The sequence below is a fragment of the Carica papaya genome, chromosome 9, assembly GCF_054855325.1.
Source record: "Carica papaya isolate Zhongbai chromosome 9, ASM5485532v1, whole genome shotgun sequence".
Lineage (NCBI taxonomy): Eukaryota > Viridiplantae > Streptophyta > Magnoliopsida > Brassicales > Caricaceae > Carica > Carica papaya.
The window spans coordinates 10,495,259-10,620,502 of NC_142317.1; the positions used below are offsets into that span (position 1 = coordinate 10,495,259).

General features: G+C 37.2%; 5 protein-coding genes and 2 long non-coding RNA genes across 10 annotated transcripts; 4 read left to right on the top strand and 3 right to left on the bottom strand.

The window, feature by feature from the left end:
* Positions 1-32,976: 32,976 nt before the first annotated feature.
* Positions 32,977-49,133, bottom strand: LOC110823062 (uncharacterized). 4 transcript variants are annotated; one of them, XR_002541336.2, is made up of 4 exons: positions 48,375-49,133; positions 47,604-47,885; positions 45,932-46,150; positions 43,733-45,502 (listed from the first exon to the last, which is right to left on the bottom strand). XR_002541336.2 is itself a non-coding variant. In XM_088210834.1 (3 exons), exons 1-3 carry the CDS (start codon positions 48,388-48,390, stop codon positions 33,097-33,099), a joined length of 351 nt encoding a protein of 116 aa, XP_088066960.1. In that variant the 5' UTR covers positions 48,391-49,133; the 3' UTR covers positions 32,977-33,096. The 4 variants fall into 4 exon arrangements, 3 of the variants coding, with proteins under 3 accessions (XP_088066960.1, XP_021909030.2, XP_088066961.1); XM_088210834.1 differs by lacking the exons at positions 43,733-45,502; positions 45,932-46,150 and adding an exon at positions 32,977-33,149; XM_022053338.2 differs by having other exon boundaries at positions 43,733-46,150; positions 47,048-47,885.
* A 157-nt stretch (positions 49,134-49,290) lies between these two features.
* On the top strand, positions 49,291-56,532 carry LOC110822940 (TMV resistance protein N-like). The gene is given in 7 exon segments (XM_088212057.1): positions 49,291-49,323; positions 49,471-49,644; positions 49,763-49,873; positions 50,018-50,536; positions 50,644-51,087; positions 51,286-52,074; positions 52,175-56,532. Coding segments are annotated over 7 exon segments (2,568 nt in total). The 3' UTR covers positions 52,673-56,532.
* A 4,142-nt stretch (positions 56,533-60,674) lies between these two features.
* Positions 60,675-62,014, bottom strand: LOC110823064 (uncharacterized). The gene is made up of 2 exons (XR_002541338.2): positions 61,875-62,014; positions 60,675-61,146 (listed from the first exon to the last, which is right to left on the bottom strand). It is a non-coding gene; the product is annotated as an uncharacterized LOC110823064 (long non-coding RNA).
* Positions 62,015-62,296: 282 nt separating this feature from the next.
* On the top strand, positions 62,297-68,846 carry LOC148239800 (uncharacterized). Its single transcript, XR_015816121.1, has 2 exons — positions 62,297-62,436; positions 66,736-68,846. It is a non-coding gene; the product is annotated as an uncharacterized LOC148239800 (long non-coding RNA).
* Positions 68,847-80,969: 12,123 nt separating this feature from the next.
* Positions 80,970-88,179, top strand: LOC110823061 (disease resistance protein RPV1-like). The gene is made up of 6 exons (XM_022053335.2): positions 80,970-81,609; positions 84,475-85,576; positions 85,684-86,124; positions 86,198-87,109; positions 87,209-87,743; positions 87,847-88,179. Exons 1-6 carry the CDS (start codon positions 81,098-81,100, stop codon positions 87,915-87,917), a joined length of 3,573 nt encoding a protein of 1,190 aa, XP_021909027.2. The 5' UTR covers positions 80,970-81,097; the 3' UTR covers positions 87,918-88,179.
* A 722-nt stretch (positions 88,180-88,901) lies between these two features.
* On the bottom strand, positions 88,902-91,996 carry LOC110822939 (glyceraldehyde-3-phosphate dehydrogenase 2, cytosolic). Its single transcript, XM_088210833.1, has 12 exons — positions 91,854-91,996; positions 91,710-91,733; positions 91,498-91,598; positions 91,267-91,382; positions 91,031-91,130; positions 90,436-90,582; positions 90,256-90,316; positions 90,081-90,178; positions 89,716-89,858; positions 89,533-89,616; positions 89,244-89,333; positions 88,902-89,127 (listed from the first exon to the last, which is right to left on the bottom strand). Exons 1-12 carry the CDS (start codon positions 91,855-91,857, stop codon positions 89,082-89,084), a joined length of 1,014 nt encoding a protein of 337 aa, XP_088066959.1. The 5' UTR covers positions 91,858-91,996; the 3' UTR covers positions 88,902-89,081.
* Positions 91,997-107,763: 15,767 nt separating this feature from the next.
* Positions 107,764-108,301, top strand: LOC110823063 (uncharacterized). Its single transcript, XM_022053343.2, has one exon. It carries the CDS (start codon positions 107,881-107,883, stop codon positions 108,118-108,120), a length of 240 nt encoding a protein of 79 aa, XP_021909035.1. The 5' UTR covers positions 107,764-107,880; the 3' UTR covers positions 108,121-108,301.
* The last annotated feature ends 16,943 nt before the right edge of the window (positions 108,302-125,244 follow it).

Here is a 125,244-nt window from a genome sequence, read left to right on the forward strand (position 1 = left end):
AACAGAGGGGGGGCGCGGCGGCGCCGCTGGACTTCGGCTGGATTTTTCGGCCGTTTGGCTGGTGGTTTGGCTCTGGTTTGACCATAGGCGAACTCAGCATCGAAAAACGAGCCAGGAGGAGAAAATTTACCTCGATCAGCGGTCAGAAACTTCCCCGGTGTGGCGGCCGGCTCCTTCGGCGTCTGATTCTTCTTCTCTGGTGAGGCACTGGCGGCTTGGGTTTTGTGGTCAAGTGTGGGTGGGGTTATTTATACCCTTTGCCTTTTAATCTCAACCGTCCATCAAGATTAAATCTGGACCGTCCGATCGCGATTTAATTGGGATTAAATCTGGGCCGTCCATCGCGATGCAATCTGGGCCGTCTGTGCCTGATTGAATCTGGGTCGTCCGCACGTGTGAATCTAGGCCGTCCGTGCGCACATGTAATCTGGGCCGTCCGTGCGCGCGGGAACGAATCTGGGCCGTCCGATCGCGCGCACGCGGATCGCCCACGTGGCCCGTCCCCTGGTCAGCGTTTCCTTGCCACGCAGTGTGTCCTTGTTGGCCGGGGCTGCTGAGGTGGCTGCTGACGTGGCACAACTTTTTTAAATTCGATTTTCTTTTCAAAAACACCCCCATAATCCAAATTTTCACCCTTTTTTTCCAAAATCCATTTCAATTAAATCCAAATAATATTTTTACCCAATTTTATCATTATTATTATGTTTATTTTCATTAAATTAAATTAAATTAATTCAAATTAAATTAATTAAAAATCTAAAAAATTCAAATAAATAAAAAATAAAAATAATAAGATAAAATAAGAAAAATAAACACTTGGGTGTTACAGAAAATACATTTTTGATAAAGAGGCATATGAAAAATAGTAAGTTTTTAGATAAAGTGACATGATAAAATGTGATAACTTTTAAATGAAATAGTATGACAGAATGGTGTCAACCTTTCTCTCGTGACTCCTCACTTCTATAAATAAGGGATGAGAGAATAGAGGAATGGACATTCAAGATGAGAAAAAATAGTGAGAAGTATAGAGGTGAAGGAAGAATAGGAGTACGAAATGTGTGACTTTTTAGAGTATTTTGAGGTTTTAGATAAATATCTTTGAAAAACTCTGCTAAATTTGTGAGAGCAGAGAAAGAAGAAGAAAAGAGGAAGAAGACTCACAATCAAAAGGAGGTTATAAACCATTAGAAAAGTAAGCATTTTTTAAGTTCTGAAGTTTAATTTTTCTTTTATTTCTGGAATTAGTTTTTGAGTATTGTGTTGGATATTTTTTAGTTAAGAAAGTGACAAAAAATTATCTTAAAACTCTGCCAGATTTTTGAGAGGAAAAGGTTATAAATAAAATCATAACTTTATCAAAATTAAGATTATGGCTACTAAAGACCTAAGGTAAGTGGATATTATGGATTCATAGTCTACGTAGTTTTGAAATATTTTACGTATTTTCAGCACAAAAATATACAACTATTTAATTTGTCTTTCGTATTTATTAAGTAAGTATTTGTTAAAATTTTACTTCGATATAAGTGTTATTCTGCTTTATGTTTTCGAAATTTGATTTTGATATGTGTGCATTACTCATTATAGAAAGAAGTTGTTCCTATGGAAACAATATGATCTGTATGTCGGGGGGGTAGCAGTGTTTCAAGGTACTCATGTATGTTATTCTGTGTTCGGGTACACAAAGAACTAGTGATAAGTATCTATGCCTACACATAATGTATGATAACTAACTGATCATCCATAATAGTGATAATGTATACAACGAAGCAATTGTAGATCTGTTTTCTGATTTGATCATTTGTCTTCTGATTTACAACAAATTCTTTTATCAATAATAAATCCTTCACTATCCATTTACCTCGATGGAATCGATAAAATAGTATACGAAAGCAATAACATTATCATCATCATGAAATCATATATGAACTGTATAACATAATACTTATCAAGCCTTTTGTAATTCAATCGTTACACAACATATTTTCCTCATTTACCAGCCCACTAGTATCCATGGGGATCCATAGGGGTCCCGCTACCCGTTAACCCTTAACACTTAAAATCATATTCCAGGGCCGTTCCCATACCCCGTCCGGTATGGGCGCGAAAACTATAAACCTCATTACCCCGTCCGGTATGAGGGTGAAACGGGCCGTCCCCATACCCCGTCCGGTATGGGCGCCAAAACACATAAGATCTCCATACCCCGTCCGGTATGGGAGACCACAATCCCGGTAGGGTTCCCTATAGACCCGGTCCGTCCACCATCTCCCAGGATATCTAGTCAGGCTGACCACATTATACAATTACCCATTTACGTAATCTTTCATTCTCTTTTCCCTCGGTCAGCATTATCAATCCACATACAAACAAGCAAAACGGTAATTTATGCCAAACAGACAACATACAGTATCAATATCCCAGTCACTCAATCCATAATCAGTAAAACAGTAAAATATGCACACGAAACTGTAAAATGAAAACATCAAACCTCATACTGCATTTAAAACTGTAAAACAGGCCAAATAACAATTAACCGACAAACACACTAGACTCGGGCTCCATTAGCAACCTTAAGCAATTTCACACATTCGTTGATTCATGAAATACCGTTTTATCATTTATTGAACTTTAATACCGTGATAGGAAATAGGGTGAGGGGTCCTTACTCGTTTCAGGGTCCGAACACGGCTTCACAGTGCGCCCACAGGCTGTCCCTAATTTTCCCTGAATTTTTCTCGGGGAACTGAAACGCACTACTGGTACTTGCACGTATTCCAAAAAATCCCAAATTAGGCCCAGGGCCCCTTTTTGGCCAATATCGCAATTCCGGCACGGCGGCTCCGCCGTGCTCCGGCGACGGCGCCGCCGCCTGCGGCGGCGATTCGCCTCGGTTTGGCCGTTTTCAGCAGAATTCGACCACATTTGCATCGATCCTTGCGATTAAACAACCCTAGGGCCCTCGGGGGGCTAAAAAATTACGGAAAACCGAAGCTTACCGGCGGCGGTGCTCTCGGGTGCGGCGGCTCTCCGGTGAAGTTCGTGTTTTGGTGATTCGGCTCCGATCAACCTGTAGAGAAAAGAATGGTGATCACGGTGATATAAAAATTGCATTAAACGGAGGCCGGGAAGGGCCTCATCGGAGGCAAATATCGAGGAGGGGCGCGGCGGCACCGTTGGGTTTCGACAGTGTTTTCTAGCCGTTTGACCGGGATTTTGGCTCCGATTTGGCCACAGGGGAAATCAACGTAGAAAAACGAGTCGGGGGTATGAAATTTACCTCGATCGGCGGTCGGAAATCTCCCCGGTGCGGCGGCGGGTGGCGGCGGCCGGCTTCTGGTTCGTCTTCTCCGGCGAGGGCAGGCAGCTAGGGTTTTGTGGTCTGGTGTGGGGGTTCTATTTATACCCTTTTGCCTTTTGATCTCAGCCGTCCATTTTGATTTAATCTGGGCCGTCCGTTTTTGATTGAATTTGGGCCGTCCGTGCGATTGCATCTAGGCCGTCTGATCGCACACTTGATCTGGGCCGTCCGATCGAGCATACGCGGATCGCCAACGTGGCCCGTCCCGGATCGACGTGGTCTTGCCACGTGGCAGGTCCCGGTTGGCTGGGACTACTGACGTAGCTGCTGACGTGGCCTCTTTTTTTTTTTTTTTCCTTCTTCAATTTTCCGGGTGCTACAACTCTCCCCCCCTTAAAGAAATTTGGTCCCCAAATTTGCCTCGTTACTCTTGATCGAACAGATGGGGATATTGGGCCCTAAATTCTGATTCCAGTTCCCAAGTAGCCTCCCTGGGCGTGTGGTTCTGCCACACGACTTTTACAAATGATATTTCCCGGTTGCGGAGTATTCTGCTCTCTCGGTCCGTGATACCGACCGGTACTTCTTCATAAGACAAGTCCTCTCGGAGTGGAAGCGGTTCATGAGCCAAGACATGAGAAGGGTCCGAATTGTACTTACGTAGCATAGATACGTGAAACACATTATGAACCCGGGAGAGCTCAGGAGGCAGTGCAAGTCTGTAGGCAGTGGTACCAATCTTGTATAAGATTTCAAAGGGTCCAATATATCAGGGGTTTAATTTTCCCCTCCTGCCGAACCTACTAATTCCCTTGAAGGGGGTGACTTTAAGAAACACCTGGTCGCCTTTCTCAAAGGCCAGGTTTCTCCTCCGGGTATCAGCATAACTCTTCTGCCTACTCTGAGCTGTCTGGATGTTCTTCTTGATCTTAACTATCTTGGACGTGGTTTCTTCTACCAAATCCGGGCCAAACAATCTTCTATCGCCCACTTCCTCCTAACAAATCAGTGACCTGCACGGACGCCCGTATAGCGCCTCGTATGGGGCCATGCCGATGCTTGCTTGGTAACTATTGTTGTAAGCAAACTCTATCAGGGGTAGATGGTCGTCCCAATGGCCCCTGGAGTCAAGGACACAAGCTCGGAGCATATCTTCCAGCGTACGAATTGTCCTCTCTGATTGTCCATCGGTTTGGGGGTGGAAGACAGTACTAAGAGACAGCTTTGTTCCCATAGCTTGCTGGAAACTATTGCAAAACCGAGAAGTGAATCTGGGATCCCTGTCGGATACCACTGTCACTGGAACTCCATGCAGTCTGACTATCTCCCGGATATACATTCTTGCCAACTTGTCCAAAGGATCAGTCATTTTGATGGCCAGGAAGTGGGAAGACTTAGTGAGTCGGTCAACAATAACCCATATAGCATCATGTCCCGATCGTGCCTTGGGTAGTCCCGATACGAAGTCCATGGTGATATGTTCCCACTTCCACTCTGGAATCGGTAAAGGCTGAAGTAACCCACCCGGGCGTTGATGTTTTGCTTTGACCTGCTGACATACCAAGCACTTAGATACAAAGTCGGCTATATCTCTCTTCATCCCATTCCACCAGAACCGAGGTCGCATAGTTTGGTACATTTTTGTACTTCCTGGATGCATGGCGAACCTTGAACTATGGGATTCTGTCATGATGTCTCTTTTTAACTCACTGTCGTCTGGGACACACACTCTGTCCTTGAAATGAATCAATCCGTCGGTAGAGATCTGAAATTCTGAGCTCACTCCCTGTTCTGCATCCTTCTTGCGGGTTACTAGGGCGGGGTCAACTGACTGGGCTTCCTTTATTCTTTGGATTAACTCGGGTTGGACTGCTAGGTGGTCCAAACATGTGACTCTCTTCAAATCTCGCAGGCGAACCTGCTGCGTAGCCCCAATGGACCTGCATTCTGAAACCATCAGATGGGCTAGGGTGCCTGCACCTTTCCTGCTGAGGGCATCGGCCACTACGTTGCCCTTACCTGGATGGTATAGGATGTCACAATCATAGTCCTTGAGGAGTTCCATCCACCTTCTCTGACGTATGTTGAGATCCTTCTGAGTGAAGATGTGCTTCAAACTCTTATGATCGGTGTAGATCTGAAAGGTCTCTCCATACAAATAATGGCGCCAGGTTTTCAAGGCGTATATGATTACGGCAAGCTCCAAGTCATGGGTAGGATAGTTGTTCTCATGATTCTTTAGCTGTCTAGACCCATATGCTATAACCTTTCCATGCTGCATCAGGACACAACTCAGGCCCAGATAGGAGGCATCACTATAAACTGTGTACCCTCCTGATCCACTCGGTAGAGCCAGCACTGGTGCAGTAGTCAGTCGCTTCTTCAACTCTGAAAAACTCCTTTCGCAGTTCTCATTCCATTCAAACTTTGCATTCTTCTTTGTGAGTCGGGTTAGAGGAGCTGCTAGACTAGAGAACCCTTCGACAAACCGGCGGTAATAACCTGCCATCCCTAGGAAACTGCAAATTTCCTTAACCGTTGTCAGCCTTTCCTAACCAAGTACCGCTTCAACCTTTTCGGGGTTCACCGACACCCCTTCCTTCGATATAACATGTCCTAGGAAGGCGGTTTGCTCGAGCCAAAATCCACACTTGCTCAACTTCGCATACAACTTCTTTTCCCTGAGTACCTGTAGGACTTGGGCAAGATGATGAGCATGTTTTTCCCTACTTTTTGAGTAGACTAAGATATCATCGATGAACACGATGACAAATTGATCCAAGAATTCTCTGAAGATCCTGTTCATTAGATCCATAAAGATGGCCGGGGCGTTGGTTAGCCCAAACGGCATAACCAGGAACTCATAGTGTCCGTACCTGGTTCGGAATGCCGTCTTGGGGATGTCTTCTGCTCTCACTTTTACCTGATGGTAACCTAATCGTAAATCTATTTTAGAAAAGACCTGTGCACCCTGCAACTGATCGAAAAGGTCATCAATCCGGGGAAGAGGGTACTTGTTCTTAATTGTTACCTTGTTTATCCTTCTGTAATCAATGCACAGTCTCAACGTTCCATCTTCCTTCTTTGCAAAAGTAACCCCGGCACCCCATGGGGAAACGCTGTGTCTAATGAAACCACTGTTTTGTAGCTCAGTGATCTGTTTCCTTAGTTCTTCTATCTCGATGCGGCTCATTCGGTAAGGAGCTACCGAGATGGGCTGGGTTCCTGGCTGTAAGTCTATGGTGAACTCGACCTCTCTGTCCGCTGGTAGACCGGGCAGTTCATCCGAAAATACGTCTGGAAAGTCTCGGACTACTAGAATCTCTTGGATACAAACTTCTTTCTTGCGTTTACTAGTTAGAGAAAATACAAGATTAAGGCACTGGGAATTAAGAAAAAAGTATTTGCCATTAGGGAAAATCAGTACCGAATAATTTTATTAACTTGTAAATGGCTCCTCGTTGGGAGGATTAAATACAATCTTTTTGTTAAAGCAGTCTATGGTGGCGTGATACGCCGCTAGCCAATCCATTCTTAGGATTACATCAAAATCCCCTATGTCTAACCCTATCAGGTCTACCCTTAATTTCCTATCTGCTATCTCCACGGCACATGCCCTGTAGACAACCTCTCCTAGCAATGTCTCCCCCCCAGCGGTAGATATAAGCAATAATGAATCAAGTCTATCAGGTGATACATAAATTTTGGAAGCAAGAACATGTGAAATAAAAGAATGTGATGCACCAGTATCAAACAAAACATGAGCAATGTGGACAGAGATAGTATACATACCATGTACCACGTCCGGATCTGCGTCGGCATCCTTCTGGGTAAGGTTGTAAACTCTGCCCTGGATTGGAGGCCTCCCTTGATTCTGGTTCCTAGGACACTCCCTTGCATAGTGCTAGGCACTGCCGCATATGCGACAGGTGTTGTTGAGGCGGTAGCAGGGTCGGTCCCCATGATCCCTGCCGCAGTACTGGCAGATCTTCCCACGTGCTGCCCCCGTAGCCTGAGGAGGGGCCTGGACGGCGGGTCTGGGCCTCTTACTAGGTTGGACAGGCATGGTAGGTGCTGGCCTGCGGAGCGGGGCTGAGGGTCGGGAACTTCCCGCTAGCTGAGGGCGGGTGTCAAAGCTCATTTCTATGATCTGCACCTTTGCCAGGACTACCGAATATGTCTCGAGCTCCATCACCAGTAAGTGCTGTCTGATCTCCGGGCGGAGACCCCACTGGAATTTCCTGGCCTTTCAGCCCTCATCCAACAATGTCTCCGGGGCATGTCATCTCAGCTCCAGGAACTTACGGGCATACTCCGACACTGTCATATTTCCCTGGACCAATTGAGCAAATTCCATTTCCTTTAGATGTTGGATGTGTTTAGGGAGATACTCCACATGGAAGGCCGCTAGGAACTACTCCCAAGTAACTGGTGCAGGCAGGGTGGCCCGCTTGAGCTCCCACCAGCGTACTGCTTCCCCTACCAACATGTAGGAGGCAATGGCAGCCCTCTGCTCATGAACTACTCCCAAGGTCTCAAAAGCTCTCTCAGTCTCTGCCAGCCAGTATTGGGCCTCTTCGAAAGAGGATCCCCCTGAAAAAGTAGAAGGGTTCAGTCTTCTGTACCTCTCTATGAAGTCAGGGTCGATCAAGGAATGAGCGGGTCCTGAGGTAGAGGGACTGGGGCCGGCTGAGGGTGAACTGGGGGACCCTGTGGTGGCGCTTGCTGATGTGGTGGGGGTACTGAAATGTGCTGTGGCGGCACCTGTTGGTACCGTGGCTGTGGTACCGGGTCGTACCGCGGTTGTGGTGCCGGGTGGTACTGTGGAGGAACAGGCTCTTGCCGGGGTGGCTCGGGATCAGCCTGCTATAGCGGGGGCTCAACCTGCGCTAGCGGAGGAGGTCCCGGTAACTCCCTTCTCTCCTTTTGCCTTCGCTAGGCAGCTACGAGAGCCTCCACCATCTCGAATAGTCTATCTAAATCCTCCCAAAGCGAATTATCTGGGGCCGCTCGGTTTAGTGGGGGCCTTCCTCTCCTCATTCCTGTGTACCTGCATTCACAAGGAATGATTGAGTAACGATATATCGGTGAGTATTTCTCTAAGGCACTATTGTGTAAGGGATGGGTCCGAGGAAATGCGGCTCTGATACCAACTGTAACAGCCCCGGAAATTTTAAATGAAATGTGTATTAAAAATATCAAATGCGGAAGCGAAGTCAAAATTCGATTAACATCCCTTAAACTAAAACCGAAAACGTGCTCACAAAATATAAAAGATCAAACTACCTAAAGGAGAAACTTGAAAGTAAAAGCTACGAATATGACTATGGAGTCTTTAGGCGTCCCCTTCGTCGTCCTCCTGCGGAACTGGCTCGGAAACGATGTCTTCTTGATCTGAAATGATTAAATAAGGAATGAGCTACACTAGCCCAGTAAAGACATCACGATATCTCACCGTCACGGAGGTAAAGGTGGGTAGAAAACACAAAAAGACCAATGAAGCATAATTTACAACAAATTCTTTTATTAATAATAAATTCTTCACCATCCATTTACCTCGATGGAATCCATATAACAGTATACGAAAGCAATAACATTATCATCATCATGAAATCATATATGAACTGTATAACATAATACTTATCAAGCCTTTTGTAATTCAATCGTTACACAACATATTTTCCTCATTTACCAGCCCACTAGTATCCATGGGGATCCATAGGGGTCCCGCTACCTGTTAACCCTTAACACTTGAAATCATATTCCAGGGTCGTCCCCATACCCCGTCCGGTATGGGCGCTAAAACTATAAACCTCATTACCCCGTCCGGTATGGGAGATCACAATCCCGGTAGGGTTCCCTACGGACCCGGTCCATCCACCATCTCCCAGGATATCTAGTCAGGCTGACCACATTATACAATTACCCATTTACGTAATCTTTCATTCTCTTTTCCCTCACTCAGCATCATCAATCCACATACAAACAAGCAAAACGGTAATTTATGCCAAACAGACAACATACAGCATCAATATCCCAGTCATTCAATTCATAATCAGTAAAACAGTAAAATATGCACACGAAACTGTAAAATAAAAATATCAAACCTCATACTGCATTTAAAACTGTAAAACAGGCCAAATAACAGTCAACCGACAAACACACTAGACTCAGGCTCCATTAGCGACCTTAAGCAATTTCACACATTCGTTGATTCATGAAATACCGTTTTATCATTTATTGAACTTTAATACCGTGATAGGAAATAGGGTGAGAGGTCCTTACTCGTTTCGGGGTCCGAACACAGCTTCACAGTGCGCCCACAGGCTGTCCCTAATTTTCCCTGAATTTTTTCCGGGAAACTGAAACGCCCTACTGGTACCTACACGTGTTCGAAAAAATTCCAAATTAGGCCCAGGGCCCCTTTTTGGCCAATATCGCAATTCCAGCACGACAACTCCGCCGTGCTCCGGCGACGGCGCTGCCGCTTGCGGAGACGATTCACCTCGGTTTGGCCGTTTTCGGCCGAATTCGGCCACATTTGCATCGATCCTTGTGATTAAACAACCCTAGGGCCCTCGGGGGGCCAAAAAATTACGGAAAACTGAAGCTTACCGGCGGCGGTGCTCTCGGGTGCGGCGACTCTCTGGTGAAGTTCGTGTTTTGGTGATTCGGCTCCGATCAACCTATAGATAAAAGAATGGTGATCACGGTGATATAAAAATTGCATTAAACGGAGGCCGGGAAGGGCCTCATCGGAGGCAAAAACTGAGGAGGGGCGCGGCGGCGTCGCTGGGTTTCGGCCGTGTTTTCCGGCCGTTTGGCCAGGATTTTGGCTCCGATTTGGCCACAGGGGAAATCAGCGTGGAAAAACGAGTCGGGGGTATGAAATTTACCTCGATCGGCGGTCGGAAATCTCCCTGGTGCGGCGGCGGGTGGCGGCGGCCGGCTTCTGGTTCGTCTTCTCCGGCGAGAGCAGGCGGCTAGGGTTTTGTGGTCTGGTGTGGGGGTTCTATTTATACCCTTTTGCCTTTTGATCTCAGCCGTCCATTTTGATTTAATCTGGACCATCCGTTTTTGATTGAATCTGGACCGTCCGTGCGATTGCATCTGGGCCGTCCGATCGCGCATACGCGGATCGCCAACGTGGCCCGTCCCGGATCGACGTGGTCTTGCCACGTGGCAGGTCCCGGTTGGCCGGGACTGCTGACTGGGTCTGCTGATGTGGCCTCTTTTTTTTTTTTTTTTTTTCCTTCTTCAATTTCCCGGGCGCTACAGCGGTGATACAGAGGAAAGTTTTGAAACTAGACTTTGATATTAAGGTTATTGTTTCGTACTTTTATCTAGTAATATAAGTAAAAGAATTTAGAGTCTGGTACATATATTTATATTTTATATTTAAGGGATGTAATGTTTCTGTGCCTCTGTCATAATTAATAAAGTTAAGTTATTTTACTTAACTGGAATTTGTGTAATTTAAGTAAGTATGCTCTGATCATTATCCTATAATACGAGGTATAATCCATAACACACAAAATTCAAACATTTATTATATGTAATATATGGCACGTAATATACATATTGTATATGTAAAAATAAAGATTTAAATCAATTTTAAATTATTTTAAATTTTATAGTTATTTTAAACTAAATACATAATTTTTTTGACTTACTTTCTTCTTATATTATTTTTGGTAATATTATAATTGGTAGTCATTTTCATTGAGCAGATAGTTTTCATTTTTTTTAAAGTAATAGCATTTTCTATAATTATCAAGCACCAAATAAATTTTAATTAAATTTATTTTTAATTAATAATTATTTTAATAATATTTTTTAAAACTCACACAACAAATTTTAGTTGCCTAAAAAGTTCACTAAATCAATAATTAACTTACATCAGGAGGTAAGTTCTCAACATATTCCTATTATGTATTGTTCTCGAATTTAAAATTTTTAAATTAAGACTACTGCAATTTTTAAGCGCTTGATTTTACTGTCATTAGGATGGATAACGACTTCAAAAAATACTTAAAATTAAAAATTATTTTTGTAAAGTATTTTCTAGTTTTGCATCACTCATATAATATAATTTATTTTAAAATTTCATCCACTATATAATAAAATTTAAAATATATTATTTTACTTTTACTTGAAATTCAATCACAATTCTATTGAAACTAATTTTGTCCATTATTAAAAATAGATGATTATATTATTTTATATTTATTTTTTTAGGTCACAATCTTAAAAATTTAAAAATTAATTTTGACTAGTAAGTTCTTTCTTGACGCCTTTACGTTAATAGATCTTCCATACTCTTTTCCAAAAATATATTGTCAGGTGTTACAAATAAGATTTAAAAATTAATTTAATAATTTTTGTTAAATAATTTAGTAAGTTTTGTTCATTTATATTTTAAGCCACACGTTTGTGACTGAATTCAAACTATCCATTTTTCAAAATACAAGAAATCAAACAATTTCTAAGAACATTTCAAACAATAGATTTTCTCATATCTTCAATGGCTGCTACCACTACTATTTATGCTTTAATGTTCTCTTTAAATATGATTTTTGTGGTAGGTAATTAATGTAAGACAATGTATGATAAATACAAAAGATGATAATTATAAAATTGTTATGTATTTAGAAAGACAGTGTATTAATGTATGATAATGACAGTTGTTTTATTTTAATTGATTAATTGATATGATTATATATTAAATCAAATTATTAATTTGTTTATGTCTTATTATATGTAATATTAAAAGAAAAAAAAGAAAAAATTATTCATTTAATTTATAATTAAATTATTTAACTTAAAAAATTATTTAAACTATAATTCTTAATGAATTTTTTCTTTAAAATATCAAAAAATAAAATTATTATAAAAATAAAAATTTATTTTTATATAGTTAGTATAAAAAATTAATTTAAAACTACAATTTTTTATTTATGATTATAAATTAAAACAATCTAAAAAATTATCTATTACATAATATTTATTATTATAATTTTCATGATATAAATAAAGTAAATAAATAAATTTTTTTGTAAATAATTTTTAATTTTGATAATTTTTAAATAATTAACTACTTACATGCATTCAATTAGTTTACCTATTTTAATCATGATCTTAATAATACGTGTCCGATCAATATAAGTTATTTAGCTTTTCACCTATTTGTTTAGAGTTAAACTTCGTTCGATGTTTAATTTTTTACTAATTTATTTATAAGTTATTTACTTTAACTAATTAATATTTATAAAATAATTATATTAAAATATAAGGTAAATTTAAATTTACATATGAATCTTATATTTATTATAATTAAATTTATAATATTTTTTTATTTATATTTATATTTTATTTTTACTCTATTTTTTAATAAATAAATAATAATTAAATTATATTTAAATATTTTAAAAAACAACTCAAATATTATTATTAATTAATTAAAATCTATTCAATTAATAAAATAAAGAAAATGAATTGAGGAAAAGAGAAGAAGAGAAGAAAAAAAAAAGGCTAGTTGAGTTGTTGAGAAGGAAAATGAAATCTAAAATAAGAGTTTTTTAAAGAATAAAATTAGAATTACTAAAATTTAATGAGGGTATAAAAAAAATAAAAATATGAGCCCGTCAAAAATCATCAATGTAATACCCAATCAATTTTAATGTATTTAAAATTTATTTATAAATATAATTTTTAAAATTTTTGAATTTTAATTTAATGTAAAAATGAAGAAAAATAGGTGAAAGATTAAAATTTAGGTTCTGATGATATTTTTGAAAGAAAAATTAGAAACTGTGGGTTAAATACAATTTAGGAAGTTGTGCCACGTAGGACGCCCAGTCAGCAACCTTGACGAATTGGAGCGCGCCAGTAGCAAGGGACGCAAACACGGTGCAACACGAGAGGCCATGCTGGCGATCCGCCTGCCCATGATCGGACGGCCCAGATTCACTCTTGCGCACAGGGAAGGTCCAGATGCGTTCCCTTTCTAGACGCGATTGGACGGTCAGATTTAAACGCAATCAATGGTCCATATCTTATTTTTATTTAAACACGGTTGAACAGTCCAGATCAGATCGCGATGAACGGTTCAGATTCACTCCCTATTTAATTGCGATCGGACGGACCAAATCAAACGCGATGGACGAGCCCAATTAAAAGGGGATGGATATAAATAACCCTCTTCACACTAAACCTTAACCTTAGCCGCCAGACCCCTTCCCCTCCCCCCCCCCCCCCCCCTCCCAGAGAAGAAAACCCAGTCGCTGAGAAGGAAGTCGTCACCCCCCGCCGTCGTGCCAGAGCCACTTCCGATCGCCAAAAGAGGTAAAAAAAAATTTTCTTTACTTGAAATTCAATTTTAAACACCCCCATGCCCAAATCGGAGCAAAAAGACCAGTGAATTGGCCGAAAATCACAAGCAAAGTCCAGCGCCGCCACTGCAAGAAATTACAAAAAAGGCCTCCGATGAGGCTCTTCCCGATTCTCGCTCTGTGTAATTATTCCCCCATTATAATCATCGTTTTCTTCTTTACAGGTTGACCGAAGCAAAACACCCAACCGCAAATGTGAGCCAGTGGAGCCGCCGCACTGAAGAACCCCGCTTCCGGTAAGTTTCATTTTTTTTTCTTTTTTCAGCCAACCGAGGTCTCTTAACGTGTTTTCTCACAGGAATTGATACAAAACCAGCCAAATTCGGTAAAAAACGACCAAAACAGTCGATCCAAGGCAAACTGCCGTCGTGGGCGGCAGTGCTGTCGCCAGAGCACGGCGGAGTTGCCATGCCGAAATTCTGAAATTGGCCAAATAGGGGCTCTGACACTGACTTTGGATTTTTTCGGATATTTCTAGGTACCTGTAGCGCGTTTTAATCCCCGAAGAAAAATTCAGGGAACCCGAGGACTGTCAGTAAGTGCAGTCAACAAGCTTAGCATTTCGAACATTAATTTGAGTAAGAATCTCTCACCTTATTCTCTGTTATGGAATTGAAGTCTAATTAATAATAATACGATATTTTATGCAATTTAAAAAATATCTATAATTAATTAGGGGTTACTAATGGAGCCAGAACCGAAAATTATTCTGTTGATTTCTGTTGATTTATTTTACAGTTTGAATGTATGATAATATCTAATTGATCGATTTTATGATTTTGAATGCATGTATTGATGCCTTGTGTGACTATAGTTGAATTGAAAAAATGGGACGTGATTGCATTCCCTGATGCATGTTTTGTTTGTTTTATGTGATTACGATTGAATTGGGAAACTGGAAATTAAAGATAAAGTGGAGATTGTGTAATTAAGTGAATGGACAAAACAACAGCCTTACTAGATATTATGGGAGATGTTGAACGAACTGGGTACATAGGGAACCCTATCATGAATGTTGCCTCATACCGGACGGGGTGTAACAACCCCGAAAATATTCAAAGAAAATAAATGATAATTAAAGTGAGGAAGTGAAATAAATGTTCAAAGTTTACATTCCTTACACAATAACTTAAAGTACCAATTAGTGTTCCAGAATTCACTATTTTGAAAGAAATACAAAGAAACAAGGAAATGAACGGAAAATAAAGAAAACTAGCATTCTACTCACAGCCTTTTTGCGGATCGGGCTCTGGATCCTAATCTTCTTGATCTAAAATGGTTAAATAAGATATGAGCTACACTAGTCCAGTAAGAATATCACACTATATCACCGATACAAAAATGAAGGTTGGTAGAAAATCAAAACAACTAATGGAGTACTTAATTTAAACGAATACATTTATTAAAATAAAATCATTTACCATCCACTTACCGCAACGAGATTTATAAAAGCAACCTATAGAAACAATAACATAGCACTTATCATGATTTCATATGCAATTGTTAACAGGCACACATTATAAATCCATATTCAATAAATCAAACAACACTCTTCATTTTATCAGCCTACTGGTATCCATGGAGGTTCATAGGAATGTCCCCACTACGCGTGAACTCTTTCCTTCAATAATCTCAATTTAAGGGTCGTCCCCATACCTCGTCTGGTATGAGCGCTAAACTACTAAACCTCAATAGTCCCTCCGGTATGAGGGTGAAACGGGCCGTCCCCATACCCCCGTCTGGTATGAGCGCCAAATTTCTAAGTCTCGATGCCCGTTTGATATAAGACAACGTTCACGGTAGAGTTCCATATTGTACTCGGTTCGTCCACCATCTCCCAAGATATACAGTAAGGCTGTCATTTCATCTATTCACTTAATCACATCATTTTTTCGTTTTCTTTTAGTCTCTATTTTCCAAATCAATAATAATCACATAAACAAATAAACATGCATCAGAAAATGCAATCGTATCTCAATTTTCCAACTTAAAAGTAGTCACGTAAGGTAGCAATACATGCATTCAAACCATAAAATTGATAAATCAGATACTATCATGCATTTAAACTGTAAAGTAAATCAACAAAAATCAATATAGAACAATTTTCAGTTCTGGCTCCATTAATAACACGTAATTAATTATAGATATTTTTTAAGTTTTACAAAATACCGTATTATTTAAAATTAAATTTCAATTCCATAACAGAGGATAGGGTGAGGGATTCTTACTCGATTTGATACCCTAAAAGCTAAGTTGTTCGACTGTGCCTAAGAGCGATTCTCGGGTTTTCTGAATTTTTCTTTGGAAATTAAAATGCGCTAATAGTACCAACAAATGTCCCAAACAAACCCAAAATAAATCCTAGGGCCCACTTGGCCAATTTTGAAATTCTGACACGGCGGCTCTGTCGTGTTCTAGCGATAGTGCCACCGTCTATGGTGGTAGTCTGCATCAGGTCGGCTGTTTTCGATCGATTTTGCATCAATCCCTACGAGAAAATACGTTAAAAGGCCTCGGTTGACTGAAAAAACATAAAAAACTGAAACTCACCACAGCGGGGCTCTCTAGTGCAGCAGCTCCTTTGGCTCATGTTACGGTTGGGTGTTTTGCTCCGGTCAACCTGTAGAGAAGGAAACGGTGATCACAACAGTGAAAAAATTACGCATAACGGGAATCGGGAAGGTTTGCCCTGATTTGGTCATGGGTGTGTTTAGAATTTAATTTCGAGCAAAAAAAATTTTTTTTACGTTTTTTAGCGGTCGAAAAAGACTCCAGTGTTGCGGCGGGTGGCGATGGTCTCCTTCCTGGCGGCTGGGTCTTCTTCTCCGGTGAGGGGGTCTGGCGACTAAGGTTAGGGTTTGGGGTGGATAAAGGTTATTTATATCCGTCCGCTTTTAATCTGAGGCGTCCATCGCATTTGATTTGGACCACTCGATCGTGATTAAATAGAGAGTGAATCTGAACCTTCATCGTGATCCAATCTAGACCATTCATCGCGATCTAATCTGAATCCTTGAATCGCGTTTGGGAAGGGAACGCATCTGGGCCGTCCGTGCATGCAGGAACAGATTTGGGTCGTTCGATCGAGGGCACGCGGATCGCCCGTGTGGCCTACTACGTGGCACCACGTCAGCGTCCGCTGCCATGCGGCGCGTCCTGATTCATTGGGTTTGCTGACCAGGCATCTGATATGGCAAAACTTCTCTAAATTATATTTTGACCCCTGGTTTCTGATTTTTCTTTCAAAAATATCCAGAACCCAAATTTTTACCCCTTTTCCCCAAAATTATTTTCAATTTCATCCTCCTTCAATTTTTACTTCATTTTTACTCTAAATTAAATTAAAAAAATAAAAATTATATTTATTAATTTTAAATTACATTACAATTTCATTTTGGGGTGTTACAACTCTCTCCCTTTAAAAGAAATTTGGTCCCTCAAATTTATCTCTCTCACTCTCAATCAAATAGTTGGAGATATTGGACTCTGAAGTCTGATTCTAGCTCCCATGTAACCTCTATCGGTGTGTGATTTTGCCATATGACCTTTACAAAGAGAATTTTCCAGTTGCAGAGTAATTTACTCTTTCGATCCACAATGTCGACTGGTACTTCCTCGTAGGACAGATCCTCCTATAGTAGAAAAGGCTCGTGGGCCAAGACATAAGAGGGGTCCGGGTTGTACTTGCATAGCATGGACACATGAAACACATTATGGACCCTGAAAAGTTCTAGAGGCAGTGTCAGTTTGTAGGCGGCAGTACCAATTCTGTCTAAGATTTTGAATGGTCCAATAAATCAGGGATTCAGTTTCTCCCTCTTGCTGATTCTATTGATTTTCTTGAAAGGAGTGATCTTAAGGAATACCTGATCGCCTTTTTCACATTTCAAATCTCTCCTCCGGGTGTCTGCATAACTCTTCTGCCTGCTCTGAGCCGTCTGAATGTTCTCCCTGATCTTAACTATTATGGATGTAGTCTCCTCTAGCAGATCTGGGCCGAACAACTTTCTATCACCCACTTCCTCCTAACAAAACGGTGATCTGCATGGGTGCTCATATAACGCCTCATACAGAGCCATGCCAATACTTGCTTGGTACCTGTTGTTGTAGGTAAACTCTATCAAGGATAAATGGTCATCCCAATGGGCTCCGAAATCAAGAACACAAGGTCGGAGCATATCCTCAAGTGTGCAGATTGTCCTTTTTGACTGCCCATCGGTCTGAGGGTGAAATGTAGTACTAACGGACAATTTTGTTCCCATGGCTTACTGAAGGCTAAACCAAAACTGAGAAGTGAACCTGGGGTCCCTGTCGGACACTACTGTCACTGGCACTCCATATAATCTGACTACTTCCCATATATACATTTTTACTAACTTGTCCAAGGAATCGGTCATCCTGATGGTCAAGAAGTAGGAAGACTTAGTAAGCCGGGCAACAATTACCCAAATGACATCATGTTCTGAGCGTGCCTTAGGTAATCTTGTCACGAAATCCCCCCACTTAGGGATTAGTAATGGCTGAAGTAGTCCACCTGGGCGTTAATGCTCTACCTTGACCTGCTGACATACCAAACACTTAGAAACAAAGTCAGCTATATCTTTTTTCATCCCGTTCTACCAAAATTGGGGTCGCATACTTTGGTACATCTTAGTGCTTCTGGGATGTATGGAAAACTTTGAGCTATAGGCCTCTATCATAATGTCCCTTTTTAACTCACTATCACCTGGAATACACACTCTGTCCTGTAATCTGAGCAACCCATCGGCGGAGACTCAAAATTCTGAGTTAACTCCATATTCTGCATCTTTCTTGAGGGCTACTATGGTGGAATCGGCAGACCGAGCTTCCCTTATTCTCTAGATTAACTCAGGCTAAATAGTTAGGTGGCCCAAACATATAACTCTCTTCAGGTCCTGAAGTCGTACCTGTTGTGCGGCCTCTATCTACCTGCATTCTGAAACCATCAAATGAGCTAACGTACCTGCACTTTTTCTGCTAAGTGCATCGGCTACCACGTTGCCCTTACCGGGTTATACAAGATGTCGTAATCATATTCCTTGAGAAGTTCTATCCACCTTCTCTTACGCATGTTGAGATCCTTTTGAGTGAATATATGTTTCAAACTTTTGTGATCGGTATAGATTTGAAAGGTCTCCCCATACAAATAATAGCGCTAAGTCTTTAAGGCATGTATGATTGCGGCAAACTCTAAGTCATGGGTAAGATAGTTTTTCTCATGACTCTTCAACTTTCTAGACCCGTAGGCATGCTGCATTAAAACACAACCCAAACCTAGGTAGGAGGCATCACTGTAAACTGTATATCCACCCGATCCACTCGGTAAGACCAACATAGGTGCAGTAATCAGTCACTTTTTTAGTTCTGAAAAACTTCTTTCACAATTCTCGTTCCACTCAAACTTGATATTCTTCTTTGTAAGCCGAGTCAGAGAAGCAGCTAGACTAGAAAATCCTTCTAGGAACTTGTGGTAATAACCTACCATCCCCAGAAAGCTATGGATCTCCTTAACTGATGTCTATTTTTTCCAGCCAAGCACTGCTTCCACCTTTTTGGGATTCACTAACACTCCATCCTTTAATATGATATATCCCAGGAATATAGTCTGCTCAAGCCAGAACCCACACTTACTCAACTTTGCATACAGCTTCTTTTCTCTGAGAACCTGCAAAACTTGAGTTAGATGGTGGGCGTGTTCCTCTCTATTTTTTGAATAAACCAAGATGTCATCGATGAATACAATAACAAACTGATTCAAGAATTGTCTGAAAACCCTGTTCATCAAGTTCAGAAAGATGGCTATACCGTTGGTTAGTCCAAATGGCATGACGAGGAACTCATAATGTCCGTACCTTATTCGAAAGGCTGTCTTGGAGATGTCTTCTGCCTTTATTTTTATCTGATGGTAATCTGAATGCAGGTCTATTTTGGAGAAGACCTGGGCACCCTGAAAATGGTCAAAGTGGTCATCAATCCTGGGGAGGGGATACTTGTTCTTGATTGTGACTCTGTTCAGACCTCTGTAATCAATACATAACCTCAACGTCCCATCTTCCTTTCTCGTAAATGTGACTTCAGTACCCTAAGGGGACACACTATATCGGATTAACCCACTGTCCTACAATTCAGTTATGTGTTTTCTTAGTTCCTCCATCTCAATACAGATCATGCGGTAAGAAGCAACCGAAATCAGCTGAGTGTCTGGCTAAAGGTTTATGGTGAATTCGACTTCTCTATCCACTGGCAATCCAGGTAGTTCATTCGGAAACACATCTAAAAAGTCTCGGACTACCAGAATCTCTTGAATACAAATCTCTTTCTTAGGTTTGCCTAATTAGAGAAAACAGCAGGATTAAAGTACTTCATAATAAGAAAATTTGTCATAAGGGAATAAATGCTAAACAATTTTATTAATTTGTAAATGGCTCCTCATTAGGAGGATTGAATACAATTTTCTTGCTAAAACAATATACGGTGGCGTGATACGCCGTTAGCTAGTTCATTCTTAAAATTACATCAAAGTCCCCCGTGTCTAATTCTATTAGATCCACACTCAATTTCCTATCTGCTATATCTATGACACAGGCTCTGTATACAACTTCTCTCAATAGTATTGTACTCCAAACAGTAGACACAAACAACACAAAATCAAGTTTATCAGGTAATACATTAAATTTTGATGCAAAAATAGGTGAAACAAATGAATGTGATGCACAGTATCAATCAAAACATGAGCAAGATAGTTACAAATAGTGTACATACCCTATACCACGTTCGGGTTGGCTTTTATATCCTGTTGGGTGAGATTGTAAGTCTTGCCCTGGATAAGAGGTCTGGCCTGTTCTGGTTCCTCGGGCACTCCCTTGCATAACGTTGGGCACTACCACATATGCGATAGGTGTTGTTGAGGCGATGACAAGGTCGGTCCCCATGATCCCTGGCACAATTCTGACAGATCTTACTGAGTCCTGCCACTGGAGCCTGAGGGGGGCCTGAATCATCAGTCTGGGCCTCTTGTTCTGTTGAACAGGTGTAGTAGGTGCTAGTCTGCAGGGTGGAATTGAGGGCCTGAGGTTCCCTGCTGCTTGAGAGGAGGCTCCTCTCCACTAACTGTGCCTTAGCCAGAACAGCCGAATAAGTACTGAGCTCAAGCACAAATAATTGATGTCTGATCTCTGGATGGAGACGCCACTTGAACCTTCTAGCCTTTCTGCCTTCATCCAACAATGTCTTAGGAGAATATCGGCCCAACTCTAGGAACTTGCAAGCATATTCTGATACAGTCATGTTCTCCTAGACCAACTGTACAAACTCTATCTCTTTCAGATGTCGAATATGCTCTGGAAGGTACTCTGTATGAAAGGCTGCCAGAAACTGTTCCCAAGTAACTAGAACAAGCAGGGTGGTCTGTTTGAGTTCCCACAAGCGTTCTGATTCTCCCACTAGCATGTAGGTAGTAAGGATGACTTTATGTTCGGGAATCACTCCAAGGGTCTTGAAGGTCTTCTCTGTTTCTGCTAACCAGTACTCGGCATCTTCAAAAGATGATCCCCCTGCAAAAGTAAATGGGTTTAATCTTTTGTACCTCTCTATGTAGCCTGGGTCCATCATGGGAGGAGATGAGTCTCGTGGAAGAGGAATTGGGCCGTGTTGAGGAGGCACTAGATGGCCCTACGGTAGTACTTGCTGATACGGTGGGGGCACCAGATTGTACTGTGGTGGTGCCACTAGGTACTGCGGCTAGGGCACCGGATCATGCTGTGGTGGTGCCGGGTGATACTGTAGAGGAGCAGGGTCGTACCGGGGTGGCTCGGGATCCTCTCGTTGCAAGGGTGTCTCAACCTGTGGTAGTGAGGGAGGGTCAAGTAGCTCCCTCCTTTCCTCCCGGCCCTGCTGGGCAGTAATGAGTCTCTTTAGCATCTCAAATATCCAGTCAACATCTTCTCTAAGTGAACCCTCCTGGACTGCTCGATTTAGTGGGGGTCTTCCTCTCTTCATCTATCTGTACATGCATTTCACAAGGAATGTTTGAGTGATAATCCATTGTTTTGGTGTTCCCTAAGGATTTTATGTAAGGAATGGGTCTGAGGAACGCGGCTTTGATACCAATTGTAATGATCCTAGAAAGATTCAAAGGAAATAAATGATAATTAAAGTGCAGAAGCGAAATAAATGTTCAAGGTTTACATTCCTTACACAATAACTTAAAGTACCAATTAGTGTTTCGGAATTCACCCCTTTGAAAGAAATACGAAGAAATAAGGAAATGAACGGAAAATAAAGAAAATTAGCATTCTACTCGCAACCCTCTTGCAGATCGAGCTTTGATTCCTAGTCCTCTTGATCTGAAATGGTTAAATAAGGGATGAACTACACTAGCCCAGTAAGAATATCACACTATATCACCGACACGAAAATGAAGGTTGGTAGAAAATCAAAACAACTAATGGAACACTTAATTTAAACCAATACATTTATTAACAATAAAACTATTTACTATCCACTTACTGCAGTGAGATTTATAAAAACAATGTATAGAGACAATAATATAGCACTTATCATGATTTCATATGCAATTGGTAACAGGCACACATTATAAATCCATATTCAATAAATCAAACAACACCCTTCCTTTTATCAGCCTGCTGGTATCCATAGAGGTTCATAGGGATGTTCTCGCTACACGTAAACTCTTTTCTTCAACAATCTCAATTTAAGGGCCGTCCCCATACCCCATCGGTACGAGCACCAAACCATTAAATCTCAATACCCCGTCCAGTATGAGAGTGAAATGGGCCGTCCCCATACCCCATGCGGTATGAGTGCCAAATTACCAAGTCTCGATGTCCCGTCCGGTATGAGACAACGTTTATGGTAGGATTCTCTATTGTACCTAGTTCGTCCACCATCTTCCAGGATGTATAATAAGACTGTCGTTTCATTCATTCAATTAATCACACAATTTTTTCGTTTTTCTTTAGTTTCTATTTTTCAAATCAACCGTAATAACATAAACAAATAAACATGCATTAAAGAATGCAATCATATCTCAATTTTTCAATTTAACAGTAGTCACATAAGGCTGCAATACATGCATTTAAACCATAAAATTGATAAATCAGATACTATCATACATTTAGACTATAAAGTAAATCAACAAAAAATAATTTTCGGTTCTAACTCCATTAGTAACATGTAATTAATTATAGATATTTTTTAAGTTTTACAAAATATCGTATTATTTAAAATTAAACTTCAATTCCATAACAGAGAATAGGGTGAGAGATTCTTACTCAATTTGATGTCCGAAAAGCTAAGTTGTTTGAATGCGCTTACGGGCGATTCCCGTGTTCCTTGAATTTTTCTTTGGGAATTAAAATGCGCTAATAGTACCTACAAATATCCCAAACAAACCCAAAATCAGTCCCAGAGCAAACTTGGCCAATTTTGAAATTCCGACACGGCAGCTCTATCGTGCTCCCGCGACGACCCCACCGCTCGTGGTGGCAGTCCGCCTCAGGTCGGCTATTTTCCCCTATTTTTGATTGTTTTTGGATGAATTCGGCCAATTCTGCGTCGATCCCTGTGAGAAAACACGTTAAAGGGCTTCGGTTGGCCTAAAAAATACAAAAAACTAAAACTCACCGACGGCAGAGCTCTCCAGTGCGGCAGCTCCTCTAGCTCACGTTGCGATTGGCTGTTTTGCTCTGGTCAACCTGTATAGAAGAAAATAGTGATTACAACAGTGAAAAAATCACATATAACAGAAATCGAGAAGGGCCTCATTGGAGGCATTTTGTGGAATTCCCCGTGACAGTGCCGTCGAGCTTTGCCCATATTTTTAGGCCAATTGTCTGGTCCTTTTACTTTGATTTGGCCATGGGTGTGTTTAGAATTGAATTTCGAGCAAAAAAAATTTTTTTACCATTTTTGGCAGTCGGAAGGACTCTGGTGCGGCAGCGGGTGGCGGCGGTCTCCTTCCCGGCGGTCGGGTCTTCTTCTCTGGCAAGGGGGTCTGGCGACTAGGGTTAGGGTTTAGTGTGGATTGGGGTTATTTATATCCGTCCGTTTTTTATCTGTGTTGTCCATCGCGTTTGATCTGGATCGTCCGATTGCGATTAAATAGGGATTAAATCTGAACCGTTCATCGCGATCTAATCTGGACCGTCCGATTATGTTCAAATCTAGTTGTCTGATCACATTTGGGGAGGGAATACATCTGGGCCGTCCGTGCGAGCGGGAACGGATCTAAGCTGTTCGATCACGGGCACGCGGATCGCCTGCGTGGCATTGCATCAACGTCCGCTACAACACAGCGTCTTGATTTATCGGGCCTGCTGACCAAGCATCTGACATGGCAAAACTTCCCTAAATTGTATTTTAACCTCTATTTTTCAATTTTTCTTTCAAAAATACCCCCAGAACCCAAATTTCACTTTTTTTTCCAAAATTATTTTCAATTTCATCCTCCAATTTTTTACTTCATTTTTACCATAAATTAAATTTAAAAAAATTAAAAAATTTATTAATTTTAAATTACATTACAATTTCATTTTGGGGTGTTACACGGGGTATCGAGGTTTAGTTATTTGGCGCTCATATCGAATGGGGTATGGGGACGGTCTGTTAATTGAAAATGTTAAAGGAAAGAGTTCACGCGTTGTGAGAACATTCCTATGAACCCCTATAGATAATAGTAGACTGATAAAGAAGAAAATTTTTGTTCCAACTGATTGCATATGAATTATAAAATGTGCTATGTCATTACTTCTATAGGTTGTTTTCATAAATCTCGTTACAGTAAGTAGACGGTAAATAATTTTATTTATGATAAACGACTTTACTAAATTAAGAGCTCCATTAGTTGTTTTTATTATTTTTACCAACCTTTATTTCTGTGTCAGTGAGTAGCGTGATATTTTTACTTAGTTAGTATAGCTCATTCTTTCATTAACCATTTCAGATCAAGAGGACCAGGATCGAGAGCCCGATCTACAAGAGAATTGCAAGTAGGACGTTCAACTATTTACTTTTAATTTATTTCCTTGGTTATTAATTGTTCTTTTAGAAAGGTATTCCCATAAGCTCTATTTGGCATTTTCAGTTATTGTGTAAGGAATGTAAACCTTAACTATTTATTTTGTTTTCGCACTAAATTTATAATTTATTTCCTTTAGAATTTTCGGGGCCATTACAGTTGGTATCAGAGTTGCGTTCCTCAGAACCATTTCTTACACAAAATCCTTAGGAAACACCAAAAACAATGAATTATCACTTAACCGTTACTTGTGAAATGTAGGTGCAGATAGATGATGAGAGGAAAACCCCCACTAAACCGAGTAGCCTGGGAGGATTTGCTTCGAGAGGATGTTGACTGATTATTTGAGATGCTGGAGAGACTCATCACTGCCCAGCAGGCCCGGGAGGAAAGGAGGGAGCTACCTGACCCTCCCCATTGCCACAGGTGGAGCCACCCTTGCAGTGAGAGGATCCCGAGCCACCCCAGTATGGCCCGGTACCCCAACCGCATCACCTGGCACCACCACAGTACAATCTGGTGCTTACACTATATCATCCAGTACCACCGCAAGGCCATCTAATCCATCCTCAGCACAGTCTAGTCCCTCATCCACGGACCCAGTTCCTCCTATGATGGACCTAGGCTACATCAAGAGGTATAAAAGACTAAACCCATCTACTTTTACAGGGGGATCCTCCTTTGAAGAGGCAGAGTACTGGTTAGCTGAGATAGAGAAGGCTTTCACGACTCTTGGGGTGATTCCCAAGCAGAGAGTCATTCTTGCTACCTACATGCTGGTGGGAGATGCAGGCCACCCTGTCCGTTCTAGTCATTTGGGAACAGTTCCTGATGGCCTTTTATGCAGAGTACCTCCTAGAGCATCAGAGCATGATGGATGAAGGAAAAAAAGTTCGAATGGGGTCTTCGTCTTGAGATAAGACAGCAATTGTACGTGTTCGAACTCAGCACTTACTTGGCTGTTCTGGCCAAGGCACAGTTAGTGGAGAGGAACCTTCACATTTTCCCTTGAGCAATAGGGAACCTCAAGCCTTCGGCTCCACACTGTAGACTAGCACCTACTGCACCTGTTCAACAGAACAAGAGACCCAAACCGATGACTCAGGCTCCCCCTCAGGTTCCAGCAACAGGACGCGCGTAGGACATGTCAGCACTGTGGCAAGGATCACGGGGACCGACTCTGCTGTCACCTCAACAACACTTGTCGCATATGTGGTAGCACTCAATATTATGCAAGAGAGTGGTCGAGGAACTAGAACCAGGCCAGACCTTTTATTTAGGTCAGGACTTACAACCTCACTCAGCATGATGCAAAAGCCAACCCAGATGTAGTACAGGATACGTACACTATCTCTAATCATCGTTCATGTTTTGATTGATACTGGTGCATCGCACTCATTTGTTTCACATATTTTTGCATCAAAATTAAATGTATTACCTGATAAACTTAATTCTGTATTGTTTGTGTCTACTCTTGAGAGTAGAACACTACTGAGGGAGGTTATATACAGATCCTGTGTCATAAATATAGCAGATAAAAAATTGAGTGTAGACCTAATAGAAATTTACACAGGGAACTTTGACGTAGTTTTAGGAATGAACTGGCTAGCGGCGTATCACACCACTGCAGATTATTTTCGTAAGAAGGTTGTATTCAACCCTCCTAATAAGGAGTCATTTACAAATTAATAAAATTCCTTAACATTCGTTTCCCTCATGGTAAATTTTCTTATTATCAAGTACTTTAACCCGATTGTTTTCTCTAATAAGGCAAACCCAAGAAAAAAATTTATATTCAAGATATCCTGGTAGTCTGAGACTTTTCATATGTGTTCTCGGATGAACTAACTGGATTGCCAGTTGACAGAGAAGTCGAATTCACCATAAACCTTCAACTAGGCAGCCAGCCTATTTTGGTTGCTCCTTATCGCATGAGCTGTGTTGAGATGGAGGAACTGAGGAAACAGATTATTAAATTACAGAACAGTGGATTCATCTGACATAGTGTGTCCCTTTGGGGTGCCAGAGTCGCATTTTCAAGAAAGAGAGATGGGAAGTTGAGGTTATGTATTGACTACAGAGGCCTGAACAGGGTCACGATCAAGAACAAGTACCCCATCCACAGGATCGATGACCTTTTTTGATCAGTTTCAAGGTGCCCAGGTCTTCTCCAAGATAGACCTGCGATCGGGTTACCATCAGGTCAAAATCAGAGCAGAAGACATTCCCAAAATAGCATTTCGAACCAGATACGGATACTATGAGTTTCGATCATGTCATTTGGACTAACCAACGGACCAACCATCTTCATGGACTTGATGGACAAGGTTTTCTGACAATTCCTCAATCAATTCATCATTGTGCTCATTGAAGATATCTTGGTTTATTCAAAAAGTCGAGAGGAACACGCTCACCATCTGACTCAGGCTTTGCAGGTTCTCAGATAGAAGAAACTGTATGCAAAATTGAGTAAGTGTGGGTTCGGGCTTTAGCAGACTACCTTCCTAGGGCATATCATATCAAAAGATAGAGTGTCAATGAACCCCGAAAAAATTGAAGCAGTGCTCGGCTGGGAAAAATTGACCTCGGTTAAGGAGATCTATAGCTTTCTGGGGATGGCAGATTTGTGGAAGGCTTTTCTAACCTAACTGCTCCTAAGGCTCAGCTCACAAAGAAGAACGTTAAGTTTGAGTAGAACGAGAACTGTGAAAAAAGTTTTTCAGAACTAAAGAAACAGTTGACTACCACATATGTGTTGGCCTTACCGAGTAGATCGGGTGGATATACAGTTTATAGTGATGCCTCCTACCTAAGGTTGGGTCGTGTTTTGATGCAGCATGGGAATGTCATAGCCTATGAGTCCAAGCAATTGAAGAGTCATGAGAAAAAACTACCCTACCCATGACTTAGAACTTGCCGCAATTATCCACGCCTTGAAGACTTGGCACATTACTTGTATGGCGAGACCTTTCAAATCTATACCGATTATAAGAGCTTGAAACACATATTCACTCAAAAAGATCTCAATATGCGTCAAAGAAGGTGGATAGAACTCCTCAAGAACTATGATTGTAACATCTTATGTCACCCAGGTAAGGGCAACGTGATAGTCGACGCACTTAGTAGGAAAAGTGCAGGTATATTAGCTCACTTGATGGTTTTAGAATGCAGAGTAATAGGGGCCACACAATAGGTACAACTTCAGGACCTGAAGAGAGTCACCTGTTTGCCCACCTGACTGTTCAACCTGAGTTAATCCAAAAAATAAAAGAAGCTCAGTCCGCTGATCTCACCTTAGAAGCCCTCAAGAAAGATGCAGAATAGGAAGTTAATTCATAATTTCGAGTCTCTACCGATGCGTTGCTTAGATTTCAGGACAAGATGTGTGTTGCAGGTGACAGTGAGTTAAAAAGGGACATCATAAAAGAGGTCTATATCTCAAAGTTTGTCATGCATCCCGGAAGTACCAAGATGTATTAAAGTATACGACCCTGATTTTTGTGGAACGGGATGAAAACAGATGTGGCTGACTTTGTTTCTAAATGTTTGGTATGTCAGCAGGTTAGAGCATCAACACCCAGGTGGGCTACTTCAGCCATTACCAATCCCGGAGTGGAAGTGGGAATATATCACCATGAATCTCATGACAGGATTGCCTAGGACACGCTCAGGACATGATGTCATCTGAGTAATTGTTGACCGACTTACCAAGTCTTTCCACTTCTTGGCCATCAGGATGACCGACCATTTGGACAAATTAGCAAGAACGTATATCCAGAAGATAGTCAAGTTACATGGAGTGTCAGTGATAGTAGTGTCCGATAGGGACCCCGAGTTCACTTCTCAGTTCTGGTCTATCTTTCAGCAAGCCATAGGAACAAAACTTTTACTTAGTACTGCATTCCACCCTTAGACCGATGGACAGTCATGAAGGATGATCTGCACACTTGAGGATATACCCCGAGCTTATGTTCTTGACTTTGAGGGCCATTAGAATGACCATCTAACCCTGATAGAGTCCTCCTATAACAACAGTTACCAAGCAAGTATTGGTATGGCTTCGTACGAGGCGTTGTATGGTCGCCCATGCAGATCGCCGATATGCTGGGAAGAAGTGGGTGATAGTGTTCGCCCCAGATCTCGTAGATGAGACTACAGCCAAAACAGTTAAGATTAGGAAAAACATTCAGATGGCTCAGAGCAGGCAGAAGAGTTATACGGACACCCGGATGAGAGATTTAGAATTTGAGAAAGGCGATCGGGTGTTTCTTAAGGTCACTCATTTCAAGAGAATTCGTAGATTTGGCAAAAGGGAGAAACTAAATACTCGGTTTATTGGGCCATTTGAAATCTTAGACATAATTGGTACTGTTTCCTACAGACTGGCACTGCCTCTAGAACTTTTCAGGGTCCATAATATATTTCATGTGTCCATGCTACGCAAGTACAACCCAGGCCCCTCTCACGTCTCTGCCCACGAGCCTATTTTCCTCTAAAATGATCTATCCTACGAGGAAATACCGGTCGGCATCGTGGACCAAAAGAGCAGAGTACTCCGCAACCGAAAAATTTTCTTTGTTAAGGTCCTATAGCAAAATCACACATTGGGCGAGGCCACATGGGAGCTACAATCGGACTTCAGAGCCCAATATCCCCAACTGTTTGATTGAGTGAGAAAGAGAGAAATTTAAGTAACCAAATTTCTTTTAAGGGGGGAGAGTTGTAATACCCAATTAATTTTAATATATTTAAAATTATTTATAAATATAGTTTTTTTAATTTTTTATTTTTAATTTAATGTAAAAATGAAGAAAAATAGGTGAATGATGAAATTGAAAATTTTTTGAAAAAAATAGGTAATAATTTGGGTTCTGAGGACATTTTTGAAAGAAAAATCAGAAACTATGGGTCAAAATACAATTTAAAAAAGTTGTGGCACATAGGACGTCCAGTCAGCAGCCCCGACGAACCGAACCGCACCACGTAGCAAGGGACGCTGACGCAGTACCATAAGGGAGGCCACACTGGCGATCCGCGTGCCCACGATCGAACAGCCCAGATTTGCTCCCGCGTGCACGAACAGCACGGATGCATTCCCTTCCCAAACATGATCGGACGGTCAGATTTAAATGAGATCAACGGTCCATATCCAATTCTTATTTAAACGCGATCGGATGACGTAGATCAGATTGCGATGAACAGTCCAGATTCACTTCCTATTTAATCGCGATTGGATGGTCTAGATCAAACGCGATAGACGGCCCAGATTAATAGAAGACGGATATAAATAATCTTCTTCATACCAAACCCTAACCCTAGCAGCCAGAACCCCCCGCTAGAGAAGAAGACCCAATTGCCGGGAAGGAAGCCGCCGCCACCTGCCGCCGCACCAGAGCCACTTCTGACCACCCAAAGAGGTAAAAAAATTTCTCTTTAATCAAAATTAAATTTTAGATACCCCCATGGTCAAACTAGAGCAAAAAGACTAGCAGATTGGCCGAAAACTGTAGGTAAAGCCCAGCGGCGCCATAGTAGGAAATTGCAAAAAAGCCTCCGATGAGGCCCTTCTCAATTTTTGTTCTGTATAATTTTACCACCATTGTAATTACCGTTTCCTTCTCTACAGGTTGATTAAAGCAAAACACCCAACCGCAAAGATGAGCCGGTAGAGCTGCTCCACCGGAGAACCCACCATCGGTGAGTTTCATTTTTTTTTATTTTTTTAGCCAACCGAGGCCCCTTAACATGTTTTCTCGCAGTGATTGATACAAAATCGGCCGAAAAAAACCGACCCAAGGTAAACTGTCGTCGCTGGAGCACGACGGAGCCGCCGTGCCGGAATTTTAGAATTGGCCAAAAAGGAGTCCTAACACTGATTTTGAATTTTTTGGGATATTTTTAGGTACTTGTAGCACGTTTTAATTCCCAAAGAAAAATTCGAGGAACCCAGAGACCGCCAGTAGGTACAGTCAACAAGCTTAGCATTTCAGACATCAATTTGAGTAAGAATCCCTCACCTTATTTTCTGTTATGGAATTGAAGTCTAATTAACAATAATACGGTATTTTGTGCAATTTAGAAAATATCTATAATTAATTACGGGTTATTAATGGAGCCAAAACCCAGAATTATTCTCTATTGATTTCTGTTGATTTATTTTACAGTTTGAATGCATGATAATATCTTATTGATCGATTTTATTATTTTGAATGTATGTATTGCTGCCTTATGTGATTACAGTTGAATTGGAAAACTAGGACATGATTGCATTCCCTAATGCATGTTTATTTTATGTGATTATAGTTGAATTGGGAAACTGGATATTAAAAATAAATGGGAGATTGTATGATTAAGTGAATGCACGAAACAACAGCCTTATTGGATATCCTGGGAGATAGTGGACGGACCGGGTACATAGGGAACCCTATCGTGAAAGTTGCCTCATACCGGATGGGTAATCGAGGTTTGGTTATTTAGTGCTCATACCGTACGGGGTATGGAAACGGCCCATTTTACCCTTATACTGGACAGGGTATTGAGGTTTAGTAATTTGGTGCTCATACCGGACAGGGTATTGGCACGGTCTGTTAATTGAAAATGTTAAAGAAAAGGATTCACGCGTTGCGGGGACATCCTTATGAACCCTCGTGGATACCAGTAGGCTAATAAAGGAGAAAATTGTTGTTCCAACTAATTGCATATGAAATTATAAAATGTGTTATGTCATTACTTCTATAGATTGTTTTCATAAATCTCGTTACGGTAAGTAAACGGCAAATAATTTTATTTATGATAAACGACTTTGCTAAATTAAGAGCTCCATTAGTTGTTTTTATTATTTCTGTTAACCTTTATTTCTATGTCCGTGAGTAGCGTGATATTTTTACTGGGCTAATATAACTCATTCTTTCATTAACCATTTCAGACCACGAGAACCAGGATCCAAAGCCCGATTCACAAGAGGATTGCGAGTAGGACGTTCAGTCGTTTACTTTTAATTTATTTCCTTAGTTATTAATTGTTCTTTTAGAAGAGTATTCCCTAAGCCTTATTTGGTACTTTCAGTTATTGTGTAAGAAATGTAAACCCTAACTATTTATTTTGCTTCCGCACTAAATTTATAATTTATTTCTTCTAGAATTTCCGAGGTCGTTACAATCGAATTAGTGATTTTAAAAATTTGTCTAAATTTTATTTTTTAAATATTATTAAATACCTTAAACTAACTATACCATCAGCAAATAAATAAGATTTTGTCATTCCACCAGCATACGTTACATTAATGAATTACAAAATAATATCATCCAAACATAAGGTAACAGAGGCGAAGACACGTGCCAGAAATTCACACTTTCAGAGATGACGATGGGATTGAGAGGGGTGAGGATATCAAGGCTGAGCTCCAAACTATTATCCACAGGTAAAAAATATCCATCGTCGTTCTCTCAAAAGATTACACTTCCTCCCAGTAGTGCCTCAATAAGCTCGTAACCATCATGGAGTGAAGAAGATCAAATTCTTCAGAGCATTTTGTAATCTCTGTATTCCATTATGTGGATCCGTAAGAAGTCAAGAAACAGATGGGGAATTTTGTCGACGCTTTTGCTAAACACGAAGAGCATTTTAAAGAGGATATGGAGGAGGTGGAGAGGTGGAGGGCAGCTCTTAGGAGATGTTGCAGGTTTAGTTGGAATGGTTCTACTATAGGTGATTAACTTCCTTCTCTACTCTTGTTTCTTACTAAATAGCATATTCAAAGAAGATTTTGGATTATAGAAGTTGAAAAATGGCAAGTATTATTTTATTCCTATATGAAATTAGTGTAAGAGTTTAAATATAGACGAGGTATACAAGGCTTCACTTTTCAATAACTTGTGTCATTGGCAGCAGCGCCGACTGTTGCCAAGCCTTTTAGGCAAGTTTAGCATCAATGAGTTTTGGTGTTTTTAGAAAACTATTAATGATGAAAAGGGAGAAGTATGTCATTGATGGGCTGAATATCTGAAATTGTATGCATAAATCCACCGAATCCTATAGAGGGAGCCCACAGAAAATACCAAGTATAATAATCTCACACTAATCTATAATAGAAAGTTCATACTAAACTTTTTGGACATCAGAAAATCAGAAGCTAAAATGGATCACTCTGTTGAACTTTCATCTTTCATTATATCGACATAGGAAAGACGATCTTAATAACCTCTATATATATATATAATAAGTGTAAAAAATAATTCCTGGGTGATTCTTCTTGATTAGATCACAATTTGTTAGTTATAGCTTACAAGGAATTAGGATGTAGAAACCTAATGATACAAAAATACAATAACAGTACACGTGGATTAAATAAAATCCAATCGAAGACCAAGTGTCTTTGCTCTAGTGATAGTCCTCCCTGCAGGAAGAAATACAATAATCCACAGTATATTAGGACAACCCACTTAGTTGGCATCCTATACCTACTAGATGCATAAAAGAGCGAAAAAAGAAGTTGGAGAACATAACATAGAGTCCAATGGAGATAGGGTAAAATATGCTTAATAACCTGAAAATGGTCACCACAAGATTCATGCATTTGTAAAAGGCTTGATTGACAACAAAAGAAATCTTAGGGCGACTCGGAGGGAGATATTGTAAAGCTCGAATAGTACGACTACAAGAAGTAATATACATGAGCAAAGAACTAGTATGCTTACCAATTTGACCACGAGATTGAACAAGAGTTGAAAGTGGTTTTCAATTCATGTCAGACCATCAAATAAATCTTTAGCATTGGTCAACGAAAAGGCCTTCACCATTATGAGAAACTTATATATTCATAAATAATAAATCAATTATTAAGAATTCTACTAAAAGATTCTTGCAAGAAGAGACTATTACAAATCATGAGAAATTCATCAACATCAATATAATTATAATTATATAAAAATTATGCTTATAAATAAATTGTTAAGAAGCTGCCTCTAGAATGGCATAAAAGGAATTTCACCCACAAAAGGTAAAATGGTCATTCACCCGGTCATATTAGGGTTAGGACTAATTGAGTGGATCAACCCTAAACCATTACCTACGTTACATATCCTCCTCTGTCACGCCTTATAATAGCCAAGCGGTTTTTGCCTTCATCACCATTCCTATTCGTTACTTGTAGCTTATAAGTAGACCGATTTTTCATGATTGTAAGGCATGAAAAAATAAGAAGTAATTTTACCTGATAAAATCCATCTCCTTTTTGTAGGGAAGCACTTGAATGAATTTATGAGGAGTAAAAACTAAATAAAAATTCAAGCAGAATAAATATGATAAAATCTGCCGCAAGATGCTCAAAAACAATCACACAAAGATATCAAAATTTTTAACATGGAAAACCCCTTCAATATGAAGGATAAAAATCATGGGACCTCTCCTGATCCAAGTAAAAAGAGTTCCACTATTAAAATTAGTGTTTACAGCAACAATAAGCAACCACTATAATTCTCAAATAAATACTCAACAACAAATCAACCGAATAACAAGAAATAAACAAGGGAATGGAGAAATATCACCAAAGCAGCTACTGTTCATGCGAAACGGATGCGTTCTGATCGTTCAAATCCGATCTCATCATTCAAATTAAAGAAAAACTTATCCTGAATATGCTCACCAAATTTCATCCCCATCAGATCACAAATGATCATCTGATCGTCGGAGAACATCAAACTGGTTGGTGTAGGGAAGAAAAACATAAACTGTAATTTCAAACTGAAAGTACTAAAAATCCAACTATCAAAAATTGATCTTCATCGTTCAAAATGAAGAACAATGAGTCTTCTAAATACCCACCAAATTTCAACTTGATCTGTATAAAGATCTACATTTGATTGTGGAAAGAAACAAAACACGTTAGATGTAATTTTCAAGCAAAAATTTCCTTTTCTGTTCACTATTTATTTTGGTGGCTAAAAAATTGTTTTTATACTATTCCTTAGGGTTAAAGTGGTATACAAAAAAAAAACCTTAATAACCTTAATAGGCCAAAAAATAAGTAGGCTCAATAGTATTTGGGTTTTTCCATATAGTAGAGAACCTAAAACCCAACAATTCTCCCCCTCCCGACTATGTGGAGGAGTTCGCCAAACCAGCAACCACTCGACATGCTTTAAATTTCACTTTTGGTAAAGTCTTTATGCACATATCAGAACCGTTATCGTCAGTGTGTATCTTCTCAAGTTCAAGATGCTCAAAATTCAAAACATCACGAATCTAATGATACCTTACATCAATATGTTTGGATCTAGCATGAAAAGTAGGATTCTTACCAAGATGAATTGCACTATGACTGTCACAAAATAAGACATATCTCTTTTTTGTAAAGCCCAGCTCATTCACAAACTTCTTCATCCAGAGCAATTCTTTACATGCTTCAGTCGCTGCAATGAACTCAGCTTCTGTAGTAGACAATACAATGCATTTCTACAATCTAGATTTTCATGCCACAGCTCCCCCTGCAAAAGTAATCAGATATCCAGAAGTAGACTTTCTTGGATCTGTATCCGCTACCAAATCAGAATCTGTAAAACCACTAAGAATAGGTTTCTCAATCACGAAACACAACTTCAAACTAGTAGTACTACGAAGATATCTCAAAATCCACTTCACGACATTCCAATGCTCTTTTCCTATATTAGATTAAAATCTACTAACAGTACCAACTGCATAAGTTACATTTGGTCTAGTACAAACCATAGCATACATCAAGCTACCTACCATAGATGCATAAGGAATTTTCTATATGTCTTCTTTCTCTTGCTCATTAGAATGAGACTGTTTGACACTCAATCTGAAAGACATAGCAAGAGGTGTACTTATAGGCTTAGCTCTGGCCATATTAAATCGTTGCAGTACCTTTTCAATGTACTTTTCTTGAGATAGCCACAACTTCTTGCATTTTCTATCGCGAGTGATTCTTATGCCAAGAATGTGCTTTGCTGGCTCTAAATCTTTCATTGTAAAAAATTTGCTCAAATCTTTCTTCAAGCTATCAATTCTAAAAGAATTAAAACTCACAATGAGCATATCATCAATATATATCAACAGGATGATAAAATCATTATCAAAAAATCGCTATATAAAAACACGATGATCAGAAGTAGTCTTCTTGTAGCCTTATTGAATTGTAATTGACTCAAGCTTCTTATATCATTGTTTAGGTGCTTGTTTCAACCCATATAAACTCTTTCTCAATTTGCAGACATAATTTTCTTTTCCTTTCACCATAAAACCTTCAGGTTGTTCCATATAGATTTCCTCCTCTAAGTCACCATGAAAAAAGACTATTTTAACATCCATTTGCTCAACCTTTAAATCAAGACTAGCAGCTAACCCCAAAATAATATAAATTGATGACATCTTGACCACTGGTGAGAAAATCTTTTCAAATCAACTCCCCTTTTCTGACCGAAGCCCTTGACAATTAATCTGGCTTTGTATCGTAGAGATTTAGAATTCTCTTCTTGCTCCACTCTATAGACCCACCTATTTTTCAAGGCTTTTCTATCTTTAGGAAGCTTCACCAATTCAAATGTGTGAAATCAGTTAAAGACTGCATTTTATCTTGCAATCCATTCTACCTTTTGCTCACTCTCAATTGCCTCTTCATAACATTCAGGTTCTTCTTCATATGTCAAGAGTAGGTACTCATTAGCTGAATACCTAGTAGAATGTGTTCAATTTCTAGTAGACCTCCTAGGTGGAACTTCAAGTTCCTCAACATGTGCCTCTTGTTGAACATCAACTGTTTTATATTCAGGAGAACTAATCTCATCTGTATTGTGATTATCATTTTGTGCATCATGATTCTGAACCTCAACTGCATTAAGCATATGAGTAAGTAGGAGATGGGTCTAAATCAATCAAACCACCAATCTAAGACTTAGATTTCTCCATTTTGTTAATATCTTTAATAGTCTGATCTTTTACAAAGATTACATCACGACTTCTGACAACTTTCTTTTGAATTGGATCATAGCATCTATAACAAACTCATTTGGCTATAGTTTATCAAGAGAATATACCCAATGTTATTGAAGTGGTCGTGGCAACACAATCAGCTTTGTTGTCATTTCCCTTATTTTCTTGCTTTCCTTTGTTTGTTTTGTTTTCTTTCTTCCACTTGTAACAATATTTCTTGATATGCTCTATTTTACCATAATAATGACATTTAAGGTTCTTATATCTTGATTTTGATTTACTCCTTCTCTTACCTCTATTCTGATCTTGACCCTTACTTTTACTTCTCCCCCTGTTTTCAGTAACTAAGATTCCTGACTGTGAATTAGATATCCCCTGAATTCTTCTTCTCATCTCTTCATTCAAAACGCTAGTCCTTGCATACTGTATGGTTACGACACCATCAGGAGCAGAATTAGTCAAAGATATATGAAAGTTTTCCCATGAATCAGGAAGTGTAGTCAACAACCAAAATCCAATAACATCTTCATCAAATTTGACACCCATGTCAGACAGTTGATCAAAGATACATTAAAATTCATTCACATGATCAAGTATAGAACTACCTTCTTTATAGTGTAAGTGTATAGCTTGTTTAAGCAAGAATAACTTATTGTTTCCAGTCTTCAAAGCATATAAGGTTTCAAGCTTTTCCCACAAAGTTTTGGCATTTATTTCATTAGCAATATGATTCAACATATTGTCTTATACCCATTGTCAAATAAACCCACATACTTATAAATTCTCAAATTCCCAATCTTCATCGGATTTAGACTCAAGTTTTGAGAAGCAAACACAGGTAAATGCAATCTTTTCACAACAAGAAGATCCGTCATTTTTTCTTTCCACTTGTAATAATTTGTGTCATCCAAACAAACCATTTTACTCACATTTATTCAAACAAGCAAACGAAAATCCACAATCAACCAATGAATTAGTGAACCAAACTCTAATACCACTTGTAGGGAAGCACTTGAATAAATCTATGAGGAGTGAAAACTAAGTAAAAATTTAGCCAAAATAAATATGATAAAATCTACCCCAAGATGCTCAAAAATAATCACACAAAGACATCAAAATTTTAATATGGAAAACCCATTCAATATGAAGGATAAAAAACATGGGACCTCTCCTTATCCAAGTAAAAAGAGTTTCAGTATAAAAATTAGTATTTACAGCAACAATAAGCAACTATTATAATTCTCAAGCAAATACTCAATAACAAATCAACCGAACAATAAAAAATAAATAAGGGAATGCAGAAATATCACCAAAGCAGCTACTGTTCATGCAAAACGTATGTGTTCTAATTGTTCAAATCCGATATTCACCATTCATATTAAAGAAAAACTTATTCCAAACATGCTCACCAAATTTCGGCCTCATCATACCACAAATAATTGTCCGATCGTCGGAGAAAGTCAAACTGGTCAGTACAATGAAGAAAAACGTAACAGTAAATTCGAACTGAAAGTACTAAAAATTCAACTATCGAAAATCGATCTTACCATTTAGAATGAAGAAAATGCGTCTTCTAAATACCTATCAAATTTCAACTTGATCCGAATAAAGATCACCGTCTGATTGTAGAAAGAAGAAAAATATGTTGGATGTAATTTTCCAGCAAAAATTTCATTTTCTATTCTCAATTTATTTTTGTGGCTAAAAACTTATTTTTATACTATTCCTTAGGCTTAAAGTGGTATGTCAAAAAAAAAACCTTAATAACCCTAATGAGCCAAAAAATAAGTGAGCTCAAAAGTATTTGAGTTTTTCCACATAAGAGAGAACTCAGAACCCAACACTTTTCTCTATTTTTTTATCTCTTTCTCTTCTTAGATCTGAAGCCATGATCAAGACTTCTAGCAAGGTGGTATCAGAGCTTTTGAAGCTGGTCAAAATATACGTCGGGGTCACCTCACGAACTAAATCCAAAAGAAAGGTGGTGGTTGTTGTGTAGCAAGTAAAGCCGACAGTGAACGAGTTAGACCATTGACTATTCGACCTAATGGTTGAAGTGTACAAGATCCAAAAAAAAAAGAATCACCATAATAATTTGAATATCTGGTAGAGATATTGCACAATGGTACACCACACTAAGAGATGGTGAGTCCAACATCCCAGGTAACAACTGCCCTGATTGGGTAGCAAGGGGTTCTACCGACTCCCCTCGCGCACGAAGAAGAAGAAAGGAAGAAGTGGGTTTCTGAAATTAAAAGAAACCTAAAACTAGTTTAACTAGTTCAAGATGTAAAATAAGTGAATCAAACCGACCTGCTTTAGAGCGACCTGGTTTAATGTTAGGATCAAACTGATCCTCCAATTTTACCATGAATCAGACCGGTTCACCCCCCTTTAATCAGCTATCCAATCTACCTAGCCTCCCCAAGGTGAAAATTCTACTTTTTGAGGGTGTTAACTCCCAAGCTTGGATTCAGAGATGTGATAAATAATTTTTGGTGCACGAAATATCAAAAGAACAAAAAGTGGATGCAGTGTCACTCTTCCTGGGTGATGTAGTTGATGTTTGGTACTAGAGATGGTTGGTGAAAGTTGAAGAGGTTGAATGGAATTTTTTCATGGAGGAACTTTATTGAAGACTTGGGGACATCTCTCAAAAAATTTTTATTGAAGAATTTAACAAATTTATGTAAACCAGAATTATGCTAGAATATCAAGAATGTTTCAAACATTTGTGCACATTAATAAAGACCGACAATCCCACTTTTTCAAAGAAATTTTCTATTTTTAGTTTTATCAGCAGACTTAAACCTGAACTGCAACCAATGATTAGAGTGTTTAACCCACGTTCGTTCAAACAAGCCTTTGAATAAGTAAGCTCCAAGAACAAGTTATGATAGAAATGTTTCGAACTTCATATTTCACTGGGAAAATTGTCTAATTTTCGGAAGGATTTGTAACAAAAAATTATGAACAACCTTCACGAGACACAGGAAAAAAGATAGAATTTAGAAGGGCAACATCTGCTTCCTATAAGTGCGGAGATTGATACTTTCTAGGATAGTGTTGCTCAAGCAAAACGATAATGGATGTGGAGGAAATTGTTATTAAAGAAACTTTACAAATAATTTTTGGAGAAAGACGTTCCAACTGAGAAATGTACAAGGGTAGACTATAAGTATCTTCAATATCAATCTCCATATCTCAACTTTGAAGATAAGGTCGATGGTCAAGGGCAAGGTGTTGTCAAGAAGTCACCTCTTAAAAGGCATAAAAGGAATTTCACCCCCGAAAGGTAAAATGGTTATTCACCCAAGTAGATTAGCGTTAGGGCTAATTGACCAGATCAACCCTAAACCATTACCCACATATCCTGCCTCCACCGCACCTCTATAACGACTTAGTGGTTTTCGCCTTCATTACATTTGTATTATTTACTTGTAGCCTAGAAATAACTCGATTCTTCATGATTATAAGACATGAAAAAATAAAAAATAATTTTACCTAATAAAATCTCTATTCTTTTCTTTATTCTTTCTCTCTTTCTCTTCTCATATCCGAAGTCATGAGCAATTTTTTAACATAAATATAAAATTATTTGCTCTACTTAAGGTGGAATCTTGAGTAGGAAAAAAGAATACCAAACATTGATAATATGCTCGAAGGAGTTGTTTAAAAGTAAACTATTGAGTCTATAGATATGAAGTTATCAATTGTATGAGGTGCTTCATGTAAACATCGTTTTTAAGAATGCCACGGATGAATATGATATTCACATCAATTTGATGAATAGGATAATTGTGGGAGGTCATATTTGATAGAATAGTATGAATGATAGATAACTTGACAATAGAACTATATGTTTCATCATATCAAGACTGGGATATTGCCAAAACCTTTGAGCAACTAAATAGGCTTTATGACGCTCTGGCAAACCACTAACCTTCTCTTTAACCTTATATACCCAACAACATCAAACAATCTTAGCTCTTAGTAGTGGTGGAATCAATTGCTAAGTGCTATTGCCAAAAACATCAAACTCAATTGTGATAGCCTGTCTTCATTAGGAGATTTAATAGCTATGTAAAATTTGCATTAATCAGGAAAATTAGAAGAGGCAGTGGCAACAAGAAATCCATTATTGACTTTCGATCTAGATATCTCGTGTGACTTCAAGTGAGCATGTGATAGGAGAAAATGAAAAAGGACTAACAGTTGTTGAGATTTGTAGAGGTTGAGGGACAATTTTTGTATCAAAAAAAATTTTGTTGATGATAGGTTTTGGTTGAGAATAAGGTAAAAGAGTACCATGTTTGCAGTAGATAATTATAGATTTAGGATACTCTTAGGAAATAAAGAGGTCTTAGAAGTAATTGGCAGGTCAAACACAGTATTTGATGCAGAACCCAGAACAACACATGCAATTCAAAACTCCATATATAAGTTTAATATATAAAACTTAAATCACTAACTAAATCCTCCATACTTAACCCCACACTCAACTTGCGAATAAAAAGTAAAGTAACTGGAAAAAAAATAGAATTGAAAGAACGTCACAAGATTACCTCGATAAGTAAATTCAATTCTTAACTCAACAAATCAGTTGAATAACCTCTCTACAAGCACTCATAGAGCTTGAAGCTTGTAATTAAACTTGAATATTATTGATTGAATTGAAGTGATTACAACCGACAGAGTAAGCCTCTTTATATAGGCATAAAAACTTACTAATTCTACTAGAATTCAGAAACGAAATCCTAAAATAATTTTAATTGCAATCTCAACTAGGAAACTATTAAAATATGAATTAAAAAGACATAAAACAAGTAGAATTAAAAGACTTCTATCTTGGAAAAGAATCATTTGTGTGGCCAAACTTGTTATCCATCTAGCATTCGAATTAGGCTTTCAATTAATTAATTAATTTGTGGTTGAAGTGTTTGTGTTTAAGTTGATCCAAGAGGTGTCCAAAATTAAATAGAAACCAAACTTTTTCTCTAGAATTCCAAAGAGGAATTCGGTTAGGACTGGAATTTTCCTCTTCTTGATCTTTCCTTTATCTTTTATGATTCTACTTTCATAAAATATGAATTTATGAAATATAGAATTCATGTAGGACTCTTAAGGTAGCTCACCGTCTCCATATTCCTTGTTGCTGCAAATCCTAAAGCAATTGGGATTGGGAATTCAATTTCACCAAGACTTCTTCCTTCCAAGCGCGCAAGTTCAGGAAGTTTCCTCATGGGGGAAGGTTTCCCTCGCGGGAAGGACCCTCTCCTTCCCCTATTTCTCAGTCAAGTCCTCTAAAAGTGAGGAGGACACTTGGCCGACCTCCTTCAAGGCTGAATAAGCCATGGGCTCTTTTCTTGGACTTTGACTTACATTCTTCTTCATTAATCAAATCTTGCACAAACAATTGGAAGGTTCGTTGGAACTTTTTATACCTTGATCTTGTGATTGGCTCATTGGACATCATAACTCTCTTTCCAAGTTGTCTAAGTCCATCATCTTCAATGTCCAAGTGTTGTAGTTGCCGAAATCTACATTTCCTCCTTTGTCCAAGCTGCGGGATTCTTTATGGGAGCGGGAATAACCCATCCCACAGAAATCCTCAAGCCCATAGGTTTCTCATTGGTCGCGAGCGCAGGCACATCCTCCTTCTTTGCGTGATTCTTCTTACTTGCGGGTGTGGGCATGATCTCCTTCTTTGCAGTAATTAGCTAGTTCACGGTTTGCTTGTTTGCGGGCTTGCTCGCAAGAAAGGTATTCAATGTCTTCCATGCCATCTTGGCCTACATCAATATCTGATGGTGAGGGAGAGAATGTAGTCGAGTCCTTAACATAATAAAACTCTTGTTCACAAAAAACCACATGTCAAGAAACAATCACCTTTGGAGTAACAATAGTAAAAAATAAACGTTATAATTGTCTGAATATCCAATAAAAGCACATTTAGTAGTCCAATGATTAAACTTATCATTAATATGAGAAGATAATAGGGGTAATAAATACAACCAACCACCCACATATTATAAGTAGGTCTTTTTTGGTAGAGGAGCTCAAATGAAGTAAAATTTTGAATTGACAAATAAGAAAATTTGTTAATGACATGGATGGAAGTTTTCAAAGACTTAACAAAAAAAAAAGATGCCACCAAGGCTTGAAGAGAGTTTATGAATCATATTTATGATAATTCTATAGACACACTCAGTAATATCATTTTGCTATGGAGTATAAGGATAAGGTAATTTCATATAGCAAAAGTCTGAAAGTAGTCTTGACAAATATATCACCACCATCACATTAAAACTGCTTAATTTTGCACCCAAATTGAGTTGACACCAAAATCATAAAAGTTTAGCAAGTATAATAAAACATGAGATATTTATTATATGGAAAAGGCTCCTATGAAGTGAAAATATTAATCCAGAAAGAGAACAAATATTGACAACCAGAGAAGGAAAGAGTTGAGGAGGTGCAAACATCAAAATCTATATTGAGAAATAATTAATTAACACGGACCGATTACTTAAGAAAAGAAAGCCGAATGTTTTTTCCTGTCAAGTTAGACTCACAATGAAAAGAGTTGACTTCATATATCAGTAAAAGGTTAAGATAACCTATTTAATTATAAATAAGACAAAAGAATTACAATACCCCAAAAGACTATGGCAAGAATCAAGAGACTGTGAGACAATAGCACACGGTGGATAAATGTAAGAGTGAGGAACAAAATTAGTAGGTGGAAAAGAATATAAATCTCTCGAGCAACTGCATTTGAGAATAAGTGTCCGAGTATTGAGGATATTGCGATAAAACTAAAAGAATCAAACTCAATTGAACAAAAATTTTCTTTAGTTATCCTTTAGTGAGATGAGATAGCAATGAGTGAGGGAATAACGAGAACAATGTAAAAAAAAAAAAAATTACCAGAACATTTTAGAAAGGAAGGACCAATATTAGACCCACGATGGAGATTTGATGTAAAAAGATAAAAGCAAAAAAAAACTAGAGCAGGAAAAGCAAACGTAGCAGAACCTGTAAACCTTTTCTTCTGATTCCAGTCTATATAAAACAAGCAAAAAGAGCCTCTATATATAGGCTTACATAAAACAAATAAAGTTAAAAAAAACCGTCATCAAATCCCACAACTAATCCCACTACTCTGCTACCTATTTGTAACTGTAAGAGAAACTTGCTTAAATCTAGAAAACTAACAGATAAGATAAAGACTCATTCAAATTTTGAATTACATTTCAACACTCCCCCTTGATTCAAAGTTACTAACTCCCATAATTTTTCTGAAATTCTCATGCTTTTCCAATGGAAGCGCCTTTGTCAGTATATCAACAACTTATTCCTTTGTATTATAAGATTTTAACATGATTTCTTCACTTGTAACAAGCCTCCAAATGAAGTGATAACGAACGTTAATGTGTTTTGTTCTGCTGTGGTAAACTTGATTCTTCATCATTGTAACAGCTGACATGCTATCACACAAGATCTCTGTTGCTCCAGCTTGCTTCTGATCAAAATCAGCAAGAAGTCTCCTTAGCTAAACTGCTTGACTGGCTAATGCTGTTGCTGCAATATATTCAGCCTCTGATGATGATAATGCTACCACCTCCTACTTCTTTGAACTCCATGAAATTGCTCCTGATCCAAGATTGAACAAAAATCCAGACGTGCTTTTTCTATCATCGATACAACCTGCATGATCACTATCAATGAAACCTATTAGTTTAAAAGTCGATACCTTAGAGTACCAAATTCCCAACTCTGTAGTTCTTGTTATATATCTTAAAATTCTCTTTGTAGCTCCAAGATGTAGCTTGCTTGGATTATGCATAAATCTGGACACAACTCCAATAGAGAAAGCAATATCCGGTCTAGTATGAGACAAATAGTTCAAGCCTCCAACAAGACTCCTAAAATATGTTACATTCACACTTCTAGCACCATCATCTTAACTTAATTTTTCATTTATATTCATGGGTGTGACTTCCTTTTTGCAGTTCAGCATATTGAACTTCTTCAAAAGATCCATTGCATATTTTCTTTGTGAAATAAAGATCCCATCCACAACTTGCATTACTTCAATACCAAGAAAATAATGTAACAAACCTAAGTCTATCATTTCAACTTTTTTCAACATGCAGGCCTTAAACTCAGCAATTATAAACTCACTAGAACCCATATAAATCATATCATCAACATAGAGACATACTACCAGAAATTCGTCTTTACCATTTTTCTTCAAATAAAGCGTAGGCTCATTTTCACTTCTTTCAAATCCATTCTCCTAAAAATAAAAATCAATTTTGAAATACCATGCCCATGGTGCTTGCTTTAAGCCATAAAGCGCCTTTTTTAACTTGTAAACTTTATCTTCATTGTCATTTGCTACAAAACCTTCAAGCTGTGAGACGTACACTTCTTCTTCCAAATCACCATTTAAAAAAGTAGATTTAACATCAAATTGGTATACAATCCAATTTAATTGAGCAGGTAAGGCTAGAAAAATTCTCACCGTTTCAAAGGGTGCAACAGGAGAGAAGGTTTCATAAAAGTCGATACCTTGTTGAGAATAGCCTTTTACAACCAACCTCGCCTTGTGTTTTTGGATGCTCCCATCTACATCATACTTGGTTCTGAACACCCATTTGAGCCCAATAGCATTCTTTCCTTTCGGTAAGTCAACCAAATCCCATATTTGATTTTTCTTAATAGCTAACAGCTCCTCTTCCATAGCTTTATACCATTCCTTGCTTTTTGCAGCTTCTTCAAAATGAATAGGAACTGAGACAAGCAGAGTAAAAGTATAAGAATTATAAATTTCTTGCAAGGATCTATATTTCCTTGGAGGAGTTTCACTTGATGAACTTGAAGATGATGATTCATTGCTTATAGGAACAAATGAATTGTACTTCCAGGAGTGTCGGAACTGGAAATTGTTGGTGTTGAATTCAACGATGATGCAACATTATCTTCTAACACTTGAACATGCTTCTCTTTGTTTTCTTCATTCCAAATCCATTTTGCATCTTCATTAAAAACTACATCTCTGCTAATGGTGATCTTGCCACTAGTGGGGTTATAGAGCTTAAATGCTTTGGATTGTGAGCAGTAACCAACAAAAATATACTTTTCAGAGTTTTCATCAAATTTTCTAGAATGGGTTTTAACCAAAGCATAAGCTATACAACTAAAAACTTTTAAGTGGCTTACCGTTGGTTTTCTACCTTCCAAGCCTCAACAGGTGTTTGGTTACGAACAGCTTTTGTAGGAGATAAATTAAGAATATACACCGCTGTTGCAACAGCTTCTGCCCAAAAATAAATAGGAAGACCTTTTGCTTGCATCATACTTCTGGTCATCTCCACTACTGTTCTGTGCTTTCTTTCAGCTAAAACATTTTGTTGTAGTGTGTATGGCGCTGCAAGTTCCCTGCGAATTCCATTTTCCTCACAAAAAGTATTAAAATCAGTTCAAATAAATTCACCTCCTCTATCTTTTCACAATGTCTTTATTAAAAGACCTTGTTTCTTTCTACAAGTGCTTTAAACTTCTTAAATCTGTTAAAAGTTTCAGACTTGCTTTTTAAAAAATAAACCCAACTCATGCGGCTATAATCATCTGTAAACAGCAAAGAATATCGACTACCACCAAGAGATTTTGTATTCATAAGGCCACACAAGTCTGCATGCACTAACTCAAGGCAATTAGAGGCTCTCCAGGCCTTTCCTACGGGAAAAGACTTTTTACTCTGTTTTCCATAAACACAACCTTCACAAAAACCAAGATTCTCAAGTTTTGGCAAACCAAAAACCATTTTCTTTTGACTCAATAATTTTAACCCATTAACATTTAAGTGCCCATAACGTAAATGTCACAATCGAATCCTACTATCACCACTAGTAACCATAACACAATTCTCATTCATTGAAACTTCTAGCGGAAATATTTTATTTTTAGCCATCGGAACTTTAGCGGTGATTTGCACATATTTCTTATCTCTAATAGTGCAACAATCATCGTCAAACTGAATTGATTATCCACTAATCATTAATTGCCCAATGCTAAGCAAATTATGAGATAAATCAGGAACAAGCATCACATCTTGTAAAATCTTAACGTTCCCTTGACTAGTTTTAATGTTTATGGTACCTTTGCCTTCAACTCAAATCTTCTTGCTGTCTCCTAGCATTACATCTGTTTTATCGGACTCATCAAGTTCCTTAAATAATGATTTTGTTCCACACATATGGTTAGAACAACTTCTGTCCAAAAACCAAACATTGTTAGACTGCTCTCTCTCACAAAAAAGAGCCATAAATAACTTACTTTCTTCATCTGGTTCCTCTGCAAAACTTGCTTGGTTGTTCTCATCTTTTTGTTTTTTCCAACAATAAGCCTCTCTACAACCTGGTTTGTTAGAGTAGTAACATTTAAAGATCTTCCTTTGCCTCTCTTCATTAGATGCACTTCTGTCTGCACCTTTTCCTTGGCCTCCTTCATGAAAGCCACCTATGCCACTGCCACTACCACTGCCACATCTAGCAGTATTTTCATGCATCTCCGCCTTCACCTGAAAGGCTTTTTCTTCATTCTTTTCATATGACCTAAGCAATCTGTCTTCATGAGCTTGTAAGGAACTCATTAGTTCATCAAATGAATAATTTGATAAATCATGGGCTTCCTCAATAGCAGCAACAATATGTTCAAATTTAAGAGTAAGACTCCTTAATACTTTTGCAACAACCGTTTCTTCATAAATCACTTCACCATACGACTTCATTTGATTAACTAGAGAAGAAACTCTAAACAAATAAGCTTGAATATATTCAACATTTTTCATAGACAGAGTTTCAAATTCACAACGATATGTTTGTAACTTTACCGTGATTAACTTTACGATATGAGCCTTGGAACTCTTTCTTCAAAATTTGCCAGGCCTCCAAAGATGTTGCTGCTATTACAATTCTTGAGAAAATTATTTCATGGACAGCTTGTTGAACTAGGAATAAAGCTTTGGAATCCTTCTTTTTGGTTTCTTTTAATCTTTCTTCTGCCTCTTCATCTGGCTCTTCTAAATCCACGAAACCATATTCGACCAAATCCCAAAAATCCTGAGACTTGAAAAGAGTCTTCATCTTAATACTCCAAAACTCATACTTTTCACCTGTGAAAATCGGTATGAGCGGCTGTGAGAATGATAAAAAAACGTTTTCTGCCATTCTCTGCACTTTCTCTCGTGTTTCCCTACACTCCCCAAAACCTTTTACTCAATTTTCAAAAGGACCAAAGCCTGGCTCTGATACCAGATTTGATGGAAAAAGATAAAAGCAAAAAAAAAACAGAGTAGGAAAAACAAACGTAGCAGAACCTGTAAACCTTTTCTTCTGATTCTAGTCTATATAAAACAAGCAAAAAGAGCCTCTATATATAGGCTTACATAAAATAAACGGAGCTAAAAAAAAACCTTCATCAAATCCCACAACTAATCCCACTACTCTGCTACCTATTTGCAACTGTAAAAGAAACTTGCTTAAATCTAGGAAACTAACATATAAGATAAAGACTCATTCAAACTTCGAATTACATTTCAATAGAGAACCATTCCCAACCATCACTTCAGATTTATTCTTAGGAGAAGTAAATTAGAGAATACCTAGTGTCTCAGTCATATGAGCAGCAGTGCCGGTATTAGAAAACTACGATGTTTCATGAGCATCAAAGAGAATCAATATGGGCCCACGATAGCATAGACACCTGCCTGAACAGTGAATTACATTCTCTGGCAGTGTGGCTGTAGCCCAAACAGAACTGACCCTGAAGAGCATTTGAGAAGCGTATTGAGGTCTGTGCTTCAGGGTCTGCAGCAAGAACTTCAACATTGGATTGTGGATAAGAACCAAAGGGGCAGTTCGTTGCTGATTTTGACCTTGGCCACTGATCGGCCATAACTACATGAATTTGAGAAGGGCTGCCCATGTTCAGGTTGAGAGGAACGATAAGCATTGGTCTTAATTATTGAGAGGCTATAGAAGCAAGAAAGGCAGAGGAATTTGTGACTAGAGAGGGAGCCTTTTGATTCCACGTGAGCCAAACTTCTTAGATGTACAAGCAGTCCGAAGACATGACCTTAAAAGACAGGAAGAAAAAGAGACTTTTAGACCAGGAAATTTTAACATTAAGTTGTTCACTGACATAGTTTTTGATGCTTAATTCCAAAAAATGGGTGAGAGGAATATGATAATTGAAGGGAAAAGTAGGACGATGGAACGGCCATGGTGACGGAGAACAAAAAGTCATGATTGTAGTAAGAAAGAAAGAAGAGATTTAGGTTTTTTTTATGATAAGTTGTGCTCTTGTAGTGTGAAAAAATAATCTTGGGTGGTTCTTATTGATTAGACCATTGTGCTATATATAGCTTACAAGGGATTAGGTTGTAGAAGACTAATGGTACAAAAATACAGCAGTAGGAGTATACATGGACTATAGCATTCTAATAACTTATTAAATAATAAAACAAACACACACACACACACACATATAACTAGAGTTGCAAAGATTAAAATTTTCACATGGCTATGCTCGTACTTTTGTCATTTACCACGGTGAATACCTATTCCACTTAATTAACTCCTAATTTTCCATTCCTTAGACGATTTCTGCAATATGCTAGCTTGTAATGTTCCTATCATTTATTGTGTTGCATAATCTGTAGGTCTGAAACACAGTTTATTTAGAAAATTATTGAACAGGTTCAGAGAAAACTGGATCGAGTTGTATTGAATGCTCCCTCCTACTTAGTTGGAACAGATCATATTGTAAATAAAATTAATTTATGTCTACAAAATGGAGCTAATGATGTTGGCTTGGCGGGTATCACAGGAATTGGGGGAATTGGTAAGACAACCATTGCCACAATTATTTATAACTAAAATTTCAGCATATTCCAAGCTATTAATTCTCTTACTAATATCAAAGAAAATTTAGCAGAACCTAAAGGTTTGATTCACTTACAAAGCCAGTTTCTTTCATATTTGACTGAAGGGCCAAAAGATCTACGTACCCAATTTCTATGAAGGACTCTCCAAGATTAAGGATGCTCTATGTTGTAGAAAAGTTCTTGTTATTCTTGACGATATAGATGACAAGGATCAAGTAAATGTGATAATAAGAATGAGGGAATGGTGTTATCCAGGAAGTAAAATTATCATAACAACTAGATATGAACATCTTCTACAGTTTGATGAGATATATAAGGAATTCAGGGTTGAAGAATTGCATGATAATTAACCACTTCAGCTCCTCAGTTGGCATGCCTTTGAAAAGGACAATCCCATCGAATCTTACATGGAATGCCCAAAAAATATCATGAATTACTGCCATGGACTTCCATTAGCTCTTCAAGTTTCGGGTTCTTTTCTGAGAGGTAAGAGAATCGATGTGTGGAAAAGTCAGTTTAGTAAATTAGATATAGTTCCCAATGACAAAATTCAGAAAGTTCTTAGAATTAGCTAAGACTCGCTCCAAGATGATCATGATAAAAATTTATTTCTTGACATTGCTTGTTTCTTTGTTGGGAAGAACAAAGATTATATAGCAACAATTCTGGAGAACTGTGGGTTTATAACAACTGTTGGAATTGAAAATCTGATTGACAGGAATCTCTTATCAGTTGATGCATCTAACAAGCTCAGGATGCATCAATTAATCAAAGAAATGGCTAAGGAAATTATCCGCCAAGAATCTCCTAAGAATCCTGAAAAACGTAGCAGACTATGGCATGATGAGGATGCACTAAATATACTAAAAGAGAAAACGGTAAGTAACATATATAGATTTACATGCTTATGTTTATCCACGCTTCTCAGTTAATGATGTCAGTTTGCAACTAATTCACTTCTACCATGGGTGTATCATTTGATTAGGGCACAGAAAATATTGAGAGCCTGACCCTTGACCTGCATAGGTTAAAGGAAATCAACCATGAAAAGACAGTTACAAATGTAAATTGTAAAAAGAAATATCGTGATGAAGATTCTACATTAGTTCAAGATAGGACTTCTACGAAACGGTGTTGTTTTAGCCTTTTCACATGGAAACCAATGAACAAAGCGACAACAAGCTCATTTCCTGCATTGCATGAGCTAGACTTGGAAACCGATGCATTCAGAAATATGAATAGATTAAAACTTCTCCAGCTTAACTATGTGAAGTTTATTGGAGCTTATGAAAAATTTCCTAAAGGTTTAGTATGGCTGTGCTGGCATGGTTTTCCATTGGAATCCTTACCGGCAGAGTTTTATTTGAAGAAGCTAGTTGTTCTTGACATCTGCAATAGTAAGCTCAATCATGACTGGAAAGGGGGCAAGGTGTGATGGCAATCACTCTTCCTCCTTTTCTCTATCTTTTTCATGTAATAAAAACTAATTCTCATTTTGTTATGGTTTCTAGAAGAGTTGAAAATCCTCAATCTCAGTCGTTGCCAGAAGCTTGTCTGGAGCCCTGATCTTGAAGGACTCCCCAATCTTGAGAAATTGAAGTTGAAGTACTGAACAAATTTGATTGAGATTGATGACTCAATTAAATACCTGAAAGGACTTTCATTCTTAAACCTTAAAGGCTACAAAAATCTCCAGGAACTTTCAAGTCAAATTGGCATGTTGACGTCTCTTGAAGTAGTCATTCTGAATGGTTGTTCAAGACTTGAAAAGTTGCCTTCAAATTTGTACAAAATGGAACCACTGAAAGTACTTCTTGCGGATGGAACTGCCATAAATAGCTCAATATATTCCTCTCAATCATTGCTTTCAACTATCAAGCCCTCTTGGCTATTTCCAAAAAAAATTCCACGATCTCCTAGTTTCTCATGGGCCTCTTTGCCACGTTCTCTTGTAAGGTTAAGTCTTGCAAACTGCAATTTATCAGATGATGCTATTCCTAATGATCTTAGTTTCCTATCTTGCTTGCAAGGTTTAAATCTCGTAGGAAACCCAATCCGCATGCTTCCAGAAAGTATCGGCAGCATCAATACCCTAAGTTACCTTTATTTAAATAGGTGTAGAGAGCTCCAATCTCTTCTAGAACTCCCATTGAGTCTGAAAATATTAGATGTAAGCTGGTGCACATCCTTGAAAAGGATTGTTAATCTACCAAAAATTTCCATGGATAGCACATTTGATGCGTTTGGTTGTATGGAACTAAGCGAGATTGAAGACTTGCTCAAGTTAGAGCCGGTGACAGACACAGACATCGATTTCATCATGAAATTGGACTTGTTCAATCCGAAAACCATCCACGACATTGAAGTTGATATGTACAGTTTTCTTACACTTAAAGCAAGAAAAGCCCCAGTCCAGGTTTCCTCTCACATCTTTAAGTTTATAACACCTTCTTTTTGTTGTCATATTTTATTTTTCTTAAAATTTGTCATTCCATCTTGGCATCTCGCTGGAACAGGTATTGCACGAATATGGTATATCAAGCATTTTCCTGGAAGGGAAGGAAGTTCCTAGTTGGTACAACCATCTTAATCTGGGATCTTCTGTTTTCTTTTATCTATGTCCAATTATTGGTCAAAAGTTCAGTGGCTTAAACATTTGCATCGTATATGGACACAAGAATACTACACTAAATCCTCAATTTCCTAATCATTGTGAAATGAGGATTGAGACTAAAAGTGCTAAGTGGTGCTATGGCCCAAGCTCTTGTGGAATTCCTATACTGAATGAGAATATGTTATGGTTAAGCCATTGGAAGTTTGGGGAAAAGTTGAAAGTTGGGGATCAAGTGACTTTCTCAGTAGAAATGAGTCCATTTGAGGCAACCAAGTGTTGCATCCACTTCGTATATGAATCAGATGATAAGAGCACTGAAAAGATGGCACAAGATGTCTGTTATTGGCACCGGGCTCCTAATTTCAAGCACAGAGGTACATGTAACTTGAAAGAAAAGTGAGAGGCAGGGTTAGGAAAGGAGTCATACATTTACTACTGTTAAAACGTGTTTTTGAACTGCACGTGATTTTTTTTTTTATTGGACTCGGTCAATAAAGCAGACCTAGTCCTTAGGATGTTGATAATATGGTTCCTGATTTGTAGCTTTATCCTAGGATCACGTTTTTATCCTCTATTTTTGCTATTTAAATGTACTACTACTGATTAAATAAATAATTTTTCATCAACATAAAGTTTAAGCTCTGCATCTTCTTCTTCCTCTGTTTCTGTCAACTTCAAATAAAACAACAAATTGGTATCAGAGCTCTCTTCTTAAGGGATCTGTGATTACAATGGAGAGTGAAACCAGCTATTCCAACATTGCTCCTCTAGTGTTTGATGGTGAGAATTATCAACTCTGGGCCGTGAGAATGATGGTTTACCTTGAGGCTTTAGATCTTTGGGAGGCCTTGGAAAAAGATTATGAAGTCGCTCTACTGCCAAACAATCCTACCATTGCCCAAATGAAAAATCACAAAGAAAAGAAGACCAGGAAATCCAAGGCAAAGGCAACTCTTTTTACGGCTGTTTCAGCAAATATCTTCACAAGGATCATGTCTCTTAAATCTGCAAAAGAGATTTGGGATTATCTCAAAGAAGAATACGAAGGAGATGAAAGGATTCGAGGCATGCAGGTGCTGAATTTATTGAGGGAATTTGAACTGTAAAGGATGAAAGATTCCGAGTCAATCAAAGAATACTCAAACAGATTATTGGGCATTGTAAACAAGGTAAGGTTGTTTGGCACTCAATTTCTAGATTCAAGAATTGTTCAAAAAATTCTTATAACTGTGTCATAAAGATATGAAGCTACCATTACCACCTTGAAAAATACAAAGGAATTGTCCAAGATCACTTTGGTAGAGCTGCTAAATGCCTTGCAAGCTCAAGATTAGAGGAGACTAATGAGACAAGAAAGTGTTGTCGAAGGAGCTCTGCTAGCCAAGCACCTGGTGGCTGAAAAAACCAAGAAGAATATTGAAAAAAAAAAACACAAGCGACATCTTCTGAAGGTTCTGCAAACAACCAGAATCGCAGTAATGGTAGAAATTCGAAAAAGAACTACCCACCTTGTTAGCACTGCGGTAAAATAGGTCATCCACCTTTCAAATGTTGGAGAAGGCCAGATGCCAAATGTGGCAAATGTGGTTAGGATGGACATAAAGCTGTGATTTGCAATAATAAATTCCAGAACCAAGATTAAGCTGCTCAAGTTGCTGATGAAGAAGATGATAGGATGTTTGTGGCGACATTTTTTCAACCAAAAGTTTTTCAGAAGGCTGGCTGATTGACAGTGGTTGTACAAACTACATGACTTTTGATAAAACTCTCTTTAAAGATTTAAGGCCCTCAAAAATCAAAAAGATCAGAATAGGCAATGGAGGCTATCTACTTGCAAAAGGGATTGGAATTGTTGCAATTACAACCAGCTCAGGTACAAAAATAATTTCTGATGTCCTTTATGTACTTGAAATTGATCAAAATCTATTGAGTGTTGGTCAGTTTTTAGAGAAAGGATTTAAGGTATCCTTTGAAGATTTCCATTGCCTTATTTTTGATGCATTTGGGAAAGAAATTTTAAGGGTTAAAAAGAGAGGTAAAAGCTTCTCATATGAACCTACAGAGGTGCAGATATCTTTTTTCACCAAAGTCAGCAGCACAGAAATTTGGCATAAGAGGCTTGGCCATTGTCATCTTCAAAGGATGTTAAGATTGCAGAAAAGTGACTTGACAAGGGAACTACCGGAGCTTGACAATTATTTGTCAGACTGTACTGCCTGTCAATTCGGTAAACATAACAGGTTGCCATTTTCAAAATCAACTTGAAAAGTTTCTAAAAAATTACAGCTTATTCATACGGATGTTGCTGGACCTCAAAAAACGCCATCGTTACAAGTTAGTCTTTACTACATTCTTTTCATTGATGATTTCACAAGAATGTGCTGGATTTTTTTCTTAAAATTCAAATCAGAAGTTGCAGGTATATTTTTGAAGTTCAAGAAAATGGTAGAAAATCAAAGTGGCTGTAAGATTCAAGCATTGAGGTCAGATAATGGAAAGAATATACTTCAGCAGAGTTTAATTTATTTTGCGAAGAAACTGGCATTGAACATTAGCTTATTGTCCCATACACTCCAGAACAAAATGGGGTTAGAGAAAGAAGAAACAGATCGGTAATGGAGATGGCCAGATGTATGTTGCATGAGAAAGAGTTACCAAAAAAATTTTGGGCAGAGGCAGCCAATACAGTAGTATTTTTGCAAAATCGACTTCCAACCAAAGCTTTGGAAGATAAAACTCCGTTTGAAGCTAGGTATGAGTATAAGCCTTCACTAAATTTTCTTAAAGTATTTGGCTGTGTATGTTTTGTTCACGTGCCACAGGTAAAACGTGACAAGCTTAACCAAAAAGCAATTCCAGGCATCTTCGTGGTTTATAGTCTAAAGCTTATAAAGTGTATCATCCTCAAACAGAAAAAATGACAATCAGTAGGGATGCACACTTTAATGAGGATGAACAATGGGATTGGAAAATTTTGCAGAAGAAAGATAGTTATTCAAAAGAACCAGGAAGTGTTGTTACTAATGAGAACCTGGCAAATTCATGGCAAGAAGAGCTGGAAGATGATCTTCCAGTTAGAGGTACAATGTCAATTTCAGACATCTGTGCAAGATGTAATGTGGCAATTTGTGAACCTGGCGATCCTGAAGAAGCATTACAGGATTCAAAGTGGAAGAAAGCAATGGAAGAGGAGCTGTTTATGATTACAAAAAATAAAACTTGGGAGTTGATTAAAAGACCTGAAGGAAAAAGGGTCATTGGCATCAAATAGGTGTTCAGAACAAAGCTGAATGCAGACAACTCTATCAACAAACATAAGGCCAGACTCGTTGTTAAAGGGTATGCTCAAATATACGGTGTTGATTATTCTGACACCTTTACTCCTGTGGCAAGGCTAGATACAATCAGGTTGCTGCTTGCATTATCAGCACAAATTTGGATGGAAAGTATTTCAGCTGGATGTCAAATCAACTTTTTTAAATGGCTTCTTGCAGGAGGAGATATATGTAGAGCAACCTGAATGTTTTGTGAAGCAAGGTGAAGAAGACAAGGTCTACTTACTCAAAAAGGCGCTTTATGGTTTGAAACAAACACTAAGAGCTTGGTATAGCAGGATAGATATGCACTTGATAAGTCTTGGTTTTGTTAAAAGCTTATCTGAGACCACTCTTTATGGGAAACATAAAGATAATGACACACTCATTGTGTCCCTATATGTTGATGATCTTCTGGTGACAGGAAATAATACAAAGCTGGTTGAAGAGTTTAAAAAGGAAATGATGCAGGCTTTTGAAATGACAGATCTTGGTCTCATCACCTATTTTCTTGGAATAGAGATCAGACAAGGAGGAAATGAAGTGTTCATTGGTAAAAAAAAATATGCAAAGGAAATCTTAAAGAAGTTTAAGACGGAAGAATGCAAGGCAATAAGCACATCGATGAATCAAAAAGAGAAACTAAGGAAGATGGAGCTGATAAAGTTGAGGAAGGTTATTACAGGAGTTTGATTGGATGTCTGATGTACCTCACTGCAACAAGGCCTGACATTCTATTTGTTGTAAGTCTCTTATCCCGATTTATGCATTGCCCTAATGAAATGCATTTAATTGCAGCAAAAAGAATATTAAGGTATATCAAAGGTACTGCTGATCATGGAATTAAGTTTAAAAGATGTAAAAATTTCAAGCTGTGTAGTTTTTCGGATAGTAATTGGGTTGGATCAGTTGATGATATGAAAAATACTTCAGGATATTGTTTCAATCTAGGCTCAGGGGCTTTCTCATGGTGTTTCAAGAAGCAGGAGATTATAGCACAATCTACTGTAGAAGCTGAATTTATAGCAGCAACAACTGCTGCAAATCAAGTTTTATGGCTAAAAAAAAATCTTGTGTGATTTAAACATAGAGCAGAAAGAAAGCACTAAAATTTTTGTTGACAACTAAGCAGCCATTGCAATCTTAAACAATCCAATGTTTCATGGAAAAACCAAGCATTTCAACATCAATCTCTATTTTTTGAGGGAGGTGCAGCAAAATGGAGAAGTGACACTAATTTACTGCAAGTATGAAGATCAGATAGCAGACTTGTTCACAAAGCCTCTTCCCATCAGCAAGTTCGAGCTTCTAAAGCAAAGAATTGGTCTTTGCAGTTCCAAAAGTAAGGAGGAGTGTTAAAACGTGTTTTTGAATTGCACGTGATTTTTTTCTTTGTTGGACTCAGTTAATAAAGAAGACTTAGTCTTTAGTATGTTGATAATATGGTTCCTAGTTTGTAGCTTTATCCTAAGATCACGTTTTTATCATCTATTTTTGCTATTTAAATGTACTACTGTTGATCAAATAAATAGTTTTTCATCAACATAAAGTTTAAGCTCTGCATCTTCTTCTTCCTCTGTTTCTGTCAACTTCAAATAAAACAACAACTACCACGGTAAGTACACAAGTTCATCAATTCATCCATCCCTGTGCATTGTATTATGCTTTGGTCAGGCAATCTCTTGCACTCTATATTTTAGATATGGTTAAGAAAAGCTGCATCAACTAATATAGTATTAGATTTTTTTAATGAAAGGCACAAAAATTAAGGTTTTAGATTTTGACTGAAATATTTTAGAGATCTGTTGATCTAATATCACGAGAGAAGAAAGTTAAAAACAGTGAATCAAAAAGTTAATTCCTTCGGTTCCCATCTTGATCAGCTTCTGATTCTGTCTCACAGTTTACCCTCTTCAGGTATCCGTGTGGCCTCGTTTTAAGCATATTTGGACAGGGGGTTGAACTTTTATGTGGAAGGCAATAGGTAAGTAACCCATATTGGAAATTTTTATGTCTGACTTATGATTAATTGTCATGCCACAACAATTAACTCAGATGTATTTGTTTAATCTGGGTTTGCAAGGCAATGTTTTGATTAAGTTAATTATAATAAACGTTTGAAAATAATGTTCTAATTTTATATATTCTGTTTATTTTATATCTTATCAAAATAGTGAAATTTTAAATGTATTAGGAAGTTAAAAAATTTTGGCTAAATAAAAAATAAAGCTTTATTGCTGGCTTTTTTGGATGACATAGAAAGAATAATATCAATCTTAAATATAATTCAATTTTAATTTATGACCATGACTGTTAAAATTTTATTTACTAACATTGTAATTGGTAATTGATTTAGTTAAAATTAATAATTAAATTAATATAATGGCCGTCAGCATGAGTTTTGTTATAGTTCAGTTTTGTGCATTATTAAGTATAATTTTCTTTTATTATTTATTTATAATTAATTTTAAATATATTATTAAATTATTATAATTATTCATTGAATAATATTTAACTTATTAATATATTGATGAGATTGTAATTATGAAATGAGTTAAGTTTTAATGAAATTATTACATTATAAGTGAAATTAATATTTTATAATTATTGAGCTTCTTTAAATTATAATACTTAATGATAACATTACCATTATTAATTTGTCAAACTCATGAATATCCTATATCATGAAGTCCTTTTCTCCATTAGGGTTTTACTTTCTCTCGAGTAAAGTATTATACATATATGCTAATCAACTTCACCATTATACAGACCATACTCTAGTCAATTATCTTATGCTCTTTTCACTATTAGCTCACCCAGTCAATAAAGTACCATCTATCCAAAATGTTACATATTAATTATAAAAGAAAGTAACGAAGAAATAACATAGATTTGTTAAAAGTTAATTTAATTACTGTCAAATAAGTTTCTTTTAAGAACATATAGTAAATTTTGCATATTATTTAAAAGTTTTATAAACAAATTTTTTTAATAAATTTCAATATTATAATATATTTTTATGTAATTTTTAATATAAAGCAGATAAAAAGAATAAAATATTATAAAAATATAACTGATTTTAAAGATACATACTTTTTCATAATTTTCCTTTTTTTTTTTTTAGTTAGATGTGTCATCTTTCTTTAGATAAAAAAAAATAACTGTAATTATTCTTTTTAGTATATTTTTATAAAACCATAGTACACATAATTGACAAGCTTTTAGACATCCATTTTGCTAACTGAATGAAAAATCTATTGATTGCAACATGAGACAACTATTGTAAGGATCAAAACACGTATTAAGACACTCGTTAATTAATAATTGTTAATGAACAACTATGAAGACACTCTTAAAATTCAATCACTACCGGTACTAAGAACCAGAAAGACTCAATGCTAACCAACAAACTCAACCACATGATTCATTCAAATTAGATTACATATTTCCTTCATGTAAATACTAATTTACAACTAGTTATTAGAATAATCTAAATAATTATGGATTCAGAAATCCTAACTAGCAATATACTATTATGTTAATTGCGCAACAGTCCCTGTTGTAATATATAATAAATAATAATTTTTGTATACACAGAAAATATATAAATATTGAAAGTAAGAAAAAAAAAACTAATTCAATCTCTCAATCCTTAAATCGAAACTCCAATTAGACCTTCAACTGAAAATTAGAATATCTAACTGCTCATTTTAAATGTTGAACACTGGCAACTGTTTAAATCCCGTAGAGAAAATTTATAGAAAAACAAAAAGTGAGAAAAGAAAAATTGGATTGCCCTTCCCTCTTTAATTATCCCCTATTTAAAGAACAAACAATATAATAATTAACTCTTATGAAAATAGAGTCTTCTTTTGATTTCAGTCTTATCTTTCAGCTTTCAAAAATGCCACTTTAACTCAATATCACATCTCCAAATAAGGATATAATTTAGAATTTAAAAGAGTCCAGTTAAAAACAACTCATATCTGCTGACGCCACTAGGGTACAAGCCTTACCTAAAACTTAATCGCATACTAACGAATTTTTTTGTGCAAAAACAGTTCAACTATGCTATTTTTCAGGAGTTGAGTCCAATCTTTATACTTGCGTTAGAAATTAACAAAATCCCTAAAATTAGGCAGTAAGTGACCTAATTGTGCACTCAAATTAAGCAACAAAAGTGATATTTATGCACACTATTAAATCTCCCCATACTTATCTTGTGTTTGCCCCAAACACCACAAAATACAAATCACCAACTCTCAACTTTTCACTTTCAATTCATCTATTCCCAACCATTCCATCACAACTCAATCTATTATATCTCAATTTTCAAATTGGAAAAACAACCATTAATTAGTAGTTCATAGGATAGTTTTATGTAACCACATAAATAAATAATTACTTTGACTAATATCCAAACACGAAATCGGAGAATCTTGTAAATTTTAGCACACATTTATTTTCATTGAGAAGAATAATCAATAGAAAATATAATAATCACCAAACGTGTCTAGATATAAAGATTTCATGCATTTGGTTCACGATAAAAATAGAAAAATTATTTGTAATTAACTTAAACACTTTTATTACTTACTTAAATGTCACTAACATTTTAACACGAAAACAAACATTTGTGATTAATGCACTTGATTACTCAACTAGTCGTAATTTCAAGTGGTTACCAGCGCTACTTATAGTCATTTGACTAGCGGAATAGATTATTATTTGTGCTCTATTTTTTTTTTCTCACATTTTTATCAATTCTAAACATGAACCATAAAATTTCAGACACACAAATCATGAAAAGTTGTAGTAGAGTTCTTCATAAGCATTGACATTCACTCAATGATAAGAGAAAGTTAATTTTTAATAGCATTCTCCAAATAAGTCATGTTTAAACATATAATCAAAAATAATTATTCATAGTGTGAAAAGATAAAAAACAAGCTATAATTCATAGAAAATGGTTGTAATTGTAATTCGATCTTTGAAATATTACATCTGAGTTGTTTTAAGAATAATTAAAATAGCTGTGAAAGTTGGAGCTGAAAATTGTTGAATGTATGTTTGTGGTGTGAAAAAAAATGGGCAAAGTCAAAATGTTCATTAATAAGTATCATAAAAAAAGAAAAATATAGCAGAAATAATAATGCATAATACCCCCACACTTAAACAACACATTGCCCCCAATGTGTTATAAATGATGATTAAGTAAATAAATTAAAAAAAAAAAAAAAGGGTGAGGGAACATGTCAACTCCAATGATCACGTGTCTTGGAGGTGGAGTGAATCTGAAAGTTGTTGAATTTGCTTTAGTCAAATAGGGACCTCTATGGCTCTCTCTACTGCTTCGATAAGTACTTCTATCCAATCCAATTTTTCTGCCATGTAAAGGCTCAATGTCTCTAAGCTAGTTAGGTGTTCATCCATCTTCTAAATTTGCTGCAATATTACTTCCAATGGTATGATGGATTGTTGTGGGGCAGTAGCAGATGTAGATTGTGTGTTGTTAGTAAATTGCACGCCTTCTTTGGGTTTGCTGAATACCCTCATGTTTCTGGATACAATAAGACCTGATAAGGCAAAATATTGAATACCACCCTCAAGGTGCAATAATCCCATTTCATCCAAACATCCCAAATCCAATATAGATAATATACAAGAAAAGTGCAAATCATTCTCATCAAGATCAATTAAATCTACATAATAAGCAATGCAGGTGATGATGGAACCTAAGATTAATGCTCTTTTAAATGAAATGACATTCAAAAATTGAGAAGCTAACGAAAATCCTAGGTTCACTCTTTTTTTCTGAGGCATACACCACATAAAATATAGTTTAGCTTTAGACAGAATGTTGGGTGCGTCTTTTCTACCTGAAAATGAGTAAGCTAAGGACCTATGAATGTATTTCAAACAAGATTTACATAAATATAGGTCTTTAAAGTGGGTTATCATAAAAATTGACATAGACAACAACAACATCAAATTCATCACAAAAATCATAGCAAGGTGTATCACTCACGAATCCAAGTGTCTCGTTAAATTTAGTGATTGAGAAAATAAATCATGTTCTCATTAATCAAAACGTAGTCAAATTCCGTGTTTTCAAATTGAAATCATTGACTTTCTTAAATTGACAAGTGGTATAAAATTCCCTAACTAATTCCACAAAAACAAGGCAATCAATCTCAAAATAAGACTCCCAGCCAATACCACGAATCAATTCAAACACAAAATCTTTAATATTCAAAGTTTCAAAAGTAGGGTAATAAATTGTTTTACCTGCCATGATGGTTAATGTACAAATTTCTCCATATCTTTCCTTGTCTAAACTCACCAGGAAAGTGAGGTGGCCGTGTAACTTACTTCAGCAGGTGGGGGAATGTGTTTACCTTTTTTTACTCTTGCTTTCTTTCGTGCCCGTATGGTCCCCATGCTTTCGCTCGTACGTCTGTCCGTTCGAGGCTGTTGTGACTCTGATTCTTCCCTTGCACGACTTATCTCAGGGTTTTACTCGCCTTGTGCTCGAGTTAGAGAGCCGAGCAAGTCGGTTGCGGAACTGCGGTGTTGGTCGACCATTATTGAGCCATCCATGTCACAAGGTGGATTCGGCTTTTTCTAGAGGCGGTTGTGGATTTTCTTCAGCCCCATCGGTCATTCGTGACCATCTATTTTTGGATCGGGCGCGCCTGGTGCAAGCTCTCTTCCCTCTCATTTGGTTTGCTTTTTGATGGGTTGAAGTGGAGGAGGCTTAGTTTGGTGGAGACTGGAAGCGGGAAAAGGTTTTATTTGACGAAGGTTGGAAACAAGAGGAGGGAGGTGTGAAACCGATTTGAAAGAAAAGGTAAGTGGGTATCGGCACTAAGGCCCTGTTCGTTTAGTGGTAAATGGTCGTTAATTAATGAATGGTATTCTACAAGTATGATAAAATCTTCTTAATATAGTAGAACGTCCTAGCTCAAGATTTTTGAAAAGTTGCAATAAAGATGGTTAGATTCGTTCATTATCAACAACACTTTCCCTCACGATGCTATCGAGATTGAAAGCCTAGACATGTATAAAATTTTCAAGGTGAACAGACACCAGCTTAAACTTTTTAATGAGGGGTTTTCCACACAACAAAGAAGTCACTTTGGACCCTCTTGAGGAAAACACCCTCATAGCTAGCAAAGAATAGTCTGGCCTTGGACAATAAATGAGGGCGCTCAATAGGAGGCAACCCATCCACTTTTCCTTTTTTTTTTCTTTCAACTTTAGTCATTCGCATTAGTAATAAATTTATAGTATTTTTTTCTAAGTTAATCGGAGTTTCTTTGATGATTATAGAGTAGGAATAAGGAATTCAGGTGGCAGAGTCAGAAAAGCTGAATACTGGATAACCACACAAAACCTTGGCCAAGGCTTATGGCCAACCCTACAACACTCTGCCCAAGACCCTCTCACAACCCTTGCCTAAAGGTTGTAAGGGCACCTAAGCCATAACAATGATCTGATGATTCTGAGAAAACCTTTCCCAAGTCTTACACCTCAGATGCACACAAGTCTTACCCAAGGCTAAAACAAGAAGCCAGCAAGGGATCACCTTCGGTTACCATGTAAGTGTTGCCCAAGGTTTACGATCTACCCCCTACTCAACCAATAAACCTTTCTCTTGGTTTACCCTCCAATAGCAAGATTTGCATAAGTCTTGCCCAAGGTTTATGATTTATAACCCATAAACCGACTAGGTCCTCTCACATCTAAAGTTCTTGCCCAAAGTGTATGAAAGTAAACAAAAAACAAATTCTTCTAATACGCCCAACCCTTGCCCTAGGCTACTGACACCTTCTGCTTATTTTGAAAATCAAACCTCAACAATGAAAAACCCTAACCTTACTTCCCACCTTCACTGCCAACCTCTCCTCTCCACTTTCCAACTTCCCTCTTTCTCCTCCGTTACACTAGGTCTAACCATCCCTAATCCCTAACCGTTCTACCACCAAAAAAATGAGGTATAAGAGATCTGCATGAAAAACTAGTGGCCTTCGACCCTTCATAAGTTGTCACACCACTGAGGCGACGACACGAGAAACACCGACGACTTTCGCACTGCAAGTTCCCGACAAAGAGCGACCTTCACCAACTGGAGTGAGTAGCTCCACCACGGCCTCCTCAGCACCTCGCAGCCTCGTTATTGGCATTTATGACTCTCTTTCGTAGAAAACCACCACTCACAAAGCTGGACCTAGTAAAAAAATCGAACATGCAAATCAACCACCACCCACTGCCATTGACGCAACCAAAGAAGATGAGACTTCCGGAAGGTTAAATAAGCGAGCTCGAGTCTAGAAAAGGCAGTCTGCAGGGCAAACGTTTCCATTTTTTCATCACGCAGTTCAATGATGCCTCGGGATTTTCTGAGGGGGTGGCTGAACACCCATATTGTGATTTCTATGATGATTTCGAGTCTGTCACCATCTACGACAAACTCTGTGAAGGCCCCCCAACTTGATATGACCCCAGCAAGTTCAAGGACCTCTACCTCCACGACCCTTACATAAAGTACATTCATCAGTTCCTGTATTCCTTTTTGGGTTGCATGGATGCACCAAACATTGTATCTAAATCCGAAGTATATTTTCTATGGTGCATGTTACAGTGACGTCGGGTGAACTTGGGATACTGGTTCGCCTCATAATTCACCAACGTCCTCTCATTCTAGCGACTGTTAAACTTGGGCTTGATTATCAATAGAATTGTTATCTTCCCCACCTATGTTGACATAGATAAAACACACATGCACCTTGCATAGCCACAAACACCTTTAAATCTTCGATCCTTAGACGACATGGGCATCTTGGAAGTAAACGATGGCTTCCCCTGCTTTGCACCACCTAGGTTGTTGGTGCCCCGAGACAGAAGAGTATACAGCAAGCAGAGAAAATGCCTAACATTCATGGACCACACCCTGCTGCACATATGAGTGATTGATGGCAACCTACACTCCATCAAGCAATATTTACATAAATTGAATGAGAAAGTTAAGGCCCTGACATAGTTGATAACTCAATCCAGGTGCGCATCAACACGCCTCTGCACCAAATGAATCCCAGGGGAGTCTTCTATCCCTTTTTCTCTCTTTTTACTTTTCATTTTATTATTATTTCTATTATGTTATATATTCCTATTTTCTTCTTTATATCTTACTTGATTTGCATCACATTGGCGACAATGTGTAATTTAAATATGGGGAAGGAACATGCTACTTTTTAGGTTTTCTTTGAGATTTTGTTGCATTGCTTATGCTATGTTTAAATTTTTTTTATGACACTCGCTGATGCACACTTTAACCTTGCCCAAGGCACACCACAATTACACTTAAACCTTGGCCAATGCACACCACAATTACACTTTCAACAACTCTTGCCCAAACTATTGCACAACTATCTCAGTTATTCATAAAATAATCCAATTTTGATATTCCAAAAAGTGAATGGTAACTACAACCATCCTCTATGAATTTTTAGCTTGCTTTTTATCTTTCAACATTATGAATAATTATTTTTTATTATTTGTCTTAAACATGACCTGTTTGCGGATTGCCTTTAAAAGTTGATTTTTTCTTATTTTTGAGTGAATACCAATGCTTAAGAAGAACTCTATTATAACTTGCTTGGATTTTTGTGTCTAAAATTATGGTTCATGTCTAAGATTAGAAAATATGAAAAAAAGGGGAGCACAAATAATGATTTACTCCTCTAGTCAAATGAAATTGTGGCCAACTGAGTAACTAGGTGCATTCATCACAAATGTTTTTCCTCGTGTCAAAATGTTAGTAATATTTTAAGTCAAATGACTATGAGTAGCACTAGTAACCACTTGAATCTGTGACCAATTAAGTAACTAGGTGCATTCATCACAAATATTTGTCATCGTATTAAAAGGTTAGTGACATTTTAAGCAAGTAATAAAAGTGCTCAAGTTAGCTACAAATCGATTTTTTTTTGTTTTTTTAGCATGAACCAAATGCATGAAATTACTATATCTAGGTAGGTTTGGTGGCTATTCTACTGGGTGTTAGTTGTTCCTTTCAATGAAATTTTTTGTGCGCTAAAATTTGTAAAACTTTTTCATGTCGTGTTTGGATATTATTCAAAGTGGCTATTCATTGTGTAATTATATGAAACTCAAACCTACAAACTACTAGTTGATGGTCATTTTTATAACTTGAGAATTAAGAGGTAATAGGTGAGTTGTGATGGAATAATTGGGAATAGATGAGTTGAAAGAGAAGGGGGAGAGTTAGATATTTGTATTGTGTTGTGCTTGAGGGCAAACACAAGATAAGTGTGGGAGAATTTGATAGTGCATAAAAACAACATCCTTATTTTCCACTTTTGAGTTATCAGTTTGATAAAGTGCTATTTAATCCAAACTACTTTCTATATTTTGTTGCATGATAGAAGATAAGGATGAGATAAGGAAAAACATCATAAAAAAAAGAAGAGTTTGTGAAACAAGTCATTATACTATAAATAAGCCTCAAGCAAGGCTTGGATCTAGCAGATATCAATAGGTTTTACTCCCAGACAAGCAAGCCTCGAGCAAGTTTAAGGCAGCATATAAGCTCACAAACCCCCTGGATAACTGAAATAAGCCTTGGCCAAGGCTTGTGTCCACACAGCAGCCAACTTGAAGAAAAATTTGCATTTTTTGAATATGAAAAAATCTCATTCCAGCCGAGATCTGAGAACCAAAAATTAAGAAAAGATTATTTTAGAAAGCCAAAAGTGAGCCAAAATCATTAGGAAATATCTTAATCAAAGAAAGAAGAAACCCTAGCCTTTTTGGGTTACAAAAGGCAGGCTGCAAAATGGAATCAACCTCATCCATTTTCTTCCTAACTTCGCACGTAACAGCATATATGGCTTCTGCCCTTCATCTTCTTCTCTTTCACCTTTTCTAAACTTAAGAAACTTATTTTGTATTAAAGCCCACCATATGCAGCTGATTTATTTCCTCTTCCTAGTTAACAAATTTAGCAAACTCCATTGACGTATTGTGAGATCAAATTGAGTTAATCTAAGTTTTATTTCAATTATGGTATTTATTTACTTTCTGTATATCTATATATATATATATATATTTGTTGTCTTTGAATTAGTTTGAACAAGGCTCGTTGGACGCGAGACAAAACAGCAAGCAGCTAGCTGAACCACTCAAATTCGTACTTTTTAAGCAATTTTAGTAACCAGTGGCGATCAGTGTCACACTGAAGAGGTAAGTAATCTATCTAACTGGTTCACGCAGATGAATTCGACAGCCTGAATCAGGTTCTTCTAATTCCCAAGGCCATTGATAGATTAAATCCTGAGAAAGTGCTTAAGAGTGTTTGTTCAGCGAAAGTTAGTTAATGAACGTTTCTTGATTGGTTTAAGAGTAAGAAATGATTGGTAGTCGGAATATTTTCAATAACTATATCTAATTTACTGCATTTTAAATAAAACTAATCCTTACATATATGGTCAACTACATAACTGAAGCTTAGCTATTCCGTTGACTGAGAATGTTACTTATAATCGATATGTTTTTTAACTTGCAGAAAAAAGTTTTGTTAGTTGTTTCGTATGATTCTTATTTTATATTTTGCATTTTATGATTAATATTGAATCCTATAAAAATCTCGTTGTTACTTTTCATTTGTTGGTTAAGGAAGAAATTCAGTTTCTAATTCCCTGTAGATTTAATCCTGTTTATCACTACTATAGTTTTGTTTTGTCGAATAATCAGGATTTTATTTTGGTGGATTCGACAACCATCATTTATCTTCGTCTTAGTTGTACCAAGGAAAAACATTCATAACAAAAGATCACAGGAATTAAATGATTTATTATTTTCCATGTTTAACACATAAAAATTAGTAAGGAAAATGAGACTATCAACTTGAACTAACACATCCTCTAAGATTACTTCAGGATAAACGATCAACTTATCAATTAGCTGAATTATGACACCCGTTTTTTTCAATGGACCAGCATTCAATTTTGAATAAATAGACAGTGGCATGGTATTTATTGATGCTTTTAAATCACACATGTTTTCTTTATACCTAAAGTGTCTATTTTGTATTAAAAAAAAAGGCAACATACTTTAGTCTTTGCACTTGGGGATAGTTTCATCTGAATTATAGCTCAAATATTTTTCCTCACACTTACTTGTTTATTTTAGTTTAGCTTTTTCTTGTTGGTGCACAACTCATTTACAAACTTGGCATATCAAGGTACCTACTTATTTGCATCGAGTAAATAAATATTTACTTCGACCTTGTGAGAAGTTTTTATGATCTCTTTATCTTTTTTTTCCTTCTTTTATCTTATAAATTTTTCTGAAAATGGTAGACTAATTGTCGACAATACTAGCTAGCCAGAATCGGGCTTATCTTTATCACCATAGGCATTATCATAAAAAACAGTCTCTAATTCTGTCTTTCCATAACCCTTGCCCACGTGTTATCAACAAGGATTTTCTAGCATTCCTTACCATTTCTCAACGTGACAGCATTTAAATTTTGTTTTGGATTCACCTCAATTTGAAATGGAAGTTTGCATTGGGATTCCAGCTTACTCAAAGATGTTACTAATTGACTATTTGGGTCTCCAAATTCTAGATGCTTGCTCTTGTCTCTTTTTAAAATTATTGAGTATTAGTGGTAAGTGATTTAACAATTTTCTCAAGAGAGATACATTGTTTTAGAGATCGTGGTTACTATTGCGGAGGTGGTCTTGACTAATATTGTTAGAAATTTAGTTGTCTTACTCCATAAATAGAGTTAGGATGATCCCTCCATCTCAGATTACAAGTGTTGGAAATGGGTCATATCACCTTTGTGGTTGACTGGGAAATCCTCTTATTATATTAACATGTTGTTGATCATCTTCTTGAAGTGTATGACACATGTCTATAGGATGTCCCGACAACGCACAAATTCCATAAATTATAACTTGCTGAGTGTTACCTACAATTATTTTTCGTACTAAATTAGTTAGTTGTGAAATTTGGGATTCAAGAGAATATATATTTATTTCATTCACCCTTCTTGGGGTGTCTTACTTGTTTTCAAATTGTTGCGAAGTAGCAGTTATGATTACTATCAAATTTCTAGCTTGTGGAAGTGTTTTATTTAATATGGCACCACTATTTGGGCAGCAGTTCTTTGTAAAAATAATGAATGAGGAAATGTTCCAAAATGTCATGTTATGGGCAGCTTGCGCACAACCGCTTGAACCTCTCCCAATAGTTGTGGACTTTTTTTATTCTTTTACTTTATCCCACATATTTTCCTTCTTATTTCAGTATCTCTAGAGGCGAAAAAAATATCTATATAAAAATATTTTTACCATATCCGCCCTTATAATAATCGAACTAGGAAATAGATAGAATAATCAATCCTTAGCTGCATTATCTAAAGAAAAAGAGAATGTCCTTAATTTTATTTGTTCTTTAGAAATTTCGTATGATTTCATACTTGAGCACACGGTATGAAATTCCTTGAGATGTTTGTGAGGGTCTTCATTCTCTAATCCTTGAAATTTGAGCAATAAATGAATCAGCCTAAATTTCAATTCAAACACCACTTTTGAGGCTAGACAAGTGATGTAAAGGAGCCGTTGTTTGGTAGACACGGGCCTGTCATCTACTCTTCTTTTGCTTCAGATTTGGTGGTTGTGTCTTGAGTACACTCTAAAGTTGTGACTTCTAACTCTTTTATCCTCAATTTCGTTTGTTTTCTCTAAGTTTCAAGCGGTCTTTTCAATTTCCAGATCGTAAAGAAGTGGTTTTTCACTATCAAACTTGGTCGTAAAAAGAATTAAATTAATTTAACTTCAATGCACTGGCAATGATGACAAAATTTGATGGTGTTGAATCTACTAAAAATAAATTCATATTCTAACAATAAATTAAATTGTAGTAGTAATAAATAAAGTCGAATTCACAAAAAATTGAGATCTAATATCTTTTTATGGCTAACAGTTAAAATAAGATAAAAATAAAATAAGAGAGTTTTTCTTTTGAACTAAAAACAAACAATTAAAAGATTAAAATAAATCAACAGAAAATAAACTAGTGGATTAGATAAAATAAAAATCAATATAAATAAATTTTAGTCAGAGAAATAATTTTAGTTTTAATTCATTAGATTGATCATTGATTTTAAATTAACCAATCTTTCCTAAATTAACCAATCTTTTTTAAATTTTAAATTAACCAAAAGACACTCGTTAATTGCTAATGAACAGTCCTAGAGATGCTCCTATAGTTCAATTCACTAATAGCATTAAGAAGTAGAAAGACCTAATTCTACCATAAACTCAACCGCGTGGTTCATTCAGATTAAATTATATTTTTTTAGTGTAAACACAAATTTACCACTGGTTGTCATAATAACTTGAACGATTACGGATTTAGAAATCCTGACTAGCGATACACTATTATCCTAATTGCACAACAGAACTTGTTGTAACATATAATAAATAATAATTTTCTTACACACAGAAAATATATAAATATTGAAAATAAAAAAGAATAAAGAATAAATTAATTCGATCTCACAGTTCTTGAATTGAAATTTCAGTTAGACTTTCAACTAAAAAATAGAGTATCTAGCTGCTCATTTTAAATATTGAACACCAGTAACTACAAAAAGCCAATGGAGAAAACTTACAGAAAAGCAAAAACTCAAAAGAAAATTATGTTTGCTCTTTCCTCTCTAATCTTCCCGTATTTAAAGAATAGAAAAAATAACGATTAATTATTGTGAAGAGAGAGTCTTTTTCTAATTTTGGTCTTATTTTTTCGCTTTTAAAAATGTCACTTTGACTTAGCATCTCATCTCCGGATAATGGTTGGATTTAGAATTCGAAAGAATCCAGTTAAAAATAACTTCTATCTACTGACAATGCTAGGATGCAAGCCTTAACTAAGGTTTACTTGTGTATTGACAAATTTTTTTGTGCAAAAATCAGCTCAACTATACTATTTTTCGGGAGCGGAGTCCTATCTTTACATCTGCATTAGAAATCAACAAAATTTCTTAAGTAAAGTAGTAAATGACCTAATTGTGCACTCAAATTAAGTAACAAAAATTATATTTATGCACACTATCAATTAGTGTATTATTTTGAGATACATTGCCTTAAATTGCTTCGGCTTCATATGAGAGAGTTAAATTGAAATTGATTGATTTTATGTTGGAATGTCATGCAAATTGAATCAATAATTAGTTTACATCACGAAAGTGTTTAACATATTTATTTCTCTTACAGTGTCAAACTTAAAATTTTAAAATTTAAATCATTGTGATATTTTGTAGCGCCCGGAAAGGGGCCGAAAAAAAAAAAAAAAAAAAAAAAAAGCCACATCGGCAGCCACATCAGCAGTCCCGGCCAACCGGGACCCGCCACGTGGCAAGACCACGTCGTTCTAAAAAGGGCCACGTTGGCGATCCGCGTAGGCGTGATCGGACGGCGCAGATCAAGCGTGCGATCGGACGGTCCAGATTTAAACGCACGGACGGCCCAGATTTAATCAAAAACGGACGGCCCAGATTAAAACAAAATGGACGGCTGAAATCAAAAGGCAAAGGGTTATAAATAGAACCCCCACACCAGACCACAAAACCTAGCCGCCTGCCGCTCGCCGGAGAAGACGAACCAGGAGCCGGCCGCCGCCACCCGCCGCCGCACCGGAGGGATTTCCGACCGCCGATCGAGGTAAATTTCATACCCCCAACTCGTTTTTCCACGCTGATTTCCCCAGTGGCCAAATCGGAGCCAAAATCCCGGCCAAACGGCCGAAAAACACGGCCGAAAGCCAGCGGCGCCGCCGCGCCCCTTCTCGATTTTTGCCTCCGATGAGCCCCTTCCCGGCTTCCGTTTAATGCAATTTTTATATCACCGTGATCACCATTCTTTTCTCTACAGGTTGATCGGAGCCGAATCACCAAAACACGAACTTCACCGGAGAGCCGCCGCACCCGAGATCACCGCCGCCGGAAAGCTTCGGTTTTCCGTAAATTTTTGGCCCCCCGAGGGCCGTAGGGTTGTTTTATCACAGAAACCAATGCGAGTGTGGCTGAATTCGGCCGAAAACGGCCAACCCGAGGCAAACCGCCGCCGCAAGCGGCAGCGCCGTCGCCGGAGCACGGCGGAGCCGCCGTGCCGGAGTTGCGATTTGGGTCGAAAAGGGCCCTGGGCCTAATTTGGGTTTTTTTTGGAACACGTGCAGGTACCAGTAGTGCGTTTCAGTTCCCTGAGAAAAATTCAGAGAAAATTAGGGACAGCCTGCAAGCGCACTGTGAAGCCGTGTTCGGACCCCGAAACGAGTAAGGACCCCTCACCCTATTTCCTATCACGGTTTTAAAGTCCAATAAATGATAAAACGGTATTTCATGAATCAACGAATGTGTGAAATTACTTAAGGACGCTAATGGAGCCCGAGTCTAGTGTGTTTGTCGGTTAACTGTTATTTGGCCTGTTTTATAGTTTTAAATGCAGCATGAGGTTCGATGTTTTCATTTTATAGTTTCGTGTGCATATTTTACTGTTTTATTGATTATGGATTGAATGACCAGGATATTGATGCTGTATGTTGTCTGTTTGGCATAAATTATCGTTTTGCTTGTTTGTATGTGATTGATAATGCTGACTGAGGGAAAAGGAGAATGAAAGATTATGTGAATGGAAATTGTATAATGTGTTCAGCCTGACTAGATATCCTGGGAGATGGTGGACGGACCGGGTCCGTAGGGAACCCTACCGGGATTGTGGTCTCCCATACCGGACGGGGTATGGAGATCTTATGTGTTTTGGCGCCCATACCGGACGGGGTATGGGGACGGCCCGTTTCACCCTCATACTGGACGGGGTAATGAGGTCTATGGTTTGGCGCCCATACCGGACGGGGTATGGGGACGGCCCTGGAATATGATTTCAAGTGTTAAGGATTAACGGGTAGCGGGACCCCTATGGATCCCCATGGATACTAGTGGGCTGGTGGATTAGGAAAATATGTTGTGTAACGATTGAATTACGAAAAGTGTGATAGGTATTATGTTATACAGTTCATATATATGTTTTCATGATGATGATGATGTTATTGCTTTCGTATATTGTTTTATGAATTTCACCGAGGTAAGTGAATGGTAAAGGTTTTATTATCGATAAAAGGATTTGTTGTAAATTATGCTCCATTGGTCTTTTTGTGTTTTCTACCCACCTTTACCTCCGTGACGGTGAGATATCGTGATGTCTTTACTGGGCTAGTGTAGCTCATTCCTTATTTAATCATTTCAGATCAAGAGGACATCGTTCCCGAGCCGGTTCCGCAGGAGGACGACGAAGGGGACGCCTAAAGACTTCATAGTCACATTCGTAGTTTTTACTTTCAAGTTTTCTCCCTTAGATAGTTTGATCTTTTATATTTTGTGAGCACGTTTTTGATTTTGGTGTAAGGGATGTTATTCAAATTTTGACTTCGCTTCCGCATTTGATATTTTTAATATACATTCCATTATGAATTTTCGGGGCCGTTACAGTTGGTATCAGAGCCGCATTTCCTCGGACCCATCCCTTACACTAATGTGCCTTAGAGAAATACTCACCGATATATTGTTACTCAATCATTCCTTGTGAATGTAGGTACACAGGAATGAGGAGAGGAAGGCCCCCACTAAACCGAGCGGCCCCAGATAATTCAATTCGGGAGGATTTAGATAGACTATTCGAGATGGTGGAGGCTCTCGCAGCTGCCCAGCGAAGGCAAGAGGAGAGAAGGGAGTTACCGGGACCTCCTCTAGCCCCCGCTACAGCAGGCTGATCCCGAGCCACCCCGGCAGGAGCCTGTTCCTCCACGATACCACCCGGCACCACAGCCGCGGTACGATCCGGTACCACAGCCACAGTACCAACAGGTGCCGCCACAGCACATTCCAGTGCCCCCACCACATCAGCAGGCGCCACCACAGGGTCCCCCAGTTCACCCTCAGTCGGCCCCAGTCCCTCTACCTCGGGACCCCGCTCCCTCCTTGATCGACCCCGGCTTCATAGAGAGGTACAAGAGACTGAACCCTTCTACTTTTTCAGGGGGATCCTCTTTCGAAGAGGCCCAATACTGGCTGGCAGAGACTGAGAGAGCTTTTGAGACCTTGGGAGTAGTTCCTGAGCAGAGGGCTGTCATTGCCTCCTACATGCTGGTAGGAGAAACAGTACGCTGGTGGGAGCTCAAGCGGGCCACCCTGCCTGTACCAATTACTTGGGAGCAGTTCCTAGCGGCCTTCCATGCGGAGTATCTCCCTAAACACATCCAACATTTAAAGGAAATGGAATTTGCTCAATTGGTCCTGGGTAATATGACAGTGTCGGAGTATGCCCGCAAGTTCCTGGAGCTGGGCCGACATGCCCTGGAGACATTGTTGGATGAGGGCCGAAAGGCTAGGAAATTCCAGTGGGGTCTCCGCCCGGCGATCAGATAGCACTTATTGGTGATGGAGCTCGAGACATATTCGGCAGTCCTGGCAAAGGCGCAGATCATAGAAAGGAGCTTCGACACCCGCCCTCAGCTAGCGAGAAGTTCCCGATCCTCAGCCCCGCTCCGCAGGCCAGCGCCTACCATGCCTGTCCAACCCAGTAAGAGGCCCAGACCTGCTGTCCAGGCCCCTCCTCAGGCTATGGGGGCAGCACGTGGGAAGATCTGCCAGTACTGCGGCAGGGATCATGGGGACCGACCCTACTACCGCCTCAACAACACCTGTCGCATATGCGGCAGTGTCCAGCACTATGCGAGGGAGTGCCCTAGGAACCAGAATCAAGGGAGGCCTCCAATCCAGGGCAGAGTTTACAACCTTACCCAGAAAGATGCCGACGCAGACCCGGACGTGGTACATGGTATGTATACTATCTCTGGCCACATTGCTCATATTTTGTTTGATACTGGTGCATCACATTCTTTTATTTCACATGTTCTTGCTTCCAAAATTTGTGTATCACCTGATAGACTTGATTCATTATTGCTTGTATCTACCGCTGGGGGGGAGACATTGCTAGGAGAGGTTGTCTACAGGGCATGTGCCGTGGAGATAGCAGATAGGAAATTGAGGGTAGACCTGATAGGGTTAGACACAGGGGATTTTGATGTAATCCTAGGAATGGATTGGCTAGCGGCGTATCACGTCACCATAGACTGCTTTAACAAAAAGATTGTATTTAATCCTCCCAACGAGGAGCCATTTACAAGTTAATAAAATTATTCGGTACTAATTTTCCCTAATGGCAAATTCTTTTCTTCTTAATTCCCAGTGCCTTAATATTGTATTTTCTCTAACTAGGTAAACCTAAGAAAGAAGTTTGTATCCAAGAGATTCCAGTAGTCTGAGACTTTCCAGACGTATTTCCGGATGAACTGCCCGGTCTACCAGGGGACAGAGAGGTCGAGTTCACCATAGACTTACAGCCAGGAACCCAGCCCATCTCGGTAGCTCCTTACCGAATGAGCTGCATCTAGATGGAAGAGCTAAGGAAACAAATCACTGAGCTACAAAACAGTGGCTTCATTAGACACAGCATTTCCCCATGGGGTGCCGGGGTTACTTTTGCAAAGAAAGGGGATGGAACGTTGAGACTGTGCATTGATTATAGAATGATAAACAAGGTAACAATTAAGAACAAGTACCCTCTTCCCCGGATTGATGACCTTTTCGATCAGTTGCAAGGTGCACAGGTCTTTTCTAAAATAGATCTACGATCAGGTTACCATAAGGTAAAAGTGAGAGCAGAAGACATCCCCAAGACGGCATTCCGAACCAGGTACGGACACTATGAGTTCCTGGTTATGCCGTTTGGGCTAACCAACGCCCCGGCCATCTATATGGATCTAATGAACAGAATCTTCAGAGAATTCTTGGATCAATTTGTCATCGTGTTCATCGATGATATCTTAGTCTACTCAAAAAGTAGGGAAGAACATGCTCATCATCTTGCCCAAGTTCTACAGGTACTCAGGGAAAAGAAGTTGTATGCGAAGTTAAGCAAGTGTGGATTTTGGCTCGAACAAACCGCCTTCCTAGGACATGTTATATCGAAGGAAGGGGTGTCGGTGAACCCCGAAAAGGTTGAAGCGGTACTTGGTTGGGAAAGGCTGACAACAGTTAAGAAAATTCGCAGTTTCCTAGGAATGGCAGGTTATTACCGCCGGTTTGTCGAAGGGTTCTCTAGTCTAGCAGCTCCTCTAACCCGACTCACAAAGAAGAATGCAAGGTTTGAATGGAATGTGAACTGCGAGATGAGTTTTTCAGAGTTGAAGAAGCGACTGACTACTGCACCAGTGCTGGCTCTACCGAGTGGATCAGGAGGGTACACAGTTTATAGTGATGCCTCCTATCTGGGCCTGGGTTGTGTCCTAATGCAGCATGGAAAGGTTATAGCATATGGGTCTAGACAGCTAAAGAATTATGAGAAGAACTATCCTACCCATGACTTGGAGCTTGCCGCCATCATACACGCCTTGAAAACCTGGCGCCATTATTTGTATGGAGAGACCTTTCAGATCTACACCGATCATAAGAGTTTGAAGCATATCTTCACCCAGAAGGATCTCAACATGCGTCAGAGAAGGTGGATGGAACTCCTCAAGGACTATGATTGTGACATCCTATACCATCCAGGTAAGGGCAACGTGGTGACCGATGCCCTCAGCAGGAAAAGTGCAGGCACCCTAGCCCATCTGATGGTTTCAGAATGTAGGTCCATTGGGGCTACACAGCAGGTTCGCCTGCGAGACCTGAAGAGAGTCACATGTTTGGGCCACCTAGCAGTCCAACCCAAGTTAATCCAAAGAATAAAGGAAGCCCAGTCAGTCGACCCCGCCCTAGTAACCCGCAAGAAGAGTGCAGAACAGGGAGTGAGCTCAGAATTTCAGATCTCCGTCGACGGATTGATTCGTTTCAAGGACAGAGTGTGTGTCCCAGACGACAGTGAGTTAAGAAGAGACATCATGACAGAGTCCCATAGTTCAAGGTTCGCCATGCATCCAGGAAGTACGAAAATGTACCAAACTATGCGACCTCGGTTCTGGTGGAATGGGATGAAGAGAGATATAGCCGACTTTGTATCTAAGTGCTTGGTATGTCAGCAGGTCAAAGCAGAACATCAACGCCCGGGCGGGTTACTTCAGCCTTTACCGATTCCAGAGTGGAAGTGGGAACATATCACCATGGACTTCGTATCGGGACTACCCAAGGCACGATCGGGACATGATGCTATATGGGTAATTGTTGACCGACTCACTAAGTCTTCCCACTTCCTGGCCATCAGAATGACTGATCCTTTGGACAAGTTGGCAAGAATGTATATCCGGGAGGTAGTCAGACTGCATGGAGTTCCAGTAACAGTGGTATCCGACAGGGATCCCAGATTCACTTCTCGGTTTTGGAATAGTTTCCAGCAAGCTATGGGAACAAAGCTGTCTCTTAGTACTGCTTTCCACCCCCAAACCGATGGACAATCAGAGAGGACAATTCGTACGCTGGAGGATATGCTCCAAGCTTGTGTCCTTGACTCCGGGGGCCATTGGGACGACCACCTACCCCTGATAGAGTTTGCTTACAACAACAGTTACCAAGCAAGCATCGGCATGGCCCCATACGAGGCGCTATACGGGCGTCCGTGCAGGTCGCCGATCTGTTGGGAAGAAGTGGGCGATAGAAGATTGTTTGGCCCGGATTTGGTAGAAGAAACCACGTCCAAGATAGTTAAGATCAAGAAGAACATCCAGACAGCTCAGAGTAGGCAGAAGAGTTATGCTGATACCCGGAGGAGAGACCTGGCCTTTGAGAAAGGCGACCGGGTGTTTCTTAAAGTCACCCCCTTCAAGGGAATTAGTAGGTTCGGTAGGAGAGAAAAATTAAACCGCAGATATATTGGACCCTTTGAAATCTTAGACAAGATTGGTACCACTGCCTACAGACTTGCACTGCCTCCTGAGCTCTCCTGGGTTCATAATGTGTTTCATGTATCTATGCTACGTAAGTACAATCCGGACCCTTCTCATGTCTTGGCTCATGAACTGCTTCCACTCCGAGAGGACTTGTCTTATGAAGAAGTACCGGTCAGTATCACGGACTGAGAAAGCAGAATACTCCGCAACCGGGAAATATCATTTGTAAAAGTCATGTGGCAGAACCACACGCCCAGGGAGGCGACTTGGGAACTGGAATCAGAATTTAGGGCCCAATATCCCCATCTGTTTGATCAAGAGTAATGAGGCAAATTTGGGGACCAAATTTCTTTATGGGGGGGAGAGTTATAGCGCCCGGAAAGGGGCCGAAAAAAAAAAAAAAAAAAGCCACGTCGGCAGCCACATCAGCAGGCCCGGTCAGCAGTCCCGGCCAACCGGGACCTGCCACGTGGCAAGACCACGTCGTTCCAAAAAGGGCCACGTTGGCGATCCGCGTAGGCGTGATCGGACGGCGCAGATCAAGCGTGCGATCGGACGGCCCAGATTTAAACGCATGGACGGCCCAGATTTAATCAAAAACGGACGGCCCATATTAAAACAAAATGGACGGCTGAGATCAAAAGGCAAAGGGTTATAAATAAAACCCCCACACCAGACCACAAACCCTAGCCGCCTGCCGCTCGCCGGAGAAGACGAACCAGGAGCCGGCCGCCGCCACCCGCCGCCGCACCGGAGGGATTTCTGACCGCCGATCGAGGTAAATTTCATACCCCCGACTCGTTTTTCCACGCTGATTTCCCCAGTGGCCAAATCGGAGCCAAAATCCTGGTCAAACGGCCGGAAAACACGGCCGAAAGCCAGCGGCGCTGCCGCGCCCCTTCTCGATTTTTGCCTCCGATGAGGCCCTTCCCGGCCTCTGTTTAATGCAATTTTTATATCACCGTGATCACCATTCTTTTCTCTACAGGTTGATCGGAGCCGAATCACCAAAACACGAACTTCACCGGAGAGCCGCCGCACCCGAGAGCACCGCTGCCAGTAAGCTTCGGTTTTCCATAAATTTTCGGCCCCCGAGGGCCGTAGGGTTGTTTTATCGCAGAAATCAATGCCTGTGTGGCCGAATTCGGCCGGAAACGGCCAAAAACGGCCAACTCGAGGCAAACCGCCGCCGCAAGCGGCAGCGCCGTCGCCGGAGCACGGCGGAGCCGCCGTGCCGGAGTTGCGATTTGGGCCGAAAGGGGCCCTGGGCCTAATTTGGGTTTTTTTTGGAACACGTGCAGGTACCAATAATGCGTTTCAGTTCCCCAAGAAAAATTCAGGAAAAATTAGAGACAGCCTGCAAGCACACTGTGAAGCCATGTTCGGACCCCGAAACGAGTAAGGATCCCTCACCCTATTTCCTATCACGGTTTTAAAGTCCAATAAATGATAAAATGGTATTTCATGAATCAACGAATGTGTGAAATTGCTTAAGGTCGCTAATGGAGCCCGAGTCTAGTGTGTTTGTCGGTTAACTATTATTTGGCATGTTTTATAGTTTTAAATGCAGCATGAGGTTCGATGTTTTCATTTTATAGTTTCGTGTGCATATTTTACTGTTTTATTGATTATGGATTGAATGACCAGGATATTGATGCTGTATGTTGTCTGTTTGGCATAAATTATCGTTTTGCTTGTTTGTATGTGATTGATAATGCTGACTGAGGAAAAAGGAGAATGAAAGATTATGTGAATAGAAATTGTATAATGTATTCAGCCTGACTAGATATCCTGGGAGATGGTGGACGGACCGGGTCCGTAGGGAACCCTATCGGGATTGTGGTCTCCCATACCGGATGGGGTATGGAGATCTTATGTGTTTTGGCGCCCATACCTGACGGGGTATGGGGACGGCCCGTTTCACCCTCATACCGGACGGGGTAATGAGGTCTATGGTTTGGCGCCCATACCGGACGGGGTATGGGGACGGCCCTGGAATATGATTTCAAGTGTTAAGGATTAACGGGTAGCGGGACCCCTATGGATCCCCATGGATACTAGTGGGCTGGTGGATTAGGAAAATATGTTGTGTAACGATTGAATTACGAAAAGTGTGATAGGTATTATGTTATACAGTTCATATATATGTTTTCATGATGATGATGATGTTATTGCTTTCGTATATTGTTTTATGAATTTCACCGAGATAAGTGAATGGTAAAGGTTTTATTATCGATAAAAGGATTTGTTGTAAATTATGCTCCATTGGTCTTTTTGTGTTTTCTACTCACCTTTACCTCCGTGACGGTGAGATATCGTGATGTCTTTACTGGGCTAGTGTAGCTCATTCCTTATTTAATCATTTCAGATCAAGAGGACATCGTTCCCGAGCCGGTTCCGCAAGAGGACGACGAAGGGGACGCCTAAAGACTTCATAGTCACATTCGTAGTTTTTACTTTTAAGTTTTCTCCCTTAGATAGTTTGATTTTTTATATTTTGTGAGCACGTTTTTGGTTTTGGTGTAAGGGATGTTATTCAAATTTTGACTTCGCTTCCGCATCTGATATTTTTAATATACATTCCATTATGAATTTTCGGGGCCGTTACATTTTTAATCCATCCATCATTTGTGTTATGGTATCAAATAATATAATTTATTTTATATAACATATTGCATGTAATATAGATATTCTACATGTAAAAATAATGATTTAAATTAATTTTTTATTAAATTTTAATTATTTCAGTTTTTATAGTTCTTTAACTAGATAAACAATTTTTTTACTTATTTTTTGTTATATTTTTTTTAATTTTTTATTAAAAAAGACAACTATTTTTAACCTTTTCTTATATTTTTTTAACTATTAAGAAGCGATACTATGATTAATAGTTATTTTTATTAAAAAGACAGTTTTAATTATTTTCTTTAAATTTTTATAACTACTTGCGTTAAATACTAAATAACTTTTAATTAAAATTATTTTAACATTATTTTTTAAAACTCATAGAACAAATTGTAAATGCTTAAAATGTTCACTAAATCAATAATTAACTTAGATAACGAGATAAATCTTTAACATATTCCTATTATGTATTATTAATGAATTTAAAATCTTTAAATAAAAACCAGTGCGATTTTTAAGCGCTTGATCTTACTATCAATAGAATGAAGAATGACTTCAAAAATTATTTTTGTATAGACTTTTCAACTCATATAATATAATTTATTTTAAAATTTCATCCACTATATAGTGAAAAATTATAATTATATTTTTTTACTTTTTACTTCAAATTCAATCACAATTCCATTTGTCAGGCTTTACAAATTAATTTAATAATTTTTGTTAAATAATTTAGTAATTTTTGTCATTTATATTCTACCCCACACGCCTTTGACTAAATTCAAACTATCCATTTTTCGAAGTACAAGAAATCAAACAATTTCGAGGAACATTTCAAACAATCAGTTGTCTTCGATGTTAAGAATCCATCCGCCTCAAATTTGGGAGCTTCTGTAGAAGGATTTTCTCGATCATCGATGGCAGCTACCACTGCAATTGCCCAGCGAACTCCATCCCTTTCAATCTCAAGATGTGCGTATCATGTGTTTTTGAGCTTTAGGGGTGAAGACACGCGCCAAAAATTCACAGATCACCTCTATACAGCTTTAGTGCAGGCAGGTATCCACACTTTCAGGGACGACGATGGGATTGAGAGGGGCAAGGATATCGAGGCTGAGCTCCAAACTGCAATCCAATTGTCAAAAATATCCATCGTCGTTCTCTCAGAAGACTACGCTTCCTCCCGGTGGTGCCTCGATGAGCTCGTAACCATCATGGAGCGAAGAAGATCGAGTACTTCAGAGCATTTTGTAATCCCTGTATTCCATTATGTGGATCCGTCCAAAGTCAGGAAACAGACGGGGAATTTTGCCGACGCTTTTGCTAAACACGAAGAGCGTTTTAAAGAGGATATGGAGAAGGTGGAGAAGTGGAGAGCAGCTCTTAGAGATGTTGCAGGCTTAGGCGGAATGGTTCTGCTACGGGATAGGTGATTAACTTCCTTATCTGCTCTTGTTCCTTGCTAAATAGCATATTTAAAGAAGATTTCGGATTATAGAAGTTGAAAAATGGCAAGTATTATTTTATTCCTATATGAAATTAGTGTAAGAGTTTAAATATAGACGAGGTATACAAGGCTTCACTTTTCAATAACTTGTGTTATTGGCGGCAGCGCCGACTGTTGCCAAGCCTTTTAGGCAAGTTCAGCGTAAGAGTTTAAATGAGTTTCAGTGCTTTTGGAAGGCTATTAACTGTGAAAAAGCAGAAGTATGTCATTGATGGGCTGAATATCCGAAATTGTATTCGTGAATCCACCGGATCTTACAGAGGGAAGCCACGGGAAATACAAATTATAATAATCTTGCACGTGATCTACGGTCGAAATTCATACTTCCAACTTTTTTTTTTTTTTGAAATAGAATACTTCCAACTTCTTGGGCATAAGAAAATCAGAAGCTAAAATGGATCGATCTGGGATGGTTCTTCTTTATTGATCAATTTGTTATTTATAGCTTACAAAGGATTAGGATGTATAGAAACCTAACGATACGAAAATACAAGAGTAGTAAGTAGTATACATGGATTAAATAAAATCCAATCAAAGACCAAGTGTCTTTGACTTTAGTGGTAGTCCCTCTTTGCGGGGCTAAACTTCTGGATTCGACTTGAATGAGAGACTGCAGTTTCCTTTTTTAGTACCACAATGAAGATCCCACAGTATCTCAGGGCAACCCACCTAGTTGGCATCCAAGTATCATACTAGATGCATAAAAGAGCCAAAAGAAAAGAGTTGGAGATCATAAGATAGGTCCAATGGATGTAGGGTAAAGTATGCTTAATAGCCTGAAAATGGTCACCACAATATTCATCCATGTGCTAAAAGGCTTGATTGACAGGAAAAGAAATCTTAGGGTGAGTCAGAGGGAGATATTGCGAAGTCCCATTAATACTACTACATGAAGTAACATGTGTGAGCTTAGTATGCTTGCCAATTTGACCACGAGATTAGCAGGAGTTGAAAGCGGTTTCCAATCCTTCATATAAGGCCACCAGATAAATTTTTAGCATTGGTCAAGGAAAAGGTCTTCGCTATTACGAGAAACTTACATGGCCATAAACAATGAAGAATGACAAAATCAATCATCAAGAACTCCACTAGAAAAAATCTGGCAAGAATAGACTATAACAAATCAGTAGAAGAAGAAGATAAAATGATGTCAATAACACGCAATAAAGTTATAGTTATATGAAAATCATGCTTGTAGATAAACATAGAAGTGTTTGCTCTACTTAAGATGAAATCTTGAGTAGAAAGAAAGGGCATCAAATGTTGAAAGCAAGCTCGAGGGAGTTGTTTAAGAGTATAATATTGAGTTTACAGACATGTAAAGAATAATCAGAATTATCAAATATATGAGGTTCTTCATGCAAACGTTTTCTTTAAGAATGCCATGGAAGGATACGATCTTCACATCAATTTGATGAAGAAGCCAATGGTGGGAGGTTGCAATTGACAAAATAGTATGAATGATAAATGACTTGACAACAGAAATATATGTTTCATCATATCAGTACCAGGCCATTGCCAAAACCTTTAAGCAACTAAACAAGATTTACAACGTTCTTAGAGAACCATCAGCCTTCTCTTTAACCTTGTATGCCCAGTGACACCCAACAATCTTAGCTCCTAGTAGTGGTGGAACCCGTTGCCAAGTGTTATTGCCAAGAACATCAAACTCATTAGGAGATTTAATTTGCCTCCATTAGGAGACTTAATGAGAATCAGTCTGGTGTTAAGAAATAAGATGTTTCATTAGGCTCTTGGAGTTGAAGGGCAAAAAATGACCATCAAAGAGAATCAGGTGGGTGCAGAACAGCATGGACACCTGCCTGAACAGTGAATGACATTCTCTGACATTGTGATTGTAGCCCAAACAGAACTGACCTTGAAGAACATTTGAGAAGCGTATTGAGGTCTGTGCTTCAGGGTCTGCAGCGAGAATTTCAATTTTGGACTGTGGATAAGAACCAAAAGGGCAGTTCATGGCTGATTTTGGCCTTGGCCACCTGTCAACCACAACTACATGAATTTGAGAAGGAATGCTCATGTCCAGGTTGAGAGGATCAATTAGTGCTGGTCTGAGATTGTTGAGAGGCTATAGCAGCAAGAAAGGCAGAGGGATTTGTGGCTGAAGAGGGAGCCTTTTGATTCCACATGAGCCAAACTTAGATGTTCGAAGCAGTCTGAAGACATGACCTTGAAAGACAGGAAGAAAAAGAGATTTCTAGACCAGATAATCTGTAACATCAAGTTGTTCACTGACGTAACTTTTGATGTTTGAAATTCCAGAAAATGGGTGGGAAGAATGTGATAACTGAAGGGAAAAATAGGACGATGGATCAGCCATAGTGGAGGAAAAGGAAGACTCATGATTGCAGTAGGAAAGAAAGAAGATATTTAGGTTTTTTTATGATAACTTGTGCTCTTGTAGTGTGAAAAAATATTTTTGGGTGGTTCTTATTGATTAGGCCATTGTGCTATTTATAGCTTACAAGGGATTAGGTTTTAGAAAACTAATGATACAAAAATACAACAGTAGAAGTAGACATGGACTATATAGCATTCTACTAAGAGATTAAATGATAAGAACATACACACACATATATACACATTTATATAACCAGAATTGCAAAGGTTAAAATTTTAACATGACTAAGCTTTTATTTTTGTCATTTACCATAGTGACATATCTTTCCACTTAATTAACTCTCAAGTTTCTGTTCCTTAGACGATTTCTCTACAGTATGCTAGCTTCTAATCTTCCTATCATTTATTGTGTTGCATAATCTGTAGGTCTGAATCGCAGTTTATTCAGAAAATTGTTGAACAGGTTCAGAGAAAACTGAATCGAGTTGTATTGAATGTTCCCTCCTACATAGTTGGAACAGATCATATTGTAAATAAAATTAATTCATGGCTCCAAGATGGAGCTAATGATGTTGGCTTGGTGGGTATCACAGGAATTGGGGGAATTGGTAAGACAACCATTGCCACAATTATTTATAACCAAAACTTCGGCAGATTCCAAGCTAGTAGTTTTCTTGCCAATATCAGAGAAAATTCAGCAGAACCTAAAGGTTTGATTCACTTACAAAGCCAGTTTCTTTCAGATTTGCTGAAGGATCAAAAGATCTATGTACCCAATGTCTATGAAGGAACCTCCAAGATTAAGGATGCTCTATGTTGTAGAAAAGTTCTTGTTGTTCTTGATGATATAGATGACAAGGACCAAGTAAATGCGATAATAGGAATGAGGGAATGGTGTTATCCAGGAAGTAAAATCATCATAACAACTAGATATGAACATCTGCTACAGTTTGATGAGATGTATAAGGAATTCAGGGTTGAAGGATTGCATGATAATGAAGCACTTCAGCTCCTCAGTTGGCATGCCTTTGGGCAGGACAATCCCATTGAATCTTACACGGAGTGCTCAAGAAATATCATGAAGCACTGCCATGGACTTCCATTAGCTCTTCGAGTTTTGGGTTCTTCTCTCAGAGGCAAGAGCATGGATGTGTGGGAAAGTGAGCTGCATAAATTAGAAGTAGTTTTTAATGACAAAGTTCAGAAAGTTCTTAGAATTAGCTATGATTCGCTGCAAGATGATCATGATAAAGATTTATTTCTTGACATTGCTTGTTTCTTTGTTGGGAAGAACAAGGATTATGTGGTTACAATTCTAGAGAACTGTGGGTTTATAACAACTGTTGGAATTAAAAATCTCATTGACAGGAATCTCTTATCAGTTGATGCATTCAACAAATTAAGGATGCATCAATTAATCAAAGAAATGGGTAAGGAAATTGTTCGCGAAGAGTCTCCTAAGAATCCTGGAAAACGGAGCAGACTGTGGCATGATGCGGATGCATTTAATGTATTAAAAGAGAAAATGGTAGGTAACATATTTAGATTTACATGCTTATGTTTATCCACGCCTCTCAGTTAATGATTTCAGTTTGCAAGTAATTCATTTTTACTATGGGTGTCTTTTTTAATTAGGGCACGGAAATTATTGAGAGCCTGAACCTTGACCTGCATAGGTTAAAGGAAATCAACCATTTAAAGACGCTTAGAAATGTAAATTGTACAGAGAGATGTAGTGTTGAAGATTCTACATTAGTTCATAGGAATTCTGCAAAACAGTATTGTTTTAGCCTTTTCACCTGGAAACCAATGAACAAAACGACAGCAAGCTCATTTCCTTCATTTCATGAGCTAGACTTGGAAACTGATGCATTCAGAAATATGCATAGATTAAAACTGCTCCAGCTTAACTATGTGAAGTTTATTGGAGGTTATGAAAATTTTCCTAAAGGTTTAGTATGGCTGTGCTGGCATGGTTTTCCATTGGAATCCTTACCGGCAGAGTTTTATTTGAAGAAGCTAGCTGTTCTTGATATCCGCAATAGTAAGCTCAATCATGACTGGAAAAGGGGCAAGGTATGATGGCAATCACTCTTTCCCCTTTTCTGTCTTTTTCGTATAATAAAAACTAATTATCATTTTGTTATAGTTTCTAGAAGAATTGAAAATCCTCAATCTCAGTCATTGCCAGAAGCTTGTCAGGACCCCTGATCTTGCAGGACTCCCCAATCTTGAGAAATTAAAGTTGAAGTACTGCACATATTTGATTGAGATTGATGACTCAATTGTATGCCTGCAAAGACTTCTATTCTTAAACCTTAAAGGCTGCAAAAATCTCCAGAAACTTTCAAGTAAAGTTGGCATGTTGAGATCTCTTGAAGTAGTCATTCTGAATGGTTGTTCCAGACTTGAAAAGTTGCCTTCAAATTTGGACAAAATGGAATCATTGAAAGTACTTCTTGCAGATGGAACTTCCATAAATCAAGCAATATATTCGTCTCAATCATTGCTTTCAACAATCAAGACCTCTTGGCTATTTCGAAAAAGAATTCCACGATCTCCTAGTTTCTCATTGGCCTCGTTGCCATGTTCTCTTGTAAGCTTAAGTCTTGCAAACTGCAGTTTATCAGATGATGCTATTCCTAATGATCTTAGTTGCCTATCTTGCTTGCAAGATTTAAATCTTGCAGGAAACCCAATCTGCAGGCTACCAGAAAGTATCAGCAGCATCAATACCCTTGTTTCCCTTTTTTTAAATAGGTGTACAGAGCTCAAATCTCTTCCAGAACTCCCATTGAGTCTGAAAACGTTGGGTGTCAGCTGGTGCACATCCTTGAAAAGGATTGTTAATCTACCAAAAATTTCCAGGGATTGCAGATTTGATTTGTTTGGTTGTACAGAACTAATTGAGATTCAAGGCTTGTTCAAGTTAGAGCCGGTGACAGACACAGACATCGATTTCATCACGAAATTGGCCTTGTTCAGTCTGGAAATCATCCACGACATTGAAGTTGATATGTATAATATTCTTACATTTGAAACAAGAAAGGCCCCGGTCCAGGTTTCCTCTCAGATCTTTAAGTTTATAAGACCTCCATTTTGTTGTATTTTATTTTTCTTAAAATTTTTCTGATTCTATCTTCCGGTTTCGCTGGAACAGGTATTGCACGAACATGGTATATCTAGCATTTTCCTGGAAGGGAAGGAAGTTCCTGGTTGGTACAACCATCTAAATACGGGATCTTCCATTTCCTTCGATCTATGTCCACCTTTTGGTCAAAAGTTCAGTGGCTTAAACATTTGCATCGTATACGGACACAAGGATACACTGAATCCTCAAATTCCCCATTATTGTGAAATCTGGGTTGAAACTGAAAGTGATAAGTGGTGCTATGGCCCAAGCTCTTATGGAATCCCTAGACTGAATGAGAATATGTTATGGTTAAGCCATTGGAAGTTTGCGGACAAGTTGAAAGCTGGGGATCAAGTGACTGTCTCAGTAAAAATGAGTCCATTTGAGGCAACCAACTGTGGCATCCACTTCGTATATGAATCAGATGATAAGGGCACTGAAAAGATAGCACAAGACACCTGTCATTGGCACCGGGCTCTTAGTTTCACGCGCAGGGGTTTATGTAACTTGCAAGAAAAGTGGGAGGCAGGGGTAGGAATTGATTCATACATTTACTACTACAGTAAGTACACAAGTTCTTCAAGAAAAATTGAAATAAGATGTTAGATCCTTTAGTTCTTTTCTTGATCTGCTTCTGATTCTGTCTCACACTTTGCCCATTTCAGTTTTCTATTTCGGCTGCGTTGTTAATCTTGTTCGTCAGGGGAGATGGAAACATTTGGAAGGCAATAGATAGGTAATAAGACTGGAAATTTTATGTCTGACTTATGATGACATATCGTGCCACAGCAAATAAACTCGGATATATTTATCTAATCTGGATTTGCAAGGCAGTGGAGATGATTTTTTTTGGGTTTAAGTTTTTATATTCTTTAATTGGATAAAATTTTTAATAGATGATATCAATTTAGATTGTAATTATATCTCGAAGGTAGACATGACTGCCCGTGTCTGAAAATGTACATATTTTTTTAATTAAAAAACTTATTTTCAGCAAATGGAATGTTGTAACAATTGAAAAATTATTTCTAAATTTTTCTATTACAAAATAAAAATTATTTTGCGCCCTTATTTAACAACTTTCCTTGCAAAAATTTTAATTAAAAAGAAATCTTAGATTATAAAATATAAAGACTAATCTTAAATAGAATTCTAAATTAAAATAATACATTCTACATCTTGATATAATAAAATTTAAATGTATTAGAAAGTCACAATTTTTCACCAAATCAAAATTAAATTTACAAATAAATTCTCCGCATATTACTGCCATAGCTTTTGTTTTTTCCTTTCTAATGTTCAAAGATAAGCAAGAGAGAGCGAATACTTCGCCGACAGTTCCACTGGGTTTGGTTGCGTACAGGCATCCTTTAACATTCTACTCCCATCATTTCGGCTAATTGAAATCTTATCTTCCAACTCAAATCCCCCAACATAAAATTAGACAGACTTTTTAGTCGAACAATTCTCCCCCTCATCGAGCTAAGAACAATTAGTTTTTAAAAATAAAACTAATTTGTACATGACCAAATTAGTAAATATCTCAGCCAAGATCTTTGCTTACAAACCTTTTAATCTCTTTATGAATGGAATCTAGAGTTAATAAAATTTACCTCACTTTGGTGCCAATACCTGGCAAGGTAACAAATGAAAGAAAACAGCATAGGAAGCATACTTCCACAACAGCAAAAGTAAGAAGCAAACACCATCCTAGTCAGGCTTAAAAAAGCTAAAAAAGCATAATCTTCATCTGATAGCAAATGCTACAACATCATAATACAAAGTCCCAACAATCTTATTCACTCATAGTCTCGATATAACACACAGGACCTCACTCTCACTGCAAGTCCCACGGTTACTAGTTTTAAAACTTTTACATAAGACAATGTTGCTGTGTGATTTACTTTGTTTTTGCAATGTGGCGGATGAGATCAACAACACGTGAGCTGCAACATCCAGAAACAACCAAATATTCAGCACAGAAAAACAAAACCACAAAAAAAGGTTGAATAGGAGGAGGCTGATATCAATCAATTCAGCAAATTGCATCACCCAAATTTACCTGTAGCCCCACTCGTTGTCATACCAAGCCACAAGCTTCACAAATTTCTCGCTCAGGGCAATTCCGGCTTTCGCATCAAAGATGCTAGATCTGAAATATTTTGCATAAACACCACATTATCATTTTGGGACAAGGTCGACTTCTCTAGAATATGCCCAACACATGCCGAACAAAAACTTCAAATTCCAAAGTAGCAAAGATAGCCACCACACTTTTGGTCAACATATTTCAACATCTCTAATAGATTAGAAGAAAAATACCAACTTCCAACAACTCCATCCATCTTTACCTGCTATCGCCAACAAAGTCTGTGGAGACCAAATCTTCTTCAGTGTATCCCAAAATTCCTTTAAGCTTTCCCTCAGATTCTTCCCTGAAAAACACACAGGCAAATTAATATAAAAACTACAACAGGGAGTTACATAGGAACAAAATTATAGAAACAATTAGTAGCGAAATAGACTATACGCACTTGATTGCTGCTTTTATTTCATCATAAGTAGCTGCCTTCTCCAACCTTACTGTAAGGTCAACCACTGAAACGTCAACGGTGGGGACACGGAAGGACATGCCTGTCAATTTTCCATTTAACGCAGGGAGCACCTTTCCAACAGCCTTAAAACCAATGGCAAAATAATTAATACCACACAACCACATTATATATAGACAAAATAAACACAAAGCAATATTCATTACAGAAAATTAACTAATCACCTGCATAGGCCTGCCTTTTTTCATTCCATTAAATTGAATTTTGAAAGACATTACAAATTCTCATCTCCATGACAAGCGAAAATAGCTACATGAATTGGTTACAAGATCTTGAAACTTATTTACCTTAGCAGCTCCTGTGCTGCTGGGAATTATGTTAAATGAAGCAGCTCTTCCACCTCTCCAATCTTTGGCTGATGGCCCATCAACAGTTTTTTGAGTGGCTGGTAAAGGGAAAAAAAATGGTTACTACAGGAAGCAAGTTCCATCACCAGCTACATAAAATATAAATGAACCTTACCAGTGATAGAGTGAACAGTGGTCATAAGGCCCTCCACAATGCCAAATCTGTCATGAATGACCTGCAAAATCATGAATGTATAATCAAGTGTGTCCCCAAACTAAGTAGTACAAAAGATATGTAAGAGGGAACTTAAAAAAACAAAATGAGATCTCATTTGCAAAATAAATAAATAAGAACCTTAGCCAGGGGAGCAAGGCAGTTAGTAGTGCAGCTAGCATTTGACACAATGTCAAGATCAGCCGTGTATGAATTCTCATTCACACCCACAACGAACATGGGAGCATCCTTGCTGGGTGCAGAGATGATTACTTTCTTAGCACCACCCTGAAAATCAAACAACTTGATTGTCATATCCAATCATGTCTAGGATGCACATGATTTTCGGTAGAGCTGCAAGTGAATTAACCAAAACAATTATTTAAAAGCTCAAATTTTCTCAAGAAATGTTTTCTAGGAAGAGTATAACTGGTATTTGAATTTATCTAAACGAGGCAAGATAATCTAAAGGAGATAAAATATTGAACTAACTGCTTCTAAAAGAATCTTTGTAGAAGAATAGTAAAAAGTGTCCACGGAATTTGAAATTCGGAGACTCGGTGAATTTCACCTCAATAATCTAAATAAGCCGTGAGACCAACTGAAATGATCGTGGCTTAAACAAAAACAATGCTGGAAGAAATTTTTTTTCCTGATTCTGGTTCACAGTTACCACATAAGAAACCATATATACCATGTCAACATAATTATTAACATGGAAAGCATGGCGACAGACCTTCAAATGGGCGGCGGCCTTGTCCTTGTCAGTGAAAACCCCAGTTGACTCCACTACGAATTCAGCTCCAGTCTCAGCCCAAGGAATCTCCTCTGGGTTCCTGTCGTTGCATAGAAATACTAATATTGTAATGAAAATCTTCCATTCAAAGAAGAGCTTCTGTAGGCATATGAAGTTTAAAATCTATAAATTTTAGACCGAGTTATTCAAATTCTCAAAACGGAAAAGCAAACAACCTGACACCGAAAACAGTCACGGACTTCTCTCCAAAGAGAAGGGTCTTAGAGTCTTTAACTTTCAACTCGTGATGCTTCCATTGACCATGGACGCTGTCATACTTGAACATGTATGTCTACAGAAAAACCATTATAAATCAGTGAGAATAGCCCCAAGCATGCAGTCATGCACAATAAATTCAAAAACAAAAAGGAAAAGAAAACCAAATCTTAACTAAAAAAATCAATTACCATGTAATCAGTGGTGATGAAAGGGTCATTAACGGCAACTAGTTCAACATCTTCACTCTGCAAAGCAACTCTAGCCACCAATCTACCAATCCTTCCAAATCCTGATTTCAATTTTTTCCATTTTCAACAGTAAAACCAGTCACCAAATCATTACCGAAGAGATAAAAACAGAGCTAAAATTCTTTGATATCAGTATAAATTAGATCCAGTACCGTTGATTCCGATCTTAATCTTCCCTGCAAACCAAAGCATAAAATCGGGAAAAAAAATAACAAAATTAGTAGAAATGGAACCATATAAAGCGTAATAGCAAGATCCAACCAGACAATAACCATACAATATAACTAACAAATTACCCATGAGTATCCAAGTGATGAAGCAGAGAGACACTGTGTTCACAAATGAGAGGAGCAAAAGGAGCGGAAGCAAATGTTGGGCAGGGGAGAGGAAGATTAGGGTTTAACGTACACGGGGAAACTGGGAACCGGAAAGTCCGGGAACATTTTAATAGGACTATATGTTGAGAGATGGAATACTCTGTGCACTGCCGGTTCATGTTAAATCATGATGCGCTTGACCGACACCTGTCCGATTCGATGACTAATAAAAAATTCGCCGTCGATTCTTTGCGTGAAGACATCATTGTCAAAAGTAGCCGTTGATTATTCTAATCTGACGTACAAAAATAGTTAGCGTCAATCGTGCGGCCACGACATATTTGTTTTGGTTGAAAGAAGGGGAGCATGTGAGCGACATGTGGCGAAAATATAATAAAATACTTATTCTCAGGTCTGTCTAGAATTATCATCAACCCGAGGCGCGCGCGACATATAGAGTCCAGATTTTCCAGAACTTGTTGTCATAAAAAAAATATAATATAGTTTCGTTAACTTTTTATATGATGCTTTCAGAACAAATAATACAATACTTTCTTTAAGATTACTTTTGTAGCTATTAGAATATATGAATTTTTTTAATGTATTAATTAAATAATATAAAGTAATAAATCTTAAATTCATATAGAATTTTAATTTTATATATATATATTTTTTTAAATTTATATAATTTTTTAAAATTTTAAATAATACTTTTTATCTTCTAGTTAAACTAATTACTAAATTATAACAAATACAGCACGGTTTCTCATATTTGTGTTAAATATAATATAGACTTTTAGAAACATTTATGAACTCATTTTTGTCAGTCGCTGGACTAAGATTTGTTGGTAATAATCCATTGTTAAACTTGTTTTATTATATTTTATATAAATTAGTAATTTACATTCTAAATTATCGCATCTACTGTGCAATTTAATTACCAAAATTATTTACTTTCCGAATTTCTTTAAAACCATAATTTTATTTGGAACGATACACAAAACTAGAACTAATTAAGAAACAGATTTCATCAAATTGTAATCCAATCCCCGATTAGAGGGAAAAAAAAAAAAAACCCAAATGCAGTCAAATCCTCATTACCCATGTTTTTCCTTTCTCTTATTTGAGTGCAAGCTCTAAGCCCAAAAGAATGGAGCCAGCCCAGAGATGAGATGGAATAACTCAGCCAACCAGCCCAAAATGACAATCAATTTATTCAATACAAAATTAATTAGACATTACGAAGAGGTTGATTAGGCTTTTGGGCTGATAAAACTGGGTCTAAAAATGGGAATTGGGGTTGCGTAAGGCAAAAATTGAAATTGAAATTGAAATAGGTTGGGTAAATATAAATATTTAAGCAGCTCGGTCCGATTATAATTCTAAAATCTACTTAAAAGGCAAAGAAGACAGAAATTGGTCCCATAATAACTGGTGCATGAGAACAATAAAAAACCACTAACGATGCTATACTCGTTACTTACAATCATGAATATTATGAATTGGGGGGATATGACTAACAAAATAATTGAGCTTAATTAAACTGGCTTATGTAGTAATCATATTTAAACACTCAGGCGCAGACCAACTAAGCGAATAAGATATAAAAATAATAATAATAATAAGAACTATATGTAAAAATTAAAAAGAAAATCAAAATATTAAATAGCAAATAAAGTGAAGTACATGAAAAAAAAAAAAAGAAAATAACACTAAGTTGAACAAACAAATGGAGCAAGGCAGGAAAAAGAAAGGGATTTAAGAATAGGCTCGGTTTTCCTAAATTAGTTACAACTTTACATTAAAATAAATTAAAATTCAGACATATTTTCATATTAAAAAGCATTAACAAATAGCACATTCCCCTCTCTTACTCATCCAAATCTAGCTGAAAAATATTCTAAACTTTATAATGAATAATTATTCAATCCAAGTCAATTTTTTTTTTTTTTATATTTAAATACTCGTCTTAATATTAATATCATCGAGTCACCAAAATCAAACTCACTTCGCCCCCTTCTTAGGATTATTTGCATTAATTGCTAAGGTTACTAATGAAAACCCAACTCGCTTTGTAGGATTATTTTAAATTAGAATATAAATGAACCTACTAAATTAGCATATAAATCAATTTCTAAATAAACTAAATATTGTTAATGATAGATGAATATCATTATTGCATAAATATTTATCACTTTAGGGTCGTCATGATCTATATACATATATAACTTGCTAAATATGAAGAAAACAGGTTATGAAAACAGTGTTACAAGCATTTTTTTTTTTATGGAAAAACCTAATTATAAAGCAATCAGATAATTAAAACCCAAAAATTATTGAGTATATTTGTGACGGACCTTAGTTCTCCAATAAAAAATCACACCGTTAAACATAACTGAACCAGAAAATACAACATAAAAATTTAAACTAAAATAAAAATACATAAATTATTCATCTCTTGTATAACACGTAAATAATTTACATAATGAGGTTATAAAATTCTGTAGAGTACATAAGTGGACTAAAACTCACTTGATGAAAATTAAAAATGAAATTCATGATTTGGCTATATAAATTATCTTTCTCAATTTGATCTAAAAAAATATTAGAATTTGAATAGAATGAGCAAAATAACAGGCTCCGAAAGTATATCAAACAGATTACATCCTAGGTATGCGACATACCAACATACAGTCAATTAGAAATGTAAAATTTTTCTTTTCTTTTATGTTTGAAAACCAAAAAATGCAAATAAATTCAATTTCCTAATTTCTCCCTCATTTCTTTCCTCCTAACTCTAACTAATCTTTTCTCATCAGTATTCTCCCTTACTAGTTATCTCTTAGAATTCCTTTTTCTAATTATTCCCCTAATTTCTTTTATTTCTTAATTCTCTAATTGTAACCACTTTATATCGCACATTATTACCACATCATATATGGTTCTAAAACCATACTCATCTATCAGTTTTCCTCTAATCCATATTTATCTCATAATTTACATACCAAAATTTTCTACAACTTTTTAGCCAAATCGAGATATTCGTAATCCCTCAATGGATATCCCCGATTCTCGATTTTTCCTAACACAATCATCAAATTAAAGTCATTAAAATTTTAGAGTGTTATTTGATATTGAACAGGTATAACCATTATTCAATTTGTACCATTATGGGATCAGAATTCTCACTATCATAAGGGACACACACACAACTGAAACACACACATTGGTCATAATAGTCCATTGTTAGGTGACCTAGAACATAACGCACCCCCCAACTATGTCTGGAAGAGTTTCTATCCATCCAAAGATAGGGTTCACCACATCATTGAATTTCAGTCATATCAATCTTAAACGGGTTTACTCTAAATTTTCACTTCTTTTAAGTTTTTATTTTTTTTTTCTTTCTATTTTAGTTAAGATTGATATTTTTATTTTTTCTAACAAATTAAATATATTTTCTAGAAACTGTGTACACTTTTTTAGTGATCATGTTCTATATCTCACACTATTCTAATTCTCGCTATTTGTCTCTTTTCTAACCTCATGGAATTATTCATTAACTTCCCTTAATCATACACTTTTTTATTTATTGTAATTTATTTAGTTGTCATTTTGTTTATTATTTAGATTTTAGTGCTTTTATTATTTTTAATTTTTCAAGTTTCATTAGTTTTGTTTATAATTCCTAATTTTATTTAAGGATGAGTATTTTTAATATTTTATTTTATTTGTGAGTATTGTTTTATATGTTCATGATATTATTATTCTGCTCATATTATTCAACTCATCATACAATATTTAAAACATGTAATCTTCATTTAACAATCAAGCAACAAGCAAATGACAGATTAAAACATTTAGTATCACTATTTTCTAATTTTTTCACTTAATAATCAATCTCGATTCCTTAATTTTATAAATCTTACTCAAAAGTTAATGAGATTTTTGTTTGAAAATAGTTTTGAAAACATGTGAGTGTGCCTTCAAGATAGCTACTAGATATACTTACCTTCCAAGATGACTAAGGCATCGATTTATGCTCTTTTACGCTCTCCCTAATTCCATGGCTTACGTGAAGCTATATATTGATTATTAGATATCTTTCTTTGTACCAAAATAACTTTAATAATTTATAAATGACTCATCTAGATTTTTATATCTAATTATTCAACTTACCTAAAATTAATCTTAAATCTAACTTAATGAATTAGCACAAAATTATAGATTTTTCAGAATTTACCTTCAACAAGTTCGAGATTCCCGAAGCAAATGCATCCTGCTTCATTGTGGGAAGCAGTTGGCTCAGGATGAACCTCGCGGTCATCAACGTAGTAACCCAAAATGGTTTCGAGTTACGATTCTCTCCACATCTTGACTACCGCTCCAACATTTTCCTCTTTCACAATCGAAATGCACATGTTATTAAAGACGAGTAATAATCGAAACGTTACGAAACAAAAAGAAAATGATTTTACCTTCAAATCTGGGGTCCCTGAACGCTAGAGCCACCACGTGGCACTACGCGTGTGTCATTAGAATAGTCACGCACTATCATATGTGCCACTGCAGGAAACTGCATGCCTCGCCACTGCGATTGGTATACACCGTTGCACGTACCAACAATAGATCGGTTCGCGCCATGCTTCCATCTTCTCTTTTTTTTTTCTTTCTTTTTTGTTTCTTTTTCATCCTTTTTTTTTCTTTTCTCTTTCTTTTTTTTCTTCTCTTTTTTTTTTACCTTTTTTTTCTCTTTTTTTTTTCTTTTCTTTCTTCTTTTTTTTTTCTTCTTTCTTCTTCTCTGTGATTGTTTCCTCTCTCCTCCACCGTGTCCACCATGGCCACCGTGTCGGATTCCTCTACCCTACAAAACTACCGCACGCGCAATCCTCTCTTCTTTATTGCACGTGCCACACACTTCTCTCCTCCGCATGATTGCTGCACATCATGCCAGTTGTTCAAATCTGCTTCCTCTCTTAGCTTCACTGACCCTCGGTCGTACACCGTGCACCATGGCTATCGTACCTCCTTTCTTTTCTCTTCTCTTCTTCTTTTTCCTCTTTCCTCTTCCTCTCCTCTTCCCTTTCTTCTTCTTCTTCTTTTTCCTCTTCCTCTCCTCTTCCCTTTCTTCTTCTTCTTCGTCATTTTCATCTTCTTATTTCTCTTTTTCTTCTTCTTCTTTTTTTATTCTTCTTATTCTTCTTAATCTTCTTCTTCTCCTTTTTTTTCTCTTTATTCTTCCACTTGACGATCTCCCCTTCTCTCTCTTCCTTTTCTTATTGCATGCCTCTCTCTCTCTCTTTCTTCTTCGTGCAACATTTCCCCTTCTGTCGCGTTTTCTGTCTTTGCAACTGCCACTCACTCCTCCTCCTCACGCAATCAAGGCTCCTCCTCTCTCTCCTTTCTGTCATCCCTGATGTTGTTCGTATTTAGATCTTGCCACCTATACGCACACGTGGCCAAACGACCTGGCCTGTCTTGACACCTCACCCACTGAGGTGTCTAGTACTTCCTAAAATTTTATATAGGCCCATCTTTTGAATATTTAATTCATTTTTTATTTTAATTATAAAAAGGCCCAAAAATCTTAATTTTTATTCCTTTAAGCCCTCAAAATATTAATTTACATAATTTTAGGCCTAATTTAATTTTTAAATTTATATTTTTTTTGTTTGCAAAATTACGGGTGTTACAAACTCCTCTCTTAAGAAATTTAGTCTTCCACATTTTCATCTGTAAGGACCCTAGCAACCATTTAGGTATAATGTCGGTATATTTGTCAACAAATTAGAGTGGTCATATCATTTTCTCCTAATGGGATCATTTTAGATTATGATATTTTCTTTTATAATTCTTACCGATAAAGATGTGTAGGTTTATGGTGCTTTTGATACCTAATTACTTGTATCATTTCCTTTAGTGTAAGGGAGCTTATTATCTAAAATTGTCGTGGTAATGTTATCAGAAAATATCTTCAAGAACTTAGTTTTCTCTTTCTTCAAAATTTAATTTTATAAGCAAGATTGTTTAGGAGCTTAAGTTCCAATCGAGTGGTGATGTTACAACATTTCCATTTGATGGAAACATCCTTAGTTTTCAATTTCATTTCATTATACAATAGTTTCTAAGACATGTTTCTCCATTTACGAGTTTAAGCGGGATGGTGCTTGTTCAAATTTTCCTAAAAATAGTTGGTTCGTTTAGAGAATTACTGTTTAATTTTATCATTTATTGATCCTTGAGTTTTACGTGTCTTATTTAAGTTATTAGGTTTCTAAAATTTAATATTTAGAGTATGATTGGTTGAAATGGGCTTAGATGGTTATGGAATCGATGATTATTTCTGGAGATGATTAAATTTTTTTTTGGAACCAGATTCATTTATTAGTTTTGCCATGAGTAGTTACATTGAGTTCTAATTCATGTAAGTACACTTCAAGTTCCCAAAAATTCTAAGTGACTACTCTTAAGTATGTCCTTAAGATACAAGTCATTATTTTGTCACACCATCAATCTCTTCTTCAGTTTGAAGAGAGAATTATATAGGTGCGGTTAGGATTCAACACACTTATGTTGCGCCACTATGATGAGAGACATATAAGAAGTCTGCTGATGGTTATATATGAGAACAAGATCCTAAGGTCTTACCCCTTACTCATGAAACTAATTTAGGAATATTTAGAATTCTTAGGAAGATAGATTTCTATTTGAGTGTTGTTTGATTCCTAGTAGCTAGATTACTTAGGAGGAAGAATCTTAACTAAGTGTCGATCTATTTTAGTTACCAATTAATTTTAGAACAGAGATGAGAGTTTTGAAATACCTAAGGAACTGGGCTATCTTAGAGGGAAACAAAAGAAGATTCTTGAAGAAGAAATTATGAATTATTATTAGGCTTCGATCAGAATTAGGATTTGTTATTTCTAGAGAAAGACGATGTGGAGGACTTTCTCTTGTTCTAGGAATTTCTGCCTATTGGAAAACTTTCCTACTGGATAGAGTTTAGTTTCTGATTCATGGATTTTTTTTTTACCATTTGAGAATTTTCTCCTGTTTGGGAGAATTTCTTCCACATGGGGAACTTTTCCTACTAAGAGGATTTTTCCACTAAGGAAAATTTCCATTCTCATGGGAAAATTCCCACATGAAAAATTTCTCACATGGGGGATTTTCTCTAATTGAGAAATGTTCTCCCCTACCTTCTAATTTTTTTTGCGGAAACCTAGCACTAAGACTACATAACACTTTGATACCTCATACACAAGGGATGATCTACGAGCATATTGCTCTGATACCACCTGTGATGTCTCGCAATTCTCCAACGAGAAACTACGCCGCCAAACACAACTGAACTAAAAAATACAACATAAAAATTTAAACTAACATAAAAACACAACATAAACTATTCATCTCTTGTACAACATGTAACATAATTTACATAATGAGGTTATAAAGTTCGGTAAAGTCTACAACTGGACTAAAACTCAACTGATGAAAACAAAAACATAAAATTCTTGATTTCGCTATATAAATTATCTTTATTGGTCTTATCTAAAAAAAATTTAAATTTAAATGGAATGAGCAAAACAATAGGCTCAGTAAGTATATCAAATAAACTACACCTTAGACATTCGACATATCAACATACAGTCAATCAGAAATGTAAAACTTTTCTTTTCTTTTATGTTTAAAAACCATGAAATACTGAGAAATTCAATTTCCTAATCCCTCATTTCTTTCCTCTTAACTCTAACTAATCTTTTCTCTTCACTATTCCCCCTTACTAGTTATTTTTCAGAATTCATCTTTCTAATTATTTTCTTATTATCCCCCTAGTTTCTTTCTTTTCTTAATTCTCTAATTGTAACCATTTTATATCACACACTATTATCACATCACATTTAGTTCTAAAACCATACTTATCTATTAGTTTCCCTCTAATCCATACTTATCCCATAATTCACATACCAAAATTTCTTGCAACTTTCCAGCCAAATCGAGACATCTGTAACCCCTCAATGGATATCCTTGATTCTTAATTTGTCCCAACACAATCATCAAATTAAAGTCATTAAAGTTTTAAAGTTTTCTTTAATATTGAATAGTTATATCCGTTATTAAATTTATACCATTATGAGATTAGAATTTCCATTATCACAAAGGGATGTACACACAGTCAAAACACACACATTGGTCACAGTAGTCCATCGCTAGGTGACCCAGAACATAACACACATGCCAACCATGTTTGAAAGGGTTTCTATCCATCTAAGGATAGGTTCACCACAATGTTGAAATTTAGCAATACCCATATGAAAGATTATAGTATGTTCATAATACACAACGAAAAATATAAAATAATTCAATATGATCTATTTGTGCTCAAAAATTATCTTGTAAGTTAAAAATTAAATTTAAAACATACCTGACAGTGGGATCTCAAATTAAAATTATTCAACAACACGAACACTCTATGCATATCCTACTGAAACCAACATTTGCTAATAAACTCTTTCATCAATGAAATACACAAACAAATTGAATAAGATTTGTGCTAAAATTTCTTACAAAATTTTAACAGAAAAAATTTCAATCAATTGTTTTTTCTTTTCTTTTGGTGTGCGTGCAGCTAGGTTTTTTTTTTCCCCTTCTCTTCTCTAATTCTTGCAATCCCCACTCATTATATATATATATATATAATCACACACACATATATATAGGTGGCATGGGCCATCTATATGGTTTGATGGGTGTTCATAACACCTACACTATTAAGAGATTGTCTACTCTTACTCGTGTAGGAGGTGCAGGTTATAGGCAATTAGCAAGGTTCGATCACCAACTATTTAAGCATTTTATATGAAGTGACATGATATAATAGTGGCAAATTTTCTCTCATGGCTCATAACTCCTATAAATAAAGGATGAGAGAAGGGAGGAAAAGACTTTGTAAATGAGAAAAAAATAGTGAGAAATATAAAGGTGAAGGAAGAAGAAAGAGTACGAAATGTGTGATTTTTGATAATATTGTAGGGTTTTAGATAAAAACTTTCATAAAACTCTGTTAAATTTATGAGAATAGAGAAAGAGAAAGGGAAGAGGAAGAAGACTCACAATCAAAAGGAGGTTATAAACTATTAGAAATATAAGTCTTTTCTTAAGTTTTGAAGTTTAGCTTCTCTTTGATTTTTGGGACTAGTTTTTCAGTATCGTGTTGGATATTTTTGAGTAAAAAAAGTGACCAAAAATCATCCTGAAACTCTATTGATTTTTTGAGAGGAAAATGTTATAAATAAAGCTAGAACTTTGTTAGAATTAAGATTACAACTACTAAAAACCTAAGGTAAGTAGATATTATGGATTCATAGCCTACAAAATTTTGAAGTATTTTACGTAGTTTTAGTATAAAGATGTGCAAGTGTTTAATTTTTCTTTCGTATTTGCTAAGTAAGTATTTGTTAAAGTTTGATTTCGATATAAGTGTTATTTCACTCTGCGTTTTCGAAATGTGATTTTGATATGTGTGTATCATTTATTATGAAAATGAGTTATTTTGAAAGTACTTATATTATGATAGGCTTCAATATGGTCGTACATACAGTTTCGTATTCGAGTGTATTGATGAAGTGATAAGTGTGTACTCATACATAACCGTTATGTATTCGAGTGTATGGAAAAATAATTTGATATGCATACCCTAACCGTTCCATGTTCGGGGGGGTAGCAATATTTCAAGGTACTCAAGTATGTCGTTCCGTATTGGGGTACATGAAAAACTAATGATAAGTATATGTACCTGCATATAATGTGTGGTAACTGATTGATCCTCCATAATAGTGATGAAGTATACAATGAAGTAATTATGAATTTATTTTCTGATTTGTGCATTCGTCTTTCAATTCGTATATGTTTTATAAAAATTATATGATATATATTTTGCTGTGTATAAAGAAATTATATATTGTATGTACTATACTGTGATTTCATAATATCACTTATTGGGATGTTTTATCTCACCCCTTATCACCCTCCAAATATTGAAATACCACTGTAGAGTGAGTGGTGATACGGAAAATTTTTTTGCAATTAAACTATGAAATTAAGGTTACTGTTTCGTATTTTTACTAAATAATGTAGGCAAGAAAATTTAGAGTCTCGTACATATGCTTATATATTATATTTAAGGGGTGTAATACTTTTACGATTCTGTAATAATTAATAAAGTTCACTTATTTTACTTAATTTGAGTCTATGTGATTTAAGTAAGTATAATCTGATTATTACCCTATAAGATATGGTATAATTTGTGACACCATTAACTCATCATACAATATATTAAAATATGCAATCTTCATTCAATAATCAAGCAACAAACAAATGATAGATTAAATCATTCAGTATCATCATTTTTTACTTTTTCCATTTATGTGATTATCAATCCTGATTCCTTAATTTTATAAACCTTACTCAAAACTTAATTATTTTTTTATTTGAAAATATTTTTGAAAACATGTAAATGTGGCTTCGGGATAACTACTAGATATACTTACCTTCCCAGATGACTAAGGCATTGATTTACGCTCCTTTACACTTTCCCCAATTCTATGGCCTACGTGAAGCTATATATCGATTATTATATACCTTTTTTTGTACCGAAATAACTTTAATAATTACTAAATGACTCACATAGATTTTTATGTCTAATTACTCATCTTATCTAAAATTAATCCTAAATCTAACTTTATGAATTAATATGAAACTATGGGTTTTTCAGAATTTACCTTCAACAAGTTCGGGATTCCTAAAGGAAATGTATCCCACTTCGTCGTAGGAAGTAGTTGACTCGACATGAACCCCGTGGTCATCAACATGGTAATCCAAAATGGTATCAGGTTACGATTCTTTCCACATCCCGACTACTACTCCAATGTTTTCCTTATTCACAAACGAAATACGCATGTCATTAAAGACGAGTAATAATTGAAACGCTACGAAACAAAAGTGAAATGATTTTACCTTCGGATTTAGGGTCCTCGAACACTGGAGCCACCACGCGTGTGTCATCAGAATAGTCACATACTGCCATACACGCCATGATAAGAAACTGCATGCCCTGTCATTATGTGTCACCATGCGCGTGTCATTAAAATAGTCACGCACGCACTACCACATGTGCCACCGCAAGAAACTGCATGCCTCGCCACCACGATCGGTATGCACTACTGCGCACACCAACAGTAGATCGGTTTGCATCGTGTTTTCATCTTCTCTTTTTTTTTTCTTCCTTTTTTTTGCTTTTTCTTCTCTTTTTTTCTTCTTTTTTTAATTTTTTTCTTTTCTTACCATTTTTTTTCTTTTTTTTTCTTATTTCCTTTGGCTATTTCCTCTCTCCTCTGTCGTGTCCACCATGGCCACCGCGTCAGATTCCTCTACTCTGCAAAATTACCGCACACGTCGCACACTTCTCTCCTCTGCCGAATCACTGCACATCGTGTGGATTGCTTAAATATGCTTCCTCTCTCAACTTCGCTGATCCTCAATCGTACACCACACACCATGGCCGTTGCGCCTCTTTTCTTATATCTTTTTTTCTTATTCTTCTTCTTCCCTTTCCTCTTTTTCTTTTTCTTTTTCTTTTTTTTTTCTTCTTCTTCTCCTTCCTCTTATTATTCTTCTCTCCTTGCTCTTCTTTTTATTCTCCTCTTTCTTCTTCTTCTCCTTCTTCTTATTCTTCTTCTTTTGCCCAATGATTGCCTTTTTTTCTTTTTCTTTTCCCATCGCACGTCTCTCTCTCTCTTTCTTTTTCCTGTAGTGTCTCCCTTTTCGCCGCATCTTCCACCTTCGCGACCACCACTCACTCGTCCTCTTCACACAACTAATGCTCCTCTCCTCTCTCCTCTCTCTCAGCCCTGATGCCGCCTGGGCTTCCTTGATGGCTAGGGTTCTTCTTTGCTCCCCAAGAGCTAAAAATGAAGTTCTTATATGAGCTTTTGAGAGCTGTTGGATCTAGAAGATAAATCTGGGTTGTTCGTTTTTTAGATCTGGCCACGTGTATGCACACGTGGCCGAATAGCCTGGCTCGTCTTGACACCTCACCTATTGAGGTGTGTAGTACTTCCTAAAATTCTATAGAGGCCCCATCTTTTGAATGCTTAATTCATTTTTATAATTTTTAATTGCGAAAAGGCCCAAAACTTATAAATTTTATTCGTTTAAGCCCTCAAAATCTTAATTTATATAATTTTATTCTTAATTTATTTTTTAAATTTATTTTTTTATGTTTACAAAATTTCAAGTGTTACGATATTAAAAAAAAATTAAATCATTAGAACACAAATGACTCTCACTCTTTATAAAGAAAGACAAAAAATAAAACACAAAAATAAAAAAGTCTGAGTGATCTAGGAAAACTATAGTAACTCTCAAGTGGATAATAGAAATTCAAGGAGAAGAAAAGACCAACCAAATGAGACGTACCTCTAAGTGGATATGAAAAAAAAAAAAAAAAGCCCCTTATTTGTTTGAGTTGATTTTACAAGTAAGTAGAGAAGCCAAGGTTTGAGTTAAAAGAAAATGAAGAAAGCCAAGGTTTCATATGTTGATGGAAAGAAGAAATTAAGCCAAAACCTCCCATGACTAAATAACGATATATTTTGTTAAAGAAAATTAAAGTTTTTGTAATTTTGTTTATAAATTCTTTAATAATTTGAGTTTTCGCTAAATGACTTTTGGGTTGGGTTAAAATTTATAATTAGGTTAAAATTATAAAACAGATAGGCTTGAGCCATCACCTACACACATGGAAACCATTTTTATAAACATTCTATTTGTAAAAGTTGAGCATACACAAACGAAAATCATTTGTATAGGTGGGCTTTTGATTACAAAAAAGCTATGTCACTAAAAGTGGGGTATACAAAGAAAAAAGCCACATATACCAATAGCTTTCGTTGTAGGTCAAACCTTTAGTAACAAACTTCTTTTGTTACTGAAGAATTTATTACAACAAAACATTTTTCTTGTAGTGCCGGGAGGTGTATTAGACTTTGCAACAAGCGAGTAATCGGTCCGTCACACCTAGTGCGTAATCCTTGCATGCCATGGTGCACTTAGTGTCCAGGTGGCATGGCTCATACGTCTTTTTTTTTTTTTGTATTAAACGTTTCTAGTCTCGAAGGTTTTCCCGACCCTATTAGGATATTATATTCTAAATCTATTTATATGTCAATTTTAATTTAACTTTTTTTGTATTAAGTATTTATTTGCTTATGAGATTTATAAATATTTTGTCATAAAAAAATCTTCAGTTCAAGTCACACATATGCTAAATTATATTTACAAATGACCTTCACCAATAGGTTTAAGGGTTAATGCATTCAATTGGACCCTCTCGGTCAAGAATTCTCCAATTGTGATGTTTGGCAAATTCTTCACGACAAATGATTTTTCCTTGTCGTTAAACTCTTTTAAATTTGATTATTGTTATTTATTTTTGGTTTATAAGTGAGTAATCAGATTCAATTTTTTTTTATTCATTTTATTTTTTGTTAAAAAGATTCAATTTTTGATTTCTTATATGTATTACAGAGATTTACTACATAAACCACCAACACCACATAATAATAAATTGACTGAGTTTGATTTGATTTACTACCCATGTATATTACATATTAATTACGAAAGTTTATTGATTAATCAGTAGCATCCAAAACTATTAATTAGGGTTGGGTTAGAATGATAGAGCCAGCCAAGCAACTAATTATGTAGGTTTATCAAGCTGATTAGTCCTAGGTATTAGCAAGACTAAGATCCAGTCTGTAATTTGGTCTTAATATATATATATATATATATTTGCGTATATTTGTTGTATAAGCAATTTAAGAAACACCAAATTCAAGTAGCCGAAAATTATCTTTCAATAAAAATTAAATTGATCAAGTACCAAAATCATTTTAATGAAATGCATTGATGGATGAAAAATGACCAAAATGGTTTGTTCCGTAAATGGCCAACATCCCATTTTCTAAAGCAATGGCCCCTTCCCTCCATGCTCAGAATTATCTCTTCATGGCTCCATTCCCTTGTCTCTTTCGCTCACTACAACAACATAACTCAAACCGCCCTCATCCCCTTACATAAAAACATCACCTAATTCTTTTCTAATATATGTGTGTGTTTGTATATATATATATATATATATATATATATATATAATAACTTGTTTTTTCATACTTCTTTTAGCTCTGTGGTAGAGAAGCGGGAAGACTTTATGTTTATATATAGAGAACTTATTAATTATTTAACTGGTGGTACATGCATGAAGTTGAAATTGATAAAAGATTCATGATCATGTACAGTATTAAAATCAAAGTTCGTTGAACCTAGAAACTTGTAACAGATCTTATCTTCAAGCACAACTCTATCCAAACCCTAGTTGACCATACTGCCGATTTTTAACTTTAATTATCGATCGTCTATTAATTAATTGTTCAGATATATATATATATATATATATATATGAGGAGATCATCCCCATTCTCATTATGCAAGTTATATAATGTTATTACTCATCTGGGTATATCTATATATATATATATGTGAAATTAACTGAGAGGTAGTGTTATTGTGCATGTGTAGTTTATGGGTATAATGAATCAATTAAGTATATGTTAATTTTTTTTTTCATGCATACAAGAAAGAAATTAATCAATAATCAAATAATGAATATGATTAAGTCATAAAAAAGTGATTAAGAAAAAAGAAAAAATGAAATGATTGAACAGGGAATTTTGGGGCCTACGCATGCGGGTCAGCGTACAGAAACACATGCATGCTCACATGGGCCTGCACATGAAAAGCTTTAATTATCTTCTATTCACGACAACATAAGCTACTGTTTCCTTTAGTTACTTCCACCTCATCCACAATGTCCTTAGCCAGTTCATTCATGTTATTTTACTAATTTCTTCTGATATTTTTATAGAATAATATGCTAGAGATTTACTGTTAGAATTTTGATTAATCTTCTCTTTATTAGAAAAATAATAATTTTGCACGAATTTTAGCAGATTTATGCATGATTATATTTAAACTTTCAATTTGGTGAACTTATCGCTAAAAGAAAATATTGGAAATATAAATCTTTAACTTATTACTTCATATTAACTTAAGTTTTTTGAAATAATCGGTTCAATTTATTATTGAAAATAATATCTGCAATATAATATTAGAATTAATTGGTGTCTACAAAAAGTCCTTATTGCTAAATATTAATTAATTTCGATGTTACTAATTAGAACTTGTTATAAGATTTTAAACAATATATTGAACTAATAAGTCAAACAGCTTAAGATCTACAATCAAAATTTGAAAGTCTAGACATCTAAATTTAATACATCTTAAATAATATATAAATAGAAGAATTAGAAAAAATTGGTACAATTTATTAAGATAATTTTTATATGCATGTAATTTAGATGTTTAATAATCCAATAAATAAGAAGTCTAAACAGCTAATACATGATTTTTAAAATTGGTTTTTTAATAATGTTGTCACAAATGATTGGACATTAAAGAGAATCCTAGGTGCAAATTTTGCCAAAACATCTGGCTGGATCAGTCGGAATAAAACAGAAATCGAATATGGTAGTTAATTAATTATTAAATAAATAAACACTTATAGATATATAAACATGTGCATCTATAATAGTAATGAAAATAACTTAAAGCAATCCTTGCATAATGAAACTGAAAATTATATAGTGTGCGAAATAAAATGATAAAGAAGTGATATTAATTAGATATACATGAAATATTGTTGGGAAATTAATATGGGTATATACTGGTCCAGATACATATATATGTCTATATATGTGTGTGTATAATTAAAAAAGGGGAGAAAAGCAAGGGCAATTTTGGTAGCAGAAAGTAGTATAAATAGAGGGGTGTGTTTGTTTGGTTATATAACTAAGTAGTCAGGTTTTTGATCGGGAGTGAAAAGAGAAAAATGGTTTCAAGAGTGGAAACTATGAAGAAGAAGCAACAAGGTGGTGATCAAGAAAATAATAATTACAGTAATCACAAAGGGGGAGAAGGTGGATATCATCAGCAGCAGTTGCAGAAGCAGATGCAATGCAACAAAGCAAAAGTCTGCAAGTTCAAGAGGAGCAGCTCTAATCTTGAAGAAGATGGTGCTTCTTCTGCAATTCTCTTCCTTGCTTGCATTGCCTGCACTCCCTCTTTTTAATGTCGCGTTATTACTATTATTATTTCAAATTAACTTTATCTCTTTTCTCCTTCTCTCTCTCTCTCTCTCTCTCTCTCTCTCTCTCTCTCTCTCTCTCTCTCTCTCTCTAAATATATACATACCTTTTTTGTTTTTGTAACTTTGTATCACTTCAAGTATAATTTAGTAAATTCTTGCTACATATTAATTTCTTCTTATTCTAGTATATATATATATATATATTATATTTGTGGTAGATTTTTTATGATTATGTTTTTACTCATTGTCTTCTTCTTAATTGGGATAAAATATAGTTGGTAAAAAACTTACACCGGTCAGTTAAACTCCCCAACAAAACAGAGAAATCTTTTCACCTGGCGTGCACATAAATGTTCATTCTACCAATCAAAACTTTTACTTGAGGATTATATTTTTCTTATATTATATTCTCAAGAGTTTTCACATTATTATATTATAAAAAATTACAAATTTATTAATTACGTTGGAATATTTTAAAAAGAGACTGAAAATGAATACACGATACTTGGTGGAGACGCTGACGTGGGAGGCAATGCAAATTATTATTATTTTTATTAATATTATTTTATTTTATTTTATTTTAATTTTTTTTTATAATTTTTAGATGAATATAATAATTTATTATGTGATAATATATGATTTTAATTTAGTTTAATTTAATTAAATAGAAATAAAAATAATAATAATAATAAAAAGAGATAAAATTATTTTTAGGATTTAATTAAAAATAATTTTGAAAAAAAAGGTAAAAAATTTGGGTTCTGTGGGTGTTTTTGAAAAAAAAATCGAAAACTAGGGGGTCAAAACATGATTTAGAAAATTTGTGTCACGTCAGCAGCCCCGGCCAACCAGGACACGTCACGTGGCAGAGATGCTGACGTGGGAGGCAACGCGGAAGGGAGCCACGTGGGCGATTCGCGTGCGCGCGGTCGAACGGCTGAGATCCGTTCCCGTGCGCACGGACGGCCCAGATCAAAAGCGCGTATGGACGGCCCAGATTGCACGCATACGGATGGCCCAGATTGAATCGCGCAAGAACGGTCCAGATTGCATCACAATGAATAGTCCATATTTATTTTCGATTTAATCGCGATCGGACGGCCCAAATTAAATCGTGATGGACGGCTCAGATTAAAAGCAGAAGGTTATAAATAATCTCATCCACATCCAAACCCTAACCCTAGCTGCAAGAGCCCTTACCGGAGAAGATAGCCCAGCCATCGGAGAACCGACCGCCGCTACCCACCGCCGCACCGGAGCACTTTTCGGCCGCCAAACGAGGTAAAAATTCTCTCCTTAGCTCGAAATTCGATTCTAAACCCACATGTGGCCAAATCAGAGCCAAAACACCGGCCAATTGGCCGAAAAATGCCGTCGAAGCCCAGCGGCGCCGCCGCAGGTTTTTTCGATTTTTGCCTCTGATGAAGCCCTTCCCGATTCCCGTTCAATATAATTTTTCCACCATTGTGACCACCGTTCCTTCCTCTACAGGTTGACCGGAGCAAAACACTAAATCGCGACTCGAGCCGAAGGAGCCGCCACACCGGAGAGCCCCGCCGCTGGTAAGTTTCGGTTTTCGATATTTTTTCGGCGTACTGAGGGCCCTAGGGGTATTTTCTCATAGGAACCAATGCAAGTTTGACCGAATTCGGCCGAAAACGGCCAACTCGAGACGGATCGCCGCCGTAAACAACGGCACCGTTGCCGGAGCACGACGGAGCCGCCATGCCAGAAGTCCAAAATTGGTCGAATAGGCCTTGGGTCTGATTTTTGAGTTATTTGGAATATGTGTAGGTACCGTAAGCACGTTTCAGTTCTCGGAAAAAAAAAATTCAGGGAACCTAGGGACTGCCCGTAGGCGCAATAAAAATCCTGTTTTCAGCTTCGAATCAAGTAAGGACCCCTCACCTTATTTTCTATCACGGGATTAAAATTTAATAAATGATAAAACTGTATTTTATGAATTAAGTAGATATACATAATTATTACGGTTGCTAATGGAGCCCCGAATCGGACATATTCTTCTATTAGTTCCTGTTTGATTTATTTTACAGTTTAAATATAGTATAATATCTGAATTATTTATTCTATGATTTTGAATGCATGAATCACTGTTTACTTCATTACATCTTGATTTTGTGAACCCGATGATATGTTTGCCTTGTTGGATGCTCGTTACTTGTTTAAGTATTCATGATTATGTGAGAAATAGAAAACTAAGGAAAAATTGAAAAGGTATGTGAATTGATAAATGGATAAGTTGACAGCCTGACTAGATATCTTGAGAGATGGTGGACGAACCGAGTCTATAGGGAACCCTACCGGAAATGTTGTCTCATACCGAACGGAGTATGGAGACTTTAAATATTTTAGCGCTCATACCGGACAGGGTATGGGGACGACCCACTTCACCCTCTTACTGGACGAGGTGTTGAGGTTTATTGTTTTGGCGCCCATACCAGACGGGGTATGGGGACGATCCTAGAATCAAGTTGTTAAAGTTAATGGTTCACGTGTAGCGGGGACCTCTATGTATCCCCATGGATACTGGTAGACTGATAAAAGAGGAAAATTGTTGTTTGATGATTGAAATATAAAAGTATGACATGTGCTATATTACAGAGTATGTATGAATTCATGATATCTTTGATGTTATTGTTTCTATGGGTCGTTTTCATAAATCTTACTGAAGTAAGTGGACATTAAAGGGTTTTATTATTGATTAATGAATTTGTTAAAAATTGTGCTCCATTGGTCGTTTTTGTTTTTCTACCAACCTTTACTTCTGTGACAGTGATATAGTGTGATGTCTTTACTGGGCTAGTATAGCTCATTCCTTACTTAACCATTTCAAATCAAGAGGACTAGGTTCCCGAGCTCATTCCGCAGGAAGACGGCGAGTAGATCCCTAAATATTTTATAGTTTTCATTATAGTATTTCATTTATAGTATTTCCTTTAGTTAACTTATTTTTTCATATTGTTAGTACGTTTCGGTTATTGTGTAAGGGATATTAATCAAAACTTTTTATTTCATTTCTGCACTCAAAATTTTTATATACATTTTCTTTTTAAATTTTCGGGGTCGTTACAGTTGGTATGAGAGCCACGTTCCTCGGATTCGTCCCTTAAGAGAAATACCAAACCAATGAATCATTACTCAACCCTTCTTGTAAAATGCAGGTGCAGAGAGATGAGGAGTGGAAGACCCCCACTAAACCAAGCAGCCCAGGATGGTTCACTTCGGGAAGATGTTGACAGAATATTTGAGATGCTGGAAAGACTCATTGCTGCCCAGCAAGGTCGATAGGAGAGAAGGGAGCTACCCGACCCTCCCCCGCTACCACAAATTGAGCCACCGCTGCAGCGAGAGGATCCCGAGCTACCCCGGTACAAGCTTGCTCATCCACAGTACCACCCGGTACCACCGCCGCATTATAATCCGGTGTCCCAACCACAGTACTGCCCGACACCGCCACAATATAATCCAGTTCCCCCACCATACCAGCAAGTGCCACCACAGTGCCCCCCAGTCTATCCTCAGCCCGGCCCAGTCCCCCTTCCGCGGGACCCAGCTTCTTCCTTGATTGACCCGGGCTACGTAGAGAGGTACAAGAGACTAAATTCTTCCACTTTTGCAGGGAAATCTTCTTTTGAAGATGCCCAGTACTGGTTGGCAGAGACGGAGAAAGCTTTCAAGACCCTAGGAGTGGTTCCCGAGCAGAATGTCACCCTTGCCACCTACATGCTGGTGGGAAAAGCAGATCATTGGTGGGAACTCAAACAAACCACCTTGCCTGTTCCAGTCACTTGGGAACAGTTCTTAGTAGCCTTCCATGCGGAGTACCTCCCAGAGCATATCTGACATCTAAAGGAGAGGGTTTTTTTCCAGTTAGTCCAGGGAAACATGACGGTGTCGGAATATACTTGTAAGTTCTTGGAGTTAGGCCGATACTCTCCTGAGACATTTATGGATGAGGGCAGGAAGGTTAGCAGGTTCCAGTGGAGCCTCCGCCCAGAGATCAAGCAACACTTATTTGTATTGGAGCTCAAGACATACTCAGCCGTTCTGGTAAATGCACAGTTAGTGGAGAGGAGCCTCCACACCCTTCCCCAGTTAGCAGGGAGTCACAGACCCTTAGCTACACCCCGCAGACCAGCACCTACTGCGCCCGTCCAACAGAATAAGAGGCCTAGACTGGTGATCCAGGCTCCCCCTCAGGCTCCAGTGGCAGGACGTGGTAAGATCTGTCAGTATTGGGGCAGGGATCAAGGGGACCGATTATGTTACTACATCAACAACACTTGTCGTATATGTGGTAGTGTCCAACACTATGCGAGAGAGTGCCCAAGGAACTAGAATCAAGGAAGACCTCCTATTCAAGGCAGGGTTTACAACCTCATCCAGCAGGATGCCGATGCCAACCCGGACGTAGTATATGGTATGTAAACTATCTGTAACCATTTTACTCATGTTTTGTTTGACACTGGTGCATCGCATTCATTTGTTTCACCTGTTTTTGCATCCAAATTTAATGTATTGTCTGATAAACTTGATTCGATGTTAATTGTATCTACTGCTGGGAGTGCAACATTACTAGAAAAAATTGTCTACAAGGCTTGTGCCGTAGAGATAACAAATTGGAAACTGAGTGTAGACCTGATAGAATTAGACACATGGGATTTTGATGTAATTTTAGAGATGAATTGGCTAGCGGCATATCACACCACCATAGATTGTTTTAGCAAAAAGGTTGTATTCAATCCTCCAAATGGGGAGCCATTTATAAATGAATAAAATTATTTAGTACTTATTACTTGATGGCAATTTTCTTACTTGTCGAGTTCTTTAACCTTACTATTTTCTCTAACTAGGCAAACCTAAGAAAGAGAATTGTATTCAAGAGATCTCGGTAGTCCGAGACTTTCCAGATGTATTTCTGGATGAGCTGCCCGGACTACTAGTAGATAGGGAAGTGGAGTTCACTATAGACCTACAGCCTGGCACCCAACCTATTTTGGTTGCTCCTTACCGCATGAGTCGCGTTTAGATGGAGGAGCTGAGGAAGCAGATCACTGAATTGTAAGACAGTAGTTTTATCCGATACAGTGTGTCCCCTTGGGGCGTTGGGGTCACTTTTGCCAGGAAGGGAGATAGAACATTGAGGTTATGCATTGATTACAGAGGATTGAACAGGTTCACAATCAAGAATAAGTATCCCTTTCCCAGAATTGATGACCTCTTTGATCAGTTGCAGGGTGCGCAGGTCTTCTCCAAAATAGACCTACAATCAGGTTACTATCAGGTAAAAATAAGAACAGAAGACATCTCCAAGACGGCCTTTTCAACCAAATATGGACACTATGAGTTCTTGGTCATGCCATTTGGGCTAACCAACGTCTCAGCCATTTTCATGGATATGATGAACAGGGTCTTCAGAGAATTCCTAGATCAATTTATTATCGTGTTCATCGATGACATCCTGGTCTACTCAAAAAGCAGAGAAGAACATGTTCACCATCTAACCCAGGTTTTGCAGGTTCTCAGAAGAAAGAAGCTGTATGTAAAGTTGAGTAAGTATGGATTCTGGCTTGAGCAGACTGTCTTCATAGAACACATCATATCAAAGGATGGAGTATCAGTGAATTCTGAAAAGGTTGAAGCGCTGCTCGGCTGGGAGAAATTGACATCAGTTAAAGAATTTTGTAGCTTTCTGGGAATGGCAGGCTATTACTGCAGGTTCGTCGAAGGATTTTCTAGCCTAGCGGCTCCCCTAACCCGACTCACAAAGAAGAATGTCAAGTTTGAGTGGAATGAGGACTGTGAAAGAAGTTTTTCAGAACTGAAGAAGCGGCTGACTACTACACCTGTGCTTGCCTTGCCGAATGGATCGGGGGGATATACGGTTTACAGTGATGCCTCCTATCTAGGCCTGGGTTGTGTCCTAATGCAGCATGAGAAGGTCATAGCTTATGGGTCCAGATAGTTAAAGAGCCATGAAAAGAATTATTCCACCCATGACTTAGAGCTTGCCGCAATCATACACACCTTGAAGACCGGACACCATTATTTATATGGAGAGACCTTTCAGATCTATACCGATCACAAGAGTTTGAAACACATATTCACTCATAAGAATCTCAACATGCGTCAGAGAATGTGGATAAAACTTCTTAAAGACTATGATTGTGATATCTTATACCACCCGGGTAAGGGCAACGTGGTAGTCGATGCACTCAGCAGGAAAAGTGCAGGTATGTTAGCCCATTTAATGGTCTCAAAATGCAGGCAAATTGGGGCTACACAACAGGTTTGACTTCATGACTTGAGGAGAGCCCTATGTTTGAGCCGTTTGACCGTCCAGCCTGAGTTAATCCAGAGAATAAAGGAAACTCAGTAAGCTAATTCCGCCCTAGTGCCCCTCAAGAACAGTGCAAGACAGGGAGTTAGTTCAGAATTCTGAGTCTCTGCCGATGGGTTACTCTGATTTCAGGACAGGGTGTGTGTTCCGAATGACAGTAAATTGAAGAGAGACATTATGACTGAAGCCCATAACTCAAGGTTTGCCATGCATCCCGGAAGTACCAAAATATACCAAAACATGCGACCCCGATTTTGGTGGAATGGGATGAAAAGGGACATAGCTAACTTTGTGTCTAAGTGCTTGATATGTCAGTAGGTCAAGGCAGAGCATCAGCGCCTAGGCGGGCTACTTCAGCCTTTACCAATTTCAGAATAGAAGTGGGAATATATCACCATGGACTTCGTAACAGGGTCACCTAAGGCACGCGCAGGACATGATGTCATCTGGGTAATTGTTGACCGGCTCACCAAGTCTTCCCACTTCTTAGCCATCAGAATGACCGATCTCTTGGACAAGTTGGTAAGAATGTATATTCGAAAAATAGTCAAATTATATAGAGTTCCAGTGACAGTGGTGTCCGACAGGGATCCTAAGTTCACTTCTCGATTTTTGAGTAGCTTTCAGCAAGCCATGGGAACGAAGCTGTCACTCAGTACTGCCTTCCACCCTTAGACTGATGGACAATCAAAACGGATAATCAGTACACTTAAAGATAAGCTTCGAGCTTGTGTCCTTGACTTTGGGGCCCATTGGGACGATCATCTGCCCCTGATAGAATTTGCCTACAACAACAGCTACCAAGCGAGCATTGGCATGGCTCTGTATGAGGCGTTATATAGGCGTCCATACAGATCGCCGATTTGTTGGGAAGAAGTGAGAGATAGAAAATTGTTTAGCCCGGAGTTGGTAGAGAAGACCACATCCAAGATAGTTAAGATCAGATGGAACATTCAGTCGACTCAGAGCAGGCAGAAGAGTTACGCAGACACACGGAGGAGAGATTTAGCCTTTGAGAAAGGCGACCGGGTATTCCTCAAGGTCACTCATTTTAAGGGAATTAGTAGGTTTGACAGGAGGGAAAAACTGAACCCCCGATTCATTATACCATTCGAAGTCTTAGACAGATGGTACTGCTGCCTATAAACTAGTACTACCTCCAGAGCTTTCAAAGATCCACAATGTGTTCCATGTATCCATACTACGTAAGTATAACCCGGACTCCTCTCATGTCTTGGCTCATGAACCCCTCCCACTCTAGGAGGACTTATCTTATGAGGAAGTATCAGTCGGCATTACAGACTGAAAGAGCAGAATACTCTGCAATCGAGAAATATCATTTATAAAGGTCGTGTGGCAGAACCACACGCCAAGGGAGGCTAATTGGGAGCTAGAATCAGACTTTAGAGCCTAGTACCCCTATTTGTTCGATCAAGAGTAATAGGCGAATTTGAGGGACCAAATTTCTTTAAAGGGGGGAGAGTTGTAACATCCCAAATTATTATTATTTTTATTAATATTATATTATTTTATTTTAATTTTTTTGTAATTTTTAGATGAATATAATGATTTATTATGTAATAATATATGGTTTTAATTTAGTTTAATTTAATTAAATAGAAATAAAAATAATAATAATAATAATAAGGGATAAAATTATTTTTGAGATTTAATTGAAAATAATTTTGGAAAAAAGGGGTGAAATTTTTTGTTTTAGGGGTGTTTTTGAAAAAAAAAATAAAAAATCGGGGGTCAAAACGTTATTTAAAAGACTTGCGCCACGTCAGCAGCCCGGTCAGCAGCCATGGCCAACAAGGACACACCGCGTGGCAGAGACACTAACGCGGGAGGCCACACGGAAGGGAGCCACGTGGGCGATCTGCGTGCGCGCGATCAAACAGCTGAGATCCATTCCCACGCGCACGGACTGCACAGATCAAAAGTGCGTACGGAAGACCCAGATTGCACGCGTACGGATGACTCAGATTGAATCGCGCACGGACGGCCCAGATTGCATCGCGATGAACGGTCTAGATTTATTTCCTATTTAATCGCGATCGGACGGCCTAGATTAAATCGCGATGGACGGCTCAGATTAAAAGCAAAAGGTTATAAATAATCTCATCCACATCCAAACCATAAACCTAGCCGCTAGAGCCCTCGCCGTAGAAGACAGACCAGCCATCGGAGAATCGACCGCCGCTACCCGTCACCGCACCGGAGCACTTTTCGGCTGCCGAACGAGGTAAAAATTCTCCCCTTGGCTCAGAATTTGATTTTAAACCCACTTGTGGCCAAATCGGAGCTAAAACACCAGCCAATTGGCCGAAAAATACCGTTGAAGCCCAGTGGCGCCGCCGCGGGTTTTCTCAGTTTTTACCTCCGATGAGGCCCTTCTCGATTCCCGTTCAATGTAATTTTTCCACCATTGTGACCACCGTTCCTTCCTCTACAAGTTGACCGGAACAAAACACCAAATTGCGACTCGAGCCAGAGGAGCCGCCGCACCGAAGAGCCCCGCCGCTGGTAAGTTTCAATTTTTGGTATTTTTTCGGCCCACTGAGGGCCCTAGGGGTGTTTTCTCACAGGAACCAATGCAAGTTTGGCCGAATACGGCCGAAAACGGCCCACCCGAGGTAGATCGCGGCTGCAAATGGCGGAGCCGCCGTGCCAGAATTCTAAAATTGGCCGAATAGGCATTGGATCTGATTTTTGAGTTATTTGGGACATGTGTAGGTACCGTAAGTGCGTTTCAGTTGCTGGAGAAAAATTCAGAAAACCCAGGGACTGCCAGTAAGTGTAGTGAAAATCATGTTTTCGGCTTCAAATCAAGTAAGAACCCCTCACTTTATTTCCTATAACGGGATTAAAGTTTAATAAATGATAAAACTGTATTTTATGAATTAAGTAGATATACATAATTATTACGGTTGCTAATGGAGCCCCGAATCAGACATATTCCTCTGTTAGTACCTGTTTGATTTATTTTATAGTCTAAATGTAGTATAATATCTGAATTATTTATTCTATGGTTTTGAATGCATGAATCACTGTTTACTTCATTACGGCTTGATTTTGTGAACATGATGATATGCTTGCCTTGTTGGATGCTCGTTACTTGTTTAAGTATTCATGATTATGTGAGAAACAGAAAACTAAGAAAAAATAGAAAAGGTATGTGAATTGATAAATGGATAAGTTGACAGCCTCACTAGATATCCTAGGAGATGGTGGACGGACCGAGTCCATAGGGAACCCTACCGGGAACGTTGTCTAATACTGGACGGGGTATGAAAATTTTAAATGTTTTGACGCTCATACCGGACGGGGTATGGGGACGTCCCGCTTCACCCTCATACTGGACGGGGTATTGAAGTTTATTGTTTTTGTGCCCATACCGGACGAGGTATGGGGACGGCCCTGGAATCAAGTTGTTAAAGTTAATGGTTCACGTATAGCGGGGACCCCTATATATCCCCATGGATACTGGTAGGCTGATAAAAGAGGAAAATTGTTGTTTGATGATTGAAATATAAAAGTATGACATGTGCTATGTTACAGAGTATGTATGAATTTATGATATCTTTGATGTTATTGTTTCTATGGGTCGTTTTCATAAATCTCACCGAGGTAAGTAGACAATAAAGGGTTTTATTATTGATTAATGAATTTGTTAAAAATTGTGCTCCATTGGTCATTTTTGTTTTTCTACCAACATTTACTTCTATGACAATGATATAGTGTGACATCTTTACTGGGCTAGTGTAGCTCATTTCTTACTTAACTATTTCATATCAGGAGGACTTGGTTCCCGAGCCCATTCCGCAGGAAGACGGCGAGTAGATGCCTAAATATTTTATAGTTTTTTTTATAGTATTTCATTTATAGTTTTCATTATAGTATCTCATTTCTAGTATTTCATTTCTAGTATTTCATTTAGTTAACTTATTCTTTCATATTGTTAGTATGTTTCAGTTATTGTGTAAGGGATATTAATCAGAACTTTTTATTTCGCTTCCGCACTCAAAATTTTTATATACATTTTTTTTTTAAATTTCTGGGGTCATTACATTTTTAACTAGCTACTAAAAGTGTGCTAAGGCTAATTTATTTTTATCCAATGAAAAATAAAATTTGTTGCCACCTTTTGCAATTGGTAAACATTACCAAATTTATTATAAAAAGTAAATTATTTACATGAAAAAAAAAAATTAAGTAGATATAATTTTATGTTAATTTATGATTATCACATATAATTATTAGAAATATATTTATTAATTATACCGCAATAGTTGAATTTTCCGCAGCTGCTAACTCTCCTCTCTTGGCTTAATCACTCTAATTAAAATATTGTATTAATCTTTATTATAAAACTCAATCTCCATCTCCTGTACAGCTTATCTTCTTCCTCTGCTATATTACACGTACTTCAACTAATTAATATAAAAATAATTTGTTTAATTTTCCAAAAAAATTTAATTATTTTTTTATTTGACTCAATAATTGAAATTTTTTATTATAATTTAATTTGCAGACAATGAATATTATTCCTCTACTAGTCTTTAGAGATTTCAAGAAGACTGTGTGTTAAGAGCCTCCATAAACAACTTTGATTCAAGTCTAGAAAGAAGTCATTTGAAAGTGTCCCGAGTTACACAGCTTTGAATTTGTAGGGAGGCCTAAAATACTTTAGTTTTCCTTGTAGCTTCCTTCAACTCAATAAAGTGTTTGAATTGCTTTTGCTCCTTCCTAATATTTTTCCTAAATACTTTTGAATATTAAGCTTCTGTCTTGATCAACAAAATATTGCTCCATGTTGTTCATGAGTTCTTCAAGTTCATTTTGATTGTTTGAAAATTTTTTCAAATTAAACCAGATGTGATAAATCTAAAAATGCAATCTCGTACCGAATCAATGAGAAAAAATAAACGGAAGTTCAGTTAGATTCATCGCATGAGATTTAATTGCGTCATGTAGTTAGATACTTCCGAATCAACACACAACCTCAAGAAATTATTTTTCTCTGGTGACGGAATTTCAAAAAAATAAAATAGTGCGCATGTGATTCGGGGACTATAACTGCCTATTTATATCGACATACTTTTGCATTTTCTATTTTACCTATCATAAAACAAGAAATTACAAAAATAGTATCTGCACATATTAAGCCTATACCTAAACCCAATGCATTAAGATAAATTTCATTTAACCGTATTTGATTACTTTTAAACGGACTCATAAATCGATCACTTGTTACACATAATAAAACCCATATTAAGCCCATTTGTTGAAAAAACTCAATAATCTCTCACTTGGGCTTTGTGTAACACTTTAATTGTGCGTTAAATAACTGTAGGAGTATTCAAAACTGTATTATTAATATATGAATGCATCACCAAACAATCCTATTCGTCAATCATAATGACATAAGGTCAAAGCGGTCTTTGCTATAGCTATCGTAGCTAAACCCATCGATGATTATGTATATCAGTATAAGCAAACAATATCGATCAAGTATGGATGTGCGACATAGAAATTATATGTTATGTGATCTAAGCATGTCTATTTCCAATTATTCCTACCTTAACCTTAGTGAGATCACCTACACGAAAACTCAGATATAATATGTAACCCAAAAACTTAAAACATAATAACTGAAATAAAATCATATATTCATAAACCAAAACCAAAGTACAAAGTTTATGACATGTCTTACAAAATAAATACAACTATGGTACAACACACCCATTGAACCTATACATCATCTAAGGATACAACATCATATGAGTAGTGTGCTCAAGAAAGATCTTAGGTGGTAATTCCTTAGTGGGCGGATCCGCAATCATGGAGTTTGTTACAATGTGCTCTATTGATATCTGTTTACTCTAAACTCTTTCTTCAACAACGAATAATTTGATATCTATATATTTTGACTTTGTCGAGCTTTTGTGGTTATTGGAATACATAACTACAGACTTACTGTCACAAAATAACTTTAATGGTCTTTCTATACCATCAATAATATGCAGCCATATTGTATGATTAGATGCCTCATAACAAGCTATAAACTTTGCTGCTATAGTAGAAGAGGCTACAAGTGTTTGCTTAGCACTCTTCCAACAAATAACTCCCCAGCAAGCAAGTAGATATAACTTGATGTAGATTTTCTACTGTCATGACATCCGGCAAAATCATAATTAGAATAATCAATGATCTCTAACTGATCTGACATCTTGTTTGTGAGCATATAATCTTTTATTCTTTGTAGATATCGCATGACACGTTTGATTATTTTTCAATGATCCATACTTGGATTGTTTCAATATCTACCTAACATCCTAATAATGTATGCAATATCTAGATATGTATAAAACATGTGCATACATAAGATTCCTTACAGCTGAAGCATAAAGAATCTTTTACATCTTCGTAGTCTCTAAGTCATTCTTAGGGCATTGACTTAGAGTAAACTTGTCTCCCTTAGACATAGGGAAGTCACCTAATTTACAATCCTGCATACCAAATCTTTTAAGAACCTTTTTGATATAACTCTTTTGTGATAATTCAAGAATACTTTGAAAGCGATCTTGATGTATCTGAATCCTTAATATAAAATAAGTGTCTTCAAAATCTTTCATCTCAAATTTCTTGATCAGAAATCTCTTGATTTTGTGCAATAAACCTATATCACTGCTGGTAAATAATATGTTATCGATATATAAAACTAAAAAAATATATGTACTCTCACTGAACTTATGATATACACAATCTTCTACTAAATTCATCTCAAAACCAAATGAGATGATGACTTGATGAAATTTATGATATCATTTACGGAAAACCTGCTTAATTCCATAGATAGATTTCTTTAGTTTCTAAACCATTTGCTTTGCATATCTAGATACAAATTTTTCTAGTTGCACTATATAAATTATCCCATCAATGTCACCATTGAGAAACTGTCTTAACATCCATATGATGTAACTCAAGATCAAAATGTGCCACCAAAGCCATATAGTCCTAAAAGAGTCTTTTAATAAAATCGGAGAAAAAATCTATTTATAATCGATGTATTCTTTCTATATAAAGCCATTGGCGATAAGATGGGCCTTCTACCTCTCCACATTACCTTTCAAATCCCTTTTGGCTTTAAATATCTATTTGCAACCAATGAGTTTCACATCCTTAGGCAATGGAACAAGATCTCGAGTCATTATCCTTCATGAACTTTATCTTTTCATTCATGGAATCAATCCATTTTTTCAGAGTTAGAACTTTTCATGACTTGATAAAAGTTTATAAGTTCATTTTTCACCGTACTAATGTCAAACTTATGTTCTTGGAGAAATACAATATAATCATATGGAGTTGTACTTTTCTTCTTTATAGTGGATCTCCTTAATGGCATAAGTACTTAAGGGTGTGAAGTTTGTATTTCAGGAACAATTTTCTGAATAGAAATGAGAGATACTATGACATTGTCTTGATCTAGATTTGCTTCTTGAACAATGCTAGGTATAAGAATCTGATTTTGATCATTGTTAAGAGCAACTGAAGGAATATGAATATTGACCAATTGTTCTTCAAATACAAGGTCTCGAACACTTTCTCTCCCCACAAACTCAACATCCTCAAAGAATTGGTCATTTTCTGTCTCAAAAATTATTTTAGGAGTGAGATCATAAAGCTTATGACCCTTGAATTGTTCAGAATAACCAACAAAATAGCAACTAACAGTTCTAAAGTCCACTTTCTTTTCCTATGGCCTATAAGGCCTGACCTCAACTGGATGTCCTCAAATGTGCAAATTATTAGAAAACTATGGTACCAATTGTTAGAATTTTTTTTTAAATCAAACTAAATATGATAAATCTAAACATGCAATCTCGTACCGAATCAATGAGAAATGATAAACAGAAGCATACTTGGATCCATCGCGAGAGATTTGATTGTCTTGTGGTAGATACTTCTGAATCAACACATGGCCTCAAAAAACTATTTTTCTCTAGTGATGGAATTTTAAAAAAATAAAATAGTGCACATGTGATTCAGGAACCATAACTACCTATTTATATCGACATACTTTTGTATTTTTCATTTTACCCATCATAAAATAAAAAATTACAAAAAGGTATATGCACATATTAAGCCCATATCTAACTCCAATGCATTAAGATTTAATTTTGTTTAACTGTATTTAATTACTTTTAAACGGGCCCATAAATTGATAGTATGTTATTTATAATAAAGCCCACATTAAGCCCATTTATTGAAAAAATCCAACATTGATTTCTTAATAAAACGTAATTAGATCATCAGCAAACAAGAGATGGGTCACAGAAGGTGTTTTTCTGGCAATCTTAATCTTATATAGTAGTCCTTTTGCCTCAGCCTGAAGTAAAATTTTAGATAAAACTTTAGCACGCAACATAAACAAGTAAGAGATAAAGAATCTCTTTGCCTCAATCTTCTTTTAGAGTTGAAACACTGAGAAGTCAATCCATTAATTATACATTGGTAGGAAGTAGTAGTTATACATTGCATAAATAAATTCTTGACTTTGTGAGAGAAATAAACAAACAGAGTCTGCACATGTTTGATTCAAAAGGCTCCATTCAGTTCTATTCAATGCCTTATCCATATCATATTTAATAGCAAATTGAGCCTTTCCTACCTTATTTTTTTTTGTATGAAATGAAGCCATTCATTTGCGATAGTCATATTATCTTGAATACTTATGCCTTTAATAAAGGTTGTTTACATTGGAAAGATGATTTTTGGCACCATAGGTCATGATATATTAGCCAGAAGTTTGAGGTAATGTTATAGGCTACATTACATAAAGAGATTGACATAAAATGATGAGCTTTTTGAGCATCTTCATACTTTGAGATAAGCATAATTTTTGTTTAAGTGAATTATTTTAGAATAAAACCTAACCTAAAAAGTTGTTAAATGCCTTAAATGACTTTTTTTTTTATGATTTCCCAATAAACATAATAGAATAGAGTAGGCATGTCATTTGGTTTTAAAGCTTTATGAGCTCTAATTGATTTAGTAGTGGTATAATTTCTTCTTCAGAAAGAACTCATGATAGATTTTCATTGTCAGCTTCTGTAATGATGGACTGGAAAAGATTGCTTAGATAATTAAGGAATTTTACTATTTCACTTTTGAAAAGATTAACATAAAAAAAATTAAATTGAACAACAATATCATCGACTGCAATAAGTTCTCGGTCTTCCTCATTAATAAGAAGATTGATGGAATTCCTTCTTCTGTTTGTTGTGGCAACAGTATGAAAAATCTAGTGTTTTGGTCGCCATTTTCCACTATTCTTTCTTGACTCTTTGTTTCCAGAGAATTTCTTTCATCTTGAGCATTTATAGAATCTCCAACTGTGAACTAGCTTACTTACTCAAATTCTCTACGATTGGTGTAACTTTTGAACATATTCTAGTTTCTTTTCTAATTTCCTGATGTTAGTTTGTATATGCACAAAATGTTGTTTATTCCATATCATTAGAGCTCTTTCAGCATTTTTGAGCTTTTGGACATATTGGAGTGCTTTAGATGCTTACACCTCTTGTTGCCAAGCTTCTTCTATAATATCTTGCACAAGCTATCTCAGAGCTAAACTTCTTTAAATCTAAAATTTCTTTTCTGTTATAATTGCCTTTGTGAAGCTATAGAATCAGGGAAAGTGATCTAAAAAAAGTGAAAACCAACTTAATAGTTGATAATTCAAAAACATATTCAGCCATGATTAAGAGGCCAAAGCTCTATCCAGTCTCACTTTTCTATTACCAATCCTACCCTCTTATCACTTTAGGTAAACTGGTTATCTGAAAAGCACAAATCTAACAATCTAAGCTTAATTATAGTGCCTTTAAACATTTTAAAGATATAGCATTGATGATCTATTTGAATATTTCTCTGATATGACTAGAGAGTCGGATTAAAATCTCTCATCGAAAGTAATGGAAAAGAAAAAAATTCACACCATTGAAGAAGCTGTTAAATAAATCTTTTTTTTTCAAAACATAGACTGGAGGTCCATATATACATGAGAAGATCCAAACATGTTCATTATGTACATTGAAATATGAGCATGAATCATATTGGCATCTTAAAAGATAATAAGTTTATACTGTTACTCCAAGCTAAGCAGATGCCACCTTTCACACCTTGTGTTTTTATTAAAACAAAGTTAGGAAGTTCTAATTTTTTTTCATAATTTTATCATGCTTCTTATTATGTAACTAAGTTTTTGAAAGAAACATAATATTTACACGACACCTCTGTACAATGACCTTTAGTCCTTTAACTACAAAGTCCTAGCCCAACTGGTTGTTTATAGTCTCATGACTCCTTTAAATGCATTTGGGCTACCTCCAAAGCTTCATTTAGATTCTCAGGGGAATGATCTTTTTTTGTTTATGAGGTTGAGCATTGATTGACATAAATAAGCTCTTCTTTTTAAAGAGAGATGTTTAAAAGTTCCACTAGCTTGATCAACTACTTATTCAAGAAGAAGTGAGTGATTAACCAAGGATAGATATGTAAATGGCCATGAGTATCTATCACCCTTAAAATATTGGGATCTAGATTTTGACTCAAATGTTTCTCTTCCTTAAGAAGAGCATTAATAGATTTTTTGAGCTTTTTTCTCTCCAATTTAGGATCAGATTCGTCATTTTATTTCTCTACATTGTTATAATAGTCTCCTTGCAAATGTTAGACAA

What these genes read in the sequence shown, in the direction of transcription:
- LOC110823062 (XM_022053338.2), bottom strand. Translation starts at nt 47,561, where the DNA reads ATGAAAAATGTTGAATATATTCAAGCTTATTTGTTTAGAGTTTCTTCT. An exon ending in AGAGGAACCAGATGAAGAAA is followed by an intron (nt 46,151 to 47,047) that starts GTAAGTTATTTA and finishes TGGAATTCGCAG; the next exon opens with GGAACTTGCAGCGCCATACA.
- LOC110823063 (XM_022053343.2), top strand. Translation starts at nt 107,881, where the DNA reads ATGGTTTCAAGAGTGGAAACTATGAAGAAGAAGCAACAAGGTGGTGAT.
- LOC110822939 (XM_088210833.1), bottom strand. An exon ending in TCATCACCACTGATTACATG is followed by an intron (nt 91,383 to 91,497) that starts GTAATTGATTTT and finishes GTTTTTCTGTAG; the next exon opens with ACATACATGTTCAAGTATGA. An exon ending in GACAACGAGTGGGGCTACAG is followed by an intron (nt 89,128 to 89,243) that starts GTAAATTTGGGT and finishes TGGATGTTGCAG; the next exon opens with CTCACGTGTTGTTGATCTCA.
- LOC110823061 (XM_022053335.2), top strand. Translation starts at nt 81,098, where the DNA reads ATGGCAGCTACCACTGCAATTGCCCAGCGAACTCCATCCCTTTCAATC. An exon ending in ATGTATTAAAAGAGAAAATG is followed by an intron (nt 85,577 to 85,683) that starts GTAGGTAACATA and finishes TTTTTTAATTAG; the next exon opens with GGCACGGAAATTATTGAGAG. An exon ending in ATGACTGGAAAAGGGGCAAG is followed by an intron (nt 86,125 to 86,197) that starts GTATGATGGCAA and finishes ATTTTGTTATAG; the next exon opens with TTTCTAGAAGAATTGAAAAT.